The sequence below is a fragment of the Anguilla rostrata genome, chromosome 18 (assembly GCF_018555375.3).
Source record: "Anguilla rostrata isolate EN2019 chromosome 18, ASM1855537v3, whole genome shotgun sequence".
In the NCBI taxonomy this organism is placed as follows: Eukaryota; Metazoa; Chordata; class Actinopteri; order Anguilliformes; family Anguillidae; genus Anguilla; species Anguilla rostrata.
In genome coordinates, this window is record NC_057950.1 from 21,600,937 (window position 1) to 21,742,049 (window position 141,113).

Genomic DNA, 141,113 nt, shown 5'->3' on the forward strand with positions numbered 1-141,113 from the left:
ATAGAGGGTCAGAGGAGAAGCTAAGTCTTGAGATCCTTTGTAATACACACTACCAAACTTGGAGAGCATTTTGACATTAGGCTGTAGTATCTCTACCAGACCTGGGTCAAATACGTATTTGCTTTGGATTCAAATAATTTTCTATGCTTTACTGATCTTGTCTGGTGAATTGGAACCAATGAAATACTCTCAAAAAGTGCAAACCCCGCCTTCTGGTCATATTGGCAGGCTTTGTTACACCAGGCAAGATCAATAGAGCACAGAAAGTATTTGCATCCGAAACAAATATGTATTTGACCCAGGTCTGGTCTGTACCTATGCAGTGCAGACAAAAGAATTGTGTACTTTAAGGCACCACTAGAGGGTGCCAACCCACTGCTTAAGGGATCATATTAAGTGTAGAGCTGCTAGCCAAATGGCAAATAAGTCAGACGCACCGTATAACTTTAGGGTGGTGCCAAAACAGAAAGCTAATGATTTACAGACCCCTACACATCACATTGTTTTTGGAAATTAGGGGCTGTACCAAACATTGCCTGATTCAACTGAGTCAAAGCATAATACAATGAAATGGTTGTAAAAATGTAAACCAGCATGGATAAATGTACTCAGGTATACACAGACAAGTACACATGTAGCACACACAAAATGTCTTTGGCTTTTTGTGTAATGGGCACCAATATGAGAATACTGTATATGGGCAGAGGGTTATGTTTGGCTAGACTACAGGCTGGATATTTATAAAATCAGTCGGCTGTGTGTACAGAATAGTGCACTTTTGTTTCTGTTAGTAAAAAGCAGAAGTGAAGATTATGATTGCACTGAGGGAAAAGGAAGTGGTATGTGCGTGTGTGTGTGAGAGTGTGAGTGAGTGTGTTTGTGTGTGCGTGCGTGTGTGAGTTTGTGTGTGCGTGTTTGTGTGTGAGTGTGTGTGTGTGTGCATATGTGTGAGATTGTGAGTGAGTGTGTCTGTGTGTGTGTGTGTGTGTGAGAGTGTGAGTGAGTGTGTCTGTGTGTGTGTGTGAGAGTGTGAGTGAGTGTGTCTGTGTGTGTGTGTGTGTGTGTGTGTGGGGGGGGCAGTTAGATTATGAGGGAGGTGTGAAACCCTTGCGTTTACCCCATGTTAACCTGTTCCTCTTGTGCCCGGTTAGGGGAGCCGATGCAGAGGTGAGATGTGATGTCATTGCGTGGGTGGCTCTAGGCTCCGGTCTCTCCGTGACCTTTCAGCACGTCTGTCACCCACCCACTGCACGCCCTCCAGCCGCCCACGGCCCCAGACCAGCTCCTGACACCCATCCGAAGCAGCCCTCGGTAATGACAGAGCAGAAACCTCTGTCGCCTGATTGGCTGCTTTTTTCATTTCTGCTTTGACACATTTAATCTCGCCTTTGAAAATTTAGCAACAAACAACACCCATAATCAGGGGACGCAGATGGCGGGGGGGGGGGGGAATACATCCCCCCCAGTTTCATAGGGACCCCTATCCGCCCCCGGGGTAGTTGTATAAGCTTAAAAGTTGAGACCTTTCTTTTGCTCACATTTTGGTCCCCCCCGCTTCAAAAATCTCTCCTGCGCTCCTGCCCATAATTGTATTTTTTGTTTGACTTTGATTATTATTATTCCATATATATATATATATACATATATGTGGAAAAAACAGTGATGAAGCCCAGTGCCCGTGACTCAGGAAACTGAGGCGTGTTGGAGACGGGTGCGTGGGCTCCAGCAGGGCGCTCGCGATACGCCCCTGGTGATTTAGCGTGCGTCTCCACGTGTGAGGCGGGGAGCAGGGGAGGCAGGCAGCGCTGGGCTGATGTAAGAGCTAATTAATGTCAGGGGGGATTTCCCAGCCCTGCTGGAACCTGAGCGCACCTGTACGGAGGAGGCCAGAGACTGCACCTGTGACGAAATACGCGGTTCCCCTCCGAGGACGGCGTGGCCACACTGTCTTCTTCTGTTGTCAGATTTTATTCACATGTGCTATAGATGATTCTGTCATTGTCCATTGGGTGACGATGGTGCACTTATGCATGGATAGCAATTTGTTTATAGTTTAGTTTTGTCAGGCCCAATGTCTAGATGAAATCTTTTGCATTTTATCCCACTGCATCGGAAGATGGATTTGATCAGCTTGGAGGTGGCTGATTAAAAAAAGAGAGATTTTAATCCTTACTTATTTCACTACACGTTTAAGTTTCATATTCGATATCTATTCAATGATTTTTCTTACAAGCTGCTTGTGAGTGGTTTCCAGAATTCTCTCATTGGCAAGACCAGACACATAAATCATAACAATAGCACAGTGTATTCATTTGATTACTGTGCATCATGGTCAGTTAAAAAAAAGAGCAATGAATAGTATTGTATGGTACACATGTATGGAGCACGATGGCACTGCCCCTTACCCGGATGATAGTGTGCAGTGCTGTTGGTATAAACTAGTTAATTTAAAAAAGAACCAGTTACACAGTAGCACACTGAATTAAAACCATGAAAAATAAACAGACTGAATGACCACTGATTGTACAAACATCTTTCCTTTCATTAAAAATGATGGAATATAAAAAATGACTTGTCTGTGTTAGTGTAAAATCTTTAGATCACCCATCTGGTGTGTGTTCAACGTGTTTGTGTTACTGTTGCCTACTTCCTCATTCAGCTTGGTCTGAGTCAAACAGTAGGTGTGGTGTTCAAGAATGGATAATGTCTCCCTCGGATATAATAGTGAACTTGACCCACAGGTGGACCCTGGAGTACCTGTGGGGGCGATGGTGACTCGATCATTTCCCAACAGCGGGCTGTGTGCAAGGGGAGGGACTTTTCCCAGAACACAGCCACATGGTAGACTGCAATATAGATACCATGTGACTGCTGTCAGCCTTCCAGGATGGAGTATTTCTGTACGAGCAGATGGACTTCATAAAAATACACATTCATAAAAACATGCACTCGTGTAACACAGACACACATACATACCCAGCAACACACGCGCACAAACACACACACACACACACGGTGTTATATTTGAATAACAAGACAGATTGCTAGTTGCAGGCTACTTCCTACCCAATGACTGTAAGGCAGATGCTATGTGATTTACGGCATTCAGCAATCACTAACAACATGGGACATTACAGGGAATGCTCAGCGCTCTAGATTAATATTGAATAATGAAATTATATGACCAAGCAAAGTATCTTACAGACTGATACAGCACATGGCATGCAGGAAGAATCTGCAGGAAGCGTAATTACAGGGCTCTGCTGAAGGATGGAAACTTGCTTTTGTGGTGTCACTAGGTGTCACGTCACTTTGCTTCCCTCTGAAGTGCTGCAGTGTCTCCAGCACTGAGTCAGTGTGGCTCTATGCTCACAAACCCACCATCTTGTGTGGGATTGTGAGGTGGTGTGGGACTGGGCTAAGTTGACTTTCAAAATGTTTGGGCTCGTTCAGCTCCCCCATAGTCCTCCCAGCCAAACCCCCCCCCCCTCACACCTCTCCTCATGGCTGCCATGTTTCTTTGCTCGAAGACAGTTTGGGCTTCTCAACCTGACCAAGTGTGTAATGTGGGCTTGTCGTAACTTACTTCTGTATGCACATCTACTTGTGTGTAGGAGTTATTCTTAAAAAGGTACAAGGCAGGACTCTGATCTTTTCTGATTGGTTTGCCATTCCAAACACCACACTGTTTATATAGATTGACTGGCAGGACATGCGCTAACATACTGGACATCCACTGACATATTGGACGTCCGCTAACATCTTGACTATGTTAAGCAGTCGTCCTCACTTGTCCTCCAATGTCGGCGACTACCCCAGAAGATTTCTGAGGTTTGGACGTGTTGAATCTTGGCAGGTACAGTAATTATCTTTACACATTCTGGCAGTCTGTGGCAGAACACCTCAGACCGACCAATCAGGAACAGCTTTCACTGGCCTTCAGCCAAATTATATTCAGCTGCCAAAAAAATACCCAATGATTTAATGACAGTTAGAAAACGTTGGAAAAAATGCATGGACCAGAAATTTCACCAAAGGACACATGCAGTGTGACTATTTTAAATATTTTTAAAAAATTTTTTTAAGAAAAGGCTTCAGAGGTGTTAAACAAGTTTAAATCTGCATCCTACTTAATTGTGTATGTTGAGTACCTCTTTTAAGCCCATTTGGTTACAGGAGACAATGAACAACAAGGCAAAGACTCTTGCTCGTGCTTTTGGTGTAGTGTAACAGTAACATCCACTCTACGTGAGTTAGAGAACTGCACGCTGTGGTTTGCATCTTGCAGACAGGAAGTCATGTGGTGAGGTCAAAAAAAAGCACAAGCCTAAGCAAGCGCCTGTCCGGAACATTTTCATCTGAATTTTAATAGGCTCTACCTGCGTTTGTACCCCACTAACTGCTAAATGTAATCACATCTTGGTCAAACTGCAGAATCTCAATAAGCAGGCTAATGATCTTACATTTTAACTGTGCTGCTTTTCATACAGACAAGATCTATTACCAGATCTGGCACTTCACATTCAAATTTTAATCACCAAAACAATACTTAAAGCATTCAAATTCAAATCTACTTGTTTGAAATATAAGATTTTGTGTAATATTTATAATGGGTGGGGTAATGAGTTGATACCCTTTTTCAACCTGATCAACCTTTTCAACCTGGGGAGATGCTGTTTCGTGGACAGAGAGAGGACAATCCTGCTGACTGAAACCTCATTTCCCTGGGCAACGCTATAGCCAATTAGGCGCTGCCTGTGTAGCTACCATCCACATTCCACATTAGGTGATTCTTGATTTGGTGTTTATTATTATTATTTTATTATTATTATTATTATGTGGCTGTCACAAGTGTGGGGTTCCTGGCATCAGTTTCAGTTAATTCACCACAAAACGTTCACTGGGCTTTCTGGGAATAGACGTAGCAGTCCTTTTTGTTTTTCTTCTTATTGAACTCCTGTCACTAATAAAGTCATCATGGCCCAATTACTCATTGGCTATGTCACAACAATGGGAGTGTGCAGGAAACCAGCCATCAGCACGACCCTGTCAGCTGATGTCTCACGCACGCATAGACAGTACAAAACAATGTCAGATGTTCACAAAGGTCAACAAAAACAAACGGAGAAAAAGTATTTTTAAAAAGCAGCCCACTTCTTTTCATGAACATGGCATCACTGATAAAGGCAAAATAAGGGTCAGCGTAGGCACCTGTTTCCCAAGGCATGCCGCCATTTTGTGCTGTGAGTGAGTGCTGTCAGACTCTGTTATGGCAGACATTGCCCTGTTGAAAATGGGAGGGAAAGTCCTTTACTGCACACTGGCACACTGGTAGCTGACTGCAGGCATGACAATAAAGTGCGTAACGTAGCAGGGCTTTTATTCACTCTGTGCGTGTTTGTATGTCTGCTCATTGATTCTGTATCTACATTTACCATGTTTACAGTGTGCATGAGTTTAACAGACTTTTAAAATTTTAAAGTTTAAAATCATATTACCACGTATGAATCACAGAATCACTTGTATTATGAATATATGTACCTTGACCTTCCATTATGAAAAATGTTTCCATTCAAATGCTCAGACTTGGTACAGTGTAACTGATGCATTAGATATCTTTGCTTGTGGCTGCATGTCTAATCATAATTTCCATTTACAGGTGTTCAAAGAAATTGGTTACTTTTGTTGTTTGTTGCTAGCAACAACATCACATTAACCACAATGCATTTATTAAGAAATGTTTAGTACATTCAAATGTTAGACAATTATATATTAAATACAATAGCTACATTGTGAAATAAAAAAGAACAGAAAAAAGCGGGATTTCAAATGCATTTCAGAAATATTTAAAGAGCGTTTCGAAAGAGTGTTTCCGACATCACCATAGAAGTTAGACATCAATAAGAGAATCGAGTGTCATTTACAAGGCAAGGGAAAGTATGTCTTTCCGCTTGTGAACAAAGCCCTTCAAATCTCTTACGCAATCCCGAAGGAAGTGTTAGTACCGTGAATTCTGGCCTCGACCGGTGATGCGTGCTGTACGTGACACTGCAGTTCACTGAGTAGCTGAAGAATGCTCTGAGAACTTTGGAGAGTACATGTGTTATATATGACATAGCCATTACCAAGGAACTCCTCATCCCTTTGAACTCCTTTATAAAGAACAGAAGTACGGTGTAACGTTGCCACTCTCGAGAGCTTTTGCATGCAAGTCCCAACTATGGCTTCATAAATTTATATACACATAAATACAAAACTGGCCTTAAACGAAAGCCTTTGCCTGACCGTTAAAAAGGTTACAAAAATGCTTTGAAGCAACAGTTGCTCCACTGCTCGTTGCAGTGAATCCTTTGACTGATTATTCTGATTTGAAAACCAAATGATTTTCAAATTTGATAGAAAATACATTCATCTAAAAGAGCAGCCTGTATAAAAAAAGTAAAAAAATAGAAAATTTGATAAAGGAATGAAGGAATTTCCAGTTGACAGAACATCATGTATCGAACATTCTTTTCATGTTAATGGCGTAGCCTACAGACAGGGCCTCCTTCCTCATTGCATCACAGCCTGGATCAACATTCCAGCTAATAGGGCCAATTGAACGACAGGTTGGCTTCAGAGCCACCCTGATTGGTGGAGAACTGGTTCTTGAAGGCCTTCAGGCCAGCCGGGGGCGACGCTGAGGACGGCAGCCTCCAGGGCGCCCTCGTTGTTGGCGGGGCGGGGCAGCAGGGGGGTGTAGGAGAGGTGGCAGTCGGAGGAGGGCATCATGCCCACGCCCTGGCCCGTTTCCATGGCGGCCTGCGGCTCCCGCTTCATGGCGAAGCCCGAGGGGGAGGAGTCGGCCAGGCACTGCAGGAAGTCCTCGTTGCCCATGTAGGGCAGCTGCGCGTTGACGCCGCAGTCTCCGTTCAGCACGTCCTGCGCAGCCGGGAGCCCGTAACCGGCCCAGGTCGACTGCAGCCCCGCCCCTGGCCCCGCCCCCTGGTCCTTCCTGTGGACGGGCAGGGAGGCCTGCTGCTGCTGCTGCTGCTGCTGCTGGAGCAGCTGGGAAGGGTGACTGTTTAAGGCCTGCGTCTCTGGCCCCAGGCACTGCAGGTCCCCCTCCGTCAGCAGGGGCAGGCTGCTCCCGTCGCCCGCGCTGGGGTACCCCGAATTGCACTGGAGCTGCTGCATGCCGTTGCCGGGGCCGTTGCCGTGGCCGTCGGCGGAGGAGGAGGGGTTGATGCGGATGGCGTCCAGGGACAGCGCGGGGTTGGGGTGGGACCAGGCCTGGCTGATGGACACCGACGCCTGAGTGGCTACCTGTGATGTCATCATGGTGCGCTGGGGAACAGACTGCTGGTAGGGGTTGGGGTACATGCCCTCCATCCTCATGTACATGCTAGGGGGCTCTGTTCAAAAACAACATTTTTTTGTTACTTCAAACACTATGCAGCAGAAATACTGTGAATTACTCAATGAAGCTCAGCTATGAGGAAATGTTCTCACAGCAAATACCACCAATGGAAGAACGTAACTACTGTATTAACAGATTGTTCTTACAATACGTGCTTCTGGGAACTCACCATGATGGAACTTTTGCAAACACAACACACAGCTACACTCATTTGCTTTTCATAACGATATAAAACTCTATTAACACACTCAAGCACTACGGGTACTCCAGTAAACTGAACACCCAAAAAATCTAATATTACACGGGCGGTGCGTGTGCCACTTCCTACCTTTTTTAATGGGCTGACCCATCATTTGAGTGCGTGGCACAGCCTTAACTCTGTTCGCCTGGTTCAGACCTGTGGGACCAATGGAACTCCATGAGACAGATTGATTTTAACACCAGCTGCAGTTACTCTTGCGCGGGGCGTTACGTGACTCGAACCCTGTCTTTCACGTCCTTGCTGCTCCTTACCCGTAAAACTGGGGAAGGATTTCATCAAGTCTTCTCTCCTTCTCTTTTTCTCCTGACAACCATAGGGATCTGCAATACATCAATTACTATTATTATTATTATTAGCACTCATTTATAATATAGTCCAGTGGTTCCCATCCCTTTCATAAGGTACCCCCAGCTGGTTCCAGATATTCGATTTGTTCCATCTCAAGCACACCTGATGCAATTAATCAAGCCCTTCATTGGCTGTATCAGGTGTGCTGGAGGTGGAACACATCAAATACCTGGAACCGGCTGGGGGTCCCCTAGGGGGGGCTTGGGAGCCGCGGACACAGGGACCCAGAGGGACGGGTGGGCCTGGCCGGGAGCGTGGCGTCACAGACAGCCTCACCTTTGTCGTCGGGCAGGTATCGGAACTCCATGGCCTCGCTGACCTCCTGGTCGGTGGGTCGGCGCAGCTGCATGCGCACGGTCACGGGCGACGCGATGGACGGGTCGAAGTACGCCGGCGTCTTGAAGACGATGGCCACCTGCCTGTGGACGTCGGCCTGGGAGAAGGAGCCCTTGGCCTCCCAGTTGTGCGTGAAGAACCGCACCTCGATGTCGTCTGCGGAACGGGGTGAAAGAACGAACGGGCGAACGAATGAATGGTCGGACGGACAGATGGACGAAAGAAGAAAAAGGCGAGTGTACACTGTCTAGACCGTGTGAGAGGATGAGGGATGGAATTCACAAACAAACAGTAAAATGAGATCATTTAAGACAATGTCTGTAAGTCTTAAGCAACAGGATGTCCCCTCCCCCTCTCGCGCCTGAACGCACCTTTCTGAACCTTGTCACAGAGCAGGAAGATCTCGTCTCCTCCCTTCACACTACCGCTGTTCTTGTTGACTCGGCAGATCCGGAGTTCGGCGGTATTTGGGGCACCTGGGGAAACAGCAAGACAGGTTTGAGGCAGATGGACAAAGGGGCGGGGCTACAGGCTCAGGCTGACATATAAGTGGGCGGAGTTACACGGCTGGCTCAGTGGGAGGCTCTGGGACAAAGAAACTTCTGTGCTTTACAATGGCACTCAGATTGAGGATCTCAAAGAACTAAACACAATATCAGAAGAGGAAGTAGCATGTGTTGGGGTCATTAAAAAAATAAAAAAAATTTAAGAGGAACCTGCCCAACTTCTTCTTTTTTCAGTGCCTGTGAGCCACATGGAGGGCTTGGTTTCAACAGCAGGGAGGGAGACAGTGCTACCACGTTACCCTTTAAAAACTCACTCATGTATACATAATGAGCAGTTTCAGCAGCTTCCATTCACTCCTGTATCTCTCTCTCTCTTTCTCTCTCTCTCACAGCTCTCTTTCTCTCTTTCCCTTCAGCCTGAAACATCTGCATGGCATCATCGAGGCTCTCACATGAGTAGGCAAGGTGTGATGTTAGTAAAGAGGGTTTTCCCACTCAGTGTTTCCACTGTCAGACTTCGTTTCTGTGCTCCTGCTCCTCTCTTCCTTTTTCACTCCTCATTTATGCTCTGTATTGACATTCATATGTTTGTCATAACATGGGACTTGGGGTGGCTTCATGCAATTCTTACTTCACAGAGTTTAGCAAGCAGTCAGCAGGTCAAACTGCTTGTGTTCGCCAGCGCCTCGCACGCACTGGAATCCGAAAAGGAGTCGGCCCTTTCCAAGAAGCTGTTGCACAAAACTGGCACAGATTCCCAAGCGCATGACACAGGCCTGAAGCAACGCTGTTTCTGTTTCTTCACACTTCCCTGTCTCACTGCTGCCCCCCCCCCCCATCACCTTCAACGTCTGACCCCATCGGAACCTACTGTAGTCTGGGGGGGGGGGGCACTCACGGTTGTCGTAGATGGGGTTGGAGACGATGGGCGGGAGCATGTGGCTGTACTGGCCGGCCTCGTCCTGTAGGAACACCTGGAAGCACAGCCGCACCACGTTCAGGTTGTACTCCTCGGTCTGCAGCAGGTGTTCCCGGGGCACTGCCAACACAACACACACACAACTTCTTTAAACTGTTCTTCACGGTCAAATTAGTTAAGAAAGGCAACACAGGCAAGTTCTCTAAATTACCACAGTCGAATTTGGTAAGAAAAATAACACAGGCAACTTCTATAAACAATGTATCACAGTCGAATTTGGTTAGAAAAACAACACAGGCAACTTCTATAAACAATGTATCACAGTTGAAGTCGGTCAGAAAAACAACACAAGGCAAAAAGAGAGGGCGCACACCCAGTAACGTCAGGAGTTTCTGACTGACAGCGGTCAGATTATTTTTCTAAAACAGAAGGCCGCACACTCTTTATGCTCCTATACAACATTTATTTATCATTTATAAATGGCAAATTGGAGTTTAAAGAGTGTGAGGCCTTTTCCTTTTATTAAAAGAAAGACAAGGCAGTCATCTTCTTTAAACAATGTATTAGTCACATTTGCCCAGGAAGAGCACCGGCGACATCTGTAACCAGCGCAACGAACGTCAGAGAAAAAGCACAGCGGCCAGCGTCGCTGAGCAACGGCAGGCGTTTGGCTTCGTCTCAGCGAGCCGCGACACAGCGCGACGCCATTGGCTGCGATTTCGGCCGACCTCGCCCCGGCGGACGAGTGGAAGCTTCCGATAACGGCGTACGCGCAGCAGGACGCCGAGCGCTTGCAGCACAAACCACATGAGAGGGGAGAACGCGATCAGGATGCGCCCGCCGCGGCCGCTGCAGCTTCTCTTCGCTTCGTCCTCTGGGCGCATCGTCTAACTCGTCTAACCCTTTAACTTGTTAAAGGGCTGCTGAACTCCTATGCCTAACTGAATCTACAATCAATCCACGAGTGATGTCACTGATCCGTGCCAGTTACCAGTCAGTTCCCATCTCTTACACTCGTCTGCTAAGGTTGCACTGTTCTCTTAATGCCATTAAACTCAACAGCATTTGGACACAGCCAGCGACTACTTCAGCACGTTGGTCAATTTGTTCACCATTCACTGAGCTCATATTTGGGGCATATGGGAGACCCAGATGACATGAATACCAGTAAATGTGACTCTACAAATACAAATGACATTGCACTTTAATTAATTAATCACTAAATATCTCAAAAAACTCAAATAACTCAAATAACTAAAAAGAGGATTTTAAAAAATTATATATATCGGTGAATTGTTTGCCACTAGAAAGTTTAGAAATGTGAGAAATAAATAAATGAATAGGCACCAGTTTTGGGGTCAACTGTTGACAGAGGGAGAGGGAAAAAGCAAGAGAAAGGGGGAGAAAAATGAGGCGTGAGAAAGAGGAACAGAAAGAGGGATGCTTTGGAAAAAGAGTGAATAAGAAAGAGGGAGTGCAGTTAAGCATGACAAAACATGTAAAACCTACTTTAAACCTTGGATTTTCTTTGCTAAGCTACTTGAGGATATTTAGAAGCACAACAATCATTATGAACAGTCTTATCTAAAGCACATAGTAAGTAGAGTAGCTAAGAGTACATAGCAAAATGGCTGAACTTTCCTTTGGTGACACTGAAAAATGCATTTTCAGCTAAAACCCCCTTTCCCACATGCACATAAAACACATGCAAACACACACACCCACACACACGTAAACGCACGCACACACACACATACACATGCACACTCACACACACACCCACGCACGCACCCACGCACACACACGCACACACACACACACACAAACACACATGCGCACACACACACGCGCGCACACACAAACGTATTTATGTACGCTCGTTTCCACCCACTCTCTCGCACTTGACGACCGGACTAGCCCGCCCACAGCAGTGCGTCTGAGTGACATCGCCGCCCTCTTGCTGATGTCACGGCCAGTGGAAGACTGAATGAGCGGAGATAAAATGACATTCTTTTTGGTGGGGGCTGATATGACGGCACAAGCTCTCGACTGCGACATAGCAAGAGACCTCAATCTCTGCCCCCGCTCTGAATGGATGCAACCACAGAGAGCGAGAGACCCAGAGAGACAGAGAGAGAGAGAGAGTGATGGGGGTAGGGGCGGAGCTGGGGAGTGTGTGAATACTCCAGGGCTGTGGGCACAGTGCTACATCCCTCCACACTTGTGACTCATGTGATGACTACCGACTTGCCACAACTTACTGTCTTTTATCTGAATGTAATATTTAGTCTTATCAGACACTACTACAGCCCCAGCAGACTTCCAAGGAGAAACTCCAACAAAAACATTTCAGTAAAAAAGAACCCTAATGACATGCGGAAATGCAAATCCTGTACTGCCCTGTTGGAGGACTGAAACTGCTTCGGCAAAGGCTTAAAATCCTAAAACAATGCAATAAATGTAATAAAATGTACCGATGATCCTAAAAGTGAGTCCAGACCGAGAAGCGAGTAAATAATGTGCTTATTCAAATAGCAAAAATGCAACTGGCATATTAACAATTTATCACACTGGATATTCACTCAAACAGTTCTGGTCATGTGCCTTTGCTGAAGACCAGCACAGCTGCACTGAAGCAGATTCAAACCTACAACTGACATATAAACCGCAGACTTGTCTTAGGCCACATTGTGCTGTAATGCGGACATAGCTAGCATTTCCTACGATACTAGACATGAAAATTAGAGCCCCGTCTCTCAGATGAATGCTCTGGTTTATGTCCGGGCAGAAAAACAGTTTGGACAGTCAGTCGCGCACCTTTATCAAAATTCACCTCACAGACAAAATCAACAGCTATCAGCTCCGTCACAGCTGGTTCCAAAACAGCGAGCGAGCCACGCTTCGCGTTCAGAAACACAACGAAATACCGCCAAGGAAGCTGAAGCCTCAGTCAACTCTGCTGCTACAGAAATATCTCCACTTCACTCAGGGTAAGGGCGCTAAGCGCAGCTCGAAGGGGAGCGCTCGCAGATCACGTCTCTATTTAGAGAAGTGGATGCTGTCGGTCTCTGGCAGCCGGAAGCAGCTGAGTTTCACAGATGAAGTGATACTGCCTGTGCAGCAGCCACCCCCCCCCTCCACCCCCCCCCCCCACCCCCCCCAACCCTGAAACAGCCTACGGTGTGGATCAAACCCAGAGGGGCCTACGAGGCAGAGGCCTACCGGCGAAATGAGGGAAACGTAACTGTCGTAACAATCGGTTGCTGCAATCCGGCAAGCCTCAATGCAACACGTGTCCATTTTGATTTATTACCCAAACTCAGTTGCACTGACTAGCTTCCGTTTTTTATATCACAGTTTAATCTCTATTTTGGACCAAGACAGAACTTCCTGGAACACTAACACCACTACCAATCATCATATTTCACCATATTTTGCCTGTGCCACATTTCAACACTTTCGGCATCGACCGAGACAACCACAAGGTTACTAATTCTACAAAACAATTATTGTGAGAGATCTATCTTTCTGCCCACAGCAATGAGAAGGTATTCAGTCCCACATAGACAGGAAACACGGTCAATTGTAAATAAGCCCAGTAAAACCATTAGTTTCCTCTTAACTCTATAGAAGGCAAATATGCCGCAGCAAATGCAAAGCATGCTGGATGATAACAGGCAAGTTAATTGGTCAATACAAATTTCACACATGGGAATGCAAATTCAGAAACACTCCCTTATTAAAAGAATTTTTATAGCAAAAAGTACTAGTCTTATAAACAAAACTGGCTGCTTCCATGCAACAGAACAGCCTTTTAAATATCTTACAACTGGATTACATTCTTGTCTGTACACGAAATGCAGGATAGGCACTGTGCGTTGTCGGATCTGGGTCTTCTTTGCCAACAAAAAAAGCCATGAAGCTACTCAGTAACAGGCATTCCACAATGAGAGCTAAATACCAGCTCTCAGACTGTAACAGGCTGCGAACAGGCCGCTAGCTGTAAACAGGCTGCTAGCGGTACACAAAGTTGGAAATGTTCGGAGATGACGGACAGCTGATCTCACCATTGAAGGGATTAATGTGGCGGGAAATCCTCTGCATTATCGCTTCCTTCACCTCCCTCCTTCTCACGCACTGGATCCCCAGGTTCTGAAAGCTAGGAGAAAGGAGCACATCAGTCAGGCATCATTACTGCTGACCCTTCATTCAGGAGGAACCACACAGGCTGGACCTGCTGGGCTCATGCTGCAGTCAGCCAGGGCTGAGAAGACCACGCTGGATACTGATCTCCTGATTAAGGGACACTTGGACACTTTGTGGCACTGGTGCATTTTATATTAATACTGCTGCTACGCTGCTTCATCCTGACTAGCATTCTTTCTCCGTTAACTTTTACTGTGAATTACTTCTTGTTTTATATTTAATGTTTATTGCTGTCTTTGTTGCTGTTTTTAATTGTCTCTTTCTCAATCCGGTTTTCACATTGTACTGTGGTTCTGGGGACACTGCATTTCATTCTTTCTCTAACACCTGTAATGAGACGAATGACAATAAACCTGAACCTGAACTGAAATCAACAGGTACAGATGGTCTGCTGCTTAGTAAAACTGGACCAGAGATTCCATAGAGAGTGCTAAGACAAGAAAGGTCTGATAGCTGGATAAAATGTGTTGCTATAACAAACAGCCTGTATTTGACTACAGAGCAACATGACAGAGACTCAGGCTGGTCATCCCTTAGATGCCGACGGATGAGCGTGGGCGGGAATGTGATGACATCACAGGCCGGTGCCATCACACTACACTCAGAGTGGCTTTGACAGTGAGTCACAGGTATAGCGGTTTTTAAAAAAAAACAGCCCCAAAAAAGAGATTCTATGACAACATATCATCCATTGCCTGGGTTTACGTAAGCGAAGACTGACAAAGACACAGACGTAATGAGATGATTAGGATACTTCACTGAAAAAACTGGTTATTAGTCAGGCACCTGGTGAATTTCAGACAATTATCTGCACATGAGCTACATCCATAGCAAATCCCGTTTGATTGGCTTAACCGGCTAAAACATCAAAATGTACTACAACTATTGACCAGCTACCATAACCAGCCAGCTATACAGCAACATTTAGCTAGTTAATAGCTAGCAACCAGAAGGACACTCGTCATTAAAAAAGACTCCAAATAAAATATTCTATATTCTGCCAGCTGGATTCTGGCTTGTTTGTGTAATTATTCAGTTTGGAATATTCAATTGCCCAACAAGTCACACCACCCAGACCAACAGAACCTTCAGAGCTTGACAATTGAAATCCTCCATTAAAAAGGAAACAGGACATTAGCAAACGCTCATGTTCATGGTGGAAGAATAATACTGATGGTGACTTACGCAATGACCCTGCGCTCAGGCCCAAACTCCGCCTCGTAGTACCCGTCCTTGCAGTCCTTACCCACCAGATCGTGGGGGTGTGGTCTGTAGGGCTCGTTCTTGGTCACCAGTGACACACGCACCTTTCCTTTGCCAGTGAAATTCAAAATCTGGAGAGCAAAAGGGGTGCGTGACAAAACAGGAAGAAGGGAGGTGTTAATTGAGGAACATAGAGTTCATAGAGTTTGAAAACAAGGCTAATTTACCTTTCTTTATCTCTTTTCGGCATCATTCTACAACCTCCCCCTCACCTTCTTCAGGTACTGTCTTTCAAATGATGCTGAGCTCATTCCTGATTACCAATGCCAGCTCAATGCCCGCTCACATAAACTCAGCTGCTGCCCCCCCACACACGCAAACACCAAATGACACTAGAGCAGGGGCCGGGGCCCCGGGGGTCCTCTGACCTGGATGCTGGGGTAGGTCCTGTTGTTGTCCGTGCTCCTCTCACCGGGGATGCTGCCAGCCGATCGCCCCTCACACTTGTATCTGAAGCGCATGCCCCTTTGCTTGGGTTCCTCAAATATCTGCACGCTGGGCTCACCCACTGGACGGGCAAAGGAGGAGGCAGAAGGGGTGGCAATTACAAGCAGGAGATACACCAAACTGAAAGCTTAACTTTGAGATGGAGATCACAAAAATAACAGAACTAATTCCCCTTGTGCTTCCAATAATTAAAACACTTAACTGTGTGTTTTTCATTTTTATTATTATTTTTTTTTTTAGCAAATTGTGGAGCAGGAAGTCTTACTTACCTAAGAGATGAGAACCTCTCTGCAGTGGAAGCATATGAGCTATAGAAAATGAACAAATGAATATACCCAGTGAGCAAAAGCTGGAATCTAGACGTCCAGAGGGGTTGAGGTCTAGGTTGAGAGACGTTTTGATATAAACAGACAAGGATAACCATAATACAGCCCAGGTTTTACCTGGATATAGCCTGGCTACGTCCTAGTCGGTTAGAAAACTTTCACTTTCAAACCAAACGCAGTCGGGGTTTCACCTTAACGCCTAAATGGTGTTCCGCCGACTTTTCACCGCAAAAATATTCATTGGGTATGAGCCAGGGATGGAAAAAGAAAGGCTGTGAGTGTTGCATAAAGCAACTGAAATCACAGAAGATTTTAATGACGATTATCATAAATAGCTTAAATCTAATGAGAACACTAAATTCAGTCCCCCAAAACTAGGTTTCGTTTCAGAAGATCTGCACCTGTCAACAGCATATACAATCTGCACTTCTATTGGAGAAACAAACCATTCATTCCAAAAAATCCACGAGCGCAAGTTCACACATTCCACACATCCGAACTCGCATGCCACAGAAATACACCTAGGCAAACACTCACGGGCGCCACCAAACACGCGCCTGCGGAAAAGTACGCACATACAACCTCACGCAACAACACACACTGAGCACGGAGTAATTCTAAAGGACTGAATTATATGGAAATCTAAAAATCTATTTAATCTGGCTAAATCAAAATACTATGACCCACATTTCATTGACAAATTGTAAGGTGGATGTTATGAGGTCCCTTCACAAGTTTCCCGTGACTGGGATTTCATTGTAATCAGTTACCCGATCTCGTGCGATGTTAATTATATGTTATGACAATAGTATGAAATAATCACGTTTTGTTATTTAAGAGGTTTCGTCGTTAATAATATTGAAATCATAAAGATTTTTCGTTTTTCATTGCCACCCACGGACAGCCTACGTAATTTTCCTTCCGCATTTACACCATCCGTTTTCGCTTATGCTATGATAGCCTAATTTACGAAAAGATACATTCATTTTTTAAAATCAACTTTTAAATTAAGTAATTATTTAATCGCAGAATACCACGGACATAGAGCGTTATTAGCAATCATTACAAAGTTGTCATTTGTTTGGTAATGCATTTTCTACGACTAATTTTAAAAAGTTATCATAAATACACGAACAATGTAATATCTAAAGATTCTGGCAAACTCGAAGATGTTAGAACACTGCTGCTCAATGAAGCCTTGATTCTATACTTCAAAACATTACATGAAACGCGACTACATAGAACTTAACTTGCTTTGCTTTAGCAAGGAGCCATTTCATTATATGCGAAAAAAAGAGAGAAAACGAACACTGGCACCTTTTGTAAATGTAGGACCAGCACAATATCTCTACCTTGAAACACATTGCAAAAGTTTTTGTTTTTGACAGTACTCACCGTCCATGTTGTGAACACCCTTATCACGGTATAGTATTTGAGTGAGACGACTGGACTGAAAAAGAAGAAGAGTGATGTATTCATTTTTAAACAGAGATGATGAAGGGGAATTTCCCACATTATCTCCGCCTGAAGGAGCTGTACAACCCTCATCTGGGCGGTATTAAGTGACGACAGTAAATTCTTAAAAAAAAAAAAAAAAAAAAAACTCACCTACAAACATACAGCAGCAACTACTTCGTCGCCCGCGAAAGTACTCTTGTGGGCACGTCAGATTAAATACAAGTAAGAGATAACTGTGGATAACTGTGGACTATGCTTCACGATCTAGTATTTTGATACATTTCCTCGCCATTTTAAACTTCTTTTCTGAAAATAACAAAAGTGTGTGTGCGTGGGTGTGTGTAGAGATAGACTAATTTGTCTTGACAAAGAATTTAATGATTTGTGAAAAGAGCACAAATGATTATCAATCCAAAAACACGAACATGAACAAATTACATCCCAGCATGCATTGGGCGAGTGGCAGGAATACACCTACAGTATCGCCAGTCTATGGCAGGGCACACTCACCATTCACTCACACGCTTATATTCACGGCCAATTAGCATACCTGCATTTCTTTGGACTGTGGACCCAGAGGAAAGCACGGGGAGAACAAACAGATAGGCCCAGGCCAAGATTCGAAACCAGGACCTTTTTGCTGTAAAGAGACAGACACTGAAATGTGCAGTTCTGAAACTGTGATCCTTGGGTTCTTCTTTGCCTCCCTCATCATCTTCCTCACCGTGTGTGGGGGAAATATGCACATCTTCTTTTTGGCAAATCTGCAACTGTCTCAAACTTTTGAAACTTTGTGTTCTGTGCTTAGTGGTAATCTCTATTTTCTATACATTTTTCCATGAATCCATTGTCTGATTTGTGTACATCAACAAGCATCTGTCTCTTCTGAGTTAAAAGCTCTTTGTTTTTTCACTTGGTGATGGATGACAAAAGGATTTTGTGTGTGCAACCTTGTATTTATACCCCAGTGATACAGGAAATGGCAAAAGTTTCTGGAGACTGAGATTTAAAAAAAAAACATTTTTTAAATACTGAATTGAATTTCATCATGAATTATATGAATATTCTTATTAGAGTTAAAGAAAGTTCCACCTAATGTTAGAGCAGAAAATTTCAATCATTATGTGTATTATGTTTTATGCAGTCATTTTTGCTCATTTTCATGCTGGGTGAATATAATTCTGGAGTCGACTGTACTGTAACATCTCACCTATTAACAGTAAAATATAATAAACAATGTTTTGCCATGTCAGAGAGCAAGAACTGACAATAGAGACACCCTGACACGGATCAAACCAAGGACTAGATAGCCATGCAGAACAGCATCACTGCAGTCAACAAGCGGCAAAGAAAAGAACTTTGTCAAAAATGCGTGAAAATACATGGAAGTAAGAGGTACCCACTTCCCCAAAATAACAGCAATAAATCAGTTGTCCCACAGGACAACAAGCAAATGGCAATCATTTTTGTAGAGGATGGTTTGGCCTACTACAGTCTGATAGACAAGGAGTGACACCGTCAGGCAAAACACCTTGTTCGTGTTTTTTGAAAACCTTTTTAGCTACATTTTATCTCAAGTCATTGTTTTATCCAATATTTTGTCCAATATGTAATAAAAGTCATACCAACTGTTTTAGTTTTACGTAAAAATATTATGATGATGTTATATAATATTGCTTTGACGAGAAAGAGAGAGAGAGAGAGCGAGAGAGAGAGAGAGGGGGTTCAGAAAAAATAGTCTATCAACAAAGGGACCCGGATCAGTTTAATTACGATGCAAGTCAGTTTACGAATACAAGGCAAGTATTTTGACAACAGCAAACCTGCAATTGACATGCCTTACAGTAGGAAAAAAATAAAAATGAAAAAATGGTGGGCTGGCCAACGTCACACCGAGGACTAAGCACAATTACCTGTATCTCCGTCGCCAAATGTCAGAGAAACCACATAAGCCACCACAGGACTCCAGGCGTAAAGGTAAACACTGTAAAAAAAAAAATATGCTAAATCACACATGTCTGAAAAGTGCAATGTTATAGTAATTACTTAATATCTTGACATGAGATATGTAAAACGCGCAAATTGGACAGCGACGGACAATTCAACAGACTGGATTAATCGTCATTAGGAGACTGGAGACTGAAGACATTTGTTCAAATGTCTGCCGACGCCATTTAAGACAAAGAACATTAATCAGGTTTGTTTTATTAACATGCTTATAATATCAATTTTAGGGTATTCCCCAGGCGAGCTAGCACGCCTACATGAGAAGATGGGAATGTCCCAGAGACGATGCGAACAAGGAAGTTTTTTTCTAACGTGGCAGAGAATTCGCTTCCTGCCATTTACGCAGCGATTGCCATACAATTACGTCGCACGAATTTGTTTATATTATATATTACCCCATATATACTATACGAATTTGTTTACTACGCAACTGTATGTAAACGTCTTAATACTCGACTGATTTCATCCCGCATACGAGGGCGCTCGCTGCGCTGACTTTCATGCAGACCGAGAAATCTTAAACCCACAATGAAGAGCGTACAAACTGTGACGTCTTTAACAGTAGGTGAGGAAAAGGACAGACAGGTATAAGCAAGAATGTAATCTTGTGCGCGCGCTGGGAAAACTTTAGATGCGATTAATATTTTTTTAAAGAATTGTCATATTTAGTCCTTCCAACCTTCGGCTGCTTAGTGTCCAACAGACACGGCACGTCATTAAATATAACTTGACTTGAAATGTCTTATTTTAATAGTCTCTATAGAACTAATTTTAAAACATCGCTAGAAATCTATAAAACAGTAACCCTATAAGTGGTAATGATAAAAATTGTAACGTCACCCCTATTTTCCAGGACCACGTGAAGAGTAATGCTAAAGGAACCATCTCAGATTTTTTTTTAAACCACGTTGACCCAAATGACAAATAGGCAGTGTGCCTTCATTTTTTAAATGATCTGATGTATATTTTCCAAACTTTGCACCTCAATCTGCCAATATATGAACTGAAAGGTACAAATTAGCTTAAACAATTATTTGAATGACGCAAATGAGTGACAGGAAGGAAAACAAATTCTCAGATGTTTGGGAGTCACTACTACGGGAACATTATGTGCTGGTAAATAAAACACTACATGGAAACTATACATAGGCACAGTTGCCCTTTCATTGTTTTTTAAGTGTCAAAGGCCTTTGCTTCGCTTACCTTTTAATGGAATGACACGTCCATGATTAGCTGGCTGTGGTCTGTTTTCTGTAATATGCACTCTTACCCACTGATTTCAGAGAAAGTGCAGAGGAATCCATTTCGCAGACGTCTGTGAAACTACTGCACTCAACTGCCATTAAAGTGGAAAGGATAACCTCACATTCAGTGCAAAGCACTGCAAACATTTTTAACAGCCTTTTGTGTTCACTCGAGGGTCCACATACGCGACTGTACGCAAGGGATCAGTCAATGACGTGAACTGAAACCAATATCCAAACAAAAACCAGACCAGAAGTGCTCGTGTCAATTAGCACATACCCACACCTACAAGCTGTCGGTTACAAAAAGTGCATGAAACGGAAGACAAAGAAAAGAAGTTTGAAGCTGAGTTAATCTGAGAAGAATCAAGGCACTTAGAGGTAGGAGGTATATAATAAAAAATCTTTATTTTGAGAGATTAAAAGTAAATGTTAAAATACAACGCAGAAAAACAACATGACTACAATCTATGCGAAGTGGCTCAAACAGCCTTCAAGACTTATCCCTTGGAGACCAGAAAGTAGGCTTTTAACTCAATTCGCTATTCAAGGTTTACAAAACTCAGATGGACTAGTAAAATAGGACAATTGCATAAATTGCCAAAGTGAACACTCAGCAATTAATTATACAGAATGTAGGGAACATACTTCTAAAGTTTTTTTTTTTTGGGGGGGGGGGGGGGTTCCATATACAGTGCAGTCTGTATATGAACAGTGACATGGTTTTAGCAGCTTTGGCTTTGTAGTCCAGCACATTGGATATGAAAGGAAATGATGAATATCAGGGCAAAGTGCAGTGTCAGCTTTTGAAGGGACTTGCATCCATATCAGGTGAACTGTGCAGGAATCACAGCCCTATTTATACATAACCGCCATTTTAGAGGACCAACTGGACACTTGGGTACTCAGCGGTTTCTGGGCCAGCTGTGTCTTTGCATCATTAGTTCATGCACAAGAAAGCAAATGGAAGGAATCGATTGTAGGTGTGGAACTTGCATTTGGAATCTGTTGCTGCTGTCTCTCAACATGAGGACCAAATAAGCGTCAAAGCCAGTAAAGCAGGCCATCATCCATCCATCCATTATCTATACCCGCTTATCCTGGGCAGGGTCCATCCATTATCTATACCCGCTTATCCTGGGCAGGATCCATACATTATCTATACCCGCTTATCCTGGGCAGGGTCCGGGGGGGGGGGGGGCTGGAGCCTATTCCCAGGGTATATCGGGTGAAAGGCAGCATTACACCCTGGACAGGCTGCCAGTCTATCACTCTACTGTACACTTCTGAAAAAAGTCTCATGGACAGAGGAGTATTCACCTGTACCAAACTGGTGGTAAGAGGAAGAGTGTGGAGAAAGAAAGGAACTGCTCAAGATCCAAAGCACGACACCTCACCTGTGGAGGTAGTGTAGTGTTATGGCTTGGGCATGTATGACCATCACTGGAACTGGCTCGCTTGTCTCCACAGATAAGACAGCTGACTGCAGCAGCAGAATGAATTCTGAAGAGTACATAAGCATCTAATCTGCCCAGATCCAACCAAATACCTCAAAACTCATTCGACACCACTACGCCTTCCAGAAGGAAAATGACCCCAAACACACAGCTAAAGCTCCCAAGCAGCTTCGATGGACCAAAAAAAAACAAAAAAAACTTGAATGTTCTTTGACTGACCAAGCCTTTCCCCGAACCAGAATCCAACTGAACACGCCCTACACTCGCTGAAGACGAGACTGAAGGCACAAAGCCCCTGAAACACGAGGACTGAAGATGGCGGGAGTACAGGCCTGGCGCGGCGTACCCATCTGGTGATGTCTGTGGGTCACAGACTTAAGGTAGTCATCAAATGCAAAGGATTTGCAACTACTATCACAACTTTGTGGATTGGACAAATTAAAAATGTGAGGACTACGTATTAAAAGGGCTGCAATTCCAACAGGTACCACCCAATATGGATGTAAATCAACACATTACCACTGACAGTCTGCACTTCAACCTCACGGTTTCATTTATATCCAGTGTGCTGGACTACAGAGCCAAAACTATAATACTGTCACTGACCCAATACTTACGGACTGCACTGTATTAGTAAAATCAGGCATTTTTCAAATTAATATTTTCATAGATTTGTCAAGGACAGACAGTGTACAGAGAAGAAAAACATGGGAAGTCAGTGGACACACCTACATGGATTTCACCCGCCTAGAACTCATCCAGACTGTCATGATGACCAAATACAACACACAAAAAGGCATGAAACCTCTATAAATCTAGGACACTCCAAGGAACAAATATAAGGTTTCCCTCTGAAGAAGTACCAACATACCAAAAATACCCCCCCCCCCAATTTATTAATATAAAAGTCTGAATTCACAAAAACAAAAAGCAAAACAAAAATAAACAGGGAGACAGACATCTGGGGTTTTATGGTTTTATGGTATTATTTTAAAGGAGACAATACCATACATTACATAGAAAAATACCCTTTCAAATACAATTTGTTGCCCTACAAAAACAATACCCCAACGAACTGAAATATTTTTTTTTTTGTTTTTTCTTTTAAATTGCGATAAACGAAGATTCACATTCGGCTGGAGCAGTCATCACAATGTTAATGAGGAAGAAAAGTAACGGCAATGGTTTTGATATATAAAAAAAGCACAAGGTACAAACATGGCGGGTATAAATAAAATGATAAGAACCCCAGGAAGTGAGTGCGGAAGGAGCCTTAAGCGCGCAGCTGCTTCCTGTACGCTCGACTTGGGCGGGGCCAGTGAAGTTACAGAGCGTGGGGGAGAAAGCAGAAGCCGGGCTCCCTCCTTCTACGTCATGAACCAAGGAGGAGCCGAGGGGCCTCCACAGGAGGCGTAAGAGCCGCCGCCCCGCTCTCGGGGAGTTAGCGTAGCGAGGGGGGAAAACGAGGGGGGGGGGGGCAAAAAAAAAAAAAAGAGAGGGGTTGGGAGGAACTCATCCAGCTATACGGCACACAGCACTCGACCGTCCCGTTAAAGCAGGCTGACCCTGGTCCCGGACCGCACCAGAACCACGACCGCCCGGGCTACAGCCAATCACAGGCCAGCACGGAGCGTTCGATTTCCACTGGCTGAAAAACAGCGGCTCGCCAGGGCCCCGGGGCCGAGCGCGCTGTGGCGGGCAGCGTGGGTCGCGGTTCTGGCCCGGTCCGTGGCCCAGAGGAGCCGCTGACTGCACTGGAACCTCTACAGTCATTTAAAAAAAGAAAAAAAAGGAAAAAGGAAAAAGAAAATATCCTTGGAGGAGGAAAAAAAAAACAAAAAACAATTTTGACAGTACATAGAGAGGGAAAAAATAAAGGACTTTTTTTTTTTTTTTATAACTTTTCTTTTTTGTTAAAAACTACAATTTTTGGTGTATGAAAAAAAGACTAAACAGTGATTTTAAAGACAATTATATACATAAACTATACTTATTGTACAAGTTATGAATTCTAACAAGCTCAACTCAGAGTATTTTGTCGCGTGAAGGCAGTTTAAAAAGAAAAAGGAAACGACCAATGAATTCCGAAAAATGAAGAAAAAAAAAGGGGGAAAAAAAAAAAACTACCACCCTCCAATACTCTTGATTGGCAGTTGATCATTTCAGGGAGAGATTGCAAGCGTCCAGCAGGGCAGCAGTGTGGGGGTGTTAAAAACACATTACCCCCCCCCCCGCGGTCCTGCTCCCTTCTCCAGGGGGTCCCGGCACCAGCAGTGAGTGTGCACTAAAAAGGGGGGGCGGGGGTCAGCGGGGTGACCCAGCAGGGTTACCTGGACAACGCTTCGCTGCTATCGGTTGAGGGTGAGTCTGATGGAGTTCTTGATCACGCGCAGGTTGCTGGTGGGGAGGGGCGACGAGGCATCCGGGAGCTCCTTGCTGGGTAATCTCTGGGGGGGGGGGGGCACAGACACGGGCGTGAAGAGAAAGGTTTTAAAATAAACATGGTTCCTCTGACTCGGTCCTAATCTGGAATTACAGGAGGAGGTACCTGCGTCCTCGACGTGTCGATGGTCGGGATGGGCATCGCCTGAACTTCAGCAGGACCTTCCTGTTGAGCACAAGAGCGATTGGCTGGATGAGAAAAGGAACTTCTAAAAACAGGTCACGTTCACAAGGCTAAAAGAACAGTTAGGGGCTGCATGTTGTACCCGTCGAAAGACAATGTGTTCAGTTGCCGTGTGCAGTGACATTTAACTCCATTTGCACAAAACTAAAAAGGTCACTCATGGGCTAGCGATAAACGAATATTCAAATATTCTGATACGCGTTTGAAATTAAACCCAGATAATTCTAACTAGTAATGATATTAAAACTCATTAGCAGGAATTATCATGGTTTTATTTCACTTTGTGAAATAACACTTTGGGACAACATGCTAAAGGGAGTACGCAAGCTATTTTGGCTAGGAGGGAGTGTGTCGATGGCGATTAAGGAGTCCGCTGGTACCCACCACCGCCGGGCTGTCCCCTTGCTCCTGCCCGTTGCTGGGAGGTGGATAGGGCTCCTTAAACTCCGAGTCCCCCAAAAAGAGCTGTAAAGGGAAAAGTACAGAATGAGTACTACAGGCCTCCACGTATCCCACAGTCCAACACTGTATGGGGACAGGGCAGCAGTGTAGGGTTGTGTGTGGCGCAGCTCTGGGCCGGCCGCAGTGCGTGATGGGTAAGGCGGCGGCTCGCCTTGTCGGCGTCTTTGAGCCTCTTGGGCGACTCCTCCAGGGACGGCGAGTGGGGCCGCTTGGCTGCGGCGGTGCCGTTGACCGCGGGGGCGGCGCTCACGCCGTTGGGCAGCTCGCTCGGGCCGCCGGGGGAGCCGTGCCGCGGGACCACGCTCCTGCCCACCACCGTGGGGATGGTGCTGCCAGGAGGGGGCGCTGCGCTCATGGCTGGGGGCGTGGCTACCGGGTCTGCAGAGGGCAGAGACGTCGGGTTTAATAAGAGACCTACGAAAACGCACAGAGGTGACGGGAGGGCGGTACTCACTGGAGCCAATCACAGGGATGGACATGCCCTGCTCGACGCTCTGGGGAGAGGCCTCCTCGGGCGGCGGGCTCTCCGCAAACAGCAGGGCGGGGGGTTTGGGAGGGGTGATGCTGGAAGAGAGGTGGAGAAAGCCTTAAATGTGGACCCGCTGCGGATCACGTGGAGCTCGCTGGCTACAAACGGGACCGGGGGGGCTGGAATTACGCAGGGGGGGGCTCCACGCTCACCTGTCGTCCGTGTCAGAAGCCGGCTTCCGGGGCTTGATGACGGGGGTCGGGGAGGTGAAGGGCGTGCCCGAGTCCGTGTCCCTGGAGCTGTCCAGCGTGCTGCTGTCCAGGGAGGCGCGCTTTGTCCCGCCGCCGGAGCTGCGGTTCAAATCCGCCATGCTCTGCACACCCGGGGAGAGAGAGAGGGGAAGGTTAGACCGCGGGAAAGGACCGCGCGCTCGTTATGTAACGCTAGCGTCAGGCGCCGAGCGGGGAAGCGACTCCGTCCGGACGTCGCGGGGTAGTGATGTCACGCCCCGCCGCGGTGGGCGTGGCCTGGTACGCACCCGCTTCTTCTTCTGCAGGACCTCCGGAGGCAGGTACTGGTGGAGCTGCCTCTTCTTCACGTGCGTCGCCTCGATCTTCATGCCGTCTTTCAGCATGTTGATGTTGTTCGCTTGTCGGTACACTGCGGGAAAAGAGGCGGACACATCAGAAGCGTGGGAGCCAAACATACGCTCCACAACACAGCCATTTTCAGCACAACAGCACAGAGACAGGAAGAAAAAAGGGGCGAATCATGCTTTGAGTTCTGTAGCAGAGTACCCTATCTCCATGTGATACATCACTGTAGTCCTATAGTCTAAAAGGAAGAAACAAATAATTCAGCCCTGTCAGAATTAAACCCTGCCACCCAAAAGTGAAAAGTTCACTTAGTGTCACCTGGAGCCCAGCCCACATCTGTGACGATAGGTAAAAACCCACTTCTACGTAAACAAGGAATGTCATTTCTAGAAATCCTTTTTAGCCTTTCCTCGTCCCATTTTCTATACCTTTTGTAGCTCTACAGTTGGCAATTCAGCAGTTTGTTAGTAGTAGTTACCAGTAATGTTAATATCTTATAGTTCGTTTTGATTTAGATTACTAGTTTTTATAATTGTACATAGTGTAACGCTAGTTTTTTCTAGTCTTCTCTAACTTTATTGTAAGTCTGGCTGTTTTCTCATTTCAGCTAAGATGGCTAGCATGGGTTTCACTGGCTGCATCTGTGGCTGTCAGAGTCAGCAAGTTACTCACAAAATGACGCAATGTCTAAGATTGAATGTTCAGCTACAAAAACAAAGTGAAATAGTTTGCGTATGATCAGTTAATGTTGTATACTTTTCATGGTGGATCATTAATGTGATTCCTTTCTGAGGAAGGCAGATGACTAATGATATCAGGGAATTATATCGTCAGATCAGCCTACTCTGTAACCGCATAAGGAGCACTCAAATCCTATTCGCTTTATTTCTCCAAAATATCTCCGCTAGTCTTTAAGAAACAAAATTAATAGCAATTTGCGGACATAAAACAGCGATTGCAGCTAGCCTGATCGTCGGTGGGTCTCTAATTCAGTGACAGATTTTTTTTCTTTTTTTGACAGCCGCTGGATTGCTTTCCCCCTTGCTGGCTCCGCCCCCGTGCCCATGACACAATTTCAGCTGGCTCCATCGCCCCTCCCCCTCCTCCCTTCTGCGCTCTCACTCTCAACCCCAATATGCATCTTTTAAAACTGTGAGGTGGGAGGAGACAGGCCAAGAGCTGGTGAGGCCACACACTTAAGAAAAAATGTAATAAAAAGGAACAACAAACTTCACTCTGAAGATACTCTGCAGTACATTTTCATACACAAGTATTTTTACATCAACTTGTTTCACACACACACACACACACACACACACACACACACAAAAGAAAAAAGCTATTTCTTGAATGAATTGTGATGGCAAAATGCACGGACAGCATTAACACAGCTACAAACAGGCCTTACCGGTGTCTGTGAAAGCCTGGATGTCATAGGTCAAGTCAATGTTCACACTCTCCGCATTCTCCACCTTCTTGAAGATGATTCCAATGAACCACCTGGAAATGTATTCATTCCTGTTTCGACAGAAATATGCATTTTAATCACCCATGTATCACTGGAGTTTTAAAAACATTTATATTTTTAAAGTTTTGATTTTGAACTTAATAAGGAGGGGAAAAAAATGAAATCAAGCAATATTTGATATAGACTACTACCACAATCAACACACAGGTTAAATAAACGGCAGTAAATTTCAAATGTTACTGAATTCCGTTATCAAATCCAGACGCACAGAACAATGGAATAGAGACAATTAGTTTTCAGCTCCACCTGGTGACTATGCAAGGTAGTGCGTCCACCGCTCTTAAATGCTTGAGCACAGACAGACAGGACGTCCTTCATCAACTGACATTGGTCTTCCTGTCCACTGGATTTTATCATTAAACCAGAACAGTACATTCCATGCACTTTCCTTCTGTTTCATTACTGTACACTGTGTCTGAAAATTCTTTAGAATCCAAGAACTAGGCGGACTCACAGATGGAGTTTAAAAAGCTAGTGATCTATAATCCTTGATGCCATTTTTAATGCAAACATGAGCAGGACATGTTCCCTGTAGAATTTACTTCTATGTTCTACTCTCATATTTCAAATGTAATACAAGTATTTCAACTCCGGTTTCTTGGCTCCAACCAGAGATTCAAATCCTACTTGCTCCAACCAACATGATACAAAATGCTCTTTCCACAGACTTCAGTGGTGTACAGCTACTGTGCCACAGTCTCTCAGAACAGACTCGCTCAGCAATCGTTCATGAAACCGGTCACATAAGATCAAAGCTGCACTATGGGAGATTGATGTTGTACTCAATTACATAATTTACCAACACCCACTGGGAGAAAATCAGATCGTAGAGCTCAGGTTGAAGCAAAATGTTCTTGTTACACAGTACCCAAAAAAAAAAAAAAAAAAATCAGTTCTGATAAAGAATTCCCTTCTATGAACTCAAGTTACAAAGTAAACAGAAACACTGCCCCCTTGTGGGGTCCACCTTGGCGGCGCACATGCAAGGCCACAGACTGCACAGGGGAGCGTATCGGAGTCCGGGCTGAAAGCCTACACGCTGGCAGGCCCGAGCCTACACCCCGGCAGGCCCGAGCCCACACCCTGGCAGGCCCGAGCCCACACCCTGGCAGGCCCGGTCATCGGGCAGCCGGACCCCAGGACTCACTCGCTGCTGTTCTCCTTGGACCCGGGGAAGGACTGCGGGTTCACATGGGCCAGAGTGATGTACTCGTTCCGCTCCAGATTCCCCACCAGAACCCGGATCTTCGACTCCACCAGACCGATCCTGGAGAGAGACGGACACAAGGTCATGACAAACAACCAGAGCAAGGCATTAAGAGCGCGTGTGAGCACTGTGAATAACAGCCAAAATGGGAGCAGGAGCCGCCAGGGTGAAGGACTGCAGTTTCCACCAATGCGGCTGTACATGCAAAACACACACGCACACGCAACAGTCACACACTCACCATTCTAAGTGATTCTCCTCAGTAGATGCACTGGCTGTCAGTACAATGTAATGCCTGTTCAACAAGATGCACAAAAGGTAAAGTGAAACTTTAATTGCAATTTTTCGAACATCCTTCTGCTCATGTTCACCAATACTATGTAATAACCGTAAGTACAGAATCGACACACAAACCACCATAACCACAATGCATTTACGTACTTGTATTTTTGGAAAAAGTTTGGCGGCTCAAAAAGCTTCGACCAATCCGCTTTCCCCTGAAGAATTTCATCGGTGACATTGAGACCTGGCGGTATGAGGAGAGGGAAGTTCAGCAACCCAAACGCGCATCACAGAGAGGCGACCTAACTGCTGAATGTGGACGTGTAGCCGCCAGCAGTTACACCTACACCGTTCAGACCGATTCCGGGCCGTTGCCGCGAGCGACGGGCTCGTTTCCGTTTCTTTACCCACCGTTCTTAAACTCCTCGCTCATGATGGTGCGGGTGGAGGTGGAGACGTTGTAGGTGGAGTTCTGCTGCGGGTACGCGGGCGTGATGATGGGCATGAGGTGGTACCGGTCAGAGGGGTTCACCTGCAGGTGGGGGGGGGGGGGGGCGTTAGCCTCAGGGCAGGACTTGCCGGCGGGGGCAGGGGGACGAGGGCACTTTAGAAAGCCAGACTCACCCGTGGGTCCCAGACAGGCAGGTTCAGGTTGCTCTCTTCAGGTTGTTTTAAGAGGACCGGGTTGGGCCATTCCCTGCGGGAGGGAGAGGTGGGGGTGGGGGGGTTAGTGAACAGGGCTTTACTGAGCTCTCTGGAACACTACAGGTCTGAAATGTTTCGATGACCAGAACTGCTCCCCTGAACAGATAAAACATTAAGGGCCTGATTTACTACAAACTTCAGCATGCGCAAAACCATTTAGTATGCGCAAAACCAACAACATGACCAATGATTGGTCATTGCATTCGTTTTTGCGCTAATCATCGGTTGTGTTTTGCGTGTGCCAAAAGGTCAATGGCAAATCAGGGCCTAAATGTAAGCCATGCATGTTGGCCGGGATGAAGGAATCTGCATTAAACAAATGGATAAAAAAAAATAAAAAACACTGGCCATCAGCCTTCTAGTGCTGACACCCAGGCGTTCCTCCACAACAGGAAGCGGTGCGAACTCCTGCATTTCCCAGACGGACTCACCACTTGGAGAAGACGAGGAAGAACTTGTGCACCAGCGTGGCGGCGACCGCGTTGGGGTACAGCTGGCAGGTTCGGGCCACCAGCATGGCCCAGGACACGCCCCCCAAGAAGCCCAGCATGTTGGAGTAGATTCCCCGCCCTGGAGGAGGGGCACAAAGCCACGCCCGTCAGATCTCGCGCTGCACGCACTCAAAGCGGCCGAACCTTCCACACGCGGCCCTCCACACAGCCCCGGTACACTCACGCTTGGCCCACAGCTTGATGGCTCTCAACGTTAGCCTGAAGTTCTCCTTGTTTGGCACCAGGTACAGGATTTCATCGGTGACTCGACAACCTGCGCGGAAGGGTTCATTCTTAAAAACAAAGCACTGGCATCCTGTTCTGCAAGAGAGCACCTCAGCTACACAAAAGGGAAGGGGATGTTTAACCCTTTAAGATGTGAGGTGACATATGTGATTAGAAGGTTCTAAACTGAACATTCTGATACTGATGTAACGATCACTACTGGGAACTGAAAGCAATCGAATTCTAGAACATTGACTTGTAGAAATATTCTTAAAAACCTACTCTTCAAAGAGTGAAGGACAATCCTTCCAAAACAGTTTCTATCACTACACTACAGGTGGAAAATCCACACTTCAATCAAACACTTTGAACAGCCTACCGTTTAAGCTGCGAATGCATCGGATATCTAGATTCCTCAAGTGAGAGTCTCCTCGCAGGTCCAGGTTGTCGGGAATGGACGGCAGGGCCAGTCTCGCAAACAACAGATCAATCTATCCAGGAGAGAGAGGGGGAGGGAGAGAAATTAACACAAATAAATCCTTTTATAAAAAGAAGTACATTAAGAAACTTTGAAAGCACCATTTTAACGTTGCTTACCTCAATCCCATCAAACTTAAACTTGATAACTGGTACAAATGCATCCTCAACAGCCTGTGTTGAAAGAAAATGAACACGTTCAGTCGGCAAACCAACGAAGGACAGTCGGAAAAGGGAAGCATGCAGTTTGGCTATTCTCCCCCAGATCCCCCTTGGAGTAGCCCGTGGATGAGACCAGCGCGTCCCGTGCCCGGAGAACGCTCACCCGTAGGTCTTTGATCTCCTCGAGCTGTTTGAGCTTTTCAAAGAAAGACTGAAAGAAGTCGGAACGGTCCACGTGACGGGGAGCCACACACAGCGCGTCGATATCCGCCCCTGAAACGCCGGGAGAGGTACATGAACCACAGGCGGCATAAGCGCGAAGCACACACTGCTTAGGCTGCTAAACAGGACAATACGACAGAGGCCATTACTGGCTTCATAGCAGCATCTCGTTGGCCTCACCTTTAGTATGCACTCCAAGACGATAGGACCCAAATGTAAATATTTTCCCACCGACATTGGCTACAGCTGAGGGGGGAAGGTTCTGTAACAGAGTAGACGTACATTTTTAATATTTTATCAACATATAACAGCAGGAAACAGGAGGGACACCTGATGTTTAAATGTAAAAACAGTGAGAAATTTGAAAAGAGAAAACTCATTCTGAAAAGGTCATGCCATAAACCACGGTGCTATTTTACAAAGGAAATGGACTGGACATGAAGCAAAAGAAATATTCTGATACAGACACGCAGACAAAGCTGGCAAAATTAATAAATGAAAGACAAAATAAATAAAGGTGCAGCCATCATTACGCAATTCTATTACTTACCTTAGTATCACTAATATCTGCAATCCATTCCTTGACAAACATGTTGAGTTTCCCCAGAACGGCCAATCTGAAATATGACAGACAAACGTGTGTGCACATAGTATATGGAAACCTAGTTAAAGTTGACAGTTCATCGAAAAATTCAAGCCCGTTCCTCTCAAATACCACTGTTGCACCAAAGCCCGGGCGCAGCCAACGCGCTCACGTGAAAAAAGTGACGTCACAAGGCCCCACCTGTGATTGAGCTCATCCTCGTCCTCAAACACCCCGAAAGGCTTCATGGCCTCGATGAGTTTCTGGGTGTACATGTGATCGAGCTCCCTGGGGAACGCCAAGCTGATGGAGGATGTGATCCCATAGTGTTTCTGAGGCTGCTGCCCGCCAAGCACACTGTTGCTAGTCCTTAAAATAAATAGAAATAAGACAATTCACCTTTCCACACAGCTCCTACTCTCTTCACAAAATTCATCATCAGTTTAAACAAGCATGACAGTGGTTGACTATAACTGTAGGCAAAGTCCAAAAAAGTTACAAAAAAAATAATCTAGGTTATGGAATAGCATTCCATTATATTACACATGATGACACAAACAAAATCACACACACACACAAAATACAATTTTAAAAATAAAACTAGATTAGAACACGACTACCACGAAAATAATTAATGCACGTTTTAACTGACACTGACATACGTCCTGATTTGGGGCGGGATACTCGTGATAGACAAAGCTCAAGATACACAATTTCATTTGGCCTTAAAATTAGGTCATATAATGGTACCGCCACAGGTTGATAACGTACGGACCACGCCCCATCGCCCGGGTTATTATTTTTTTTAATAAAACGATAAATTAGTATCTAACAGTACGTCAGCTTACTGCATTTAAAGTGACTTCTGTACAACGTATTGTGTTTTGTGCATTACCGTTGTTGTTTAGCTAGCTATACCATTTCACGTTGCTGCATAACATTCGCTTCAAAACCAGTCCACATGTTTACATTTAGCAAGCTAGGCATTTACTTAGGCTACAGCGAAATTAAACTAGCGGGCAGGCAATACTAAAGTTGCAGGCTGAAAAAAACATACTGATTTGAGCAAGACATGTTAAATCCTGACTAGAAAACGCAACAGTCACAAAATCAACAAGCTAACGCTATGTAGCAAACACCATAGCGTTAGCAACAGTCGCGCCAAGCATGTCACCTCTCTCGTAACAAGAATGGCTAACGTTAGCTAACAGCAAGATAAACAAACCATCTAGCTAACGATAGCCACCAAGAAGCACGACACACAGACTAGCTAACACTAGCTAACACTGAGCAAGATAAACTGGTTGTGTAATGTTAGCCAAACGCTCGTCATTTCCAACGAATCGCACCAAACGGTTTGATGCAGGGAACACGATTACGCTTCAACTCTCGCCAACTCAGCTCAGCTAGACTAGCAGATTCGCCTATGGTTACAACAGTAAAGATACTGTAGACAGCTAGCATGTTGTTTTAAGAATCACACAAGGATCGATCGCCAAGTTAGACTAACTTCACCAGAACTCAACCCTGTCAACCAAACGCACGCATCGTATCTCAGCGTACTGTTGTCAGCAAGCTAGTTAGCGAATCTACACAAAGTTAACGCAAGTTCAACATGTAGCTATCCAGTGTTACAGAAAAATAGCTTATAATATAATTAATTTTATTTTTCCGGTGACAAAGAACAGTCTCATGTATGGTTCTCCTTTGCAACAAAATAAACCACCGCAAAACATATTCGATGTGAATCTCGCAGGCCTTTGTTAATCCTAGCTTACTAGCTAACATACAACCAGGTAACGGCCATAAACCCATCTCCTTTCAACAACAAAGGGAAATTAATTTATCAGATCAGTTTAAATGCTTGGACCACTTACGTTGACATTTCTTTCATGACCTCCAGAGGAGCTTTCGTCGTATTTTTCAAAATATCTTCCTTGAAAACATGTAAACTCAGCCAGCAGCAGCCCCCGTCAGTATTTATAACAATAGTTGTACTCCAATATGGCGACGACCGGCGCTGTGTTTCCCGACGGGCTTTGCGCGGCACAGCACGGCATTAATGCAGTTGGTTTAAATAAAGTACGCCGACTGCATTGTAGCATTGGATCAGGACTGTTGACATGGAGGTAGTGCAAGTATTTTTTTCTTAACAAGTCTATATTTCGATATTGTTTTAACGTTAACTGTTCTGAGAAAAAAAGCGGGTACCATATTGTGCGTCTTCCCCTTTACAAGTAGGCCTAGACAGTGAGGACATGAAGTTCCGGGACATCGCGTGACTCAGTTGTCAGAAGCCCTCTGGGTGCTAATTTTCACGTCGTACTGCTGTTAGACTTATACATTTTCATTTCACCACATAAATTTGTCACTGTTGGCGCAAATTACAAATTTGTAAAGGGATGCGGTTTTTTCTTTTTTGCTGAAGAGACTACAAACTGTAGTCAGGGGACCCTGTGGATTCCTGTAGGTGCGGCATGGGGTCCGCATAAAAATAAAATGAAATTGCAACAAAACAAGAACAAACATTTTTACTTCATAGAATATCTGGTTTATATTTTCTTATGTATTATATACAAATACATCTTGTGTGCTTTATTCATCTTTGGTAACATGGTAATTATTATGTAATTATTATAATTAAGGGAGAGTCATCATAAATGTAACAGTCATTTACTCCGAATGTATTTAGCCTAGTACTGTGCAATTTTATTTAAAACAGCTTTGACGTCAGTAGTTATTAGCCTTTTCGTTTGCATTCATACTTTAATCAGCCAGTCAGTTTATTAATTCTTTAGTATTCAGGGCAGCAGCAATTTACAAACAAATAGGCCTACATAGCCTATATATGCAAAATTTTATTTTAAATTTTAAGTCTTGCATTTACGGATATTTTTTTACATTGCGTAATATATCATTACTTTGTCATAATATGTCATTACACAATGCTTAGGCTTGCAAAATTTGACTTTTCAAAATAAGAAATGTTCCATGAAAATGGATGGGAATTAAAGGATGTTAGCAGGAATTTTGATGAATTTATGGGAATTAATAGGTGTTTCACACTTTTTTCCATCAGTTTAAACAAACTATGAAAAGCAATTAAAACAGGCCTTTTTATTTACAGGTTATAGTGTTTCATTTTAAATAAATTGAAATTTGCAGCTTTACTTGAACTTAAGTTAAGTTCAATGTCCTGACCACATGCATGCCTCCCTGCACAATCATTCAAGATCCTTCAGATCTTCAATCCAACCCAAACATTTTCAATCACGTTCAGAGGCTGAGATGGTTGTTGCAGGACAGTAATTTTGTGGTCAGTCCAAAATTTTTTGGTTGGTTTCATACTATGCTTGGGATTGTTGTCTTGCAACAATCAATTTGCATAGTTGAACTTGAAAGATCAATTTGCAGCCAGGTTTGAGCTCCCTGGCAGAGGGAACCATGTTTTTGGCCAAAATGTCTTGGTAGTTGCTGGAATTCATGATTTCACTGACCACAGCAAGAGCCCCAGGATCAGCAAATGAAAAACGCAGATGTACTGCCATATTTCACCATAGGTATGATATATTGTCTTCAACATAAGCATCCTTCTTCCAATGCCAAATCTGTTGGTGGTGTGCATGACAAAAAAACCCTCAATTTTGGTCTCACCCGACCATGACATGTGGCTCTAATCAAAGTTTCAACACTGAAAACCTTTCAAAGGAGCCTGTTGAAGTCTGACAGTAGATGCAACCAAGATTTGTCTCCTAACTGTGGCTCTTAATTTTTTTTAGCCTTCCAAACCATCTGATTCTGTGTGTGGGGGATGATGTGCCTGGTCCCCTATCTGGCAAGTTTACTACTGTTCCACAGGTTTTAAACATATTAATGACTGATCTAACAGTGGAAAATGGCACCTTTAGTTTACTTATTTGTAACCATCTTATGATTTGTGAAGGTTAACAACTCTTAGTCTTGTTTCTTTTGAGAGTCCTTTCCCTTTCCTTGTGGTGATGGAAACCTCATTGATTTTTCATGTGTTACCTTATTTTTATGCCCCAGTGAAAAAGGAAGCCGCTGGAGGCCACAGTATAGTTCCCCAAGATACAGATGCACTTTAAAAAGGGGCATGTTGATGCAGATTTATTTTTGGTTAGGATTTCATTTGAATTAATTATTAGGGGTGTTGATAAGTGTGGCAAATGTCCTTTAGAAAAAAATATTTTCTCTGACCAGTAGTATTCATATAAAATAATATAATTTTGATGCATTTTGGTTTCACCATGTAGAACTAACAGCATTTTTATGCATGGTCCCCCTATTTCAGGGCACCATAATGTTTGGGGCAAATGGTTTCACAGCTACTGACTTCCACAGGTACTGTATCACTTGTCTTTATTGATGATGTGACTGCTGATGGCAACAGCAGAAGTGTCCTATCTGCTCCAGTTTAAGCAAATGCCTCCAAACATATTGGACAGCACTACATACAACTGCAAGACAGTGATCCCGCACATACTGCTATAGCAACAGAAAAGCTGAGAATCTGCACTTTAATCACATGTGAATTGTTTCATTACAAATCTATGGAGTACAGAGCCTAATCAAGAAAACATTTATTTGTCCCAAAATATTGTTTATTTTATACAGCCTTGTGTTCTCATGTTTATTTCAATTATTCACATGAACACACAAACACACACACACACACACCTCAGGATTGAGGGTTGTAGGAAATCTTACTTCAGCCCCATCTTGTGGACATATAGTGGCAAGCTCTCTGAACATGATGGTTGATTATGCTGCTGTTTCTGCAATCCATTTTTGGTGCATCAAAAGCATTTTGATTATACAAGAGGTCTACTTCTATATTCTGAACTTACTTCTCATTGGTCTTTTCTGTATCCATTTGTGAAAATCTTACTTTTAGTACAGACGTTAACAATGAGTATTCTTCTGAAAAGATTCATTTTCTTTTAGAGAGCACTGTGTTATTAAGAAAATAACTTGGATCACTGCATCATAAAATTGACATTGTGTTACCAACATCTTCGTAATAAATACTTATACATAAAGAAATCTATGTATTTTAAAGGATAAACTGTAAAGCTCGTACCACTTTGAAATTGACCAAAAAGCATTGTAATCTCTGTGATGGAGTTGGAGTTTTGGGAGACCAACCGCGACTGAACAGGGGGGTTCCTTAAGCTATTAACCAGAGGTAAAATAGCCACAAAGTCTCAAGAGACAAGGACAGCGGAAAAATAAGGGAAAGGAAAACAATACTCCTTAGGGAGAGTATCCCAAAGAAAAGCTCTACACAACCCACGTACTGGGTAAAAAAACTAAAGTTTAAGGAGTATGAAAATAAAACAAAACTGCCGGAGCAGAAAACGGGGCAACTCAAAGAAAACAGACCTCGAACCGAGGCTGAAAAAGTAACACCCTAAAGAAAGAATACTGAGCTGAGATTGTGGCACTAACTTGTTGCCAACAATCTAAAAAAGCTAAAGACTGTTGTGCTAATTTTATAGCCACAACAATCCAATATCGCAACTCAATCACCTTTACCTTTACCTTTACCTTTACCTTTACCTTTACCTTTACCTTTACCTTTACCTTTACCTTTACCTTTACCTTTACCTTTACCTTTACCTTTACCTTTACCTTTACCTTTACCTTTACCTTTACCTTTACCTTTACCTTTACCTTTACCTTTACCTTTACCTTTACCTTTACCTTTACCTTTACCTCGCTTGACAGAATACCGGCTTTCGTGCAACATAAGTGACACTGAAGCAAAGCTTATCGGCTTGCTCAGGGTTTAAATAGAACGCCAACAGGTGCAAATTGTAAAAAGAAATTTGCACGTGTATAATTTAATCAACTCAATGGCCGTAATAACTGAAGAAAAGGCGCATGTAAAAACCAATGGCCGTAATAACTGAAGAAAAGGCGCAGTACGAAAATAAATGGTGGTATCAGCCAAAACCATGACAATCTCAGGCTTTCTCTGAAGTGATTAGTTTCTTTCCTCTTTGCGTATAAGTCTATGCACTCGTGTTATCTAGGTGTCGTATACCTCATCAGTAGTTTCTTCCTGTCATGGGTTGTACCAAGCAAGATTGGTATAAATGTTCATATAAATTTTTTTTTGTTGGATTCGCACAGCAAAAATGTGATAGATGTGTTTCAAATCCATGTGGCAGTGTACAATTTTTCCAACCTGTATGTCAGTTTATTACACGTTATCGAAGAAAGTAGTAAAATTCACACTACAAAATATACAATATACAAAATATTGGTGGTGCCACTTTATTTTATTATACATGGTTAGATTCATAAAGGATGACATATTTGTATGATATTACAGCCTGTACAGGAGATCTGGTTTGTCCATTTTTGCATATTTGGGAATATGGTGGATGATGGTCACCTTTAGCGGCCAAATCTGTCACATTACCGGTCGTGCTGTTATTAACAAAGCTACCATTGGCACACGCTAGTCAGGAGCCACGCTGCATTTCCCCACCAGTATCTCACCAATCAGCGTCCAGTGCTGACATTCTGATGGTCCCAATGAATTTCCCCGATAGGCCGATAGGCGCATTTCCATCCAAAGCCATCAGCAGTAAACACAGAGATGACGTCTCAAAGGGGTTTTCCTGCATAAACAAAAAATAAAAAAATTCAGTCATTTACCAGACATTTTTAGCGAAAGTGGCTTACAAAATTCTATTTCAAATAAAGGATCCATTACATAAATTCTGCAGTCTCAAACTTGCCCTATGCCAACTGCCAGGAGTGAAACATAGATTGGTATATCTAATTTAATCAAATATGAGTGTGTTGTGAAGTATAATCATTGGGCTTGTAATTTAGAGGTTGTAGGTTCGATTCCCAGATAGGACACTGCAGTGTACCCTTGAGCAAGGTACTCAGCCTGAATTGCTTCAGCATATATCCAGCTGTATAAAAGGGTACTGTATTAAAAAAAAATGTTGTGTACATCACTCTAAAAAAGTGTCTGCTAAAATGCCTGTAATTAAATGAATCAGTCAGTTGCCACTAAAGGCCAATTTCAGCAGTTTTTTGTTGAGTCACTGCTTGTGGCCAATATTGGTGTATTATTATTCTTGGCCCTTAGACTTCCCAGTGAGAAATGCAAACATTAGCCACTGCTTAGAAAGATATAAAATAGGTCTAGCTGGGTCACATTACTACGATTTTCCACTGTTACTGTTCACAAATAATTATATATATAAGTTTCACAAACTGGGGTCAGTATTTGTGTTCATTATTGGTAGTAGTAATCAAATATAATGTAAGTTAACATGATAATTGTGTGAAATGTTAGTGTACAGAAATGTATGAACTGAGTTTCAAAGTCCTCACAAAACAAATTTAACATGGCATTATTTCCTTCAAAATTATACAATATGTACACGGTTGTGCATATACTGTAAAATAATATAGACATCTTAAATATGTCATTACAAACAAGAATAATTCTACAAACATCTGTATGCAGATACATACACAGCAAAAAAGATTGAGGTCTAAACATTTCTTGACATCTATTGTTTTTTAATTATTGTTTTACAGAAATACTGTTAGTACTACTGTGGTGGTGCTATGCATGTTTGTGCAAGGCCACGATGAATAGTAAGATATTTAAAATACACAAACTTTGAGTCAGAGGTATATGTGTGTTCATCGAAGGGCAAGTTCACTGATGCTTGTAGCTGCTGCTCTGCCTTCCATTAACGAATGAAGTTGATATCGACTCCGCATGAGTTTCTCTGAGAAGGACGGCTGGTGAAAACTCTGACATCAATCTTCTTTTAGATTGGCAATTAAGATAATTAAGAGCCTCTAATGTTTGGCTTTACAGATTCTGATGCCTCGAGCGCTGGTGCCTTTAAATCACGCCGGCGATAGCAGAACTGGAGAAAGGGAGTGTGCAAATCAGCAACTCGGGGCATGTGCAGAGTCTGAGTTTGACGTTGGACTGCTAACTATATGCTTTCGGCTGGGGGAACAAAATGCTTTGTCGAGCTAATTAATTTGACCTCCTGGTGCTAAATGTTCCTCCCTCATCTTAAAATACATTGAGGAGGGGATTAGTGAACCCAAAAGACATTTTAAAAAATTGCAGTATCATGAAAACAGTCTGCGTGCCACAGCAATAGTTTGAGGACCAATGTAAGACACTCTATATGGTGTGAATCTTGGTTTCTTAGTTTAAGTTTAATTTAATCAGCACAGAAGTGCAAGAATGGCTCTGTTTTAGCGGTGGATAAGCATTATTTGAGGTTTCTGCAATGGCTGGTGTTGATGGTTTACAGAATAATAATTCCAGGCTCCCTGCTATCAAGTGCTTCCGTTGCGGTCAGCGCCTGCGTGATTTGATTAATATTGCATTTGCCAGGTCGCATTGACCTCCTAGTCTGTTTGTCCCTTAGCAGAAGTTGAAACATCGGTCTGTTTAAAAGTCACAAGAAATACATTATACATGCATACACAACAGCGATTCTGGTACCCATAAAATACTTCCGCAGGTATAGACGTTGTACACGAGCACGGCAGTGCATATATGCGGTCTTTACAAAAAGGTGTAATTATATTCATGGGAACTACTTGTATTGGTGGAGCACAAAAATATTCTCTGAATGGGGACCATATTATGTTTATGCTTCGTCCATAGAAATCGGCAAATCGTTTCAAACGCACATAATTCCCACCAGAACCTAGTAATAATTTCAAGCTCCATATACAGTATACTGTAGACCAGTAAGTTAGAGATCAGTTTTAGAGTTCTGTTCCTTGCGCCTTGAGCAAAAACGTAAAGCAAGCAGCTGTGTATCGACAATTACAATACTTCACCACAAATGTGCAGTGAATTCAAAGTGATAGTATTAGGATCCAACAATTGTTGCATATACACCAATGTTATCTACGCAACCATCAGACTGTTGTGACGCTGTCCATGGTTCTGAATCATTCCAGCGAGTTGTATACAGTTAGGGAGAGTATAAATCTTTATTTATCACACTCGCCTCCTCAACGATAATTTAACATATATGATTATATTCCACACATATGTTTTGGTGCTTCTTCATATATACGTTATGTTGTTACAAGTTGTTATTCCTTATATCTTGAAAATCCAGCCGCCTTTCCTGGAGTTTAATATGAATCATTCTCAAATGATCTTGCTTGCAAGTGTTCTAGCCCTTAATACTACACAGTTGTTCCCCCTTTTATTTCGGCTAAACGAAAGCCACGTGGACATATACAGCGTTGTTCTAACATTAAAGACGGATATCAAGTGGGAAATCGTGTCGAAATTAGTTATTTCTTTTCGTGGCTGGTAATAATTTAAAAGCCAGTGAACTAAATACATAGGCAGTTCATTAAATCATTAAAACAGGCTGCTATAATACTCTCAAAGTCATTATAACGCTATTCCCTCGTCAGAGACCTTCGCTTGCCTTAAGCACAGTTTAATCAAATTAGATAGCAAGCTATGTCTTGGGGTTTCTTCTATTGATATTCATTAAAAATACATGACTTATCACTAATCTCTTGAAGTTATATCCCATTCATTCAACGTAAGGTAATAAACGCCACGGAGAAGGATAAACAGTAAAAATTAATTTACCTTAAAAGCAATAAAAATCCGCATACGTCCCTTCTGTGCCTCCAAATGAAATTAACAGATAGTCTACTTATTAGAGGGACGTTTTCAGGGGGTTATACATTGTAGTATATGCTGATGGTTTAGAACAGTTGTGAGGACACAATAATAATAACAATAATAGTAATAACGTTTTATGTTGCAGTGTTTCCACTTTTTTAAAATCCCGAGCTAGTAAAGTGAAAGCATCATTGTAATAATTATATTATATTATATTATAGTTATTATTATTATTGTCATTATTTTTATACAAAGCATAGGTGAACCAGATGATCGATTCAGTCAGCAAAGCGCAACGAGCTTCAGTGTAATTGTTTCCTATACCAAGCAAGGCTTATTACAGGAATATCTAAAACCATGCTATACGCGACATATACATTTGTAAAAGCTTCGAGGTGCTAGAATTATGGTAATTTATTTAATTGAGACCGATTGAAACACTGGATGAACTGCAGATAAAGTTTTTGTAATCTTTAAAAAACACTATTATGATCCAGCATGAACCTTTTGCATCATTTGCTTTATTATTGTTAAATCATGCTTATGCTTATGATTCTCTCGTGGCTTGTTTAATTCTCAAATATGATCTCTGGGCGTTTTATTTTTTTGTTGGGAAGATTGGATTGATGACTTTCTTAAAGAGGAAAGTCAACTTATGAATAAAAAGTATTGTTTGAATATAAACGTAAGGCTTTTCCAATACACATTTTCCAACAAAAAAAGAAACAAAAGGATGATATTACTAAACGACGAGATGTCAATATAAAAATTTGGCAAATAGCTATATGCTATCGCTCAATCAAACTGCTTTCACTTTCACAGATAACATCTTCGCAATGTGATAAATGCATTGTTTAATGTAGAGTATATAAGGTGCAGTATTTACATGTAGGCTATATCAACACAGGTAGCCTATATGCAAACTGTGCGTTTTTTCTTAACTGAAAAACAGAAAATAACATAATTTTTCGACTTCAAATTCTGTGTCGGAGGAACTTATCAACCAAACCACTATTTCTACTGTAAACACTATTAAGAGAAACAGCAAGTGCTATTAGATACTGCTAATAATTGCGACTTGAAGTGGAAGACAGACCCTGGTGTATTTAAACGCTAGAGGGAGCTTTTGATCTGAGTCCTGCAACCATCACCAATCCCCGTGGACAAAGTAGCCTACAATGAAAACTACAAAACGCAGAAGTTAAAGCCTTTGCTAAGCAGAGCCAGAAGTTTCGTGAGGGTTGGTTTAATTCACGCAAGTACTTAACGGCAGCTAATTTGAAACGGGATATTTTTGTATTATTTTACGGCTGATGAACCAAAACAGTTTATAACCTAATTGTCATTAATATTAAATACCTGTAGGTTATTAACGGACTTTCACCGAAACTTTGGCTTTAGAACCAAAGTTAAGCACACACCCATTGAGATTATTTTGTATTTGCCTCTTATCTCCCTCAAATACGAATAGGATAGCCGAATAAAAAAGTTGTGGAATAACATAGCCTACCCGTTTAAACAGGTTCCGATAGTCACTGAATAGACTGGATAGAAAATAAACTAACCCAGTGTCACAAAATAATGCAGTAACCCTGTCCCACAACATACTTCCCACGACTAATTTCCAGTAGTATATATTTTTTAATTGATTGTGCTTCAAGATGACCGCTTGGAGAAGCATGAACAATCTTAGCATATGCACCTCTTAGATCAAATAATCTATGTGCAGAACCAAAAACCGTTGCATAACGTACAGCGCCTTACTTGGCCAATAGTCTACGTTCTATCGGTCACTTGAAAAAAGGAAACATATGCTATTCTTTTTTCCCTCAATAATCAATGTATAATGTCAAACACAAAACTAGTTTTGCTTAACGCCCGAATACCCGTATAATTGCAACAATATAAATAATTCCAGTGACAAAGTCTTCTGAATGGTGATGGCATGTTCAAGGGAAATACAAACAAGCAAAGAAACGAAATATTAACCGACGCTACATTACCGTATTTTGACCTCAAGATGGCACCCATTCATTACCTTGTAAAATAGCTTAATACTAGAACTTGCTTCCGTAAAGTCTTGTTCAGACAAGACGAGTGATACGCATTTTTGAATGCACCTCTACAAAGCATGCCTTACGTGGCCGAGAAAGTCCCCCTTATCTTTTAAGACGGTTTTACTCGAACACAGATAGGCTCAAAAATTTTCCCATTGCAAGGAAATATGAATAATCAACAAATTCGTAATGTTGAATGCCCCTACAATGCAGTCTCGGTGCTTTTTGTGCGCGCGGCCTCAATGGTACATGCGCTAAAATAAAGGGAGGCCTTCTCGCTCAACAACAGTTAAATGCTTGGAGTCCCCTGTGTACCATCGCAGCCTCCTCATTCATCATCATAACAACCGTTTAGTGTAAAATTAACAACGACTTAACTACTACCGCAATAAACATGGCCATGCATTACAACAGATTGATGAAGATTGCTCGGTGGAATCCACGAACCTCACGTGGAGGATGAGCAAGTACGTCAGAGAAACATGCCGATTTGAATTTAGGGTGGCGTAATGCAATTAATGTGAAAAATAAATAAATAAAATAAACTGATGTGTCCATGTCCGTGCGTGCAAGTAGGTTCCGCATTCATCGCGATTGCTTATGCTTTCAGGTGTGGTAGTGTGATGCTTACTCCTAGGTCCTCCCCTGGGGTAGAGGAATGCGCACACGCGCGGGTACACGCACATGTCCTGATTTTTATATAAAAAAAGACTAACCAGCTCAGGTTTGTAATTTCACCCATAGCCAAGTAATCCCTTTGATTAAATCTAATACCTGCCAAAACCCAGATGGCATGCCCACCCATAGCACGATGTGATAATGCCACATTGTGAAATCTATCCATTAATATTAATTGTCAGCCTGTGAATCTGTCTGAACTACTAAAGCTTGAAATTTCCCGAAAAGGCAAGGCCCGACTTACCAAGGATTTTAGGATAATTCCTGTTTTTTTTCATTGTCTGCGTATTTTTTCCCATTTGCCCGATTCGCCATATACTTTTTTTAGTGGCGTGATATTGTTATGTTGTAGCTACTGGCATAAACAGGCATTTTCTTTGTTCATGTGTAACGCATGAGTCCGCATGTGAATCTCATTAACGCGAAGCATGTGTCCAGATGACATGTAACACATGTAAATTGCGTAATTTGGAATTGAGGTAAGGAACAAAATAAACTGTGAACTGTAGCTGTTTAATATATTGATATTCCCTGTACATGGACAAAAAGTGTTTTATGGGAATTCAATGTTATGTTAAGTTTGCCGTAACAAACACATTGAGAAACTATATAAAATATTTTTTTGACTTTTAAACTCACTCGGAAGTGGACATAGAATGACTCGAAATTAGCTGCCTGATTAAGTAATGCGAAGAGCAATGTTAGAAGTTCAAGATCTTAGTCACGCTGTTCCCTGTGATTTTTTAAATTCCGTCAATTCAGTACGATGGAATGGCCAGGGGGAAGACGAGGACAATAAAATGTTGATAGCTATATCTTTGAAATGCACGACTGTAATTTAGGACTTGCTTCAAGGCCAGACTTATTTAGTTCCATCCGGAGAGGTCAGTTTGAGGTCTGGCAAAGCTAACCTCTCCGCTCCCCATCTGTCCACACTTCAATCAAAACACTTTTCAATGAAGCCCTGTGTGCTCGAGACCGACCACAAACAAACTGAAGTGGGTGCATAGACACTCGAGTGTTTGCCGTGGAGTGACCAGTGTGTTTGTCAGCAAATTGATGCAGTGCTTCTTTACGTCAAAATGACACAATTGTCAGATTGTTAACCCCCCCCCCCTTAAAAAAGGAAAGGGAGCAGCGGTGCTATGCGATTAAATATAAACGGGAATCTTGAGCGAGCGCCGTTATAGATTAATTCCCTCTATTCGTTACCCATCAATTTTGGGGGTTGGGGGACGGACTGCGCGCGCAGTTTGAATGTCATTTCTCAGTTTGGGCTATGGGGTCGCTACTCGCCGGACGATGGGAATCTAGAAACGGGCTTAAAATGTCAGTTACAAGCAATCTCATGACGAGAATCTAACGAAAATATAGGCTCTAGGCTTTTTTATTACTACTGTTTTGAATATGACCGTCGTTTTAGTTCTGAGAACAAAATCGAGCTGAATCGAATATGGAATTTAGCCCATTTACTGGTAAGTGGTGACTACAGGACAAACCAGTTTATGGGAGAATATTTGAAAAGTGATACTTCGTCATGCCACAAGTGTGTTAAATGGTAAGGGAACATGTGATACGTCATTCGACATTTTTACTATCCCTGGTTTAAATAACAGACATAACACGAGGCAAATTGGTCAAAACGCAGTAAGCCCCAGGCATCCACATGCGCCCTAAGTTTAGACGCTTACTAACTACATGCGTGCCAGACTCTACAGTTCAAACAGACCCTTCCATTTAAAGTTTTTAAGTATCCTTAATGTAATTAGTCATTCGTTCAGTTACGTGAGATTTCAGGTCATATTAGACAGAATGTATTGCGAGTGAATGGTTGAAGCTGATATAAAAATATCATGGTTTGCATATCCTTTATTCATATCCAAACTGAAGGCCGAAAATGCTAACTGTGGCCTTTAACTGTATACATATTTTTTTAATTACAACATATATATATATATATACTTTATATATATATATAATTTTTGTTCGACTTCTACAGATCAGGATGAACAAACTAAGGAATAAATAATAATGAAATACAGCTAATGAAGGCGGAAAACGCAGATGTTTCAAGGTTGCTCAATGACACACAAACATACACACAGTGTATTTTTTTTATCATGCAGGTTATAGCCCACGTGTAAGCGTAAGCTTTGCGCAAACCAGAGGAGCTGATGAATAGGCAAAGGGAAAAATGAAAAAGTGAAGCAGAAAAAGAAAAATGACAAAGTGTTGAGCGTTGATTTATCGCATAAGCCCCTGGTCATTTCCATATATTGAAATGCGCCCAAGCGGCCAGTCAGTCAATTTTCTCCGAGCTGCTGCCCGTGGAAGGCGTGCACGTGACTACCCCGCATTTCACTCACCCTTTCTCCTCTTGAGGTATTATATGTTTAATCCACTGTTTAGGTTCAGAAATATATGAATATATACATTTACAGTGCGCTTATATTTAGCATACCATGTCTCTTATCCATTATTAACTGTTGCAAAAGCACACATTGAATTATTGGGTGAAGGTGTTAGAAAGACCGAGAGGTCTGCAAACCTCAGTGAGGTTCGCGAGCACAGTAACCGAATAATTAATATTTTATTAAATGTATGGTTTATGATTGTGTGCATCACTGTAACGTGCGCAACATATCCAGTTAAAATATTTTCATTCCCTTGTCCATCAGTCATCTGGTGCAGGCACTCTCACTTGCACACACGAAGAAAGGGGTGATGCATGTCAGACTGCACTGTAGGCTAGATGGATACTCCAATATATTTAACAACGGCTGGCTGATTTATGATTGCATCAATCGCGCTGTCATTTACATATTGAGATTCTCCCTGTCCACAAGGGTTTTTTTTCCGCTGCCGTGTAGTGTACTCTCCTGGAGGAATTGGGTGAGGAGGTGTAGCGCTCGATCTGCCTTGATCAATGTTGGCTATGAAGGAAGGGGGAGGGCGGGAGGGGGGGGGGTATGTAGAAAAAGAGGGGAAAAGAAAAAAGGAAAAAAGCTTTGTGCTAGCAGATGGAACGGGGTCTAGGGAGAGGTCAAGGTTAGCGCTCTCTGCTATTGAATCGGTTGCAGCCTCGTAGACAGACCTATGCCTCGGAGGCACCCATCGGGGCTTTTCGCAATCAAACCCAGTACAAAAGGCAGTCGCAGAACAACGCATCATCTGAATCATCTTTTTATTTACTTATTTAATCGGGGGTGTTCAAATTATTTGTTTTGAATAATAATAATAATAATAATAATAATAATAATAATAATAATAATAATCACTCGTTGGACATTGATTCTTACAGCTTGAACGGATACATTCTTATATGGATTTCTTTAAACTGTGTCGTGGAAAGAACCTAATCTGTGTCGTGGAAATTTAGGCTGAATTCATTTTGAATTCATAGGCCTTGTCAGAAAATAACCTACTTCTGCACAGCTGTCATTGATTGTCAGATTGCTAATTCCTTTTATTGCATTTTACAAAATCCCAAGCCTTGAATGTTTGTTTCGTAAAGCCATGATTAGGCTGTATCTTGTTGTAGAGGGAGTCGGTCCACATTTTTACTGCAGGTGCATTTCGATTGTACTGCCTTTCATTGCACAGTAGGCCTTGCCATAACCTTGACAATTTCTCAAACGTGTGGCATGATAAGAAATAGCTTTGATTCTATCCAGAAAGAACTATGCTTTGTGAGAAAATTACTTAAAGCATTAGATATAAACCCATTTGTTGGTGGAATTTATTTGTTTTAAATCTGTTAAATCTGCTGCATTCCAATGGAATGTTAACATCCCAAACAAAACGACATAAACTAATGAATACGTCCATATAAATAATGTCACAAACATTGCCTGTATTTTCCAGATTAATAACGGCGCACCGTGCTTTTCCTGAGCGTTAGAATAGGTGCCCAGTATTTACAATAAACGAATGCCCCATGAGACCCGCAGTCTTACTCTCTTGTTTTACAAAAGGAGTCGCTACACAATGGGAAATTGCAATTGCACACAAGGAGCCTGGCTGCTAAACTCGGCTGTCTTCGAAAAATCACGCAACTCCAAAAGAAAATGAGTTTGCAGTCGTCTTGCCACTGCTCCTGTGTAGAGCCACTATATTAAAGTACAGCCCATAAACAGCGGTTTCAATGGGGAACTTTATTCCATTCCCTGCTAACAATAAATACCCGGATAAAACCTATACACAACAAAATAATAGCCCACACATGTGCTTCTACACATTTGTAAACGTTCAATATGATTCACTCAGGCACGAAATGTATGCTAATTATGTAGATTGTGCATTTCTATATTTTTATAAATTTTGGAAATTCTGAGAGCTTCCTGCGCGGGGATAAGGATAGGTTGTTCTAAGTTCATACCGTTTTGACATGCACACTGCACCAAGTTTAGGCTATCATTCAGTAAGACAGAAACTTTCACTATCTGTTACTGTTGATTAGCCCATAGATGGGCAGATTGTAAATAGTAAAAACATTGTTAAAAAAAGAAGAAAAAAAGAAGAAAGAACACGCTAAAAACACAGCCTAAAACAGCTTTTTCCATTTTTGGTTGCCTATTTTTGAAGGCGATTGTTGTTTTTGACGTTTACAGCTGTATCTATTAATTTCTGTTCTGGCATCTGTCCGATGAATATGAATTCTCTGTTTTATAAAAAAAAAACTTGTAAAACAAATGTTAAACTTGTCTCTGCATTGCCTTGATCGTGGTTTAAAAAAGTATTTAATGTGTCCAACGTTCAGTCGTATAATTTATGAATATATAACTTTCGCTGTTCTTCATTTAACCTGACAATTCGTTCATATATCACTAGACAGAGGCATTTGCAATCGTTTATATGAACATGAAAATGGGAAAGACAAACATACACCAAAATAAACAATAATAGCATGTGTTAATATCCTTATCAAATAAATACGCGACATAACTTGGGGTCGTGAAGTTATCTGTTCCCCATTGTGCGGTGCAGAAAGCGAGACTAAATGTAGCTACTTTTTACATACTATAGCCTACATTGCATTGAATAAGCTCAGTATGTTTTTTAAGTCTGAACAAGCCCGAACGTCTGTACTTCTAAACGGAAATCAGACCTATTAGACATTGAATCATTACCATTATCTGTCTGTGTTTACTGAATAGCCAACATTTACGGCATTATTTAATCGACTACTAGCGGGTTGTACAATAATGAGTCCATACATTCGCTTATTCTTTCTAATTGACAGCAAAATGCCGCGCATGCTAGCTACAATCCTCACAGCTCTTTAAAACGTTGACGCTTCTGTCGGAAACAAGATATTCTAACGCAAAACACACCGAGCTTTCTTAGCAAATGTCTAAGCTGTCCTTGACCCGACAAATATTTTCACTCACTCACTGTTCACATTTTTTCTTCGTGGCTCAACTTCCTCTCCCGATCCACTCTTACGTCTCCCATTGAATCTCCCTTTCCCTGTTCGGTCTGTCCAGTCCATCTCTACAGTACTGCTCGCGTTTGCACTGCGTTTCGCTCCTGTGATTCTCTCGCGCTGCCGCTAGTCTAGTACTTTTATTAGTTGGCTTGGGTGTTTTTCTCTCCTACCCACTTCATACATAGCCACGATCATGTCATCGCTTTTATTTGTCTGGTGTCTCTTGCTGTCATTATTTAGTCTGATGAGGCGGTGTTCTGTTCCCCTTTATTTTTCAATCTATTGTCACGACAATTTTACCCCTCCCCCTGCAAATTCCCCGCATGAAGGCAACCTGCGCACATCTGAAAGTTATTACATCCACCTCCTTGCTTTTTTTTTTTTTTTTTTAATGGGCAGTCCCTGTGATCTTTCCTTTATATGGCCTTTCTTTATATTTTCTTTATTTTTACAACAACCTAGTACATACAGCACCACAGCTACATCCTCCACAAGCACGCATGTCCCTTTGAACTTGACCAATTAAAAACATATATTTTCCTAAACTCACACTTTCTGTTCAAGACCAGTCAACAGTCTTAAATTCGTTATACTTTTTACAACCCTGCCTTGCATGCGTGCGAGAACCTGTCTGTCCTGTTCATGCAACCCGATCGTTTATTCACGGCCGGTTTCGTTTCAAAGCAGCTTCACCCCTTCAAACGCTTCTGTCCTCGTAGGCTACACACACGTTACTGACTGCTTGACCACCGTGCGAGTGTTTTCACTGCCTCTGTGCTTCTGCCTCTGGATCCCTGCTCAGTGTCCACTACGCTTATATTAAACATTTCTCTCTCCCCCTCCCCTTCTGTGTCGTAGCCTATGTCCAGCCCCCTTGAATCTCTTGTCCATTGGCTTTTCTCACTCTGTTTTTCTGTCCACCCCCCCCCCCCCCAACACACACACCACACACACACACACACACCTTTCATTTCATCTCCCTCTCTCTCTCTCCCCTCTCTCTCTCTCTCCCCCTCTCTCTCTCTGTCTCCTGTGCCTCTTGTCCGGCCCCCTGATCTTTCTGTCCATTGGCTTCTTCGGGTCTACATTTCATGTCCAGCCCCTAATGAGTGTCCATTGGTTTTGTTATTTCCATTCCCTCCTCCCACTCCCCGGCTTCGCCCTGCCCATGTTTTGTATGTCTGTGTCCATCCATCTCCTGACGTTCAAGTTCGCAGGGACGTCACGTCCGCACTTGAACTTGCAGCTCAGGGGGGCTTTTGCCATTTTTTCATCTCTCTCTCTCTCTCTTTTCAAAAAAGCCATGACGGCTATCCCACAATCCATCTTCCCTGCGCCATCTTTGTATTATTTCTAATTTATTTTGGATGTCAAAGGCATTGATGAAGATATTTTCTCTGGAGTCTCCCTTCTAACCCGGCTCTCCCGATGTGAACCGAGCTGAAAGCCACCACCAACCACCATGTCTCGCCGCAAGCAAGGCAAACCCCAGCACTTAAGCAAACGGGATTTTTCGCGTAAGTAAACCAAAATTGTAATTCACAGTCTTTTCCATTACTTTCTCACTGCCCGTAGTTTAATGCGTGTATAAAAGAAGAAAAACGGTAACGGCGAGCGTAATTCTTGGTAAAGGCATACTGGACACTGGACGGCGAGGATCGTGGTCAAGTGGACTTCACTGAAAAGCGTGGGGAAAATGTATTTCCTTCAAGACATACCTATGAAGAGTGCATTCCTCTTCAAAACCAAGAAAAAGTTGTACTTCACTTCAATATGCAACATTTTGAAATCGGAGTTCTTTGCATAAGATTTTGTTACGTGCATATGGTATGGCTTTGAGTGCCCCCGTCGCTTTAGCCACTTAAGTGCATATGCTAAGGTAGGCGACTGGTCTAGGTATGCATGCTTTACCAGAGTTATTTGGTATATCTATCGGAAAATCCCGTAACAGTGTCTATGTTCTTGAGAGGATTCCCTCCTCTCGCACTATTTTTTGGAAGATTTTCAAAAAAAGTGGAAGTGGATTTTGATTGGGAAAAATCTCGTGTCCGACTGTTTACAAGCACCGCGTGCGCGTAACCCGCTGCCAGCAGCGCTGAAAGCGGAGAAAAAAAGAATAAGCGCGTAATTTTACTCGCATATCTACACAGAGTATTGTCAAACGGATGGATTATATACATTTTACGCTTTGTTTTTATTAAAAGGGAGACAGAATATGCTTAGAAATCGCGCTTGTTCTAATAATAGGGAGCGAGCTCCATAAAGAGCAACAGGAACACGGCATTGCTCCATTATTTTTCTTCCTATTTTCTGTCTCTCTACATTTCTGGATCCTGTTTTAAATGCATTTTAACATATCGCTGTAAGGATCTACTAAGGTAAGGTACAGTCTTCATGATGCTCGTTAGATTGTAAGGTTTATCGACGCTACGTTCGTGTGAAGACAAAGATTGCTCAAATTTAGCTGCTGCTTATAATGTGTGAAGAATACGTAAATGCACAAAATAATTAACATTTTTAGAGCATGTCACTTTAATTCGGTTTGATGTATTTGAATCGTGTATATATTCCACTTTTCAAGCGGAGTCCTATTTAAAGTAAAATAACAGCGTGAAAAATAGATAAACAGTCGACCAGACAAGAAACAGTGTTATCCTTCGGTATTTATATAACTAACGGACAACAGATAGACGAATATATGATAAATAATAAACCCGTCCTATAATTACGCTTGTTCGAAGACTCGTACTCTAGTACCGATGTTTAGAACTGTTAGTCTGGCCGCAAAGGCGTTTTTCCAAGTTGCATTGAAGTCCAGTATCCTACCTGTGCGTGTCTGCGTTTTGTCGCTAGGAGGCAGAAGACGATAATAAACTGGAAATGAACTTGAACCTGATCAATTTCACCGCCACCCCGATCTACATATTCTGACGATCTGTTTGGAATAAAAGGAAACGCATAATACGAGGTTATGGCTCCTTTTCCCCCATCCTTTTCGCAACTCTCTGCTCAAATCCACTGTTTTTCAATGACAATTTAAGTTAAACAAATTCTCATAAAATTGTCGCTGTTGTGGACAAAGTCTTAAAAATAACCTTAATATTTTCAAATGGATTTCGTTGTATTTATTCCCTCCGAGCACACACGAAACAAAAGGGTAAACTTATCTGCATTTTTAAGATGAATATATTGTGTACACTAGTAATTAGCATTGTGTAATATGCACAGGGACTGGGTATGAAGGCTCTTAATTTAAGGTTAGTATTTCTACTTTTCATTCCATTCCTTCATTTAGCAATAAATACACCACAGTAGCTTAAAAAAAAAAAACTACGCCAAACGCGCGTATGTAAATCTCTGCTATTTTTAAATCTAATTTATGAATATGTATTTTTTTTTTACTCCGAGTCAAACAGTGATAGCTGTTCGTTTTTCCTTTTAACCTTTGAAATACATTGCAGTTCAACGACAGAGGGGAATAATATTGCACAAGTTGTCTGATGCTCGGTTTTAAGCCACGTGTGTTTAGTGCAATAGTGTTAACATACAAACTTATTTTCTTACACGACGTACATCACACGAATAATGTTGCTGTAACGCGTAGTGGTCAGTTGAATTGTGTTGTGTTCCGTTAAATGTGCTGCCTTAAATTCTTAAATTCCCGAAGTAAAAATATATAAAAGTTTTTTCGTGAACAACTTTGAATATTGTACACAATTTTTGACGAAAATATACGTCTGTTCACAAACGTGCTTGTGAAATATTTTTGCACTTTCAACCTCTTTTAAAATGTAAATTGCTTTACAATTTGGATAATAAAATAGGGGTTATTCAGTAAGACGCCTCTTAAGAAAATATACTCATTCTCTATTGAACATTTACACAGTACCTAAGTGAGTAGTTTTTACTGCTCTCTTTGTACGATATCCATAGCCTGCACGTTTATATACTTTACGAAATAAATGATAACTTACTTCAGACAATGCAAATATTTAACTCGTAAAATTAATATGACCATATATATATATATATATATATATATAGCGAAGGAAACACACTTGACAGCCATAAACAAGTCATAAAAAGCATGACCGAAATGAGTACCAAGATGCACGCATCTGTTGAAAATCTAGTAGGATTAAAAAAGATCTGAGTCTTTTGTAACCGATGTGGTCAGTTCTGAGGTCAACTTCGAGCCTTTGCACGCAACGCCATAGCCTAGTCTTCCTATTATTATTATCTGATGCTTCTAAATGCGCTGGTATGCTGTACAACCCAGACAATTCCCGCTGCTGACCCGGCATAAAACTAAGGGTAGTAGCAGCAGCAACAGGAATTATCACGTTATCTCAATGTCCTAGTTCGAGCGCAGATGTCGTGTAGGATTGCGTCTTTCAAATGATATTTTCTCGCAAGCACGTCTGGGAGCTAATCCACATACGCCCCTCAGTATCTGGTCTAGGTTGGGCTGAAATAAATTTAACCTCAGTTCACAAGATCCCAGCACTTTTATCAAAATCTGTTCCAATCATCCTAAACTCAAATTAAAATCTATTTTTTGATTCTCTGTGGTTTTAAGTTCATTAAAATGTGAAATTGGCAGCTTAGTAAAGAAGGTCAAGGTACTTAACCATTAGGAGGCTCGTAGTGTTTTCACCTCTGTACAGAGATTTAAGATAACATTAGTTTCGGGCTACTACAATAGTGGATTTCTTCACCGTTTACTCAAAACTCTTTAACTGTCTTCATCTTTTCCCGTCCCTTGTCCCATTGGTCCTTGTTCAGTGACTGGTCAGAAGTGAGAGAACTGTGCGATCATTTAACATTCTAACATTTCAGTCTCTGAGCTAAGCCCTTGCTTGTCCGTTTTCCCACACTGATTTCCGGCCGCGAAAGTGGTCATCAAGGAAATAAAACTGATGCGCGTGGAAGAGCCTAGACGTACTATTAGATTTAAGAATTCACGGGCTTTCACTGCCTACCCATAATGTTTTATTCACATTTTAAATGGCTTTCCAATTTTAAGATCAAGAAGGTTGGATAAATGCTAGAAGAAAAAAAAAACTGGGAGGCTGAAAGCAGTTCATTTAAATTCACATATTGCCTGTTCATTCTTGTCTTACAATGATGCTGTTTTTGCATGGGCCATTTTAAAAGTGTTGAATGTCTTGCATCTGTAAATAAATATAAAAACAAATTGTAAATAGGGTAGTAGATGAGCGTGCGGCTTTTCATTTGGTATTAATTTGAATAATAAATGCTTATAAGTAGTTAGGAAAATTCAGTGTGTAAAAAGCCAGTACTGACAACAGGAACAGAAATAGCAGAACCACAGGAAGCATCTCTGCGTTTTATGAACCTGTGAAGAAGTAATTTTGCGAGACCTTTGTTTAAAAAATGACAAGAAAAACTCCATTGTTTGGAAAGATGGCACCGCAAATTCAATACAAGCAAAAGCCAGTCACAATTATCTTTTTATTTACTGCTCCACAGTCTGGGTGCTGGTCAGCGGGACATTTTGGTCTAATTTCCCCCCCCCCCTCTCTCCCTCCCTCGCTCTTTCTCTCTCTCTCTCCCCGTCTGCCCCCCCCCCCCCGTGTAGCCGAGCCCCTGGCTGCCGTCCTCCCGGAGGAGCAGCAGCAGGAGCACGGAGGCCTGGTCCAGGTGGTTCCGGAAGCGGATCAGGACCTCCTCACCTGTGGCCAGTGTCAGATGAACTTCCCTCTGGGGGATATCCTGGTTTTTATTGAGCACAAGCGGAAGCAATGCAGCGGCAGCATGTGCGCGGACAGAGCTGTGGATAAACCGCCGTCGGCCTCGCCCCCGCGCGGCCCCCTGCGCCGGGCCTCCGTCCCCGTGGAGGTGGGCGTTCAGGTCACGCCGGAGGACGACGACTGCCTGTCCACGTCGTCCCGAGGGATTTGCCCGAAACAGGAGAACGTAACAGGTAACCAGACCTCACCGAAGCAGACCATAATAAAAACAAAACACAGCAAATAGGACACACACACACACACGCACGCACGTACGCGCGCACGCACCGATGGACCGCGCTGACAGGAAGTCGCGTCTCGCGTATCGCTCGCCGCCTGCGTACCGGCGCTCTCTCGCGCGCGCGCTCGACTTCCTGCTTTCGCGTGCGCGTGGGACGCGTGCGTTGCGTGCTGCGGCGCGCGTGACGTCTCGGTGGGGGTTGGTTGTCTTGGACGGGGAACGCGGAGACGGCGTCTTGTCAGTTTCATTTGGCGGGGATCTTCAGCGTACCCGCACTGCGAGAACAGTGCAATAACGCTGTCAGATACCTTTGCCATATGCCTGTGCTCCTGGAGTGTCAGGAACGGGCCGTTCTGCGGTGTGCGTGGTTATAACGGCTGTTCATATGCAGTGTCATTTACCATCATCTCTGGCTCGGGCCCATGGCTTTGGCAGTCGGCTTTCTGTAGGCTTTAAGCACGTCCAGGGGACTGTTGTTTTGGACCCCTGTAGAATGGGGCCTCAGCTGAGGGCCAAGCTATCTCCAAACTACTGGGGTGAAATGGTTTCCCCAGCTCTGCAACTGTCCCAGGAACCATAGAGTTTGAGAGCCTTTTTTTTCCACACTAGTCAAATGTAGACCAATGACAAAGTGACACTGGCGACCTTGACTTTAACTTGCCATTTGTGACTGGCCCAGGCTGGAAAGTCTGAGACCGAGTGCATGTGTTATGGTTTGTGCATAAACAGACCTATCCCAGGAAAAAGGGGGAAGGTTCTCTGGTCTGGAGGGGAGCTTTGAAACGGTTGATGGTTGGAGGGGGGGGGGGGGGGTGAGGGTGGTGGAGGGGGTGGAGGGGGGGTCCCTTAGCCTGTCCGCTCGCTCATGCCCGTGAGAAACGCTGCCCTGGGCAGCTTGGATGTTCTGATGTGGGTTTTGGGCAGATGTATCTTGACTTCTCTGTGGTTTCACGTGGCCACATCTTATCCGTGTAAATGAGGGCCTGCACATTTCACTTTCTTACCAAAATAAAAAAAGAGGGGAAGGGAAGGCGCTCGGTTATTTTTGGTCGTTGCGGAAGAGTAATTCAGTTAAAGAATTGTTATACCGCAAATTATTTGTTGTCGTTTTCCCCGCATTTGGAATTGGGGAGAGCGTCTAGTGGATTGCTTTCAGCACTGAACAAAGTCCCCAGAAGCAGGAAGTGAAGTTAAAGAGATGCAAAACAAAACCGTTTATCATGTTGCTGTAAACAAGTTTTTTACAAAAAATCTTTGGAATCCATGGGGTTAAAGCTTGACCCAAGGTAGCTATAAGTCTTTGGCTCTTCTCTGTGTATTTAAAACATGTGCCTGCAGTCCAGTCCACATCCTGGTTTAGAGATAAGTTTGCCGTGTGGATTGGTTAGGAGCGGGGCGGGTGGGGGGTGGAGGGGGTGTTGATAAGGGAGCGTGTCTTAATCACGAGCCTTTTGGTCTTGCCTTTTCTTTTGATCAGGGCGCCTTCTGCTTCAGATTCCTATTCTAGGAAGTCCTTGGGCTTCCGCATCGACCTGGCCAGAACATTTTCTGCACTTGACCTTTTGCTTTCGCGATAATTGCTACTTATTGAGATCAGCTTGGCTGAAGTGGTTTTGTGGACCTTTCTGTAACGTGCAGAAAGTCAGTGACAATCGGCCCTCTTCAGCGGACGCGGACGCGCGCCTCGCTCTTTCTCACCGGCCAAACATTTACGTTCGGTTCCGTTAGCTCCGGCTTAATCGCCAGCGCCGCTAACCGGGGTCGTGTTTGTCTGGTTAACCCCCTTTGTTTTAAAGATGCCGCTGCGTTTTCAGCACAAATTATACAACCTATTTATCCACGCTCGCCATCGCACATACGCGTCTTGCTTCTGTCAGCAGCTAAACTGGGTTATTAAACTCATTTGCATGATAATGTAAAAAGGTTCATCTGGGAGCTTTGGGTCACTGGTATTATGGTTTGTTTTTTTTCTTTAGTAAAACCGTTCTGCGGTGGCTAAATCTGAGTAGCAGCTCCTTAACACTTGATTTAAAATGCCTGCATGGTCAGTTACAAAAAAAAAAAATGAATAGATGAACTAATCCTCACTGAGGACTGCGTTCTGTTTTCTTTCCCCCCCCTGTTCTGTCAGCAGCGCTTGTTAAAGCTCCGTATTGGTCTTTATGTGTAAATATGAGGGGGGCTGAGGGGGGAAATGCTTCATGCGTTCAAGAGACTTTAAAATTCATTTTCTGCTGTTGAGGAAGTTGTTGTCTGCTGGAGTCCTAATTGTTTTCTTGACAATCTCCAAGCAACGGAAGAGAGAGGATATGAATAATTAGCATCAATGTGACGGCTACATTTATTATTAAATATTATTATAATAATTATTATTATTATTACTATTTTTATTATTACTGTTATTATTGTTGCTGTTTTTATTTTTGTTATTATTATTATTACATTGTAGCACTTTACAGCCCTATAACTTTATTATATTGTAATTATTAGTGTGATCTTTGTTTCTTTGTTATGAGTCACACACTTAGGTCAAAGTTATGTTCAACTCAAACTTAATGCTTCAGTGTTACTACATATTTATCTCAAGCTAGGAAAGTGCAGGTGTTGTTGTTGTTGCTGTATTATTATTATTATTATTATTATTATTATTATTAGTAGTAGTAGTAGTAGTAGTTGTAGTAGTAGTAGTAGCGTTATTGTTGTTGCTGCTGTTGTTATGAAGGCGGAATGATAAGGCCTGTGCTCCCAGTCTGTGGTTAGTGTTGGGACAGTGGGTAGGCAAAGAGGGGGAAGTAGAGGTTCCCTGCCTGGCTCAAAAGGCCAAATATGGACGGCCCAGCGTGGGTGATGTACACCCTATTTACATACGGCGCTGCCCCCTGTAAAAAGACGAAAGGCAGTACCTGTCTGGCTGAAGCTGAGTGAAGATCTCACAGCCTGCGCCCGGGCAGAGGGGCCCAGTTCTGGGGCATGGGGGGGGGGTCACACACCCCCTCCCTGCTGGCCCCTTCAGTGTAAATGTGAAGGGCTGCTGATTCCATTTTAAAACCTTGCTGTTTTATTGTTTTAACTCCGAATCACACCCAAAATTAGACTAGGTTGAAAGCTGAGACTCACTGGAAGCTAATAAATAAAGTATTCCGGTCATGGCGAGTACTTTTATGCCAAATATCACAGCGCTAATCGCGCCGATTGTGTAAAGAGTGACAGGATCTCAATTTCTTCTGTGAGCTTTTTTTTAATGAGGAAAACTGTAAACAATAAAAGCGTAAAGCAGCTGTCCGATCTCCCGGTCGAAGCGCAGCGTCCAGATACGTGCCCAAATGACAGATGGAATTTTCATTGGCCGTAAGAATGCGTGTTGGCCGGAACAATGAACTTTCATTTGCATAACAAACAATTTCTCGAGACGTCTACCGCTGCCGCGGCCCTTTTAAAATTATGAATGTCCTGAAACGGAGCAGCCGATTAGTCCAGACTAACACCGCCACCATGCAGAACGGGCCTCCGCGCATAATTGTGTTTTAAATGCCTTTGTCGGCTTGTGTTTTAGAACCTCTGAAGCTCTCTCTCTCTCTCTCTACCTCTCTCTCTCTCCCTTTCTTTCCCCCTCTCTCTCCCTCTCTCTCTCTCCCTCCCTTTCTCTCTCCATGTCTCTCTCTCCCTCTCCCTCCCTCTCTCCCTTTCTTCCCCTCTCTCTCTCTCTCTCTCTCTCTCTCTGTCGCTATTGCTGTGGTTGCAATAGTCGGTGTAAGTCGGCCATCATCCAATTAATATTGAATCAATTACAGTGCGCTGTAGGCTGGCGTGTGACACGCGTGCCTGTTCTAACACCGCTGGGCAGCCAGGCCGGGTGGCTAATTTGGCCTATTTTTTAAGGTATTGTGCGACTGGCGTTTGTTCTTATTTCGAGATGTTTTAAAAATCGCCTGCTGCTTAAACAGCAAATTGTTTCCGCAGCGCTTGTTAACTTCTGCAAATAGTTCTGCTTGGGAAATGTCTTCTCGCTAGCCCAGTGTATTCCTGCTCCGGCCTCTGTCCGATGATTCAGGGGGTGAAAAGGCAACTTTTAAGCCAGGGCTGCCGTGTGTGTGTGTGTGTGTGTGTGTGTGTGTGTGTAGTGGGTGCAGTGTGTGTGTGTGTGTGTGTGTGTGTGTGGGTGCAGTGTGTGTGTGTGTGTGCGTGTGCGTGCACAGTGTGTGTGTGTGTGCGCGCGTGCGTGCACAGTGTGTGCATGTGTGCATGCACGTGTGACCAGCAGTGTAAGATTTGTTTCATGTAGCTAATATCAGTGTTGTCGGTATTGGTTGGTAATGGCCGTCTCATGTATTGGGCTGGTGCTGTGATTATGGTTGTTATGATGGCTGCTATGATGACACATGATGACGTGCCTGAGAAAACACATGATTACACACATGTGAATCTCATATTTTTATTTTTTGTTTAGAATTTTTCATTTCAACCACCCAAACTCACCAAGCTATACAGAGACTCTGTAGCTCCCTAGACGTGTGCTCTCGATTCAGTCAAATATTATACAAAAGCATTTTTGCATATAAATAAAATGTAATTATTATTTAATATTACTTCATCAGTGGATATCTTTCCCCATCCAGATCTCCCATGAATGTAGAAACTTGATTCCTACATATTGCTATCATTAAAACAGGGAGGTATTGTAATTGGTGTCAGCCAATATGGACTGACAAATATGCACCCTGAATTGATGGTGAAGTTGAATGGAGAGATGCCTGAGCTGGGTTAACTAGCCGTTACAAGTCCCAGTACTTCAGTGTGCTGTTAAAGGAATTGTTTATATGCTATACGTGTGTTTCTGAAACTTCCAGGGCATGCAAGTGCATTTTTCATACTCCTCGAGAACAGAATCTAAAAGCCTCTTCGTAACGACCATGCAAGACCACGCGGTTGTGTTTCTGAATGTCTGTTTTGGTGTCCTGTGCTGGGTATTGGTTTGTAGATACCAGATGGTCCCTTTCATTTTTTATGATTATTCATATGATCATTGAAGTATTTTGTGAAAAATAGAGAAGAAGGTAATTTCTTTAAATCAGGTTGTCCTGGTGGTTGTACATGTCTGTGCTGTAGAGAACACTTGAGCTGTCTCTGTGTGCTTTGCTTGCACGTCACAGTCAGTCCTCCCCACTGTGGGGTCTGCTTGTGATCCTAGCCTGATTTCTTCCTGTCGATGGTTTAGCTTTTGCCCTTTGTGACACCAGAACCTGAAAACGGAAGAGAGGCCCAGCCGGATGATTTTGGGTGTGGCCCGTCAGTGAGGCCCTCGTCCTGCTTGATGAGGGGCGAAGGGGCGGGGCCTCCGCGCTTCCTTCCCTTTGTCTGTCGGACCGAACGGCGGGAGCCAGTTTTCGCCGCGCGTCGTGGCGGTGTCAGGGTGACCCTGAAGCAGATCGCCCGCCATCGCTCTCCCCTCCCACAACCGGTCGCTCGTGTGCGTAATAAAACGTTTAAAACGGGGGACGGTTTACTCGTCGGATCTTTAATCTGATTGGTTATCGCGCCGTATCCCCCTCCGTCCTTCCGGTCACTTCGCAGGCTTGGCTCGCCCGGCCGGCTATCCCAGCATGCCTTGCGGCTGTCCCTGAAAACGGGCGGAGGCGGTCACGGATCCGCTTCCCGTCGGAGGACGCGTGGCTCCGCGCGTTTTACGCCTGCGCGCGCTCGTTTGCGCCTTGTACCCGTGGGGATCGGGGACGCCGCGCGGCGGCGCTGAATTCGTGAGGCTGCGCGGCGCCAGGCTCGGCTCTCGCTCCGCACCGCTCGGCCTTCGCGACGCGACGGGCGTGGATCGGACGCGACGTCCGGTGCGCGACGCGGCGCGGTTCGATTTGCGCGATGCGGGACTTGCGTGGGCTGCGGCTGGATTATCTCTGCCAGCGACGTTCTGCGAGGCGGTTCATCCCGCATGCGTTTGCCGTTCAAATTTTTTTTTTTATTCTGCTTTCATTTTTAAAGTGGAACTAATTATCCATTTGAGCATAAAATATTGCTGGAGGATTTTTTTTTTGTGTCGGTCTCGTGTTCTTTACACATTTCCCTGTAAAATGAGGGACATAGTCGAAAAAAAAAAGCACTGCCACAAATGTGTTTTAAAATGAGATTCCCCCCCCCCCGCGAGGCTCTTTGTCCAATCCTCATAATTTGGCCTGCTTTTGAGAAACGGGGAAATCCATATTCATGTGGAAACATGTCATGTGCGTCTGAAAGCCGGCGGAACCTGAAGGGAGGCCGTCTCCATTTGTATTTACCGTAACCCCCGGACAGGGCGCAGGAGCGGCCGCGCTATCGCTATCTGAATTTGATTAAATCCCGCTTTGCTGGAACAAAGGTATTTAGCAGCCAGCCGTCCCCTCCCTGGCTCGGTGCCACCTCCCTTCCAGAAGCCCACGCCATTGGGTGTCTGTCGTTCGCCCCCCCCCACCACCCCACCACCCCCCACCCTCGCCAACCGCCGCCTTCGCTCGACGGGAGGAATGCAAACCCGTGGGTGTGCGCTGCGTCTCTGTTCACGCCTCGCCTCCGATCTTCCGGGAAGAAAAAACAACAAAAAAAAAACACGGGTTTCAAATAATTGGCAGCATGCATATGTAAACCGGTTGTACTAGGGTGCTTGAAAGAGGTTTTTTAAAAAAAAAGTGAGCTTTTTTTCCTTCATATTTTCTTTCGGTGTTCGGTATGAAATTATACAAATTGTTTCTTCTCCTTTAAGGTATTTGCACCGTGAAGGAGGTACTCCCAGTGGTGTAGAGTTGAGATTTTAGTGAATTTGTAAATGCTGTGCTTGCACTGTGTGATCAGCACATACAGTACAGAGGGGAGATGTGCTTGTGTTGATTTGGTTTTATTTTTGGGGGACGAGGGCTTGTGTTTTTGGAAATAATTTAAGAGCAGCCTTTTCTTCGTCCCTGCCTGTTGGGCACATGGATTTGTGCCTCCCTGAAATCCAGGGCCCACCATGCCCCTGTTATGCCACAGCTCTCAAATTATGTCAGTGTTTTATAAAATGTGACTATAAAAAATGTTTATATACTACAAAGCTTATTTATAAATCCCTGTGGATTACAGACTGGTGTTTTATAACATGGCAGAGGTACTAAGGATTGCTGCATGTGTACTTGTGTGTTTGCGTTTGTGTGCGAGTATATGTGTATGTCTGCGTATTTGTGTGTACGTGTGTGTGTAGGTATGGGCGTCCGTGTGCATGTTGGTATGCCTGTGTGTGTTTGTGTGTGCTTGTGTGTTGTGTCTGTGTGTGCATTCATGCATGTGTGTGCATGTGTGTGTGTGTGTGTGTGTGTACATGTAGGTATCCCTGTGCATGTGTGTGTGTGTGCGCGTGTGTGTGTGTGCATGCTGGTATCCCTGTGTGTGTGTGTGTGTGTGTGTGTGTGTGTGTGTGTTGTGTGTGTGTGTGTGTACATGTAGGTATCCCTGTGCATGTGTGTGTGTGTGTGTGTGTGTGTGTGTGTGCATGTTGGTATGCCTGTGTGTGTGCGCGTGTGTGTGTGTGCATGCTGGTATCCCTGTGTGTGTGTGTGTGTGTGTGTGCTTGCTGGTATCCCTGTGTGTGTGTGCATAGTGAGCGCTGGCCTGGCTCAGGCTCGGGGGATCAGGCTCTGGTGCATCCCTCCACAGGCCCAGCCAGGGAAGCCTTGGCAGGGTGTGGGCTGGAGGCGTGGGCGGGGCCGGGCCCCTGGCTCCTCTCTGGGCTTTCTGTCTGCACCATTCACCTCTACAACTGCAGCGGCCTACCCCTGCCTCCAGCGGGAATATGCTGCACACACACTCGCATGCTACACACACACACACACACACACACTCGCATACTACACACACACACTCGCACGCATGCACATACGCACATACACACGCTCGCATGCTGACACACACACTCGCACGCATGCACATATGCACACACACACACACACACGCACACACTCGCATACTACACACACACACACACTCGCACGCATGCACATATGCACACACACACACGCTCGCACACTCACACACACACGCACACACACAAGCAAGCATATGCGGGCTGGCAATGTCTGTGCTATGGTGTCTGTGATGAAGCTGCTATTTGGCGAGACAGTCCTTCTGTGAATCCTGCCTGGAACACACCATCCCATCATCTCTCCAGCCTTACTAACTGCACATCATGTTTTTTACTCTGCAGTCATATACACACACAGCACATGTGCTGTTAATACAGTGACATCACAAATGTCCTCTTCATGCAGTGACATCACAAAGCGACCTGACTCTTGCTTTGCCAATTCTGCGGAGCGGGGAGCTTCTGATATTCGCTTACCTACTAAGTTAGAAATAACTGGTGAATTTTTGTCCCACTGGCACCCATAAATCCCTCAGACACTCCTGTTCCATTTCCTGCTTGTCTGCGGGTGGGAAGCTCCCACTACGGCTTTAATTCAGCTGCTCTCTGGAGCAGGCACAGGAGCAGGAACAGGAGCAGTGCTCTGCTCCGGGCTATACCAGCGCTTACTGCTCGCGGTGTCATCAACAAGTCTCCCGTCAAGTCGAGGCTGACCACATGCTTGTTTCTGACACACGCGCCACACTGGCTCAGACATGGGAGAGGATCTCTGTACACACGTGTACATTTCTGAAGTCCGTGGCGTGTGTGCAGTGCATGCCGTCTCTCTTATATAAAACGAGTCGCAGTGAGAGAGAAAGAAAGGGCAGCAGTTTTACTCTGGCTGCGGAGAGGCCGAGAGGAAGTGCAGGTAGAAAGCCGGCTTTCCTGTGTGTCCCACTGCTGTAATCTCTGGGCCAATAAAGCTGCCTTTCAGTTCACGCTGATCTGTGGAAGGTTCAGCACTCCGAGGCTGATGTTACCTGAGGGAGTGTGTGTTTGAGCTGAGCAGGCTGTGTGTGTGTGTGTGTGTGTGTGTGTGTGTGTGTGTGTGAGTGTTTGAGCTGAGCGGGCTGTGTGTGTGTGTGTGTGTGTGTGTGAGTGTTTGAGCTGAACAGGCTGTGTGTGTGTGTGTGTGTGTGTGTGTGTGAGTGTTTGAGCTGAGCAGGCTGTGTGTGTGTGTGTGTGTTGTGTGTGTTTGAGCTGAGCAGGCTCTGTGTGTGTGTGTGTGTGTGTGTGTTTTGAGCTGAGCGGCTGTGTGTGTGTGTGTTGTGTGTGTGTGAATGTTTGAGCTGAGCGGGCTTGTGTGTGTGTGTGTGTGTGTGTGTGTGTGTGTGTGTTTGAGCTGAGCGGGCTGTGTGTGTGTGTGTGTGTGTGTGAGTGTTTGAGCTGAGCGGGCTGTGTGTGTGTGTGTGTGTGTGTGAGTGTTTGAGCTGAACAGGCGTGTGTGTGTGTGTGTGTGTGTGTGTGTGTGAGTGTTTGAGCTGAGCAGGCTCTGTGTATGTGTGTGTGTGTGTGTGTGTGTTTGAGCTGAGCGGGCTGTGTGTGTGTGTGTGTGTGAGTGTTTGAGCTGAGCGGGCTGTGTGTGTGTGTGTGTGTGTGTGTGTGTGTGTGTGAGTGTTTGAGCTGAGCGGGCTGTGTGTGTGTGTGTGTGTGTGTGTGTGAGTGTTTGAGCTGAGCATGCTCTGTGTGTGTGTGCCTCCCCGCTACCTCTCTCCAGCTGCTGGAGGTGTTACCATTACTGTGTGCAGTAAAGTGAGTTTGACGCTGGGCTGAAAGTATTAAATTGACAGTTAAGGGAAAGATTAATGACGGGACATAACTTGAGATCCCACTCATTTCACAGGTTTGTGTGTATCTCTGATCAGCCAGAAATCACACACAGAATATGAAACTGATTTTTGTTTATAATAAATTCTTAATTACAATTACAATTAATGTTATTGGCACTGGAAATTTGAATTAAATTCACGATTCCTATAGTGTATTTATACATGCTTGTTAACCTGCACTGGCTTAGCTGGGAAACGCAGAGAGGAACCAGAACATCTGCTCTTGCTTTTACGCTTTTTCTTTTTTCGATTTCTTCTGATTCTGTCAATTCACTTTCGGTTTTGACTGGGTGCGCGCGCGCACGCTTGCAGGAGGCAGCGTCTGAAGCATCGCAGCCTGTTTTTAGCCCGTCACCTGTGATGGCCGCAGTGTTTCACGGGTGCCTCTCATTTAACAAGTGGGCTGAGAGACGCTTGTTTGTACAAAGAAATAATCCTCCCCCGTCAAGCGGAGCGCTGGCTGCTCTGGGCTGGCCGAGGTCTGAGTGCAAGGCTCCCTCTCGCTCCACACCAGCCGGCCCGGCGCACCGCCTCACCGGGGCCTGCCAATAAGTTAATTGCTTTATTTTTAGACGCGTGCGGAAGACGGCGAAGGGCTAGCGCGCAGCTGCAGCCCGCAATAGAAACCCAGAGGCCGACAAAGATGCGCGCTTTAGCTCCGTTTTTATGTGGGGAAATAAAATACACCGGAATATCCTTCACTTACTCCCGCAATCTGCAAAGCTCCTCCCCTTTTATTCTCCCCTGATCATGCCGTCGGTTATCTCTGTTCGTATGCCACTGTATCTTCCGTCGCGAGCAGGTGGACCGTGCGTGCACGTCTGTGTGTGCGCCTTCGTCCGTTTCTTTCAGTAATGAAAGCCATGAATAGGCTCGTTTTTTAAATACTTAAGTGGGCCCTTTTTCACCTGTATTAATGAGAAATGATAGCGGAAGGATTTAATATTAGGTTGGCTTTCTGGGTAAAGTAAGGAAGCCATTTCTCCTTTTAGAAACTAATTTTGATAGTTGGTGTCTTCAGAGCTAACATACTTAATACTATTATTAAGCTTACTACTATTACCACTAATAAATAATAATAATAATACTGATAATAATAATAATAATAATAATAATAATAATGAAGGTAAATTATACAGAGTCCCTTTTTCATAGGAAAATAAATCTGGAATTAAAACACTGTATTCTAAAAATGATTTGTGCTTCAGTCTTTACACGAGGCATCACAGGCCTGACCCTGAGCCTGCTGCATCATGGGTAGAGATGGGATACCCTACCGTGTGCATATTAAAAAACCTGAAGACAATGCTGCAAACACGCGCACACGCACACAAAAATCCTCTACTTCCTGACTGAGTCTTACTGATAATTTGCTTGGGCTCATTTGAATTTTAAGCACTTCTTTAATCTTCAAAGCTTAAATTGCTTTATGAATATGCATGGTGTGGGCAGACTTTAGTTCATTACCTAGTTGTAAATTCTAATGACCATTAGGTCCTCTCAGTAATTGCCAATTGTTTTGCATTTTTGATTGGCCTATTACCATGTGCATTCAGGGCACATCAGCACTGTCAGCTTTCTGCATAAGGAGAGTGTGTGTGTGTGTGTGTGTGCGCGTGTGATTGCGTGTGTGTGTGTGCATATGTGAGTGTGTGTGTGTGTGTCTGTGCTGGCGTGTGCACGTCTGTGTGTGTTTGTGTGTGTGTGTGTGTGCATGCCCATATGTGCAGGTGGGAGGGGTGGCAGTGAAAAGTGTGCATCGCTGGTAAGGTCTGAATTTCCACAATGTGAAAACTGGTGATGTAAATTAAAATGCTGCTTTTACATTTACATCTAGAGATTGAATGTTCATTGGGAAATTTGACGGATTGAATTTGCACGGAGACTGTGCATTCCGTCCTTACAGCTCTGTGCATAGGATGGGTGCTGCATCTAATCACTTTTCATTAAAGCCTGGCAGCTCAGAACAAAAGCACCAGCCATTGGCCAATCAGATATCATTCCCAGAATACACTTCTTCTGTGCCGCTGCTTACCTATGGCTTCTGCAGTTTATTTATGTGAGATTTCAAAATGCGTGTGCGTGTGCCTGTTTGTTTGTTTGTGTGTGTGTGTGTGTCTGTTTGAGAGAGAGAGAGAGCGATTGAGAGCAGTGTGAGATACGAGCAGATGTGGCCTGTCATTTCTTGCTTTCCTCTCCTCATTAGCAATCTGAGCCAGTAACTGGATCATAATGCTCACATTAGATAGTTGAATTCATGGGAGGTTGAGTCGTCCCGAGACTGTCATTCTTAGAATGTCGTTCAGGAGGTGTAGATCACGTCCTACCTGGCATCACACCCACTTGGCCAGTCAGGAGTATCATTCCCAGAATGCTTTTCAGGGCAGTCCTATCCTATGCTCACATTGATTTTGTGAGAGGTGTGTTGCCTGCTTTGATTCGTTGGGGTGTGCATGTCCTCTGTCTCATTAAAAATGTGAGAGAGGAGCCGTCTCCTGAATTAGAAGTGTCGAGATAGAGCAGATCTCCTGTCATCATTGAATTCTTCAGTTCTCCTCTTACTAGAATCTGTCAGCGTAGTCGTCCTCCTGCTCACATTAGAATGTTGTTCAGGAGGCAGTCCGTCCTCCTGCTCACATTAGAATGTTGTTCAGGAGGTAGTCCGTCCTCCTGCTCACATTAGAATGTCGTTCAGGAGGCAGTCTTTCTTGCTGAGCGTGTTGGTCTGTTGAAAAGTGACGTGTTGTTGAATCAAAAAATTCAAGTAGGGAATCATAAAACAGTTGTGTAAACACAGTGTCCACTGTTCATGTTTGTCACCCTTAGACACACAACAAGCATCAGCACGCATGCAGGTGCACACTCCCCATATGTAAGCTTGCACACACACACACACACGCACACACACGAACAAACACACACATGCACTCACACGCACACACTCACAAAGCTGTACTACTGTTCTGCTCATGTTTTTATGTTCCCTTTGGATGAAGATTTAAATTTCATACGTTTTCTACAGACAGAGGGACAGTGCATGTGCTTCAGAAGAAGATTAATAAAAGAGAATAAATCACTCAAATAAGACGCATTTGCAAGTGAAAATGAGCACAGACAATTAGAAACACAAAAGAAAACAAAAACACAAAAAAGAATTAATGAAATATGCTGGTTTCCACAAGGGGTGGTGATTTTTTCCCTCTTGGTTCGTCGGTTGTTGTTTTTCCTCGCCGGTCTCTGCAGAGGCTTTAAGGAAAAGCTGAGACCTACATTGCGATGAAAAGGAATTGTTAATGACTGAATGAAGAATAAGTTGTTGTAAGTTTAAAATTGTTCTCAAATGGAAATTTTGGTGAGATGTGGGGGGGGGGGGGGAGATGGGGGGTGGGGGGTGGGGGGGTTGACTCCGCCTCTGAGGGGGGGCCCAGTAGGCCCCCTGCTTTGCCGAGGCTTCCCTGGCCTTACCCTGGCTCAGAGCAGGCTTCAGAGTTGTTAATATTCAGCTGGGAAACCGTATCCAGAGCGCAAATAAATTATTAAGTGCGTGAACTTTTTAGGCAGTAAGATGAACTGATGGGACACATCTGTGAGATCCGGAGGTATTTTTTTTTTTTGCTTTTGTGCGTGTGTGTGTGTGTGTGTGTGCGCTTGTTTATGCGTCCGTGTGTATGTGTGGATGTGTATGAGTGTGTGTGTATGTGTGTGTATGTGCGTGCACGTGCATGCATGTCTGTGTGTGTACCTGTGTATACAGTATGTGCATGTGCGTGCGTATGTGTGTGCTTACATGTCTGCGTTCCTGTGTGCGTGCGCACGCACGTACGTGTGTGTGTGCGCGCGTGCGTGTGTGTGTGCGTGTGCGTGCGCGTGTGTTTGTGTGTGTGTGCTGAGAGATTCTGCCCTTTCTGACTTCTCAGCCCCTGGTCTCTGGCCAAGGACATGAATAATTGATTCAGTGCACGCTATCATTTTCTTGATGTAATTGGTTTGGTAAGATATGATTAAATCTATTGGATAATTCATTGGTCCAAAACGGGTAAAGAAATGGTTCATGCTGGTGAGGCTCCGCCCTTCCTCTCTTGTAAAGACGTTTTAGCTGGATAAAGAGAGTTCTCCCAGTCTTTCCTGGTCAAAGCATTGCTCCAGGACTTCGCTCACTGTGTTGGGAGTTGATTAGCCGGCTCTTACCCGCGAACAGCTGAGTAGAAAAAAAGCACATCTTTCCCTCCCCTCTCGCTCTCTCTGTCTCTCTCTCTCCCTGCAAGCCATGAGTCCTTGGAGGGATCTAAGCAAAAGAAAAGGAGATATTTTGATCCTGGCAGAGGTGTGTTCTGTTCTGGAGTGGGTTTTTTAAACTCCAGAGAAGATGGGTTTGTTTGTTTCCGGAGGGAGAGGCCCTGTTTGGTCTTGAATGGCAGGTGGAGGCCGGGCTTGCTTGCTCATTGCCTGTCTTTACTACACTGTACATAGAGCACGGCCATTGGTCTGCTGTGTGTGTGTGTGTATGTGTGTGTGTGTTTAGGTATATGATTTGTGTTCATTTTGATCTACTGGTATCTGCACAATGTAGTATAAAATATATATGGTTTACATCAAGAATAATTTTTTACTGTGGTTACTGTCAACTATATATTTTAGACTGAAGTGTATAATAATACTAATAATAATACAATAATAATAATGTTATTATTGGTTAAATAAATAAAAAGAAATTAAAGAAATAGAAAGTATTATTAATGGTCAGTAGCCTGCTTGTTTGGTGGCCCTTTTGGTGGGCAGCAGTGGGCAGAGTGAAGCTGGCTGTGTGTCAGAACCTCTGGCTGTGAGGTGCTGTGGTCTTTGATGGACTCTTCTTCCCCACCATATTAAAAGCTCCTCATTTAGTCTCTGTGCTGCGTAGCTCTCAGTTTAAAACGTGACTCAAAACTGTCGCCGTGCCTTTTCTTTGTGTGTGTGTGTGTGTGTGTGCGTGTGTGTGTGTGGTGTGTGTGTGTGTGTGTGTGCTAACGCGATCATCTCCTTTCTAAAGTGAAAACGATTCTGGGCCGCGTCATACTCTCGAGCACCATGAGCAGAGCTCTGAATGTAGCGCGTAGGTGCCAGACAAACTTAAGCAAAGCGAAACCGGCCCGGCTTTTAAACCCCCCCCTCAGCGAGGGCCCAAACGCTCTTAAGCCCATTTTCTTCCCCGCGGTTTTTTTTCCCTTTTTGTCTTCTGGTTCTTCTGCCCTCCTCGCCTCCAGTCATTCCATCGGAAGAGTCAACAGAATGTGCCTGAACATGCCAGGAGCGAGCAGAGCCTTTTCATCATCGCAGAGCTCCCTGCTTTATGTAATTTGTCAGAAGCTTAATTTGTGTGTATATATGTTTTCTTCAAAGCACCACCCCCCTCTCTTCGCCCCACCTGTGTGTGCTGTTGCCTGTGGGAGCGTTTGGGGCTGAGGCGGTTGGGGTTGGTGGTGGGGGTGGGGGTGGGGTGGTGTTGGGGTTGGTGGTGGGGGTGGGGTGGTGTGGTGGTGGAAGGAGCAGGGTAGGTGCTCCAGCTCTCGGTCAGGCCGCTCCGGCGCATGCGTGTCCCTGGGAAGGGTGTGTGGACCGGGGGGGCCGCGGTGCGAGGGGGGTGGGCACACAAAGGGAAAATTCTGCTCCGGAGCCATTACTCTCCCCCGGCCTCAGTGTGGCCCGGCCGGCTCAGCCAGACAGGATGATAGATTGCATTGTCAAGGGTCCCAGGGTGTGCCCTGAACTTGGAGCACTTTGTTTATCTTGAATAGAAAGGGAAAGGCGCGGGAATAATCTATGTCTCACTGAGAAGAGAGAGAGAGAGAGAGAGAGAGAAAGAGGGGGAGAGAGGGAGAGAGAGACCGAGAGGGAGAGTGAGGGAGAGGGAGGGAGGGAGAGAGAGAGGGAGAGATGCAGAAGGGGAAGAGAGAAGGGGGCAAGGGGTGGCTGGTGGGGGTTGCGGTTCACAGGAGGGGGGTGGGGGTGGGGGTGGGGCCCTACAGTGGTTGTCCATTAACAGATGAACTTGGCTGAGGTCCAGACATGTGATGAGACTGTGTCATAGCCTGCCCTTAATTCAGCTTTTTTGGCCTTTCTCTCCTCCTGCCTATCCCTCTTTCCCCCCCCCTCCATTCCTTCTTTCTCTCTCTCTCTCTCTACCTGCTGACAGTACTTCAAATACTTCCAGGTTACTTTCTTGGCTAAAGGCAAAAAAAAAAAAAAAAAGCACGAGTCTCTTCTCCCTCCCTCCCTCCCACCCACCCCCTCCAGCCATGTCAGAACCAGTTCAGACCGGTTAGCTGGCCTTGTTGCCGGGCTCTGGAGGAGTTCTGGAGGGGAAACGCAAAAAGAAAACATTCTGATGAAGAGACTAACCTGAGGGTTGACGAGAGGAGGAGGGGGGAGAAAAAAAACGGCAATAAAAAAAACCGCTGTGCGCAAACTTTTGAAGAAGTGGAACTGGAGAGGCGAGCCGCCTGCGCCGGCTTCCACGTGAGAGGAGCGCCTGTGCGCTTCGGGACAAACAGAAATTGGGGAGGACGGAGGGACTGGGACAGGAGCGAGGGGGGGGCATAAAGGGCCGTTGTTTGGCAGGGTCGACTGCAAGGAGAGAGCTCTCCCGGGGGGAGGGAGGGGGGGCGAGGGTGGGGGGGCGAAGCTGTCTTCATTCCCTCCCTGTCAGTGCCCGTCCTGCGCACGGACGGGCCCCGGAGGCCCCGCCCCCGGCGCGCCACGGCGACCCGCAGCCCCTCTGATATATGGACTTGTTAGCCGCGGAGGACGGAGGGCGGCATCGATCCCCGCGCCTCCCTTTTGAAGAATGGCTGTCGAACCCGCGTCCGATGCGCGGCCCTGGAACGCCCCATTCGTCACCCCCGCCCCGCCGGGCCGCACATGCTTTTAATAAAAGCCACTTTTTTGAGCCGCTCTTAAAAGGCAGCGGGAGGGGCCCGGGGCCGGGGCCGAGGCCAGAGCAGAGTCTGAACCCTGAGCGTTCTGCTCGCTGGCCTGCCGCTCTTAGTTCCTACTTTTTTTTTTTGGTGTTTTTTTTTTGGACGCTTCTTCTTCTAAACCGAAACTGGCCCTGCTTATTTTGCAGTCTTTGTAATTTGCATTTAGCGGGTGGGCTCAGAACTTTATTTAACCCAGCGCACTCTCAGTGCCCCTTCTTGTAATTCTTTGTTTAATAACTAGGTTACCTGCATGGTTCAAAAGCTGCAGTTGTGCATAGTGCGTGGAGCCCCATTGTAAATAGGCCTTGATGAGAGACATCATGTAATTTCTGGGATTCTTCTCTTTCTGGAGACGCGTGTGTGTTGTCATTGTTTATTTTGTTTTTGTTTTGTGATCTTTGTGTTTTGGGGCTCCTGTCGCTGCTGTTTCACAGCCTGTCCCTGCAATATGATTGGTCGCCCTGACACCTCCTAATTTTTTGTCTTCATGTTGCCGTGCCGACTCACTCTGCACCTTAGAGCTTCACTGGCTGTAAATGTCACCCACCTTTCCTTCCCAGAGCAAAAAGGTCAAGTTTGTCTTCTTGGGCAGCCATTGGCTGAATGCTGTGTTCTTGGGCTGCCATTGGCTGAATGTTGAGTTCTTGGGCTGCCATTGGCTGAAGGCTGTATGCTTGTGCTGCCATTGGCTTTACTGAATCTGTGCCTGCTTTGCCCCAGCAACTGATGCCGCCAGCAGTCTTATCTCAGTCCCTCCTGCCTCCGCCTGTCCGCTTTATAAGGAGCGTGACCGGCCGAGAGGCCCCTCGAGCACGGACGGCTCGACTGTCGTCCTGACGTCCCGAGCCCCTCGCGACTGTTGCTTGTATACTGCACGCTGTAACGCTGGCTCCACGTCAACCTTAGAGCCCGCCGTCTCCCTCACACTGTTCCTTTATACTGTCCCTCTCCCTCACACTGTTCCTTTATACTGTCCCTCTCCTTCCCGAGTACAGGAAAGCATCTGCAGTCTTACAGCCACAATCGAGTCAAACTCAACCCTAATCATTACAGATCCTTACTGTATGTGCACTCTAGATTACATCGGTCAGTCTTTTTCAAGTGCACGCAATAATAATAATAATAATAATAATCAGTACGAGCAGCAACAGTAATTATCATATATTGTGTATAAATAATATATTGTATTTATATGAGAGAGAGATTTATTTTATTGGTTATGTAATAAGGCCTCACAGAGTAACTGCTGGACTTCTGAGGGGTTTCTGATTGACTTCCTGCAGAAACACACTGTAACCCTTTGTGGAAATGAAGGTAGTTCTCTTCAGGAAACTGTCAGATCCCTACACTGGGCTCTCTGGAGAGGCTGGTCACGCGTAAGACACAGCAGACGGGATGAGTTTGTGTGAGAGCGTCTTTCCGTTTGTACTGTCAGTGTGGAAGTCCAGTCTGCCTGCCGTGTCCTCTGAATTTTTTTACTTCTTAACCCTTGCGCCAGGACAAGTTCAGTTTTTAAACAGTGTGTATTTCTAAACCTTCGGGTTTAATCTTTGTATTAAAACTTTTTCCCCAGTATTCTCCTGGCTACCACCAGAGTTGACCACACAGGCCGGAGAAATGTATGGGAGCTTGTGCATCTTTAATGGCCAAGTCCTTATTTTGAGTGATCTGTAGCTCTTATGTTCTCATTCATAGATTTAGCGGGTTTGCAGCGGACTGTGGGCGCGTCTGACGTACGCACGTGGTTTTATTTGCGAATGACATCGCTTTCCTACAGCTTCATTACTCAACCCGCTTTGGCACAACACGCGCTATCTGCAGTTTTTTTTTTTCTCTTCTTATTTTTTCCCTAATATTCCGCGCGGAAGCGGCTAAACGTGTCCGCGGGTGGAGAGTGCGGGCCGCATTAGCATATGTATGCGCAGATTGCCTGCGAAGCGGCCCGGCGTGGGGGAGGGGGCAGGGCGGGCTGTCAGGACCGTTTTGTGCTCCTCCGCAGACAAAAGCGAGGCACGGAGACTCGCTCGCTCGCTCGCCCGCCCTCCCGCCCGCACGCTCGCGGATACCGCGCCGCCGTGGTTTACGCGCCCCGGACGCGCGGCGGGCTCGACCTCCAGCCCCGCGAAAAAAGACCGCGCCCCGCATGGCGATCGTTTTCAGGCGTTTTTTGAATTTGTTTTTTGTGTGCTGGATTGCTGTCGCTCGCGCTTCATGCAGGTTCGCGGCTCTTTAAATCGTCTCGATGGCTGGCCGCTGTTATTGAGCCCACGGTCATATCTACACATTTCAAAAAACTGTTATTATGCACATCCTTAAAGCGACATTTCATTTTGGTATAACACAAGTCATTTTGTGGAGCGTTGCGTTGTATTTGCGAAGCATTGTATTTGCATAACGTGAATGCTAGCAACATCAGCTGTCCCTGTTGATTGTTAACAGCTTTGCCGTTTCTCCCAGTTTTGCTGCTCCCAGTTCACTCCCATTCATTTTCGCGACCTTGCCGAAATGAGTCGTTTTAAAACACAAACTACTTACAGAGGATAATAGATGGATAAAAGAGTAAGTGAGTAGTAGTAAGTCAGTGTTCTAGAACTCCATTGCTATCAATTACCAGCAGTGATTGTGACATCAGCATTAGAATGTTCAGTTAAGAACATTCTAGTCACATATTTGTGATTTTACATCTTAAAGGATTAAATAAGAAGCTACAAAATGGCCCACAAGCCTTTGCAGGCTGGGCTGGACCTCCAGTTCCTCCCCCTTAAACCTGCCCTCTGACACGGGCTCCCAGACAGGGGTTGTGTGAGGAAGGAGGGAGAGAAGGAGGGAGGGAGGGAGGTAGAGAGAATGAGAGATGAGACCACTGAGCGCAATATCCTATTTCCAGCGCATTGTCCAAGTGTTTCATCCCTTTGTATGGGTAATGTACGCTAGGAGGCTCCCGCCAGAGCCTTTCTGACTGGCTAATGGGGTCGGGGGTGTCAGGCTGTGATGTATGGATTATGTTTACTGTGGCATATTTTGTTTGTGAGCCGGGGCTGAGAGATTGGTGTGGATGATAAATGAAAATGCCATCCCGATTCACACACAAGTTCCTGTGGTCGCCCGCTTCTCCCTGGCAGCGAAGGGGAAAGAGACATCTCTCGGTAATGGAGGAGTATTTATGGGAATATAATAGGCTCAAATAAAAAAAAAAAGAAGTTCCTTTTTTTTAAAAGCTGAAAGTTGGAGCGGTTTGACCCGCCTTCCCATCCTCCACAGAAGGCTCCTGAATAATTCATGCTGGCGCTCTCTGCCGTTGGGGTGTCTAATGTTTGGAAATATTAGCGTTAATATTTTCATTACGGCCGAACCCTGCTAAGAGGCTCCTCTCCCTCCTGAGCGCGGGCTGCGGGGGCAGCCCAATGTTTCCATTTTATTTATTAAATTATTTTATTTACTTACCCGGCTCCGGAGCGCTCCGTTTGGGACCGCGCCCCTTTGGGAAGAGGCCGGGATATGGGCCGCGGGCCTCGTTCCGCCCAGCTTTCGGGGGGCCGGAGTGCCCATTATGTTTGCTTTGGGCCGCGCGGTGTCCCGCTGAAGTGTCCCGCGTTAACTCTTCCCCTGCCGGGCTGAGGGCCCTCTGACAGCGCGGCTCCCCGCGCGATTGGTCTTCCGCAGCCATTACTGGCCCTTCAGAAGGGCCCTCGGCAGCCAGATCAGCGCGGCTAATGGCGCCCCATTTGCAACTGATAGTTCAAGCGGCCTCCCAAAAAAAAAAAAGAAAAAAAAACCGGACTGCTGTTTTATATAACCCGTCCTTGCGCAGGATCTGGTTTGTGTTGCGTTTCATGCGCAAAGCGTCTTTATTTTTGTCTTAGTTCTGTTGGCGAGTAGCTGCTGAGGGTGTTGGCCATAAAATGTACACGGGTGCGATTGGTGCTAATTAATGATGCTTTTAACCTGAGAGAAAAACAGAATTAAATGCCTCCAATTCATTTTTTACCATTTTAATCTGCCAGTCGCAGCGATTATAGGCCTGAAAGACGAAGACAAAAACAAATCGGTGCTGAAATTTCGAGGCGCAGCTCGACGTGCGCTTCCTGACGCTTTCTGTTGCTTTTTTTGTGTCCGATAAGAAGACGAGCGCAGAGGTGCCGTCCCGCGCCGTGGCCTCCCTGCCAAACCTGCGCATTAATCAATATGGACGGCGGCCCTAAACTGCAGCGCCCCCTTTGTCTGCGCTCCCCCCAGCTGCGCAGGCGGCTCTGACATCTCCCTGTGCCGCGGGGGACGGCTTCCTGCCGCACAGCATGCTGGTCCGCGCTCTCTTTGTTGGGTGTTTTACAGTTCAGCTCGTTCCCTCACGAGCCTTGCAGGTGTGTTGTGGTGTGGTCGTGTGCGTGTGCTGTGTGGCGAGCTGTGTTGTGTGTGCCGTTCTGGCGTGCGTGTGTGTATGTCGCGTCTGTGTTGCGTGTGCGTGTGCGTGTGCGTGTGCGTGTGCGTGTGCGCGTGCGCGTGCGCGTGTGCGTGTGCGTGTATGTGTGCGTGTGCATGTGCGTGTGCGTGTGCGTGTGCGCGTGTGCGTGTGCGTGTGTCGTTGTGTGCGTGTGTGTGCGAGAGGCTGTGTTTGTGTGTGTATGTACGTGCAAGTGGTGCACATGCATGCTCTTGTGCGTGTGTGCATTTTATTTTTTATCTTGGTTATTCTTGCGCGTTTCGTTTTTGCAACCCCTTTGCTAAATGCTCCGCACAGGTTTGATTAGCTGTGCTGTGCTGTGCTGTGCTGGGGTTGGGAGGTGGCCCACTGAACCCTGGCCTCTTTGAGCTCTTTATTGCTCTTTAACAGAAGTCGTGAGGGCTATAGGTCGGACCGGACTGCGCTGCAGTCAGTGGCGCAGTCAGCGGTGCAGTCAGCGTAGCTGCGCAGGAGCTGCACACGCACACTCTCTCGCTGCGCAGACTCGCACCGCCGCAGGACTTGCGTGCCGCAGACCCGCTCACCCGTCTGTGCCTGCCGCTCGGTCCTCTTCCCCTCTCAGAATGAGGAGGCAGCGGTGATCCTGGACTCCTGCTTGTCACTGAAAGGCCGACTGCTCATTGACTTTCACTGGTGCTCTGTTTTTTTGGTTTTTGTCTTTAGTATGACAAAAGGTGCTTGTTTTTGAGCTCAGAATGAGACAGCTGAAAATTTGGTTTAAAATGTTTTTTGGTTTTAAATGCTTCCTCCTCCGCCCAAAATGCTGCTCCCCCCTCTCTCATCTCCCCCATCCCCGCCCCCCGCCTCCTCAGTCTGTACTTAAGAATCTGCTGAATCCTTCACCCGGCTCCTGCAGTTGTTTAAACACCGGGACCTTGGAGACCTGTCAGAACTGCTGTTGTCTGGACGGGTCCCAGAGTTTGCTCCCTTTGGACCGTAGACATAAACGGCTCGGATACAGACAGGAAGCCGCTCTGAAGTTGCACTTGGTTGATTCTGGATGACCACAGGGGTTTCAGCTACTGTACTGTCTCTCCTTCTCAGTTTTTTCCCCCCCTCCCTGTCGGTTTTTTTCTCTTGTCCTTTTTTGTTGCAGCAAATACCCCTGTTACCAGATACAAATACACCTTTATACTTGACCGGGCAGTGCAGCAAGGGGAAAAGTCTCCTGTGATCCCCCGTCCTTCCAGTCTATCAGTTACCTGTGTGTGTGTGTGTGTGTGTGTGTGTGTGCGTGTTATCATTACTTCACTGGTGTGTTAAAAAACAATGTAATGTTATATTTTGTTCACGTTCTGCACTTTCTTGTGGGGAAAAGTTTGTGTTTGGTGTTTTCCCTGTGTCTTTGCTAACCCGTTTTTGGTTCAGTGGGATGTGTCCTGTTCGCCATTCAGGTTTTGGGCTTGTAAACTGGGCTTATTTGACATCCTATGTGGATTTGATGGACTGGGCCCAGTAAACTAGGCTCTGTTCACCAAGCTCCAGTGATACTGGGCCTTGTTCATTGAGGTCCAGTGTGGGTCTCATTGATGGAGCTGCACTGGTGCCCTGTCAGGTTAACAATGCTCCAGTTCTAGGCCGAAGGGTTCTTTTAACAACGCTTTGCATGATTTGTCAGAGGAGAAAGTGCAGGAGAGTTGGTAAAGTTTCAAGACATTATACAGAATCCTACCTGATGGACCTTGTATGTGTGTGTGTAGAAAGCATAGAAGGACGGTTTCCTTTTAATTGGTTTAAACAGTTTTTGGTTCATTTTAGGCTAGTAGTAACTTCACATGAAGCGATGTTTTGTGTGCTAGTAAAATGAAGAGATCTGTAAGAGACACCAACGGCATGAGCTGGTCACTCCACCAGCAGCTGCACTGCATTAGTGGCATGACTGTTCAAACACACTGCATGCGTGTCTCAGTAACTGGAACAAAAGTCACACTCTGTCTGAGGAATCTACACACATTCCCATCCATAGCATACATTCTGTAAGCAATAACAATGCTGCTGACCATGCAAGCTGAATGCATGCATTTCATATGCGTTGTTTAGAAAAGAAAATACATGATTGTCTTGTATAAAGTACATAAAATGAGTCATACTATATAATTTTCTGTTTTCTAGTTCTTTATGAGTTAAATGCTTGTTTTCCCTGTTCAGCATCACGCATTACATGTGCAAATGCATTTGGTCCAGTTTCACTTCTCATTACAGTGTATTTGCTGTATTAAAATGTTTTTTTTTTTTTGCTGCTATCATGTACACCCCCCTTGTGGCTGCGATCTGCCAAGTTTGAGGGGCGGGCTGCCAACGCGAGGCCTGCGATTCGTCTCCTCGCCTGTCAGCGCTCTGGAACCCGGCCCCGCGCGCGCTCCGAAAGAAAGCCACACTCTTTTAAATTAAAAAGGTTAATTTGCTTAACACGGCTCTACAGTCTGGCCGCGGCGGAGGCCAGCGGAGGCTACATCCGCACCGCGTGCTCCTCGCGTCCTGCGAGAGCCGCGAGGCGTGGCGGGGACGGACGGCGGTGTGAGGGAACGGGCCCGCACGCGCACGCACGCCCGCACGCACGTGCGCACGCCAAACACGCAGCCGCTGGCGACGGCCGCCCGGCGATTTCGCACGCGCAGGACTCTCGCAAAACCGGTCCTCGCTGCCACCTTGGGAGTGAGAGCGACTCAGGAGGGGGTGAGTCCCTTTTGGGCCTCTTTTGATCCTCACTAATGGCGAGGGGTGTTTGGAGCGATGAGACACGAACGCTCGCATTAGTGCAAATCCGCGCTAAGCGAACTGATGTAATTAAGGTACGCGTACACTGCTTGTGTATGCACTCGCTACACGCGCATGTGTACACGCACACATGAAGGTGAGGTATATGTGTGTTCGCTCGTCTGTGTGTGGAGCGGCTGCGGTGCTGCTTGTACCCACGCGTGTGTTGTGCTTGTGATCCTGCTCTCCAGAGATTTGGTGACCAGGCAACAGTGACCCACTGGGACTGCTGTGTGTGTGTGTGTGGGTGGGGGGTGGGGGTGGCGGGGGACTGCACTGTCACAGGGGTTAGGAGTGCCATGGTACCATGATGTCGGCCTTGCAGTGGTTGTCTTTGTCACGCCAAATGTCATATTGTAACGTCTGCGCTCCTCATCCCCCACTTGTGTGGACGCAGGACACACTGCACATCTCTAATATTTTGCGCTTGTGGGGACGTGTGTGAATGCGCCTGAGTGAGACTGAGGGGCCTAGGCTCTGCCCCTGGCCCCTGGCTCTGCGCTGGGCCCCTGGCTCTGCAGCGTGCAGTCTCTCCCAGCACTGGCCCCTGGCTCTGCAGCACACAGTCTCTCCCAGCGCTGGCCCCTGGCTCTGCAGCGTGCAGTCTCTCCAAGCACTGGGCCCTGGCTCTGCAGCGTGCAGTCTCTCCCAGCGCTGGGCCCCTGGCTCTGCAGCGTGCAGTCTCTCCCAGCGCCTGGCCCCTGGCTCTGCAGTGTGCAGTCTCTCCCAGCGCTGGGCCCCTGGCTCTGCAGCGTGCAGTCTCTCCCAGCGCTGGGCCCCTGGCTCTGCAGCGTGCAGTCTCTCCCAGCGCTGGCCCCTGGCTCTGCAGCCTGCAGTCTCTCCCAGCGCTGGGCCCTGGCTCTGCAGCTGCAGTCTCTCCCAGCGCTCGGCCCCTGGCTCTGCAGCTGCAGTCTCTCCCTGCGCTGGGCCCCTGGCTCTGCAGTGTGCAGTCTCTCCCAGCGCTGGGCCCCTGGGTCTGCAGCGTGCAGTCTCTCCCAGCGCTGGGCCCCTGGCTCTGCAGTGTGCAGTCTCTCCCAGCGCTGGCCCCTGGCTCTGCAGCGTGCAGTCTCTCCCAGCGCTCGGCCCCTGGCTCTGCAGCGTAGTCTCTCCAAGCGCTGGGCCCCTGGCTCTGCAGCATGCAGTCTCTCCGAGCGCTGGGCCCCTGGCTCTGCAGCCTGCAGTCTCTCCCAGCGCTCGGCCCCTGGCTCCTCAGACGCTCTCGTTGGCGTTATCGCCGTCTTCCTTTTAACAGCGACGGCGGGCGGGCGGGCGCGGGGGCTCTCTCTCTCTCTCTCTCCTCGCTCTGTCGTCTGCGGAGAAGCTCGGGGGAGGAGGGCTTTGTCTGCCAGGCACACATTCACCGCGGCGATAGCTTCACACGTTCGGAGCGCGGCAAAGCAAACAAGCCGAGTGGCGAGAGCCGGGAGCCGGGCGCCGGGCGGGGGAAGCGAAACGGAGAGAGAGAGAGAGAGAGAGAGAGAGAGAGAGAGAGAGAGAGAGAGAGAGAGAAGAGAGAGAGAGAGAGAGAGAGAGAGAGAGAGAGAGAGAGGAGGAGAGGAGAGGGGAGAGAGAGAGAGAGGAGAGGAGAGAGGAGAGAGGAGAGAGGAGAGGAGAGGAGAAGAGAGAGAGAGAGAGAGAGAGAGAGAGAGAGAGAGAGAGAGAGAGAGAGAGAGCGCGCGGAAGTGCAGTCATTAAGCCCTAACTTCTGCGATTCGGATGCAGAACTACGCAGCTGCTGTTTGTATTTTCTGAACTCTCCTGGGTCCGTTGGGCCTGTTGCGGCTCTTCGTTGAGAGGGGGGGGGTGGGGGGGGGGGGGTTGGGGTGGGGGGGGGCGTACCTGCCAGGCCTTGTCTAGGATTCCCGCGTCGGGCGTGTCGGGTTCTTGTGTAACGCAGTGACGCCTCTGCAGCCGGCGAGCCTGTCCTGAAAGCACCCCGTTCTCACGACCCGTCCGCCGCCTCGCCAAACCGCAGCGGAACCCGACGCGCCCCGCCCCGCCCCGGGCCCCGCCCGGCCCCGCCCGACACAACGGAATCTCCGCCCAACGCCCATTGTCGGGCAGCAACGGCGACTCCAGAGCAAAGGAGGTGGTCGCCGGGAGGGGGGGTGGGTGTGAGGTTTGGGGTTAATCGCCACTGGGGGGATGGGGGCAGCCCGCCCACCGCGTCCCGACCGCCAGGCAGTGGGACGAGCTGCCGCGGGCCGTTCCCAGGAGCGACGACTTCTTGGGTTACACAAAATGTCCGCCGGGCCCCTCTGCTGCGGAGGCTATTATTAGCCGGTGTCGCTCGGTTACCCGAGAGCGGCGCTTTCAGCGGCCATTTGAGCGGCTGACGCTCGGGTTCTGCAGCAGATTAAATGAAATTTCAGGCGCGTTTTTGGCTCGGCTGGGAGCAGACAAAGGCAGCAGCTGTCGTGGAAACGTAATCTGGCACCAGCCAGGGACGGCCGAGCTTCCCACCTCTTTTGTTTTTTTTGATTTTCAAAAATTTCTCTTAAACATTTTTCGTACGCCCTTGCTTTTTAAAAACGGTACCTTTCCGTATATTTCCTGGCTGTCTTCTGATGCAGACTTGAGCCCTCCTGGACCGCCCTCCTGACAGTCAGCTTGTGAGGGAAAGTTATCATTTTCCCTCTCCTGCTGTTTGCTGGGAATGGCAGGTTTGGCCTCCGCCCTTGTGATGAGTGAAGTTGTCAAAACACTTGGGTGACTTTTTTCCCCCGCCTTTCAAACTGCCATGCATGTATTTATTATGAACTGCTGATGTCTGCCCTGTACACTCTAGCAAGCCTGTCTCTCATGTACTGTCACACACTGTCCTGGGTCCATGTTCTGAGCGCAACTTAGCCACTTGACTGCCGGAACAGGGAGAACACAAAACAACAGCGGCTACTAAGGTTACCCTATTTCTTGTAGGTAAACATGTTTGCTAGAAGGGGGGGTTATTGTGTGATGTGATCCCTTTTCTTTGGTGAAGTGGTTTAGGTGTTGAAACTGGTTTTGTTGTGGAAACCGATAGCTGGACGTGGGGTGTTGGTACAGGATGCGCCTGGTGTCTGTGTGAGTTTCTGTGCTCGGGGCCTTGAGAGTCTCACTCTCCCTCTCTTTCTCTCCTCTCTCACACTCTCTCTCTTTCTTCTCTTACACTCTCTCCTCTCTCCCACTCTATCTCTCTCTGTCTAACTCTCTCCCACTATCTCTCTCACTCTCACACTCTTCCACTCTCTCTTTCAGTCTAATGCACTCTCCCACTTGTTCTTTCTCTCTCTCCCCCCCTCTCTCCCCTCTCCCTCTCTCTCTCTTTCTCTCTCCCTCTCTCTCTCCCCTCCTCTCTCTCTCCCTCCCTACCCTCTCCTCCCTCACTCCCTCTCTCTCTCTTCCACTCTCTCTCTCCCTCCCTCTCTCCCTCTCTCTCACGCGGGGGGTGGGGCCTGCAGCCCCCGGTGACAGCAGGCTTCGCTGTCAGGCCTGAGACGGCCCTGCTTGAAGTGCAAATGAAAGGCGTAAAAACCTGACAGCTGTAAATGACTGCCCAGAGTGTTTCCAGTTTGAACCGAGAACTGCATCAATTTACATCAGGCTCTTCATTTACGCGTGTTTGCGGTAGTGGGGGCCGGGGGGGGGGGTCGGCGCTGATGTCTCAGTTCCAAGTCATGTTTTCCCAGACCTCGCGTTGTCCGATAGGACGATGCAGATTTCGAGCCGTCCAATTGATTTCTCCACCCGTGATTTCATTTTTCTCTAATCAGTGTTTTCATTGGCCTCAGAGAGGACGTTGAGTGCAGAGTGATCGTATACAAACTTGGTCTTACGAGCTGGACGGTGCTGTTTGTTTAATCAGCAGATGGCTCTACCTGTGTGGTTTAGAGATTGTTCATTTATACACCACGCATTGCATAAAGCAAACCCCACCACCCAGAGCTGCAACAGCAGTGAGATTCAAGCATCCTCCGCCTGGTGACAGGTGTTATACAGCTTACCAAGCATAAAGCCACCTGTCACTTACATTACATATCCTCCATCTTCATTTGTCCTATTATATATATATATATATATATATATATGAGACCCATTGATCCTTACTGTAAGAAAATGGTGTGCATAATTCAATTGTACAGATAAGGTGGCTTATGGTTGTTAAATTAAGTACTGCAACAAAGTAGCCTAATTTTTTTTGTAACACTGCCTTAATTAACATTCTAATTTTGGTTGTCTGATTGTGGAAAAAATACGATAAGTTCAGTTTGATTTACAGATCAATTTCCACCTTTTTTTTGGTGAAGAAAGACTCTGTAGTTCTCCAGTCTGTAGTTTTTACACATTGGGAAAATGCGGAGACATTATTACAATTCAAACGGTTTTTTATTAAAGAACGGCTTTGTCTTGGCGCGCGTGCGTTTGGCGCCTTCCGCGTGACCCGCGGTGGCGCGGCGCGGACGGGCCGCCCGTATTAAATTATCTCTGGGACCGGGAGGCGGGACGGAGGGGCTCGCGGATGAAGAATTAGGGTAAGCGCCGCCCGCCAGAGCCGAGCCTGTGCAGCATCCATCTTGCGCTGCATTATTGATGGTAAACGTTATATTTAGATATTAACGGCTCCTTCCCCCCCCTCCCCCCCCTCTCCGCATTAGATAGGAAATCGAATCATCTGGGAGCGGCGCTGCCGCGCTCGGGGTGCCTGACGGACAGCTGTGCGGACGGGGCTGACGTCCGCCGGTTTTCCGCGAGGCGGTCATTGTCGGTTGTTACCGACGGCGACGCTCCGGCGTTGGCCCGGCGCGGTGTGGCCGCGCGGTTGGCGGTTTTAAATTTTTAATACAAATAAAGTGCCGGACGGGAAAGTGCCTTTGAGTCATGTGTCCGCGTCCTGGCTGAATAAATCACTCAGGAGCTCAGCGACGCGCGACCTGGCCTCTGGCCCCGCCCCACCCCGCCCCGCCCCGCCGTGCCTGATGCACTGTCCCCCCCGCTCGCTCCCCCCCCAAACCTCCTGCAGTAATGGTCCACTTCTGATTTAATCATCCGATGGACTGCGCGAGTGTTTTATGGAGCAGCCCAGTTAAAATGCCCGCTTTTCGCCGCTGAAGTTTGCGTTCTTTCCTTTCACCCACGCCGAGGCGCTTCTCCTCTTTTCCTCCGTCTCTTCCCGGTTTGACTCGTGTCCTGCTCGTCGCCGCGTTCCTAGTCAGGACGTCTCCGCTCGTCTGGACGTCACGTGACCTGCCTTGACGGCCCCTCCCCTCTGGATTTCTGCCCATCGGTTGGCTGGAGTGCAGGAGAAATTAGTCGTCAAACCCCTCATTCATTAAAACTCCAGCGCAGGTATTGATGTCCGTGTATGTGAAAAGCAGAAGCTCTTGGCAGGAGTAGCCACTCGCTCGTAAAAAAGTCTTTAGGCTGCGATTCTCTGACTGTTTTGTCTGGCTGGGCTTTTGAAATTTTTTGCGTTCCTAAAGATCTCTCTCTTTTTTCCACGGCCTTTCAGAGGGAATACCTCCTTGGCGCAAAGTGATAGATTTATAGGAATGCTCAGACCAGTGACGCATTTCTGAAAGGTTTAAAGCGATGCATAATTTATCAGAATCGGATCCTGACTTACCGCCAGCCCCTCTCAGCTCTGAAAGGGAACGGGGCGAATGCGGAGTGATTCCATGTTGAGAGCTAATCGGCGGCAGCAACAAGTCCGATAATCAATCGGCGCGGCCGAACTTTTACCACGGGGCCGAACGGCGCGCAGCCAGGCGCCGAGCGTCGGGCGGGAGATGGCGATGGCGTTCGGGCGCGTTGAGAAACCGCTGGTGCATTCTGGGATGGGCAGGGAGTTGTGCTGAATAACGTCTCCTCGCAGGCACGGGAGTCGCATGTGGCCCTGGGCTCACCGGACATTTCGCTGGGGGGCGGTGGGGTAATTCCATTTGTTTGGGGGGGGGGGGGGTCTTTGTTGTAAATGCCAGGAGTCTACCATCCTCCACGCGTTTAACCCCATCACACCTCATCCCCTCTCCGCTGCTGCTGTAGACGCTTTCATAGACCAATGAAAGTGTCTACGCACACACACACACACACACACACACACACAGCCTTCATAAGTTTTGTACAGTTAAGGGTAGGAGAGGGGAAAGCTGAAGGAGGGGTCTTGCAGTGACTTAGATCCGTGTGGCCTCCCCCATGCCTCCGAGACCAGGATTGCTCAGAAACTGGATTAAAGGTGATTTAATTGGCAGGCAGACTGCTTGGGTCTGGTTTCTTCATTTTGGCAGGGAATTTGCAGAGAAAAGAGGCCGCTCAGTGCCAGTGCTTAGAGAGTTAGTGACATTCACTCATGACCGTAAACAAGGACACGTGGCTTTATTTAGCCGTTGGTTACACAGATTCCGAGACGTTTCGTTTCCCGGACTTGTATTGTGTTCTTCTGCTAATTGTGTAAGAGATTGTCTGGAGCGTGTGATGAAAAGATCACTCTGTGCCTCGCCACATGTTGTCGTGGCACAGGCCCAACCTGGCGGGCTACACGAGTCGGCCCGGACCCGGTCATGTGACCAACACGGGTCTCTCCGTTATCGCGTTCCTTACGTCAGTATGAAAGCTCAGAAAGTACTGATGCATCATGGGACAGTAGAAGAGGTGACTGCGACGGAGCGGAGGTTCTGGTGGGTTCGGCGCTTCGGGGGAGAAGCCCGTGTGTGAACCCCGTGGCCGCGCCGGGCTCTGCTCCCCCCCCCCCGCGCCCGAGGAAAGCCCCTTTCCAGGAAGGGTGGCGCGCTCCGTCTGCGCTCGGGTTCGACTGCAGCCGCGGCGCTGCCAATTTACTTCACTTACAGTTTTAATTTTATATTAATGGCTTATAAAAAAAACACAAATAAAAAAAAAGCGCTTCCGCACCAGCCGGCCTTCTAATTGGTCTTAAAAGTTGTTTGTTGCCGTTTGAGCGGCGTAATTAGCCTACCAGTCGCACTTTGAGAAAAAAATAAAAAGCGGTGTTGAGGCTCGTCTCTTAATTTGGCCGCGCGAGCTTTTGGGCTCGGCTAAAAGGAACGGGCCGCTCCTCTAAGGAAGGCTTTCGGGAGCCAGCGACCGCCGCCGCGCGCGCAGAAGGGCGGGTCGTAAAGGCGCGCTGCAGCACTTAGCCGCGCGCTGATGGGAACATTAGCCACATTAGGCAGCTCTCGGAAGGGGCTAATGGAGCTAGCGCGCAAAAAACGGCCCGGCTCACAAATATTTTCTGGAACTTTAGTTTTTTTTTTTTTTTCCTTTACCGCTGCCCCACCCCCCCCACCCCCCCAAAAACACTCCTGCAAGGAAAAGAGGGAACTAACCAGAAGAGTCCCTCCACACAACTTCTAATGGCTAAATATTGCTGCAATAAATGGAATGGATTTCCATCAGTGCTCAATTTGAGAAATCGCTACCTCTCAAAAAAAAGAAAAAAAAGAAAAGTGAAACGGCTGTGTGCGGGTGGTTTATGTGCCTGTCAGGTCCGCTTGGACTCGGTCCCTTACTTTCTCCTGCAGTCACGCTGTCACGACTGGATTCTTCACAAAGTTTGGACAGCTGTGAGCAGGGGTCCTTTAAAGGTTGCTTGTTAGATGCATGTTTGCTGTTGCCTCTCAAGGTGTGTTTGTGTGTGTGTGTGTGTTTGGCTCTGATCTGCACTTCCCTGGCCTTTCTGATGATGGCATTTCTCCATGGTTTTTACACGTCTTTCACGGGTTGCCCTTGGTCAAAATCAGGCGAAGGTGGCATCTCAACCCAAATCGCTCAGGGGTTAAACCCCAGCCGCTGTGCCCAGGGCGACTGCGTCGTCTCGACGCTCGTCTGATTAATACAGGAGTCATTCTGAAGATCTCATTTCACCCTGGCTTTACTGCGCTAGAACGCTCCGCCTTCACCGCAGAGGAAGATTTGTGATCCCCGATATGCAGATCAGGGCGGGGGTACAGTAGTTAAACCCCAGCCACAGTTCCTGGAGCGAATGCATTATCTGAAACTCATCTGATTTATCATGTAAACATTCTGAGGAGTCCATTCCTCCTCACTTCTACTGAGTTGGATTCCTGTGCTTTTGCTGGAGAAAAAAAGATTTGCATGGAGATTTGTGTTGCCTTATATTCAAATGAGTTTGGCTGTCTGCGTAATAATTATACCCCCGCAACAATTTGTGTAACAGTGATGTGGAACTCACCTGATTTATATACTAGACATTCAGAAGATTCACCACATCCCTGGTTTAGGACCCCTTATTTAGTATCTGGTTTTTTTTTTTTTAATCCTCACAGTCTATAGGCATATAATATGTGTGCGTGTGCGTGTGCGTGTGCGCGCATGTGTGTGTGCGTGTGTGTGTGTGTGTTTCTGTGTGTGTGTGCGTTTTTTTTACTAGTGTGAGTTCTCCTGGTTAGACTTTGTTGTATCTGGTCTCGTCTATAGGCATATAATATGTATGTGTGTGTATGTGTGTTGTTGTGTGACGTGTGGTGTGCGTGTGTGTGTGTGTTGTGTGTGTTGTGTGGTTTTGTGTGTGTGTGTGTGTTTCTGTTGGTTGTGTGGGGCGTGTGTGTTTCTGTGGTGTGCTGTGCGTGTGGTGTGTGTGTCGTGTGTTGTGTGTGTGTGTGTGTGTGTGTTGTGTGTGTGTGTGTTGGTGTGTGTCGTGTCTGGTGTGTGTGTGTCGTGTGTGTTGTGTGTGTCGTGTGTATGTGTGCGTGGTGCGTGTGTCTGTGTGTGTGTGTGTGTGTCTGTGTGGTTTGTGTTTCTGTGTGTGTGTTTCTGTGCGTGTGTGTGTGCGTGTGTGTATGTGTTTCTGTGTGTGTGTGTGTGTGTGTGCGTGTGTGTGTGCGTGTGTGTGTGTGTGTGTTTCTGTGTGCGTGTGTGTGTTCTGGCTCCCTTCCCTCTCTGTCATTGAGTGATGTGGGGTAATTTGGACCCCCTGTCTGTGGAGGTTCTGACAGAATGAGCGTGAACTCCGCCTGGAGGAGGCTTTGGGCCGGGCCGACGTTTCGCCAAACTATTCATAAGTAAGAACACATGCCTCATAACGCCAGCCTCCCGCGGACCGCCGGGACGTAGCCGCTAGCCGGGCTCCGTTTGTTTAGACCTTCAGATGTTTATCTGCGAGCACGCCGGGCACAACAGGGGCCCTGGCCCGTTCACACACAATTAACATGGCCGGGCTTTTCGGAGGTCTCAGACGTCAGCATTAATGCAGCCGTGCGTTCCCTCAAACAGTGCGCCCCCCCCCCCCCCCGCCCCCAGGAGGTCTCAGAAGAAAAACACACCCGAATCAATCGGCTGCTGCGGACAGCCGGCCCGCACATAATGAAGCTGGTGAAGGGCTCTGGAGGAGGCGAAGGCGGGAACGGGAATGATCTCTTTTATGATTTTTCGGTGCTGTTTGTTTATTTTCGCATGTTTCGTGCAGTGGGGCTGCAGAATGGGAGCTTTGACTGTGGAGACGGACCTTTGTGGGCTGGTGGGGGGAGGGTTTAGGAACACCGCTCTCTGCACGAAAACCCGGATATCTGAGGTGCTCGGGAAACCCCCTGGTGCTGCCTGGTCGTGAAACAGGCCTGGCTTGTGCCGGCCTCGCTGTACACCTCTTTTAACTGAAGCTTTTGCCGGGCTGCTCTTGTGTCAGCCTTTAAAACAATGCACCATGGAGCCAGCAGTTTCCCAAAAGCAATCCTCCCGGACGCTGTGGGTACTTTTCACCTCTGTGGTTGTTTCTGCACCCTCCCCTGATCCACAAATCCCCAAAAACATTTCCTTTTTTTTTCTATTGATGACTAATGGTAACAGATCTGTATTGAAAACATCCTGTATTGATTTTTTTGGTCATCAGGAGAGCATCTGAAGCATCTGGGTGCTTAGAGTGTGGCGAAGGCTCTCTCCAGCAGAACGAACGAGAGCGAGGAGGGAGGGAGGGAGGGAGCGAGGGAGCGAGGGAGGGAGGGAGGGAGGGAGGGAGGGATTCTGGCAGCCAGGCGCTGTAGTGGAACCGCTGCCAAGAGCAGGGCTCCGGTGGGTCAGTGTTCTCGCAGCGGTGGGTTGCCAGCGACTCAGATCCCCATCATCTTCCTCACCTCGCTCTTCTCCCCGCTCGTCTTCTCGCTCTCCTCCCCCGTCTCTCTCTCTCCACCTCTCTGGTGTTATTTTGGGAGTGCTGTGGAGGCAGGCGTGCGTTAGCGCCCCCCCCCCCGGCCCGGGTCAGGCGGCCGGCGGGTGTTTGTTTCCCTGCGCGGGCCCCGCGGTGCAGCGGGGGCCCCCGTGTCACGGGTTTTCGGCGTCTCCCTCCCCTCCTGAGTCTGCCGTGCCCCAGAGGCTGGGCGCTTTGTGGGATGCTGGGGGTCAGGGGTCAGAGCGCCGGGCACCTGCGCGCACCTGAGAGGGAGACGTGGGCTGCCTGAGGGGGCGGGGTTTACTGAGGAAGAGCCAAGTGCCCCCATCACCCCCCCCCCCCGCCCCGCCCCCACCCCCCACCTCCTGTTCTCAGGTGTCCTCTGAGCACATTTTTGGAAAATAAAAGTGCGTGCATCTGTCTGCGTGTGTGTGTGTGTGTGTGTGAGTGTGTTTGCGCATGTGTGTGTACATGTTCATGTGTGTGTACATGTATGTGGGTACGTACGTGCGTGTGTTTGCGTTTGTATCTGTGTGTGTGTGCGCGTGTATGCATGTACGTGTGTGTGTGTACATATATGTGTGTGTGTGTGTGTGTGTGTGTGTGTGTGCGTACATGTATGTGTGTGTGTGTTTGTGTACATATATATGTGTGTGTGTGTGTGTGTGTGTGTGTGTGTGTATGTGCGTGTGTGTGTGTGTGTGCGCGTACATGTATGTGTGTATGTGTTTGCGTTTGTATCTGTGTGTGTGTGTGTGCGTGTGCGCATGTATGTATGTACGTGTGTGTGTGTGTGTGCATGTGTTCGCATACGTATGTGTGTGTGTGTGTGTGCGTGTGTGTGTGTACATATATGTGTGTGTGTGTGTGTGTGTGTGTGTGTGTGTGCGTACGTATGTGTGTGTGTGTGTGTGTGTGTGTGTGTGTGTGTGCACGTATGTGTGTGTGTGTGTGTGCCTGATGACTGATGCTCTGTGCCCTGCAGCTGCTCCTGCTGCCGGGGCCCCAGGTCCCTGCAAATCTCCCTCTCTGCTCGCCCCTGCTTCCTGTGTGCGCGTTGCTGCGGTGACCGTTGACCTATCACGTGCTCCCAGGGCCTTACTCCCACTCAACCGAAGTTCTTATTGGTCCTGATAACGTACAGCGTGCTTGCGCTCAGACGCGCGTTATGCTTGAGTACAGGCTAAATCCAGCACTAAATCAGCGGATAGCACGTGTAGCGCTATTTCCATTAGCGGCAGTGCTGCTCACCAAAACGCGGCCCTCGTTCTGTAATATTTACGGGCCGCTCTGTTTGTTCACATCGCGGCTGAGGAGCCGACGGTGCCTTTCAGTACTTTCAGCGCAAGAGAAATGCGTTCGGGGCTGAATTACTGTCGGGGTCCTAATGGAAATGTGAATGTGATGCGGTTGAACTGAGGGGCGGGGCGGGGTGTGATTGGTGAGGGGAATTGGGCGAGTGAGAGTGAGTGTTCCGGTGCCTCAGAACTGCCGTTGCTGCTCTAATTAAAATGGCCGAAAATGTTCCGTCGGTGTCTAAAGCCGAGCTCCCTGCAGCCGCGCTGCACCGCGCCGCGCCGCGGCGTTCGAGTTTGGGCTTCTCCCCCGGCCTCTGTCTGATGCGGCGATGCGCTCACGCAGGGACATGCTCTGAATGCGCTCTCTTCTCCCCGCGTGTCAGCAGGAGAGAGGGGGAGAGAGGGAGAAAGAGAGCGGGGGAGAGAGGGAGGGAGGAAGAGAGCGGGGAGAGGAGGGAGGAAGAGAGCGGGGGAGAGAGGGAGGAAGAGAGCGGGAGAGAGAGAGAGAGGGAGGGAGGAAGAGAGCGGCCCGAGTGGTCGCGTTGTTGTCACTTTCCGGCGGCCGGCGCGTGTCCTTGTCAGAGCTGAGACTGGAGCACGCCGGGGGAGATGTTTATCGTCACCGCCTCCGTCTGGCGGCGCCTGTACGGCCCTCTCTCTCCGCGTTCGGCCCCTCCCCCCGGTCCCGACGCTCCCGCGCCCGCCGAACAGCCGGAGCGGCCCGCAGGCCTCTGGGATCTCCGATAATCCCGAAAATGTCAGTCTCTCCCGCCACGCCGAGCCGCCGCCATTCAAACGCGCGGTGTTTACGGTTTCTGCAGCGTGTTTTGTCTTTCAGTGAGTGCGTTGTGCAGCTGCACCACTCTGCGCAGCTATCGCTGATGTCACTGAGGTCATGTGACCTCGGGGGGGAGTGGCAGGCTGACCTGTGAGTGGCTGAAGAAAGACTTCCCTCAGTACAGTGACCCTGACCAGAGACCTCACAGGCCCTCCTGCAGCACAGTGTCCCTGACCAGAGACCTCACAGGCCCTCCTGCAGTACAGTGTCCCTGACCAGAGACCTCACAGGCCCTCCTGCAGCACAGTGTCCCTGACCGAGACCTCACAGGCCCTCCTGCAGTACAGTGTCCCTGACCAGAGTCCTCACAGGCCCTCCTGCAGTACAGTGTCCCTGAGTGAGACCTCACAGGCCCTCCTGCAGTACAGTGACCCTGACCAGAGACCTCACAGGCCCTCCTGCAGTACAGTGTCCCTGACCAGAGACCTCACAGGCCCTCCTGCAGTACAGTGTCCCTGACCAGAGACCTCACAGGCCCTCCTGCAGTACAGTGTCCCTGAGTGAGACCTCACAGGCCCTCCTGCAGTACAGTGACCCTGACCAGAGACCTCACAGGCCCTCCTGCAGTACAGTGTCCCTGACCAGAGACCTCACACAGGCCCTCCTGCAGTACAGTGTCCCTGACCAGAGACCTCACAGGCCCTCCTGCAGTACAGTGTCCCTGACCAGAGCCCTCACAGGTCCTCCTGCAGTACAGTGTCCCTGAGTGAGACCTCACAGGCCCTCCTGCAGTACAGTGTCCCTGACCAGAGACCTCACAGGCCCTCCTGCAGTACAGTGTCCCTGACCGGAGACCTCACAGGCCCTCCTGCAGTACAGTGTCCCTGACCAGAGACCTCACAGGCCCTCCTGCGGTACAGTGTCCCTGAGTGAGACCTCACAGGCCCTCCTGCAGTACAGTGTCCCTGACCAGAGACCTCACAGGCCCTCCTGCAGTACAGTGTCCCTGAGTGAGACCTCACAGGCCCTCCTGCAGTACAGTGTCCCTGACCAGAGACCTACAGGCCCTCCTGCAGTACAGTGTCCCTGACCAGAGACCTCACAGGCCCTCCTGCAGTACAGTGTCCCTGACCAGAGACCTCACAGGCCCTCCTGCAGTACAGTGTCCCTGACCAGAGACCTCACAGGCCCTCCTGCAGTACAGTGTCCCTGACCAGAGACCTCACAGGCCCTCCTGCAGTACAGTGTCCCTGACCAGAGACCTCACAGGCCTCCTGCAGTACAGTGTCCTGACCAGAGACCTCACAGGCCCTCCTGCAGTACAGTGTCCCTGACCAGAGACCTCACAGGCCCTCCTGCAGTACAGTGTCCCTGACCAGAGACCTCACAGGCCCTCCTGCAGTACAGTGTCCCTGACCAGAGACCTCACAGGCCCTCCTGCAGTACAGTGTCCCTGAGTGAGACCTCACAGGCCCTCCTGCGGTACAGTGTCCCTGACCAGAGACCTCACAGGCCCTCCTGCAGTACAGTGTCCCTGACCAGAGACCTCACAGGCCCTCCTGCGGTACAGTGTCCCTGAGTGAGACCTCACAGGCCCTCCTGCAGACAGTGTCCCTGACCAGAGACACTCACAGGCCCTCCCTGCAGTACAGTGTCCCTGACCAGAGACCTCACAGGCCCTCCTGCAGTACAGTGTCCCTGAGTGAGACCTCACAGGCCCTCCTGCAGTACAGTGTCCCTGACCGGAGACCTCACAGGCCCTCCTGCAGTACAGTGTCCCTGACCAGAGACCTCACAGGCCCTCCTGCAGTACAGTGTCCCTGAGTGAGACCTCACAGGCCCTCCTGCAGCACAGTGTCCCTGACCAGAGACCTCACAGGCCCTCCTGCAGTACAGTGTCCCTGACCAGAGACCTCACAGGCCCTCCTGCAGTACAGTGTCCCTGACCGGAGACCTCACAGGCCCTCCTGCAGTACAGTGTCCCTGACCAGAGACCTCACAGGCCCTCCTGCAGTACAGTGTCCCTGACCAGAGACCTCACAGGCCCTCCTGCAGTACAGTGTCCCTGACCAGAGACCTCACAGGCCCTCCTGCAGTACAGTGTCCCTGACCGGAGACCTCACAGGCCCTCCTGCAGTACAGTGTCCCTGACCAGAGACCTCACAGGCCTCCTGCAGTACAGTGTCCCTGACCAGGAGACCTCACAGGCCCTCCTGCAGTACAGTGTCCCTGACCAGAGACCTCACAGGCCCTCCTGCAGTACAGTGTCCCTGACCAGAGACCTCACAGCCCTCCTGCAGTACAGTGTCCCTGACCAGAGACCTCACAGGCCCTCCTGCAGTACAGTGTCCCTGACCAGAGACCTCACAGGCCCTCCTGCAGCACAGTGTCCCTGACCAGAGACCTCACAGGCCCTCCTGCAGTACAGTGTCCCTGACCGGAGACCTCACAGGCCCTCCTGCAGTACAGTGTCCCTGACCAGAGACCTCACAGGCCCTCCTGCAGTACAGTGTCCCTGACCAGAGACCTCACAGGCCCTCCTGCAGTACAGTGTCCCTGACCAGAGACCTCACAGGCCCTCCTGCAGTAAGGTCACGGACTAGGCCCTGCAGCAGTGCCCTACGAGACCTCACAGGCCCTCCTGCAGTACAGTGTCCCTGACCAGAGACCTCACAGGCCCTCCTGTTAAGCGCATTTGATAAATTCCTCATGTAATCATTCTGAGCTGTTTTTTTATTTATTTTCCAGAGAGATTGCCTGCGGTTGAGGGTAGTGGTTCTGTGCTCTACCTGTGCCCCATTAAAGTGATTAAGGGTTTGAGCCCCCTCCCTCCCAGCCCGGCTTCTTCTCCCCTCACCTCTCAGGCTCATACATAAATAAAGGAATCTGGGGCCTAATTAATTGATGCTAGAGGAGCGGCGGCGTTTGCGCAGTGATTAATTAAGGTATTTATGAGTGCGACTGTCACTCTGGGCTCCCCGCTTTCATGTCAGGGAACTGTGACACGAGCGTCTCATGTCATCATTCGTCACAGCGAGAGAGGGCGGGCGGGGTGGGGGGGGGACGCCCCTGGCATGTGCACTGGTGCGTTGAACGGAGCGCGCGCACACGCACACGGACACGGACACGCACCCGCTCGTCGCAGATGCGTCCCTTCATGTTTGGCCTTTAAAAAAAAAACAAACAAAAAAAAGAAAACCCCACCCCTCCCTCGCTGTCATCGCTCCCCTCTAATCTCCGCGCGCCTCTGGTTTGGTTTTACTGCAGGCTGCAGTTGCCTCCGCCATCTCGGGGCTCTCCCAACATGTGCGAAAGGGAGCAAATGAATGAGGGAGAAGGAAAGTGCTACGCGCGGCGGGTTATATAAAGGCTCGGGCGTTTAATTACCGCCGTAAACACAGCTTAGCGGCCTCCCGCTGTATTATTAGAATTACGTTTATGAGATAAGGCGGAAATACTTCTCCTTTCCCCCTCGTGTCCGTCCGTCAGGAAGCGGCGCGGAGGCCCAGGCCCTTTAAGCCACCGGCGAGGAGAGAAGGAGATCCGGGTTTGATGTGATGTTTTTGATGTGATTCGTAGGACTGGGAGTTTAGGGGTCAGAGAAGCAGCTGTGGGTGTCTCCTCACTGAGGTAGTACAGAAGCACGACCGCGGAGGATGACTGCTAACGTGAGGCCCAAACACAGGGACTCAGAGAGGGGATGTGGGTTAGCTAGCATGAGGCCCAAATACTAGGACTCAGAGAGGGGATGTGTGTAGCTAGCATGAGGCCCAAATACTAGGACTCAGAGAGGGGATGTGTGTTAGCTAGCATGAGGCCCAAATACTAGGACTCAGAGGGGATGTGTGTTAGCTAGCATGAGGCCCAAATACTAGGACTCAGAGGGGATGTGTGTTAGCTAGTGTGAGGCCCATACACAGGGACTAGCGTGAGGCCCATAGGCAGGCTTTGGTAATGGCCCGTGAGGGGCCAGTGGAGGAATGGCCAGGTGGCAGACAGAGCCCTAATCTGTGAGACACTTGCGCTGTTAGCTCCATTGTTTGCGGGGGCGCAGGGTGAATTACGCCCCTGTAGATGCCATCTGTCTCCACAGCCCCCTCTCACAGCCACTCGCACGGCCTGAACACAGCCCCCTCTCACAGCCACTCGCACGGCCTGAACACAGCCCCCTCTCACAGCCACTCGCACGGCCTGAACACAGCCCCCTCCCACAGCCACCACTCGCCTGAACACAGCCCCTCCCACAGCCTACCACTCACACGGCCTAAACACAGCCCCCTCCCACAGCCACTCACAGCCTAACACAGCCCTCCACAAGCGCACAGCCCTCCCCAACAGCCTACCCACTCACACGGCCTGAACACAGCCTCTTCCCACAGCCCCCTCCCACAGCCTAACCACTCACACGGCCTAAACACAGCCCCCTCCCACAGCCGCCCAAGCACAGCCACTCACACGGCCTAAACACAGCCCCCTCCCACAGCCGCCCAAGCACAGCCACTCGCACGGCCTGAACACAGCCCCGTTTAATAAACACAGCCAAACACAGTCTCATCCTCACACTCATCGTTTTAAACTTGGTTAAAAATGCCCCAAAACTGGTCACATCATGCAATCAATGAAATGCAAGGATACTTATTTCTGTTGTCATTTTTCATAATACTTCATTCCAACATTTTGCTATTATTGATCCACACACACACACACACACATATATATATATATGTAATGTGTGTTAATAATATCACTCACCCTTTAAAGAAGAGCAACTGTGCTATAAGTGCATCCTCTATTTATGCCTGTCAGTTTGTTCTTATGCATTTGACCTTGGCTTTAGTGAAGCAGTCTCCACCAGCAGGTTCAGACCGTATTTGTCGCACGGTGGTGGTTTTGCAAATTGCAAAGTTGCAGAATGAAGTCTGTGCTGTAGAGTGTGTTTTTTGTGCATTTCTATTTTGGCTCACCTGTGTCCTGTTACCGTGGTGATCCTGTTACATTCACGTGTAACAGACACTTCCTGTTCCTTTCAGCAGCTGTACTACACGCAGGCATTTGATATTAATTATGATTTAATAAAGTTTTTTTTTTATTTTTACTGCTTTGTGACATGCTGAAATGTGTCGGTCTGTCCACGCTATACCCCAGCCCCGCTCAGAAGCACCCGTTACTGACCTTGTTAAAGAGTCAGTTTGTCAGTAGTGCTAGGGCCCTCTCTGCCCCACCCCCCTTCCGCACTACATCTCTTGGGCCTTCCGAAATCTGCAGTATAGCATTTGTCATTTGAGGTTTTAGTTTCTAGATGGTAAATTCAGTGGTCTGTGGTCATCACCTGCAAGACTGCGAGAGGAAAAATCACATAGTTAGAATTTTTTTCAACATCAAGTGTCTAATATGAATGAGCAGCAGTTACAGATCTATTCCTCATCTTGAAAAAAGAACCGAAGAATGTGAAATGAAATATGTAATTATATCTCGGTTGTGCTTCGCTGATTGACTGTCCTCCTGTGAATATAAGTGTGCATTAAGAGCGTTGGACTAGCTGGATATGGTATTTGTCTGATTAGCAATGTAAGAAAATGAGGACGCAGAATGAACAGGCCATTCAGCCCATGAAGGCTAGCCGTTTACCTGTAGAGTACCCAGCGCCGCGCCTGCGCTGCACGTGTGTGAATGTGTGTTCTGCCCTGAGCTGGGGGGGCCGCACACAGCACGGGCTGTGAGATAGCGGGTCTGGAATAAATCCCCCCCCCGGGCTCCGGCGCTGTTCTGGCCCGTAGCGCACGCTACGCCGCGGGTATTGTGCGTGCGCCGTGTCTGGAGATGGCGGATCGAGCCGGGGCCCGGTTAAAACGCGCGCGGGAGGAGAAACGGCTAATAGCCGCGCTCCCCGCGCCCAAACGCACCTGGGACGGAGAGTCGGGTGCGTGCGAATCCGCCGGTGTTTAATTGCGCTGGCGGCGGCGGCGGCTGATCCCAGCCTTGGCGGGATTACACGCGTGACGGCGAGGGGGGAATCCCAGTTGGGCGCGGATCCCCTGCAGATTCCCCTCCCGTTTTCTGCAGATTGTGATTGACCCTCCTTACCCTGGACATGATTGAGAATACAGAGTTAATTGTTCATATTCCCCCCCCCCTCCCCCCCTTCTCTCTTACTGCCTCAGGTATTCTCTCCCTTCCTCTCTCGCTCTCTCTCCTTCTTTCTTTCTCTACCCTTCTTTCTCTCTCTCGCTCTCATTCTCCTCTCTCTCTCTCTCTCTCTCACCTTCACCCTCTCCCTCTCCCGTCTTGTTCTCTCCCTCAGTTCTCTTTCTCTTCAGAGAGAGTGCTCTGTGCTGGCAGTGTCTGCCCCGGCTCTGGTAGCGGAATGTCTCCGCGTTTAGGAAGCGGCGCTGAGCGTGGCGTTTCCTCCGCGGCGCCGGGTCTACCCGGGCGGATCGGCGCTGGGTTGGGCCGCTGCGTCCGCCGCACGGCCGCCGTTCCGCTCCGCAGATGGGGGAGAGGGTGGGGGTTTGGCGAGGGGCTTAATGGGATACGCTGCTATTTTTACCTGATCCTGCTCAATATGCAAGGCTAAAAAACATGCCTCCATTTCACGGCCTTTCTGTGTGGGGCTGAGGCGAGTTAGCGGTAATAAGTGCCGTGGTGCGATTCCGCCAGCCAGGCCAGGTTAATTACAGCTGTGAGTCTGCCCGGGAGCGCCAGAGCGTCATCACAATCATCTCTTTCAAGTGAATCTTTTTTCCACTTGCAGCTCACGGTGTGCCACTAGCAGGCAGATTACGCGCGGCTGTTTAGACCTCTGTTTGTGTTTTCTCTGTTCTCGCCCCCTAGCCTTTTCCCGCATCTGTACTCCTGTGCCGTGTTTCATGTACTCTTAAAGGAGCCGTCCTGAGTGTGGCTTTGTCTATGGGACGGCGTTGGTCAGGTGACCTTTGTGTATTTGTGGTCGGTGGCTGCGCTGAGTGTGGAGAGAGTGTTGTGTATAAGCAGGGCCCAGAGAAACCCACACTGCACCCACAAACCCCACTCACCCTAGCTGGCTATTAGTAGTTGATGGTGGTGGTGGTGATGATGATACTACTACTACTACTATTACTGCTACTACTACTACTGATACTACTGATACTATTGGACCATGTTCATTTACTTTTTTAGATGGCTCTGTATGTGTGCCTACGTGTAGCATTACTAGTATTTGAAACAATAAAAACAATAGTAGCAGCAGCTGCGGTGTACAGTAGCAGCGATTATGGGGACCAGGTACTTATTTGTATTATGAAGACATATCATCCACCTACAGTCCCGCATAGCCAGGCAGTCCTGTTGTATGACAAGATTTTTTTGTGAAAAACACCAAGGCCACTGCACGTTCACTGGCTGTAGATACGTGCAGCACATTAGCATGGCTTTCTCTTATTACTCCCCTCTAAAAACACACCTGCACCGAGTTTTCTTCTGTTGATTTCATTGCCATTTTTGTCCATACAGACGGAAAAAAGTTAATGGTAGCTACCGCTTGATATTAATTCAACGAGGGGAGTTATGGATTAATGTCTGACATAATCTTTTAAAGCTGTATCTTATTAATATTCTTTCTTAATTCAGTGGTCGAATTGCAAAGCAAAAAAACGAAAACAATGATCAAATTAAATAAAAGAAACCGTCCGGGGCAGTTAAAAAATGAGATGGTAATAAAATTCTCAGATGATATTGCACGACGGTGTCCCTCGGACCCCTTCTCCTCTTAATCCTGTTACAGCGCTGTTCCATTACCTCCATGACTGCCATCGCTGGATCTCAGCCGTCTCGTCAAGGACAAAAGAGGAGAAGCCGGCCTTTCTTTCTGTGCCGGTGTGGAGGGGTATGGGGCGGGGGGGGTGTGAGCCCGTGGAGGGGGGGGGAGGGGGCGAGCGTGGCCTGGAGAGGCGTCTGGGCGTTTTGTCTGCAGGATGCGGTGGTGGCGGGGGAGAGGGACGCGGGGGTCGCGGTGGGGGGTTTGGGGGGCGGGCGTGAGGGCTCGCCGCTGTGAGGGTGCAGCCTCAGAACAATGGGAGACTGTGAGCGTCTGGGACGGGACACCCTGCGCCCCCCCGCTTTGTGTGCTGCGCCCATCGATCCTGCGCTTCCTGCGCTTGTGTCAGACTGCATCAGCGACGCGGTGCTGTCCTCACCTGTCAGGTTCCACACGCATATGTACAGAGACAGCTGCCAGAGACGGTGCACAGGGCTGCTAACACAGCTAGTGCACAGGGTCACACAGGGCTGCTAACACAGCTAGTGCACAGGGTCGCACAGGGCTGCTAACACAGCTAGTGCACAGGGTCCACTGCAAGCTAGTGCACAGGGTCACACAGGGCTGCTAACACAGCTAGTGCACAGGGTCACACAGGGCTGCTAACACAGCTAGTGCACAGGGTCACACAGGGCTGCTAACACAGCTAGTGCACAGGGTCACACAGGGCTGCTAACACAGGCAGCGCACAGGGTCACTCAGGGCTGCTAACACAGGCAGCGCACAGGGTAGTCTTGGCGCCCGTGGCTGCCGGCTGGAGAGGCTGATCACAGCGGCTCTGAGAGGCGCGGGCGCTGACCGCCGCTCGCTGCCGGCTGGAGGGCTTTGTGATTAATTGAGGGTCCGTAAATTAGAGCTCCGCGGCTCCGCCCGCTCCCGTCAATGCTCACAGTGTCAAGCCGCAGATTATCATTACACCCTAACAACCTGCAGCATTCAGGCCTGCTCTGAGACCCAGTCAGCACGGACAGGGCTCGCTCTCTCACTCTCTCTCTCTCTCTCATTCACTCTCACTCTCTCTCTCTCTCTTTCATTCACTCTCACTCTCTCTCTCTCTCTCTCTCTCTCACTCTCTCTCTCATTCACTCTCCCTCTCTCTCTCTCTTTCATTCACTCTCTCTCTCTCTCTCTCTCTCTTTCATTCACTCTCACTCTCTCTCTTCATTCACTCTCACTCTCTCTCTCTGTCTCTCTCTCACTCACTCTCTTTCTTTGAGTCACTCTCACTCTTTCGCTCTCTATCTCTCATTCTTTCTTTCTTTTGCACTCTCTCTCTCCCTCTGCAGCAGTCACACACGTTAAACAGCAGTGAATATGATCCTTACTTCAGCAATCAAACATTCATCTTTTGCTGCAGTAACAGGATAAAAAAAAAATATAGGCCTAAAAGCAGATTATCTGAGTTCCTGTTCTGTCTTCCAATATTTTATCGTTAAAACAGGCAGCAAAAAACTAGATGTTCTTCTGATGTGTGAACAGCAAAGCATATTTTTCACAAGCATCACGCGACTCAGTAACCCCCCCCCCCCCCCCCACCCCCCGTTGCCCCCAAACTGCATAAGGCTATCAATTATTGCCACAATTATTTGTCTAGTTGGATATTTGAAATGTCATCTGAAAAAGGTGATTACATATTGCAGAAAACCGTGCCGTGTGTAATCAGATGAACTGGGCCCAGTTAAGTGTAGCGTTGCAGCAACCTGTCCGTCAGAGCTGTGTTCCCCAGCGGCCAATGAAAACGCTGCTTACAGCCACGCTGTGTGGCACAAGCTCGTCTTATCCTGAAAGATGCAAAGATGTCTCGAGCAAAGGCATTTCGACACACAAAAATAATCATGTTTTCTCTTCATCCCTCTGATGTATGGGATATTCTTAAAAATACTGAACCCCTTTTATTAATCAGTTATTTATTTTTTTAACAAATGTTTCTGTGCAAGGAAACATTTGAACAGAATTGAAAGAGAAAAGGACGTGCTTTTTTCCCCTTCCTTCTTTACTAAGAAACACATGGTGCTTCATTTACAGGTTTTTCTTGAATAAGCAGGCATAAATTTATATTACATTGGTTTAACACATTCTCCTCGTACATGTTTATACACATGCATTGTAATGACTGAATGAAGCGAAGGCCAGAAGCTGTTGTATGAAGCCTTTTATGGGACCGTGGCAGTGAAAAAAACAGAACATATCTTTTGCATGATAATAGAAAAAATATATGGTGGGTTAAACCATGTGCAGGTGGCAACAATTAACTATAATTTCTGTAGATTGTAATGATCCATAATTTACCAAGCAGTGATGGCCTTCACATCATAACCCCCCCCCCCCTCCCAAACTCTTGAAAGTCTCCTTTCTGCTCTGGTTCTGGGGGGGGGGGGGGCTGTCAGTAATGGGCCCTGGGGGTGGTGGGAGCCAGCGGTGGGAGAGCACCATTATTACCCTGCCTCTGCCACTTGTACTGTACACACACGCACGCATACACGCACAGACACACACGCATGCACGCACACACACATGCACACACACACACGCACACATACACTCACACACACACTTGTGCGCGCACACACACACACACACACACACACTCCTCCTCTGGGCCTCTGTCTTCTCCCTCAGCAGCAGGGGGGTTTGGCTTAGCCAAGTTTTGATAGTTTTGCAGTTTTTGGGTTAATGGATTTGCCACCTGAAATTGGGATGATGAAGCCGTAAGTTTTGAAGGCGTAACCTTTGCCATTTTATTGTAAAGCGCTGGATAGGTGCCTAGTTACATTACCCAAATCACCAGACAGTATGTTGGTCTGACCTTATTTTTGTTTTTCACATATGTCCTTCTGATTGTATTCCTGTAGCCCACATCCAGTACACACACTCACCGCACAGTATGTGTGTGTGATGTGTGTATGTGAGTGTGTATGTGTGTTTGAGTGTGTGTGTGTGTGTGTGAGTGTGATGTGTGTGTGAGTGTGATGTGTGTGTGGTTGTGTGTGCGTGAGTGTGATGTGTGTGTGGTTGTGTGTGCGTGAGTGTGTGGTGCTGTGTGGTGTGTGGTGAGTGTGATGTGATGTGGTGTGTGTGTGTGTGTGTGTGGATGTGATTGTGTGTGTGTGTGTGTGTGAGTGTGATGTGTGGTGTGTGTGTGTGTGTGTGAGAGTGTGATGTGATGTGTGTGTGTGTGATGTGTGTGTGTGTGTGTGTGTGTGTGGTGTGTGTGATGTTGTGTGTGTGTGTGTGTGTGTGTGTGGTGTGTGTGTGTGTGTGTGTGTGTGTGTGTTGTGTGTGTGTGTGTGTGTGTGTGTGTGTGTGTGTGTGTGATGTGTGTGTGTGTGTGTGTGTGTGTGTGGTGGTGGTGTGTGTGTGTGTGTGTGTTGTGTGTGTGTGTGTGTGTGTGTGTGTGTGTGTGTGTGTGTGTGTGTGTGTGTGTGTGTGTGTGTGGTGTGTGTGTGTGTGGTGTGTGTGTGTGTGTGTGTGTGGTGTGTGGTGTGTGTGTGTGGTATGGTTGTGTGTGTGTGCGTGTGAGGTGTGTGTGAGAGTGTGTGTGTGAGTGGTGTGTGTGTGTGTGTGTGTGTGTGTGTGTGTGGTGTGGTGTGTGTTGTGAGTGTGTGTGTGAGTGTGTGTGTGTGAGTGTGTGTGTGGAGTGTGTGTGTGAGAGTGTGATGTGATGTGTGTGTGTGTGTGTGTGTGAAGTGTGTGTGTGTGTGTGTGTGTGTGTGTGTGTGTGTGTGTGTGTGTGTGTGTGTGTGTGTGTGTGTGTGTGTGTGTGTGTGTGTGTGTGTGTTAGGAGCCTGAGAACTGTCCCCCGTCTCTGTCCATTAACAGGATTATCTCCCAGAGCCCCTCCCATGCAGCCCCTCCCATAGAGCCAGGGAGAGCCCTGTCTGGCTGCATACTTTGCTGCCTATTGAGGGCTAATTGCAGGGAAAACAGACAGACATCTCTTGCCTTATACCACCCCACCTCTTCCTCGTCTGTCACACTCCCTTTCTCTTTCTCTCTGTTTGTCTCTCTCCCTCAGGGTGGCATAACCCCCCCCCCCACCCCAACCTCCAAAAAATAAAAAATGCACATAAGCATAATCAGATTAAATGCATCTTCTCTGAGTGCCGGTGTGTTTTGCTTGTGTGGATGAATACGCTCTGGCCCCTTATGCGCGGGGCTTAAGTGAATTGTAGCCCTGGCTGAATGTAATGTGGCGGCGGCGCCTCTTGTAGCGGTGCTAATTTTCAGAGTTCAGGCCATCAGTTGTTACGCAGCGCTAAATATCCATTTCTGCCATGTTTTGGGGGGGGAAGCTGTTTTTCAAGCTGTGCGTCCTTTAAAACGCCGAGGTCCTGCCTCCCGAGGCGAGGGAGACCTCTGTCTGTTTACCTGTGGAGGTAAAGCGCTTTAAAGTGCTTTTCGCTCGGAAATTTATACTGCGTAATTATCTCTCGCGTACGTCTGAGGGTGTTGATGGGTTTGTTTAGATCGCCGTTATTTCTTTTTTATTAGTGCGCTTCGACCTCTCTCTGAAAGAGTTGAGTAAATGGAACCAAACATATTTACTGATAATTCAGCGTGTGTGGAAAAAGATTTAAGTGCATATGTTTGTGTGTGTGTGCATACGTGTGTGTATGTGTGTGTGTATGTGTGCTGTACGTGACTGTGTGTGTGATTGTGTGTATACTTGCATATGTACACGTTTGTGTATGTATGTGTTAATGGGTGTGCATATGAGTGCATATATATTGTGTGTATGTGCATCTGCATTTATGAATTTGTGCAGCTGTTTCCCTGTGTTTTTGTGCACGTATGCGGTGGTGCTGGTGATGGTGGAAGGAGGCTAGGTCATGTTATCAATGGTCTGTGTTCAGTGAAATAATACAAAGGTAATAGTTTGTCTCTGTGTACAGCAGTACACATCTCCTTTCTTTCATTCTGAAAGGCTTTCAGTTTCTGGCCAGTGTATTATCTTTAGTGTAAATGAGTTGGAGGAAGAGCTGGCTGTATTTAATGAGATTACAAAGCTCTGTGTAGTGGAAGCTCGGGTCATTGTGAAAGTGCCACTGAAAATCAATTATTGCAGAAAATGTTTTTGCTATTTTGCCATTTGCAATACCTCCTCTTCAGTCTCAATAAATACACACACACACATATGTATATATATATATATATATATATATATATATATCTTTTGTTGCGCTGTAGTTGTGTGTGTCTGTGTGCGTTTTGTATGACCGTGTGTTCTTGTTTCGCCACGAAGGCTCGGCTAATTTAATAAAGTGTGGCGCTGAACGGTGCTGAATTATTTAAAGTGTGGATTTTGGAGGCGCTAATTCGCTGAGAGGCGTGGCGCAGGTTTGAGCTCCAGAAACAGGGCTGTGTGGGGGACTGCAGGCGCAGGTTTGAGCTCCAGAAACAGGGCTGTGTGGGGGACTGCAGGCGCTGGGACTGAGCTCCAGAAACAGGGCTGTGTGGGGAACTGCAGGCGCTGGGACTGAGCTCCAGAAACAGGGCTGTGTGGGGAACTGCAGGCGCTGGGACTGAGCTCCAGAAACAGGGCTGTGTGGGGGACTGCAGGCGCTGGGACTGAGCTCCAGAAACAGGGCTGTGTGGGGAACTGCAGGCGCAGGTTTGAGCTCCAGAAACAGGGCTGTGTGGGGAACTGCAGGCGCAGGTTTGAGCTCCAGAAACAGGGCTGTGTGGGGAACTGCAGGCGCAGGTTTGAGCTCCAGAAACAGGGCTGTGTGGGGGACTGCAGGCGCTGGGACTGAGCTCCAGAAACAGGGCTGTGTGGGGGACTGCAGGCGCTGGGACTGAGCTCCAGAAACAGGGCTGTGTGGGGGTACTGCAGGCGCTGGGACTGAGCTCCAGAAACAGGGCTGTGTGGGGTACTGCAGGCGCAGGTTTGAGCTCCAGAAACAGGGCTGTGTGGGGAACTGCAGGCGCAGGTTTGAGCTCCAGAAACAGGGCTGTGTGGGGAACTGCAGGCGCTGGGACTGAGCTCCAGAAACAGGGCTGTGTGGGGGACTGCAGGCGCAGGTTTGAGCTCCAGAAACAGGGCTGTGTGGGGGACTGCAGGCGCTGAGACTGAGGATCGATCGGTCTTCCATTAAGCACGTCTTTCGCTGGAACTGTCAGTTTGGGCGAGGCCATCGCTCAATGGTATTAATTCCCTACCTTTTGGGCTGTATGCTGGTGCCCCCAAACTGAGGGAAAAACATGAGCTTTTTTTTACAATACACTGTCATGCAAAATTTTATTTTAGTATAATAATAATAACAATAATAATAATAACAACCCAAGGTTCATCAAAACTTAATAATACTTTACAATAAAAAGAGGTAATTATTTTATTTGTCCGATTTAGAAAGCTCATGTTGCAGTGGAGGTGAAAGCAGTTGTGCGCATCAGTGAAGTTGTATTTTGTATTACACAGCAGTAGTAGTGCAGCTCCTTCGAATACGCATCCATTTCTTTACCTTCATTACGGGGTGCAGCAGGCCGAGAGTGAGCTCCTCTGAGCGTCCTGTCTGAACCCCCCCGTATCCCCCCCCCCTCCCCGTACCCCCCCCCCTTGCTCTGAAGCAGCAGCGGCTCGTCTTCGCGTTTGAAGCCCCTCCGTTCTTCTGGGCTTTGGCCCGCGGTGTTTTTTTTTTTCCGGAGAGCGTGTTTTTAATAAGAGCTGTATTTACAGCCATGTGATACTTTTATTAGTCAACAAGCCTCGGCCGCTGCGTGGGGGTGTTTTGGGAAACGGTTCGGGGGGGGGTGGGGGTGGGGGGGTGCAGAGGCGGGAGGAAGATTTGGGAGGCGGCATGTAGGAAAGCTTCATGAATGATTAAACCCAAATGTGAGACGTTCCACCCGAGGCCGGTCCGGGTAATGAAGAGGTGCGAAAGAGCACCAAGGCTTAACCCTTTCCCCTCCGCCGCTCTGCGTACTGTACCCTACTGTACTGCACCCTACTGTACTGCCCTTTCCCCTCCGCCGCTCTGCGTACTGTACCCTACTGTACTGCCCTTTCCCCTCCGCCGCTCTGCGTACTGTACCCTACTGTACTGCCCGCACTCTCACGCTCTGCGTACTGTACCCTACTGTACTGCCCTTTCCCCTCCGCCGCTCTGCGCACTGTACCCTGCTGTACTGCACCCTGCTGTACTGCACCCTGCTGTACTGCCCTTTCCCCTCCCCCGCTCTGCGTACTGCACCCTGCTGTACTGCCCTTTCCCCTCCACCGCTCTGCGTACTGTACCCTACTGCACTGTACCCTACTGTACTGCCTTTCCCCTCCGCCGCTCTGCGTACTGTACCCTACTGTACTGCCTTTCCCCTCCGCCGCTCTGCGCACTGTACCCTACTGTACTGCCTTTCCCCTCCGCCGCTCTGCGTACTGCACCCTACTGTACTGCCCTTTCCCCTCCGCCGCTCTGCGTACTGTACCCTACTGTACTGCCCTTTCCCCTCCGCCGCTCTGCGTACTGTACCCTACTGTACTGCCCGCACTCTCACGCTCTGCGTACTGTACCCTACTGTACTGCCCTTTCCCCTCCGCCGCTCTGCGCACTGCACCCTACTGTACTGCCCGCACTCTCACGCTCTGCGCACTGTACCCTACTGTACTGCCCTTTCCCCTCCGCCGCTCTGCGTACTGTACCCTACTGTACTGCCCTTTCCCCTCCGCCGCTCTGCGTACTGTACCCTACTGTACTGCCCTTTCCCCTCCGCCGCTCTGCGTACTGTACCCTACTGTACTGCCCTTTCCCCTCCGCCGCTCTGCGTACTGTACCCTACTGTACTGCCCTTTCCCCTCCGCCGCTCTGCGCACTGTACCCTACTGTACTGCCCTTTCCCCTCGCCACTCTGCGTACTGTACCCTACTGTACTGCCCTTTCCCCTCCCCCGCTCTGCGTACTGTACCCTGCTGTACTGCCCTTTCCCCTCCGCCGCTCTGCGTACTGCACCCTACTGTACTGCCCTTTCCCCCCGCCGCTCTGCGTACTGTACCCTACTGTACTGCCCTTTCCCCTCCGCCGCTCTGCGTACTGCACCCTGCTGTACTGCCCTTTCCCCTCCGCCGCTCTGCGTACTGTACCCTACTGTACTGCACCCTGCTGTACTGCCCTTTCCCCTCCGCCGCTCTGCGTACTGTACCCTACTGTACTGCCTTTCCCCTCCGCCGCTCTGCGTACTGCACCCTACTGTACTGCCCTTTCCCCTCCGCCGCTCTGCGCACTGTACCCTACTGTACTGCCCGCACTCTCACGCTCTGCGTACTGTACCCTACTGTACTGCACCCTGCTGTACTGCCCTTTCCCCTCCGCCGCTCTGCGTACTGTACCCTACTGTACTGCCCTTTCCCCTCCCCGCTCTGCGTACTGTACCCTACTGTACTGCCCTTTCCCCTCCGCCGCTCTGCGCACTGTACCCTGCTGTACTGCACCCTGCTGAACTGCACCCTGCTGTACTGCCCTTTCCCCTCCGCCGCTCTGCGTACTGTACCCTACTGTACTGCCCTTTCCCCTCCCCCGCTCTGCGTACTGTACCCTACTGTACTGCCCTTTCCCCTCCGCCGCTCTGCGTACTGTACCCTACTGTACTGCCCTTTCCCCTCCGCCGCTCTGCGTACTGTACCCTACTGTACTGCCCTTTCCCCTCCGCCGCTCTGCGCACTGCACCCTACTGTACTGCCCTTTCCCCTCCGCCGCTCTGCGCACTGCACCCTACTGTACTGCCCTTTCCCCTCCGCCGCTCTGCGTACTGTACCCTACTGTACTGCCTGCACTCTCACGCTCTGCGTACTGTACCCTACTGTACTGCCCTTTCCCCTCCGCCGCTCTGCGTACTGTACCCTACTGTACTGCCCGCACTCTCACACTCGGTCTGAGCTTTCTTCCCCTCTCCCCCCCTCTGTACCCTCTGCTCTTTAAAATCTCCTTTTCATGATTGTGAATACCGAACAAAGGCGGCTGCCCAATCACCTAGCGCCCGTGAAAGCGAGGGGTTGCCCCGTGACCCTGTGTGTTTGTCCCGGAGCGCTGAGTGTCCTCTCTGTTTGCGGCCCCGCAGGTAAAGATGAGCCCAGCAGCTACACCTGCACCACGTGCAAGCAGCCGTTCGGCAGCGCCTGGTTCCTGCTGCAGCACGCCCAGAACACACACGGCTTCCGCATCTACCTGGAGAGCGAGCACGGCAGCCCGCTCACGCCCCGCATGGCCGCCCCCCCGCCCGGGATGGGCGCCGACTGCGCCTCCCAGCCGCCCCCGCCCCTCCACGGCCTCCACCTGCCGGACGGGAGCCCCTTCAGCCTGCTGCGCCTCCCGGGCTCCGTGTCGGGGCGGGACGGCCCCCCCGCGCCGGCGCTGAGGGAGGGGCGCTTCCCCCCGACGCCGCCGCTCTTCAGCCCGCCGCCGCGCCACCACCTGGACCCCCACCGCATGGAGCACCTGAGCCCCGAGGACCTGGCGCTGGCGTCCCACCACCCGAGTGCCTTCGACAGGGTGCTGCGCCTCAACCCCCTGCCCCTGGACCCCCCCGCCATGGACTTCTCGCGGAGGCTGCGGGAGCTGGCCGGCAACACCGCGGGCTCCACGCCCCCCCTGTCCCCCAGCCGGCCCAGCCCCATACAGAGGCTGCTGCAGCCCTTCCCGCCCGGGGCCAAGCCCCCCTTCCTGGCCACGCCGCCCCCGCTGCCCTCCATGCAGTCCCCCTCGGGCTCCCAGACCACGCCCAACCAGCAGCAGCAGCAGCAGCAGCAGTCGGCCACGCCCTTAAAGAGCAAGTCCTGCGAGTTCTGCGGGAAGTCCTTCAAGTTCCAGAGCAACCTGATCGTGCACCGGCGCAGCCACACGGGCGAGAAGCCCTACAAGTGCCACCTGTGCGACCACGCCTGCACCCAGGCCAGCAAGCTCAAGCGCCACATGAAGACGCACCTGCACAAGTCCTCGCCCGTCACCGTCAAGTCCGACGACGGCCTGTCGGCCGCCAGCTCGCCCGAGCCGGGCACCAGCGACCTGGTGGGCAGCGCCAGCAGCGCCCTCAAGTCGGTGGTGGCCAAGTTCAAGAGCGAGAACGACTGCATGATCCCCGAGAACGGCGAGGAGGAGGACGAGGAGGAGGAGGAGGAGGAGGAAGAAGAGGAAGAGGAGGAGGAGGAGGAGGAAGAGGAGGAAGGGGAAGAGGAGGAGCTGGAGCGGGAGGGGGCCCGGAACAGCTTCCACTTCGGCCTGAGCCTGGAGGCGGCGCGGCACCACGAGAACAGCGGCGGGGGGCGGGGGGGCGCGGGCGGGGCCGGGGGCGAGGACGGCATCCCGCGCTCGCTGCCCGAGGTGATGCAGGGCATGGGCCTGGCGGCCAGCATGCAGCACTACGGCGAGGCCTTCCGCCAGCACAAGCGCAGCGCCCTGGGCTCCGGCAGCCAGCCGCACCGCGACCTGTGCCACGACGACTCGGCGCTGGAGTCGGACCGCGTGGACGAGGGCTGCGGCTCGGCCGTCAACGGGCGCGGCTCGTCCCCCAGCGAGTCGGCCTCCGTCGGCCTCTCCAAGAAGCTGCTGCTGGGCAGCCCCAGCTCCCTCAGCCCCTTCTCCAAGCGCATCAAGACGGAGAAGGACTTCGACCTGCCCACGCCCACCATCCCCAACTCGGAGAACGTGTACTCGCAGTGGCTGGCGGGCTACGCCGCGTCCCGCCAGCTCAAGGACCCCTTCCTCAGCTTCGGCGACTCCAGACAATCGCCCTTCGCCTCGTCCTCGGAGCACTCGTCCGAAAACGGGAGCCTGCGCTTCTCCACGCCGCCGGGCGAGCTGGACGGCGGGGTGTCGGGGCGCAGCGGCACGGGCAGCGGGGGCAGCACCCCCCACCTGGGCGGCCGGCCCAGCTCCAAGGACGGCCGGCGCAGCGACACCTGCGAGTTCTGCGGCAAGGTGTTCAAGAACTGCAGCAACCTGACGGTGCACCGGCGCAGCCACACCGGCGAGCGGCCCTACAAGTGCGAGCTGTGCAACTACGCCTGCGCCCAGAGCAGCAAGCTCACGCGCCACATGAAGACGCACGGCCAGGTGGGCAAGGACGTTTACAAATGTGAAATCTGTCAGATGCCTTTTAGCGTGTACAGCACCCTGGAGAAACACATGAAAAAATGGCACAGCGACCGCCCTTTGAGTAACGAAATTAAAACTGAGTAGAGGAGGACTTACCCGCCCCAAAAACAGTCCCCTGTAGGACCCCCCCCCCCCCCCCAACCCCCCCCCCCCCTTTTTCACTTGTCCAGTGGAAGCTAAGACACAGTGCTTGGCACCAGCACACCCTGTTTATTTTACCGTTGAATGCATGATCTGTATCGGGGGCAATACTATTGCATTGACGCAAACTTCGAGCCTTTCTCTTGTGCAATAATTTACATGTTGTGTACCTTTTTCTTTTTTTTCTTTTCTTTTTTAAAAAAGATAATTAGACGGCATGCATGGTATGTTTTGGCTAATTTTTAAAAAAAGGAATTGTCCCTGGTTGGTTAGTTGTTGCGTAAATGTGTTGCTGTTTTCTTGTTATGTTTTATTTAAAAAAAGAAAGAAAAAATGACCATGCTGCATACGTTCTGTAAAACATATCATGTACAGTTTTGTGTTGTAACATGGAGGACAACAGTCTTGCTTAACCCGCAGTGGACGGGCTGGGAATCGCACTTAAACTGATCTTTCAAAAAGATTTTCTGTCTACAAAGGGTTACAAATATCAATTGGCATAATTCATAAATATAAAGCAGTGACAGCCTTTGAATTTCTTAAAAGAAAATAGTCATTAAAATTTGAATTTGTACTATCATTTGGTAACAAAACAAAAAAAAGAGTGCCTTGGATATCTTGAAACTGCATTGGTTAATCTTCCTATTTGCTATAAGCTTGGAGACTCAGCTAGATACTGGAAACGGATCTAAATGGTCCACTAAGGTTCTTGCATCAAGCACCTAACTGCTATAGTCAACTGTGACTAAGAAAAATAAGATACGACTAAAGAAACAAAGGACATTTATAGTTAATCATCATTTAGCTACCTATTACATGCGTATTTTTGAATTGCGACTGTTTACTGTTGCCCAGTATGTTCTGTATTGTGTGGTTTATTTTTTTTTTAAGCTTTTGGTTTTTCTGGTACTGTTCACAGTGGTACTATTCCTGAGTCCATAATCTTAAGCTCTTGTCATTTTTGTTTTGCTGTTGAGGTTGTAAAGGTTTTTTTATATATATATAGTAGCACAAAACTATGCTGTTGACGCTTGGACTTCAAGTTTGGCCCAATCAGTGATAAAGGCACTTATGAAATGGAGGGCATTTAATTCAAGCTACGTTTATTTGGGATGGGAGTATGGAGGAGAGAGAAAAGATGGGCTTGTCTCTCAGGTTTGATATACAAGGAAGCTTCAGAACTTTTTTTTTTTTTTTTTAAACCTGTCAGTGATGATTAACTATAAATTGCCTAAGTAATGGAAATGGGGAAAAAATACTCCAAATTTACCGTACCTAAGCCTGTGCTCCCTAAAAAAGAAAAGATGGAAAGAATAAAAACAGAACAGTTTTTTGATTTCTCATACGCTGTGTGCTATTTGTGTTGACGTACACGGAGACTGCTTTTTCATTGTTGAGTTCTAGCATTTGCCCCAATTAATAGCACTTATCACTCTTCCTCAGTGTGTGTGTCCGTATCATTTATCTCGGAGGTACAGTGGTTGAGTATAAAAAAAAAATAAGACTGCTTGTTTATAGGACAAAAAAAAATAAAATAAAATAAATGCACTGTTTCAATTTTCCCAGTTTACAGGTATACACTTAAGGGAAAACTTTCTATAATGCTGACGAACGAATATGGAGTCATTGTCTAGCGTAGAGCATAACAACGTATGTTTCCAGCCATTTTCTCCCCACAAACCCGAGCTGTCGGGCACCAGTGCTGTGACCGGGTGCAAACCCCAGCTGTCGGGCACCAGTGCTGTGACCGGGTGCAGGCTTCCCTGAGAGAAGAGAGCGAACGATTGAAACTTGCTGCTTACACTGCAAGAATTTTTTGTACAAATTTTTTTTTTTTTAAACTTTAAATATAAAAAGTGACTTTTTTTAAAAATAACACTTCATTCTTTAGGGGGAACAGTATTTAAGTTTGTCGTTGTTTTCCTTTCCTCTCTGTCTTGGTGATGTTCAAGACTTGATCACAATATATAAATATAAATATATATATATAAAATGGGGGAAAAAATCTGTGATTTTTTTTTTCTTTTTTCTTTTTTCCTTGGCTATTCTCAGCTCTTCAGGTCGAATAAAACTTGCGTTGGGGAAAGGTTTAAGATTATATATAAATATATAATAGAGAACTTAAATATAGGAAAATGCACACTCATGTCAATTCCTATGCTAAAACACATTTATGGTCTACTTTTTTCTGTATTTCTAGAATGGTATTTGAATTAAATGTTCACCTAGTGTAGGCACAATAGTATTTATATTGAAGCTTGTATTTTTAACTGTTGCTTGTTCTCTCAAAAGGTATCAACTTACCTTTTTTGGTAGTGGAAAAAAACAAGCTGCCACAGTATATTTTTTTAATTTGGCAGGATAATATAGTGCGAATTATTTGTATGTTTAAAAAAAAAAAAAACCAAGTAAAACGAAAAAAAAAAAAATGTGGCATTGTACAGGTGAGGCCATGTGATGGCCTCCTCGAGGAATCCTTTCAGAATGTCCACAATAGCTGAAACAGGTGGTTGTACATATCTTTTTTTCTTTTTTATTCCTTCTCTGCTGCCATTCTGTATGCAGTAATGCAAGCTGACGTCGGGTCCTTATGTTGTGTGCTTTCCTGTCCCTTCACCTCCGTCACCTGACTACATTCCAGCATCGTAACAAAAACTTCATATGCAGTAAATAAAAAAAAGTAAATACGTTAAATAAATAAATACAAAAAAAAAAATCAATGTTTTGCAGGTTTTTTTTTTCATTGCCAAATAATAAATGGTGCTTTATATTTAGATTGGGAAGAATTTCATATGCAAAGCATATTTAAAACTGATACGGAACCCCCAGGAAAGCCCGCTTGAGTTGATACTTTTTTGTAAATGGCAATGCGGAAATTTTGTTATCAGCCTTTTTCTATTCCAGTTCTGAAAGCTGTTTGTTGTAACTTGAACTTGAACTTTGTCTTTTACAATGGGAGTCACTATTTATTATTACTTATGTGCGCTGTTCAAAACGGAGGCACAGAAATGGATCGTTTTTATTTTTTCTTTTTATTTTGTTTATTGTTTTCCTTTTTTTTAAAATAATGACCAAAGGTCATTGACAAACTAGCTATTTTGTTGTATTTGTTTCTGGTCTGTTAAGTTCTATTGGAGATACCACTGTCTGTGTTTCTGGCAGTTGTCTGCATTACCCTGTTCACACACCCATTTTGTCCCTTTATTGAAAAACAATTAATAAAAAACTCAAAGTATATTTGTGTTTGGTGGCAGTAGATTTCTGGTGGTGGAAAATTGTCAGGTGAGCGATCGATAAACAGACATGAGTAACCCAACTCACATGAATAATGTAATAATCACAGACGCATCTTTACACACACATGCAGGCACAGATGCAGACACACACACACAAGGATAGATGCAGACACACACACACACACACAGGCACAGACGCAGACACACACACACACACACACAAACACACAGGCACAGATGCAGACACACACACACACACACAGGCACAGACGCAGACACGCACACACACACGCATTATCACAACACACATGAATAATTTAATAATCACACAGACGTATCTATACACACACACACACACATGCACACGCATTATCACAACATACATGAATAATCTCACCTCATCTCTTGCTATCTCTCTCACACACACACACACACGCACGCAGGCACAGACGCAGACGTACTCACACACACACGCACACCTCACACATTATCACAAAGCACATGAATAATCTCACCTCATCTCTCTTGCTTTCCCTCGCTCTCTCTCGCTCTCTCTCTCTCCCGCTCTCTCACTCACACACACAAACACACATACCTCGGACACTAACGAAGCACACACGCACAAAACGCTTGTTGACATGCTCTCAAATTCCCATGATTCTTTGCGGTGGCGGCAGGCAGTTTTGAGCTCTAACGCTCACCTTCTCTAAACAGGCTCCCCTCCCACGGCCCTGGCCCGTTTGGAAGTTTGTTTTACCCGCAGGGTAGGGCCGGTCACACTTCTGGAACAGCCCCCAGGGAGGTCATGTGACATCTGTTGTGTCATTCTACCTGTTTAGCGTGAATGTGGGACTTGGGCAGCAGCTGTGGCAGTGGTACAGTAATGGAGGAGGGCCGAGGCACAGGATTCTGGGATGCAGTCCCCAGCTCACCAGCAGCAGATCATTTATGACTTGTTCTTAACTTTCAAGATGAGATCACTTTTATTTCTTTCATCAATTTCACATAGATGGTTGGAATCTGATGATCTTTTCAATTTCATTGCATAAAATGTGGTTTTATTGAAGGTGGTGAATGAAATTGAGTGCAACAGTGGCTGTGTATCTGGGATAAGTTGATCTTACTCCCTCTTCATTTAAAGTCATTTAAGTTCTGTGAGACTATATGTGGGTTTCAACTTATAAGTTCAACATTTCAATTTTTAAAAAGCACCAGCCGTTTTGAAGTGCTTCTCCGGTGATTATTTTAAATAACCAAGATGATCTATAAAGTTTTGAGTTGAAGAAATTAAGAAATAAATGTTCTGACAGTACATGAAAGTTTCTGCAAGTTCTATAAAATGGGACATTCTGGTACTCACTCGTTTAAAATGTTCAATGAACACTCATGCAGGGGGGGCAGGTGAATTGGCACAGCAACGTGTCAGAAACCTATTTTAAACTCATGCAAAAAAGGTTTCAGAATTTCATGTGACAAACAAGCAAGTGATTCATGGGCTTTTTGTGAGTTTTTAAGAAGTTACAGCGACTTGTGAACAGGAAATCATTTAAATATGGCCGAAACTGCGTGGAAGCAGCAGAGCAGAACGGAAACGCTGCCATGCACGTAATCTGCAGTGAAAGGCATGGATAACATTGGCCTTTTTGCTGCACAGCACATTGGCTATGTAGCTAGCTGCCTGGCTAACTATTCTATTTCAACTGTAGCCAGAACAAGGTCGAGCTGCGCTTTAAAAAGCGTGGCTAGAAAATGTTCTCATTCCCAGTAATTCTTTTTGCTTTGAGAACGCTTTCATTCGAGGCGTGAACACTCTTCAGCGTGTTTGTAGCAGCTCAACAGAACGAGCGAATCAGCGATACAATCCATTGTGGGGTAATTGCTGCCTTTTAATGGATGAGCTTTACACACTGGATTTGTTTCAACTTCCTGAAGAACGTGGAACTTTAAAAATGCCTCTGACAGAATCTGTCCTTGAGGCACTGTTGTTTGTAGCGGGTGGATTAGTATAGTCTTAATGACTGACTTAAAGCCTCTAAATTGTATTTATACCTGAAATGTGTGTTAAGTCACCAGCAGCCTCTTTATATTCATTGATGAATGCTACAAGCTATGGGAATAACACTGCTGCCAAGTAAAACTAAACTGGTGCGATACATTAATTGTTTTAGAAATGTGATCCACTAAAAAATGTACGCACATTATTATTATTTTTTCCCTTTTCTCCATGCGTTATGCACATGGGTGTAGTGTGTGTTTTTGTGTTTTTGTTTTGGCTGGTGCTCTAAACCTGCACTCGCTGAAGGCAGAAGGCCCGCCCTCGTCCTCCCCTGCAGGTCCTACTCTCCGCTGGGCATTTTGACGCAGTGCTGTCGCCTCCCCAAGCGAGTCGCGCCCCAAGGGGGGGGGGGGGCGGGGGGGATCAAACCGCAGCCGGAGGACGCCTCTGGAGGACTCCAGATGGCGAGGGCTTCGCTCGCTGTGGCGGAACTGAAGAAGAACTGGCGCCGCGTCACGCGTGGTGCGTACGATGCTGTATGTTAACATCCATGTTGGCATGTGTACGCGTGATGCGTACGATGCTGTATGCTAACATACATGTTGGCATGTGTACGCGTGGTGCGTACGATGCTGTATGCTAACATACATGTTGGCATGTGTACGCGTGATGCGTACGATGCTGTATGATAACATACATGTTGGCATGTGTACGCGTGATGCGTACGATGCTGTATGTTAACATCCATGTTGGCATGTGTACGCGTGGTGCGTACGATGCTGTATGTTAACATACATGTTGGCATGTGTACGCGTGATGCGTACGATGCTGTATGAGAACATCCATGTTGGCATGTGTACGCGTGATGCGTACGATGCTGTATGAGAACATACATGTTGGCATGTGTACGCGTGATGCGTACGATGCTGTATGAGAACATACATGTTGGCATGTCTACGCCAGTGGGTATGTACGATTGCTGTATGCAAGACATCATGTTGGCAGTAGGGATAGCACTACCTGATGCTTTTAATACTAACTAACGATGTTGCATGTGTACGCGTGATGCGTACGATGCTGTATGCTAACATACATGTTGGCATGTGTACGCGTGATGCGTACGATGCTGTATGTTAACATCCATGTTGGCATGTGTACACGTGATGCGTACGATGCTGTATGAGAACATACATGTTGGCATGTGTACGCGCGATGCGTACGATGCTGTATGAGAACATCCATGTTGGCATGTGTACGCGTGGTGCGTACGATGCTGTATGTTAACATCCATGTTGGCATGTGTACGCGTGGTGCGTACGATGCTGTATGAGAACATACATGTTGGCATGTGTACGCGTGGTGCGTACGGCCATGTATGAGAACATCCATGTTGGCATGTTCTTACTTTGCTCATGTGGGTTAGTTACAGCACTTGGTCTGTTGTCACAGGAACATCATGTGCAGAGGAGAAAATAAAAGCAACCAACACATTGAATCTGCTGTATAATTACCTGCAGTTTTTCTGAACGTTTTCTCCATTCTAACGGCTCTGTCCGGGGGACGCGTAATCATCAGGAGAAGCGGAGGTCTCATGTGGCTTTGAGGTGGGAGGGGAAACCGCGCGTTACGGTCAGGTGACCTGGCGAGGGTCCGCGAGGGCTGGGCGCTCAGCGTGGGATGGCGGCCGTTAGCGCTGCGCTCTGGCAGCGATGCGGTCTCCGCGGAGACTGGAGCGCTCTTATTGGGGGCGGGATGTTGTATGTAAGGGGGGAGGGGGGGCATGCAGGGGCAGGTGGGGGCTGTGTGAGGGTCAGCAGGGGAGCAGAGGTGAGGTGCGCTTTCTCCTCACCCGGGCCAAACTGTGGCCATCGCCCGTCTGTGTTTTGTTGTCTGTTCCTCTCCACCCCAAACCCGCCCCCCCGCCCTCCACCCTTCTGCTCAGGCCCTTCCTAAACCAGCTACCCCACTCATGCCACTCCGATCACCTCTCTGACAAGCGGTCTCGTGAAAGCCTGTCGCTTGACTGTTCACCTTTCTGCCAACGCGCCCACTCCTTCAGCCGGTCAGCGATTGGCCTGCCGCGTCTCCGAGCGTTATTAGACATGGGCAATGGATCCCAGAGAGATCCGCGGCGTCGCTTTTCCCGCTCTGCTGTCCAGAGGTGGCGAGGGATTGACTTTGACCCCGCCTCTAATCTCTCCAAAGTTCATATTATTTGCTTTTCTCTTCATAAAAGTGGCACGAAAGATAGGTAGGTGCGTTTGTGTATGTCTAGTGATTAGATTTGCTCCAGGTTATGAATCAGATCCTACGTGAGATGTTTTGAAGTGCCTGGATTGATCTGAGGTGTGTTTTGTTTGCCTTCTTGGATTTTTAAGAAATGTCAGGGGAGATTCACGGTCCCATCTTGGCCTGCAACTGCTAGCCTGAGAGAGAGGGAGAGAGAGAGAGGTACTGATTTTCAAAGCCTCGATGTCACGTGTGCAGTGTGGACCGCTGGCTCTTTCTCACCTCTGACTCTGATTAGAACTCTGATTAGGTTTTTCCAGCACGTCCACACCTGCGGTTTTACCTCACCACTCGCACACAGATCAGATTTGACCACGCGCAAGCTAAATCGCCCCCCAGAAACAAACAAACAAAAAAAAATATGGAATCCAGTGAGGTGGGACACGACATCTGCTGTGACCCTTTTGGGGCAGTGACTCACCCCCCCGCCCCCACCATCCTCCCACCCCCCCGGGGGAATAAACAGGCTTGGTTTCCGGGCGTGAACCTGAACCGGCTGAACTCCAGTCGTGGTGCGAGCGGGGTGGAAGTTCGCCTCCTTATCTGCGCCGCTGGCCTTGCCTGGTCATCCAGCGCGCCTTTATCGCCAGCCTCCCTTCTTCCTCTCCTCCTTCGCCCCCTCTCTCTCTCTCTCCTTTCTGCAGGGGTGGCGTGACAGCGTAATCTCCGGTCTTGTACTAGCCGGCCTTGTTGCCGAGCAGCCGAGGTCAAAGTCTATAGATAGACAAGGAGCTCGGAATGCAAGGTGTGGACGGCCCTGATAAAGTTTGAGGCCATGTCGGGGGGTGGGGGGGGTGGGTCTGGGGGAACCGGACCTTCCTCTGGCTTAGAGTTCACAGGTCAGAGAGCAGGGGTTCACCTCCTGGAGCACAAAAACAAGCCTCCCCATTCCTTTCTCTCACTAAACTTTAGACTTGGTGTTAAATGGGCAGCAATAGCACGATACAGAAAAGAAACTACAAAGAGATACATGAACAGGGAAAATGGCTGTGCTGTAACTCTTTCTCTCTGTCTCCCAAGTTCAATTTAGACATGTCAAAGAGGTAAAAGCACCACAGACTGATATTTCCCCAGGTCTTCCCTCTGGCTGGATGTTTGGAGTCAACAGAATGTTTCCGTTTCTTTATTTCATGGAGTGGAGAGTGGACAGCCCTCAGATCCCAACAGGCTGACCAGAGTTTCCCGGCCAAAAGCGTAGAAAAGACCGTCATCGGCGGACATGGCCGTGCAAACTCTCTAATACTGCTTCTCTCCTTTCCCACACTCACTCTCTCCATCCATCCCTCCATCACTGAGCGTGCAGCAGTTTTCTGGCTGGCTCTCTCTCTCCTCTCAGTCTGCACCTCAGCTCATTTTGGGACCCGCTGGGGGCCACACGGGCCCCCGGCATGTGTCCCACAGGGAGGAGAAGGGCCGCCCGCCTCCACAGGATGTTGGCCGTGCTCCTCTGAGCCTGGGGACCCCTGGCACGTCCCGGCCCTTTCCATAAGACGTGTTTGCTCTCTAAAACCAAACGAAGCAAATATTTGCCAACCCCGTTGGTCACTCCCGTTGTGAGGTAGGCTTGCACCTGCGTGCTCCTGTTCCGCATGTGATGTCACCACGCCAGGCCCGTTTGCCAAACCGCGGCACGAAACCCGAACGCTCCTCTCTCTTATTTATTTATTTGTTTGTTTTCCCAGGCGCACGGCGGCCCCCCGGGGCGCTTTGAGCGGGAGCCGCGCTGCGTCTGTCCGGAGCGGTGGGAATTCCCAGCGGCGCCGCCGCGGGGGACTGTGGGTAATCTGCGGCGAGGTGCGCCGGCGTCTCACGGCCGGGCTCGGGGATCGGCTCGGGGATCGGCCCGGGTCTGCGGGGGTTAATTGCCGCTGCGGCGGGGAGGCCAGGTCACCTTCTGAGCAGAAAAAAGAGGTAATCATAGAGGACAGCTGAAGTTGAGCCTCTGATATTTTTCAGGACAGTTACTAATAGGGTGGGGGAGGGGAGGGGAGGGGAGGCCGAGGGACGGGGGGAGACGGGGGGAGACGGGGGGAGATGGGGGGAGATGGGGGGTTAGGGCCTATCCTGGCAGGTCCGTGGGGCCAGGCGGGGAAAGGAGTCTGTGTTATGTCTATGGGCTCTGTGTTTTGTGTTGAAGTGACCCCGTGCACTCTGTCTGCAGCCCCTCAGACTGCTTCACACACACACACACACAGGCACACACACCCACACTCACGCACCCACACACACGCATGCACCACACACACACACACACACACACACACACACACACCACACATACACACACATGCACACTGGATCATTATGTACTTTAAATGAAAACACTACTACTGAACACATTTACAAAGACCCTCACAGTCTCCAGCACCGTTTCTCTGAAAATAGCTGAGGCGTAACTCTCTCTCTTCCTCTCTCTCTCTCTCTTTCTCTCTCTCTCCCTCTCCGCTCTCCCTCCTGACTCTGCCCCCTCTCAGCGTGTGAAGGCGGTAGAGGTGAAAGGTCGCGTTTCTCAGGGCTGCAGATTAGACATCACATGACTGAGCACCTTTGTTAAAACGGCCCGGCAGAGGGGAAATGGTGCAGGGGTTTGCTCGACTGCGTCTGGAGGAAGGATCAAAATCCCCCACCCCCCACCCCTACCGCCCCCCCGCCCCCCCACCCCCCCAAAAAAAGGGCTGTGTGTGTACATTAGTAATCAAAGTGAGGCTGGGTCTGGCTGTTATAGCAGCGGTAGCAGTGTTTGCTCATTAGACTGGGAATGTTCTGAAGTCCACATTACACTCTCAGATGTGTCCAGGTTCTCAAACCTTGGCCAGAATGTCTGGCCTGCAACAATGCATTTTTACCGCACAAATGTCTAGAACTTTGGACTTTTGTGGATACATAAATGGGCTGTCTGAATCAATTCTGACTGGGGCATTCATGTCTAATGCAATTTTATATTTAAGAACATGGCATATTCAAATCTCTCTAAAACTGTACCGAAGCACTTTTCATTCCAGAGAAATTAAAACCTTGAGTAAAAACGACAGAGTCTAGGTTTTACTCTGTTTATAAAAAAAAATATCCACTTGAAAATGAATTTACCAGGCCTTGAATAAGAGGCTGGAATTTACTCTGTTTATAAAACATCCACTTGAAAATGAATTTTACCAGGCTTTGAATTTTATTGCTATTGCACTTGGCAAAAGGTTTCATAGCCATATATACACACACACACCTTTGGTAATGTGAAACTATTGCACTTTGCCAACCCAGTACCAGGCAGATGAAACATTTCTCGACAAACCTATATTCTCCTTTGCGTTTTTCGTATTAGAGCGTACCTTGCCCTTACAGTGTTGGCTTGGTACTATCCAAAGTGGTCTTTTGTCTTTGTGTTGAATGGCTGACCTCAGCTTCATTCGCACATCTTCTGGGATGGGCTACTTCTGCTTTCACACACCGGCTTAACAGAGAGAGTTATAAATTATGAGATGCTTTGTGTGCTCATGTCATTTCCTATTTACCTTGACAACCAAGCATGCATCCAATGTGTGCCTGAGCTGGACACACCACTGCACAAGTCTAAGTACCTGAGCTGGACACACCACTGCACAAGTCTAAGTACCTGAGATCCCCTTGTGACACTGTTGGTTGTATTATTGTCTTTAGGAGCATTTCAAAACAACCCGCACCGACTATTTTTGGAAGGTATGTGTCATGGAAGTAATGTGCAACGGCATACCGATTCATCCTTCCACAACGCAACAATAAACCGGTATTCTGCTTGGCCCACGTAACACATTGGAGAGAAGCCAGCGTGAACCTGGCCCGAGGTGTGCCTGGAGGTAGTGTAAGCATGCCTAAAATACCCCTCCGCGTTTCAGCACGGCTGCGCCCGGACCTGCGTCAACACGGCTGATTTTGGGGCAGCCGAGCGGGAGGGCGTGCCCCTTCCCCGTCGCACAGGAGACCCCAGCGTAATGGAGTCAGGCGGTGGTTTTATCGCTGGGCTCATGGTCCACGCCGTATCTGCGTCTGTGTGTACAAAGAGACGCAGGAGGAAGTTATTGTCCCCACTTCGTCAATAAAAACACGGTCGTTATCTTTTTTTTGTTTCCTTTTCAAGGTGTGAAAGGTCGTTGCGATGAGCACTGCGCTGTGTGGGCTGTGAAGACAGAGAAACAGTGCACCAGTGCAGTTTACTGGGAGCGAGAAAACTGGGCTATATGAAGCCTCGGGTGGAGGGGCTTCACTGCTCCAGTCTGGCGCTTTAAAACACTCAGGAGCCGAGGGAGTTTACAGCAAAGTCTGGACACAAACATTTCTGGAAGAAAAATGAAACCCTGATTGGGTCGTGTGACAACTCATACAAACGATGAGGTGACAGAACAGTTCTATCCTCAGCTTTGTCCTTGAAAGGGTGTTCCGGAATCCTGTCCTTGAGTGGGGTAGAGTTGAGGGGTGAAGTGGCGTCTTGTGGGTGTGCCAGGGCCTTCCCTCAGAGCTCTACCGCCCCACAAGGCACCTGCTTGTCCGAGATGGCGGCGTCCAAGCGGACACCCTGTGGTCGTGCGGGAAAGTTCCGGGTGACGTCCGTGGGGTTTGGGGCTCGTGATGCGCTGGGCGCGGTTTACTGGGCGTGGTTTCCGTGCTGCGGCCGGAATGCGGTTGGCTGGCGCGACGCTCGTCAAACACCATCTGGGGCGAGCGGAGTTGTGTGGATCGGCATTCCAGAAGCTTCTGAAACTCAAAAACACTAAAGCAGCCAAGGAACTAAAAAAAAAATGCCTTTCAGAGTCTTCACGGGGTCTCAGAAAACGCCCAAAAATTGAACGTACTGCACTGCAGAAAGCCCCGTCGCTGCATTAGCATACCGCAACTTGATTTTCTGGCTGCGCAGGTGGCATTTCTATGGCTCTCTCCCAGCAGAATGTTTTTTTTTTTTTCAGAGCGGTCTTTTAAACTCAGGTAAGCCTCTGGGCCTACCTAGCGCGCGTGTCATTTCTAACCTATCAATGGAGCCGCTTTATGAGTTCCAATCCTTACACGTCCTAATTACTCCGCGCCAGCGTGAGCTGTAAGCCTGCTCTTTATCGGCGCTCGCTCGCCCCGGCCCGCCCGGATGGGGCCCAGGCGCTCGGCGCGGCCGCTCTGACCCGAGCGGCGGAGACGCCGGCGTGGCGGAAACCAGCTCTGAGCGCGGCCCCGCTAAACCTCAATGAGTAACGACCCCCCCTCCAAATTCACACCTAAAATCAAGTGTGGTGAGAAGGTTGATTTTTTCCAATGAAGTACGAATAAAAAATGACAAATTAATTCAGTGGTTCTCAAACCAGACTAATGAGAGGGCAGTGAGAGGAGTTTAGGTGTATCACCAGATGGATACGATTTATATTACGCATATGCTTTTCATAAACAATAAAATAACAGTAGTTGCGTTCGCTGCCTGTGATATAGTATACAAGTTATCGTTCTGAAATATCTTTAAAATGATATCAGCTCAGTGTTTGAACATGTGTTCAGCCACGTTTTAGGAATGGGGTCACAGAAAATGTATGTTCTCATGAAACCGCTCACGGGCAAAGAACGGTTGGAAAGTACCACATGACCTCATGCGTGAACAAGGCAATAAAAGCCCGGAATATTCCTATCAGTCTCTTTGTGCGTGTCGAGGTGAGGCAGCGGGGATGCAGAGAGTTAACCTCACCTGTGGAGGTTTGGCGTTACCCCCCCCGCCTTCCCGCTCTGTCCCCCCGCAGGCGGAGCGTGTTCCCGGTTCTGCACGGGACCCCACCCGGCCGTTTCTCAGAACCCTGCGCCCCACACCCTCGCCCCCGAGGGACGGTCACATGCTTGACCTGTTCGACGGGCCGGGCCACGCCCTCCGCATACCGCCCGCTCAGCCCGCCCGCTTCTTTTCGGCTTTGTGATCTTGACATTTGATCGCGGGTGCCGGGACAAGCAAACAGGGACGGCCTCGCTCAGGTTCCTGCAGGAACTCGCTCTCGAGTCTGAGGGAGGAACACGGACGATTCGGTATTTATTTTCTCGGTCTCCTGTTTAAAGAAACGAAACTGATTGGAAGTCCTGTCATTAGAGTGTGTCGCCAGTCCCATTAAACATTCATCTCCTAGATTAAAAAGAGGTAAGCCTTTTATGTCACCGAACTCACACACTGGAAACAATTACCTAAAAATAACAAAATTACCATAACTGAAATGGCGCCTGCCAAAGCAAAGGCCAAATAATTAGTTTGAGAAACTGTGTTTTCATTGCGTGAACCACACTAGCAGATTGTTTAAATTACCTTTCTGAGTCTCATCTGGGGGCTTTGTAAACAGGAGACTTAAGTTTGGTTCAAAAAAGCTGTGAAAATTCCCCAGTAAATTATTTCTTTCTCTGTTCCTGTTTGAATTTTTCTGCAGTGTTTTTTTCCCTTTTTTTTTTCAAAGCACATTATATTTACCTGTAGGATGTAATGACCATTTAATTGGATGAGCTGAAGCTAAACAAACCTGATTTTTCTTTCATAGATTCTTCCCCCTTTTCTCTCCCCCGCCCTTATTTACAATGGGCCAGTTCCTGAATCCAGTCGACACCAGGCTCAGCCATGTGCCAACCCTGAGTGCAATGCATTATGGGAGAAGCCTCTGATCCTACCTGTCAGTCAGACGAGATTCACCTCAGGGCAGACCTGTCTCGACCGAATGGTTCCTTGTGACTGACACGGTGGCTCAGTTCCTCCGGGTGGACACACAAAGTCACAGGGTTTAAAAATCTGTGCAATGTGGAAGTGGCTGGAGAATAATCATGTGGGTGTGGTTTTTTGAAAAGGGCATGTTTTCAGAAATAGAAATTGGGAAATAACTAGATAAAGCAGACATGATACACCTGTGCTGAGTTTTTAAAGCAATCTTTGAGAGACCTTTGACAAACCCCCCTTACCTTACCCCTGTATAGAATAATACTCTCGGTACTGACACATACACTTGCTTACAATAAGATCATTCGCCATGGCGAAGCAGATGCACATGCTTCTATACCCGTGGACGAGGGCAAAGAAGATATTAATTGCCAGAAATCAAAGCAGAAGAAAAATATGAATAAGAATATGAATATTAATAAGAAGGAGACTTTCTCACACCCGATATCAGTGGCCACAGCAGCACTCGGCTGGGGTTTTACACCGAAGAATCACGGTGAGGTCAGTTAGCTTAGCGATCGATCAATTAAGTGCTGAGAACAATGAAAACCAGCAACCCCCATGGGACCAAGGTTGAGCAACTTAGCCAAGTAAGGATGCTTAGCCTGCGATACTGGAACATCGTACCACAGTGAAACCTAGCCTAAGCTTAAAGTCTGCCTGTGAGCATTCGACCACAACAGTCACTATTAGCTTGTTGCTGATCCGTTGGGCATTGGATGAGAGAATGGTGGTGAAACTCAAATCCAATGAAGATCCAGGGGAAGAGTCCATAATGGACAGTGACTATGTATATATGTATGTATACCCCAGTGAAAATAGGCAGGGGGAAACAGGCGCTATGGGAGGCTTGTTTGCTGGTGCAGTGCCCAGAGGATCCTGGGAGCAGGACTGGGCTGATTGACATGGGCCTGCAGTTTGACGCGGAGCTGGGAGAGATGACAGGGACTGACTGGCCCTCGGGCTGCGGGCCTGAATGCCAATTTCTCTAATAAGGGGCCAGGGTGTAAAGGTCAGCTGCAGTCACGTGACCATATGTATGAGTCACACACGCAGGCGCAATGAGCGCACACACACACACACACAGACACACGTACACACACAGAGACACACACACACACACACACACACACACACACACATTTGTGAATTTGGGGATAAGTTAGGACAGGTCAATTTAAGGTGCTGCCACCGTGACCTAATTCTGAAAGCCACCCTCGGCGATACCGAGAGCGGCATTGTGGGAAGTCAGCTGTTCTGAGAGATGCATTGTGGGACGTCAGCTGTTCTGAGAGATGCATTGTGGGAAGTCAGCTGTTCTGAAAGAGGCATTGTGGGAAGTCAGCCGTTCTGAGGGATGCATTGTGGGAAGGCAGGCGTTCTGAGGGAGGCATTGTGGGAAGTCAGCCGTACTGAGAGATGCATTGTGGGAAGGCAGGCGTTCTGAGGGAGGCATTGTGGGAAGTCAGCCGTTCTGAGGGATGCATTGTGGCGCAGACACAGGCAGCGTGCTGTAATGCCTTCGTATCGCGTTGCGGTCACCGGGGACCCGGGTCAAGCGGTTCGTCCGAGGGCGGTCTGCGCAGCTCTGCGCAGGCCGCTGTCCGGCATTCTCCCTTCCGCAGACCTCACCTGCACAAGACAGGCCAGGGACCGCATGTGGCAGAGGAGAGCCCATTTCACCACCATCTACATTTACATTACATTATATTATACTATATTACATTACATTACATTACATTTACACACTGATGCATCACATCTGTCCACATTTAATGTCTCGCAGTGTTTTGTGTTGTGTTCTCTGTTCCCAATAGCTATTAAATGGATCTCATCACAAGGTTTGTCTACATGTCCGTCCTCTATGGGATGTGATCCATGTAACATGCATTATCATTACCCTTTATTCATAATAATTATTGTTAGTATTCCATTTAATCAATTATTATTTGATAGTAGTATATTTAATAATATTTTGGACAATAATGACATTGAAAGAAATAGAATAAATAGGCACAACAAATGAGTGTGGATTAGAAGTCTACCTGTCCCTCTGGTCTGGTCAATCCGTTAGCCCAGACTGGCGCAGTATATTCTGCATGTTCTCCCTCCTGCTATGATTGATCAGCGTATAATAATGCTCCTTCCTTGCTTTCTGCCATTAGGTGAACAGAATCTACTGCATTGGCCTGTCTGGTCTTGCACCCCCCCACCCCCCCCCCACCTCTTTAATACCCCCCCACCTCTTTAATAGTGAGACTGCTCCTCCAGCACTCTGCCTATAAAATGGCTTGGTGACAGAAGGCCATTAATTACCATTATCCAGCCCCCCCCCCCCGTCCCCCCCAGTGGTGGGATGGCCAGTCTGAGAGCCACTCAGCTAAATGCAGGCCAGGCGGGCGCGCAGTTCCTCACGCGGCGAGTTCGGCGCGGACCTGCGCCGGTCGGCAGACGCTAATTGAATTGGCTCGTCAACAAAGGCTCGCCGCCGTTGGGTAAGTGAATTCTCTGCGTTACTCACGCCGCCGCTCCCGCGTGGAGCCGGGCATTTCCTGGAGGCGAAACACGGACCTGCGCTCTGTCACACACACACAGACACACACACACACACACACGCGTGCGCGCGCACACACACGCACAACAACAAGAGAACAAAGCCAAAAAACACTAACCGACCAACAGCAAGAAGGCGAAACAAAGGCGTGACACAATGAAAGAGAGGAATAACATGAGAGGGGGGTGGGGTGCGGGGGGGGGGAGGGGGGTGGGGTTGGGGGGATTCTTTAATTGCGCTGTGATGCGTTGTTTTTGGGGAGTGCCTGAATGCCAGCCACAATAGGTCAGCCCTGGAGGCACAGGAGGGCATGTCTATTGGCTGGCCTTTCTGCTTCAGGCAGTCTCCTGCACCCAGGTGTGCGTCCAATGGAGGGTGTGTGTGTGTGTGTGCGTGTGTGCGTGTGTGCGTGTGTGTGTGTGTGTGTGTGCGTGTGCGTGTGCGTGTGTGTGTGTGTGTGTGTGTGTGTGTGGTGTGGTGTTGCGTGTGGTGTGTGTGTGTGTGTGTGTGTGTGTGTGTGTGTTGTGTGTGTGTGTGTGTGTGTGTGTGTCGTGCGTCGTGCTGCGCTTGCGGTGTGCTGTGCTTGCGTGGGCGTGCGCGTGCGGGCGTGGCGCGTGCTGCGTGCGTGTGTGTGTGTGTGTGTGTGTGTGTGGGGGGGGTTGCGGGGGTAGTGATTGTGTGTGAATGTGTTACGTGTGTAAGATGTTCATGCCCCTTTGAGCAGAAGTATGCTGGCTGCAGAACGCTCTCATGCCACAGAACGAGAGAGAGAGAGAGAGAGAGAGAAAGAAGGGGAAAGGGGACAGCAGAACGTGGCTGCAGCTCCTCAGGTCACCCTGACCTGACCTGCTGTACACATGAAATCTGAGAGGTCCTAGACTGACACTGGCCTCTTTGGGCCTGACCTTCGACCTTGTGCCAAGTGGCACAATCCAAAATCTCCCACCCCAACATGTACAGCCAAGATCCAATGCTCTTCTGCCTGTGAAAACAGCACTGGCCCTCTGTGACGTGCACATGCATGTCTTTGTGTGTCTTTGTGTTGTTTGCAGATTGAAGAAACACTAAAGAGTTGTATTTTCTGATTGTTGCCATTTATTTTCTTTTATTAAAGAATCTACTGTATACTTGTGCGGAAAAAAGAGGCGTCATGTCAAAATATGGCTGAACGGGCCGATGTCCTCCCCCGTTTGAGATCATCACTTCTTTTCTTCAAGGGTTCACCTGGTGGTGACTGACGATAATGCATGCCACGTTTTTCTTGGTTGCATTAAAAGTCACAAAAAACTCCAGCTTGGTGAACTTGGTTTCTACAATGTTCATCAGACGATTTCCATGTTATGCAGTAGCTGGATAGGTCCTTTCACAATCTTGTCGGATGGCAGTATACCATCACTTTCTCACTTTGCCATCACGTCCAGCGAATGTATCTTCAGTACGGCCCATTTTCCATGACTGTTTAGGTAGCATACGTTCGCGCAGTAAAACCAGATCACCTGCCGTAAATGGGACACATTTTTATTGTGGGTGTTGAAGTGTGGGCAGATTTAAATTCCATCAAATGCGCTTTCCTCCGAGGAGTCCAAAACTTATTCAAAAGGCGTTCTGACACACCTCCGCCTTTTAGCTGGCTCCTTTTGGTTCCCGTGCCAAACGCTGGAGTTTGGAAGAGTTTGTGGGGGTAGAGTCGTGAGTCGCTCTCCAATCAGGAAGTGCGGTGGTGAGAGGGGTGATGGGTCCCCAATACCTGAGTGCAGATATGTGCGGGGTCTGGAACTAATGACCCCCTCCACTTATGGCAGGAAGGCTTGTAGTTCCTCAAATCGCAAAAATGCTTCTTCCAAGGATTTTCTTTAAGCACGTCTTTACTGACCTCACCATTCTTTCCCACGTTCCTCCCCACCAGGCAGCCTTTTCAACATTACATGTCCACTGAATTCTCTTTCCAACAAAAAACTTATTCAGTTCCTTCTTTGTTTTCATTCCATTCCATTTTTCTTTTAGTTATTCAGAGGCCTTCTTAAATGTTTTTGCGTTCTCTGAGTACATAATTCAACAAGTTTCCTTTCTTGCTACCAAGCGTCTTAAAGCACTGGTAAGATCTGAAACCAACAAAGATCTGAAATGAACTCAAAATGCACAGCCTTTGTAACTGTACATGTGAATAGTGCAATATATGCCTTTTGATGGGTTGACTTTATATAGTGGACCTGTAAAATCTACACCGGCCACCTCAAAAGCCATGGCTTCTATCTTTGGGCAAATGAGTAGTTACCTGTTGTCCGTGCCTGACCTTGAATCTTCTGCATATGTGATTTACAGTGATTTACAATTTTCTTTATTTCCTGTCTCCCCTTTATGATCAAAAAACACATTTCTTTGACTTTCTCTGAATGGCTCCTTGGAATGAATGATCATCACTAGGGTCAGATTGAGCTGTCGGTTAGTTCTGTGTGATGCTTTCTTCGAAGGAGCCATCTACTGCTGGGTCTGAGTCACGTTCAAAACTGTCATCACTCTCAACGACTCTGACCCATGCCCGTGCCACCAGAGCAAGTCATACTTCAAAATTTCAACTCTTGCTCTTCGTGTGCCAATGTCTGCTGGATTTTCTTTCCCATTGCAATGCCTCCAATTTTGAGAATCTAACAGGCTCTGAATCTCCGTCGCTCTACTTGTGATGGAGGGCTTCCATTGCTTTGCTAAGCTTTTAATCCAATGCAGCGAGATCATTGACTCAGTCCAAAAATGGAGCAGTGAGTCAGTCGTTATCAAAAGGGTTGCTGAACATTTGCCTAATCTCACTCCTATCAATGAGCCTGGCAACTCTAGCCAAATGGGTGACTCTTGTTTTGGAAAAAAGTAAAACTGAATCACGCTTCCCATTACACTCACACCGGACGCACAGCCATGGCCACTGGCAGCTCCGCTACCTTAGGCTGGCGGCTTTAGAGGCAGCGCAAGGCCGCGGTGCGATTACCGCCGAGGGTCGTCACCTGACACCGAGCCCCGGCTTCTTTCCACCCGGCCTCTTTAGCCAGCGTACCCTTGCGACGCCTTGACAAGGTTATGCCAGTGTGCTCTGAGTATCTATTGATTTCCACCATCAAAGATCCCTCCAGCACGGGAGCAGGGGTGGGGGGTGGGGGGGGTGGGGGAGATGGGGATGGCGGTAGGATTGTGCTGGTGTTGGTGGCGGGGGTGGGTGGGTAAGTGATGTGGGGGGGGGGGTGGATTTGCAGCTTCAGATAACACTCCATCTTTATTCTTTAAACTGCCTCCCCGACGCACTCCTGTCCTCGTCGTCGCTGTGACTACGTTTCCAGGGCTCTCCGTTTTACGCTTCCGCTTCCTCCTGATAACATAATACCATCGCCACTGGCAACCCTCACGCCGGGATAGCTCCTCCTCTGCGTCCGGTGGACCCGTACGGCATACGCTCGCTGTGTCATTTACTTAAAGTCCATTCGTATTCAATTGAGAAACCTTATCTGCAGCTGGACGCTGATAGGCAAGTGATGGTTTGGCCAGGAGGGGGCACTGTGTGAAGAAGCAATATGCGGTCAAGCCTAATCCCCACTGAAAGGATAGAATGCGTAAGGGCCAGACCCTAAATTCAAGTAACCTTCCAAATTTGGGATCCAGGAACCTGATCTACCCCTCCCAACAGAGCTGTAACCAGGGCTGCCACTAAATCCACCCAAGTACATTTCCCCCTCACCTTTGACCTTGACCGTCATTTTATTCATTTATGTTTTTCATATTTATTTTCTGAGTCCATCCGATCATGTGTACATGGTTGTATGATATGACACCCAGGCTATAGGTGGTTGAAAGGCGTTGTGCTTCTTGTGTGTCTTCCTTTGATCGACGCAAAACAGAGAAAGGTTTCCACTCCAAGATTTAGAAATTATTCATAAGATTTTTTTTTTTTTTTGCATCACAAAATCATTTAGTGTTCGGAGGGAAAAATGAGATTTTATTATGCGGGTGCTTATAAGCGACTCCCACCACAGACAGAGCAGCGAATGGCTTAATGCCAAGGCCAATTGAGAAGCATCATTGGAAGCCAGGGGGTAGATTTTCATAAATTATTCATCATTATACAAAATAATCCTTAGCAGGATTGGGAAGGGGGCTGAGGCGACAGTTCAGTGAGTGGGGGGGGGGTGGTTGAGGATTAGATGCAAATGTGCCGTTTATAGTCCAACAGTCCTTTCAAAAATAGGATATTTATATACTCATAATTTTTAAAGACAACGGTAATGGTGGATGCTAAATAAGCAGGCTACACAGCTATGGTGGCTGCATAGCAGCTCTTCTTCCTGAAGTTAGAGACTGGTTGACAGGGCTGCCCTGAATAGAGGCTTAGTTCAGGATGGGGGCACCCCTGTGGGGAGGCTAACCGGCTCAGTGCTTTGCCTGCGACCTGCGCCCCCATCCCTCACCCCCCCCGCCACCCCCCCTAACCGCCCCCAATCCGTCCCATCCCAGACAGACACGAAGAATCACCTCCCTGCCTCCGAGTCCAGACACACACTCTGTCATGGTCAAGTGTGAGCCAGCCAGACGTGTGTAAACACACACACACACACACACACTCTCTCTCTCTGTCTCTAGAGCGCAGTTACACCCGTGAGTTTGTGTTTGCTTTTCTCCACTTCATTTCAGCTGGCGCCTTACCTATGTGACAAACACTCTCTCTCTTTTACAGGAGAAGATGAGAAAACAAGAGCAATTAAAATTACAACACACATGTAAAAAAGAGAGAGAGAGAGAGAGAAAGAGCAGGAAAGAGAGAGAGAAATGCAGGTCAGCTGAACTTATTTCATTGGTAGTTCACTTGGATACGCAGGCATATTTGATGCCGTTTGCTTAACAGGTCAGAAGAGAGATGAATGATCACAAGAGAGAGAGACGCAAGGGGGGGGGAGACAAGACTAGCCCCCATGGAGGGTCTCAGACACCCCAGGGGCTTTCCCACAATGCTCAGGGAGGGAGAGCCCCCCCCCCCCCCAGCCAGCTGGATCTCTGTCACCCCACCCCCACAGCTCACTCATGCCCCCTTTCACCCCTTGAATTCTGTCCCTGCGAAAACAGCCCCTGACTCAATTTCAGCACACAGCCCTGATTTCCTGAATCACAACGAAATGAAAAAAGACAACCACCCCAAAAAGAAGTAAACAACACTTCTGCACTGTAAACATATCGCTCTCTCCCCGCAGACAGGATACGTGAGGGGAGCCGTATCTTTGGCAACAGTCGTCAGCGCCAACCTGAGTCACAGCAGGAACACCTGGTGGGAGGAGCCAAGGGGGGGGGGGAGCTGGGGGGCAGACAGGTCACCTGGCTGAGGAGCAGAAGGCAGGAAGTTCTGGGGCAGTTTTTGAACGTGGGATCAGGGACACGTTATTAAGATCAAAACTGAAAGGTCGCTAAAACACCCCCCCCGCCCCCGGTCTGCCGTGTGATCCTTCTGATACAAAAGCAGAGTTAGGAGAGGTCAGCCATTAACATGGCTTCCAGACCGCTTCTGTTTAAGGTGGAATCCAGATATTATTTCCCTTTTTTTTAAGGTGGAAATTGAGCTGTTTGGCCACACTGCGGGACAGATTTTTGAAAGCTGTTACCACTGCAGATTAAATTGATTTAGAAGACACCTGCAAAGAATTTAATCCACTGGCTTGTATCTACAGTTCAGCCGCGCCAGAGGACTGAAAACGGCATCTAAAATTGTCCCTCAAATTCGCCTCGAACGCAAATTGAGAGTGTAATTTATTGAAGCTGTCAACTGAAAATGGGCAAAAAAACTTAAATATATGTGGCCCTGAAGAAGATTAAACAACAGAGAAGGATCTCACATTTGATTTACCAGCAATACCTTTTTTTGTCAGTGCGAGAGAAAATAATATAATTTTTACTATTCTGTCAGCATCTTAATACTTAAAAACTAAATTTCTTAGAACATGATTTTTAGGGGGATAGGGGGTACCACTCAATATTAGGCAAGATACCCCTCCCCCCCAAAAAAAAAAAAAAAAATATATATATATATAATTTCATATCATAAAGATGGAGATTTCATGATGTGGTGGGGTTATACTGACCAGCCGGTAAGGCTGGGTGTTAGTCACAGAAGTCGCAGGTGCCACGGATTCTGTCACTTCCCCCATTCTGCAATTCCCTCTGTTTTAAGTGCTTTTTATAAGCAAAGTGTGGAGAAATGATTTCCTATTGATCTAAAGCTCCACTACCCACCCTCATCTGGTGGACGGTTGACCTAGTGTTATGGCTTGGACATGTTTGGCCGCCACTGGAACTGACTCACTTGTTATTATTGACGATGTGACTTTGGACAGCTGTTGGTTTTCAGACCCAAAATGTGTAATGTTCTTGAGTAGCCAAGTCAATCGCCCATCCTGAATCCAACCGAACATGTGTTTTCAATGCTGACGACAAGACTGAAGGCAAAAAGCCCCTTCAAACAGGAGCTGAGGACACTTGAAGTGCAGGCTGGGCAAAGCAACACCAGGGAAGCTACCCGGCCTCTAGTGATGTCTATTGGTCGAAGACAGTCAGACAGACAGACAGACAGACAGACAACATCAGAAGTTAACAAGATCTTTTTTGTTGAGATCATAACAAACAGGATGTGTGTGAGGGTATTCTGGGCATGAACGATCACGGCTTTTCGCAACAGCGTGATTTCGTTCTCCATCATTCTTGTGCATTTTTGTGTTTTATTGGATTTCCTTTTTCTTCTTTCTTTCCCAAAGAAACTGCCTTTTGAAACTGCACAATAGTCACATACTCTAAAGCAGTGTGGTTATGTGCAAAGAGAAGCCCTTCTAGTGAATGGAGAGGAGAACAAGGAGGTCAAGGCCTACCTGACTACTTCCTGTGGAAGGTGCTTCCCTCCATGTAAAGCGTGTGTCCAGCAGGGGTGGCGAGTGAGAGAGAAAGAGTTTCAAGGTCGCCCTTTGTGCAGAGATCAGAGGAATGAAAGACCTGACCTCCAAACAGAGCCATCTTCAACAACCCTCAACAGAGTTTACCCCTATAACTCTCAGAGAGAGAGAGAGAGCAAGAAAGAAACAGAGACAGACAGAGAGACAGAGAGAGCAAGAAAGAGACAGAGACAGACAGAGAAACAGAAAGAGAGAGAGAGAGAAATGGAGAGAGAGACAGAGAGACAGACAGAGAGACAGAGACAGAGAGAGAGAGGGATGGAGAGAGACGGAGAGAGAGAGAGAGAACGGCCACCTTCCTCAAAGAGAGGGGAAAAGAATTTAAATGGAACCGACAGAATCAGGGTGGCTTTGTACATCTAGGTTATCCTTGATTTTTCTAATTATAGCAATCACAGCTGTAGTTGCGGTAGTGTTGGAGGTGGTTGTGGCGGTAGTGGTGGTGATTGTAATAGTGATTCTATGTGGGAGAAAAAGACGTGTGTTTGACAGGAGAGCAGAGAGAAGGGGAGAGGGATGGATTCAGGAAAAGGAAAAGCCTAAAATGACGATTGTATTTTGCATGTGAATGAGGCTTCTCTCTCCCCAAAGGTAGCCCCCTCTCTGTCTGAGTGGGGCGATCACCAGGCTGGGGTCCCAGTTTGCTGACCAGCACATAAATCTAGGTGAGAATGCAGAGGGGAAGGGTGAGGGGGGGGGGGGTAGTGGGGTACAATGTGTGAGCTGTCAGTGCACCCCTCCTCCCCAGCAACCAACCCCCCAACCCTGGACCCCCAACCCCCAATGCCCCTCGCCCCCTCTGCCTGCTCCTCCCCCACTGTCTGCCTCTTGCGGATGCGTGTTAAGTGCTGTTGAATAATAGTGACCTTTAATAAAGAGGGAATTCTGGGAGTCCTTTCCCAGACACGCAGTGACCTTTCAAACCAGACGGGAGAGGGGGTGGGCGGGGGTTTGAGGGTTAGGGGCGGGATTGTGGTGGAAAGGGGGTTGGGGTGGGGTAAACTGTGGACCTTCAACCGGCCAGTATTCACTGTCCTGCTGTGTGCCTGTTTGTTGGGGTACCCCCCCCCCCTCGCCCTCTCTCTCTCTCTCTCTTTCTCTTTTCCTTCATTGTGTCTCATTCTGTATGCATAGAGGCCTGGACTGCCACCTCTGTGCCTTTGCAAATCAATTTGTCTGTGAAGGCGAGGCTGTCGAAGCGAAAGACGCTCACTGTGACAGAAAATGCTCCTCTTCTGCGTGTGACATCACTGGCTTTGGCACGCATGTCAGACAGAACATCGCTAATGGGTTATCAAAAATAATAAAAATGATTTTTAAAAATTCTCTGTGTTTAATTATGAGCACCAACAAAAATGAACGAAAAACAAAAAAAACAAAAAAACTGACGTCAGTCAATGATAAGAAAACGATACGTCTTCTCTTTTGCATTTGAAAATAGACGTGGATCGCAATCTCGCTTTTGTTCTGGTCAGATCCAGACAAAACAGCATATGTACTGTACTAGTGCATAATGAATTCCTATTGTCAAAGTGAGGCTGATGGGGCGGGGGGTGTCGGGGGGGGGGGGGGGGTTGGGGGATCTAGAAGCTGTGAAATTCTCAAACGGGGGATAAGGCTTCTGGCTTGACAGAAAGAGAAAAAAGAAAACACGTTTGAGCCGGTGCAGATACTGGTCACACATTGTGTTCAACCTTATTATTTATTATAAATTCCTTTTAGTCAAATATCTGTCTCTGGGAACAATTAGAGAGCCGTCAGGACAGAATCAAAACCCGGTGCTAAGGCTAAGTCCTGCTTTAGCCCTTCTGCCTTTCATTCTGCGGCAAAGTTAGCGAGCATCGGACAAGATGGCGTGACTCTATATCCTCCATTCAGTGAAGCTAGCCTTTTAGCTAAAGACACTGTTAACTTTAAAGCTCCAGGCCTCAGATTGGCAAAGGTACAGTGATTTTTTTGTTGACCTAGTATATTGTGGGGTGGGGGGGGGGGGGGGGGGGGGGGCGCTCAAACCTAAATGGAGACGCCCATGTGTATTCAGCATGTTTTAGTGCACTCGCTCACATGTGCATGCAGTTTGATTCCAGACACTCCGGAGCTAAATGTTTAATTTCTTCTTGCGCCCCAAATTTCACCTGCTCAGGGGGGGAGATGGGGTCCTGCTGAGGGGCATCTGCTGCGCCCCGCCTGGCCTCATCGACTGCACCGTGGGGCTCTCTTCACCCCTCCCGCAGTCAGACGGTGCTCACGCGGCGCACCCGCCAAAAAGACAAGCCGCTTCCCTTTCATCCTGAAAACAGAAAAAGGAAGAGTTCCTTCACACGCTACCTTTAATAATTGCAGTCTGGTGATTTGCAGGGAGAGGAGGGGGGTGTGGGTGGGGGGGTGGGTAGGGGGGCGTTAAATGGAAGGGTCGGAAAACCCCGCTGGTGGCGATTTTGGAGGGTATCGATGTCCCGTGTCGTTTTGTTCCTTCCGCACAGCTATCTCTGACCCCTCCTCCCAATCGCTCCACCCATTCAAATTACTGTGTGCACTGGGGTCCTAATCAATACCTGCACCCCCCCCAGTGAGACCCTGTCTAGCCAAATTCCCCTTACGCCCCCTGCACGGCATAATAAGAGTCTGGGACCATCAGGAGGACAGCAGTAGGACCCCCCTGTCTCTCTGGGGCTATGGCTGCTGATCCAAGGGCCTCATGTCAGAGGTGCTAATCAATCCAGTCTACCCAGTACAGCCTCTACGCTGACCAGAAGGTCCCCGCGAGATTGTGTGTGTGTGTGTGTGTGCGTGAGTGTGTGTGTGTGTGTGTGTGTGTGTGTGTGTGTGTGTGTGTGTGTGTGTGTGTGTGTGTGTGTGTGTGTGTGTGTGTGTGTGTATGCATGTGTACATGTACGTGTGTGTGTGTATGCGGGCATGTGTGTGTGTGCGTGCATGTGTACATGTACGTGTGTGTGTGTATGCGGGCTGGTGTGTGTGTGCCTGCGCGTGTGTGCGTGTGTGTATGCTGTGTGTGTGTGTGTGTGTGTGTGCTGTGTGTCGTGTGTGTGTATGCTGGCGTGTGTGTGTGTGCGTGTGTGTGTGCGTGTGTGTGTGTTGTGTGTGTGCGTGCATGTGTCATGTCGGTGTGTGTGTGTTTCGGCGTGTGTGGTGTGTGCTGCGCGTGTGTGCGGTTGTGTGTCGTGTGTGTCTGTGTGCGTGCTGTGTACTGTGTGTGTGTGTGTGCGGGCATGTGTGTGTGTGTGTGTGTGTGTGTGTGTGTGTGCGTGGTGTGTGTGTGTGTGTGTGTGTGTGTTGGCTGTGTGTGTGTGTGTGTGTGAGTGTTGTTAGTGTGTGTGTGTGTAGCGGGCATGTGTGGTCGTGTGCTGACGGGTGTGTGGTGATGCATGGTGTTGTGCCTGCTATGTGTGCTGTGTGTATGCATGTGTGTAGGTTGTGTGTGAAGTCCTGTCTATACGGAGTGTGTGCTGTATGTGTGAGACGGACTGAGGCGCTGATGGTCAGAATTACAACTTATTAAGCCGTAATTGGCTAAAACTTTCCTGGCCAGCGCAAAAAACCGCACCTTGGCTCTGCCCCAGGCCTCCTGCAGCCTGCTGCACTTCACCTGGAGGAGGAGCGGGGAACAGGGGCCCCCAAATTCTCCACATGCAATGTCCAGTGTTGGGGCAAATGCACGTTTTGGCTCCACTGACTGGACATTTATGCATGAACAAATCTGACCCCAGTAAAGCATTGGGAGTCAAGAGAAACAAAAAGAAAAAGAAAAAGAAAAAAGAAAGTACTCCAGAAATTAAGCCAAATAGCTCAGGAAAAATGGGAATCTTTCAGTTCTAAAAAAAAGGATCAGGGGTCTGGAAGGCCTGCTCTGTGCTGACCCCCCCCCCCCCCACTTTCTTCTGCCTTGTCCCTTTCCCCTGATCTCTGGGTGCATTTTCACAGCAGCCCGTGGCAAGCGATAGCTTCACATCAGTGTCTGCCTCTGACAGTGCCCACAGGTCTGACACTGGCCCTTTCTGGGACAGATGTGATTATGGTCAGAATGCTGAACGGGAGCTTCTTACACCTGAATCCCTGAAACTTTGAGGGCCTGTGAATTCTGCTCTTCGTCTCCCTTTCCTACCTGCATCACTCTGCCCTGGTTTGACTCTGCGATGTATCACATAAGCCTCAGATTATCTTTATCCCCCGCTTTCACTCCCTCTCTCTCTTTTGCTCCCTCTCTTTCTCCCTTGCTCTTTACTTTACTTAAGCAATCCCAGGAATACATTTCTAATCAGACTTAAGGTGGGGAAAAAATGAAAGGAAAAGAATGGCTAATTTATACTCGGGATTTCACGTGATCTGCGCTCAGACGAGCAGTGCTCAGCGCACACTGAAGTCAGCCCTCGTCTCAATTCCTTTATCTGAGGGAAAAAATAATAATAAAAAGAGCTCACTCCAGTTTCCACCGCCGCTTTGCAGTTTTTCAGAACTCTCCCCGTCTTCAAGTCACGGTTTGCCTTCTGAATGCGCGCACCCCCCACCATCTCAGCGAAACAGAACGAAACAGCGCTGCTCTTCAGCGTTCATGTGGGTGAAGAGCGGTGGTGAACAGCTCTCTCAGAGAGGAGATATGTAAAACGCTGCTCGGCCGACTCCGGCGTCCCTGTACCCTCCCCTGCCTGTCGGTTCGAGGGAGCGAGCGGTCGGGTTCGAGGGAAATGTCAGCTTATCTTGGGAGAGGGGCCCGGCTCTGACCCCAGCTACCCACTGACGACGGGGGGGGGGGGGGAGATACAGGCACTCCCTTCTGACCAGTCACACAGCCCACAGACTCCCACGTATACCTATACGAACGCAAACACACGCTCATGCACAGGAAACCATGCACAGACACAAATGCACTGGCACGGGCTCGCACACAAGCATGCACAAATGCAAGCACGCACACACACACACTCACGCGCAAACATGCACACTTACACAGACATACCCACACAAACACACAATCATGCATGTCCACACTCACACAGATACGCACAATCACACAATACATCATACTAGTATTTTTTCTCTCGTGTGTATGATTGTGTGTTTGTGTGCGTGCTAGTGTATGTGTCCGTGTGTTTATGCATCTATACTGTATGTGTGGACATGCATGATTGTGTGTTTGTGTGTGTGTGTTTGCATGTGCGTCCGTGTAAGCATGCCTGTGTCTGTGTATGTATTTTTATATGTGGATATGCATGGTTGTATTTTTGTGTGTGTGTTTGTATGTGTGTGTGTCCGTGTGTGCTTGTCTGTGTCTATGTATGTATCTGTATGTATGGACATACATGATTGTGTGTTTATTTGGGTGTGTCCGTGTGTTGTTTACAGGAAGTGTGTATGTGGAGGTGGAGTGGAGGGTGGGGGGTCTACAGCAGGGTGGGGGGTGGTGGTTATCTGGTGGCCGCAGGAGTTTTGGGTGTGAGGAAGGAGAGCGAGAGGGTGGATGATAAACAGTCTGGCCTGGTCATTCTTCAGCAGTTGTGAGGTGTGTGTGTGTGTGTGTGTGTGCGTGCGCATGTGTGTGTGAGTGTGTGTGTGTGTGTGTGTGGGCCAGCCACCCGTTTCGATAACAGCGTTCGTGGAAGAGTAGAGTTCGCACTTTTTGCTTCTTTTTTTACCGTTTCCTGTAGCTAGTTACTCAAGAGGCCAGTGATCAGCCATGGCGGGGTGATAAGAAGGCCCAGGCCTAGTTTACCACTCCAGATAAGACATAATTATGTGGCTGAGAAAGGGAGAAAAGGAAGAGGGAACGACAGGTTCTCTGTGCCACATTAAAAGGACTGATTGTGGCTCTGACACCTTTCATATCTGACAGCTATCGCTGGGTGGGGGGTGGGGGGGGGGAACTTTGAATTAATAAATTGTGGAAAGTTGGGGAGAATGTTTTAAGCCATGTTCCTTCAATGCACTGACACACCAAGCGTGGGCGTAGTTCGCTGACATACTTTCAAACTTTTTCTGTGAGCGACAACTCAGCTCACTTTGACAGGCTGCTGGGTCTTACGAGGATTTCACATTTTAAATAGTGAATGCATATTAATAATGGATTTTTTAAACTGATTGGCTTGCGCTGACTGAGCTTTGCATTAGAATGGATTGGATTGCATTGAAAACCGATGTATTAACAGTCAAATGGGATGGATGCGTAACACGTAAATGTGTAAAATA

General features: G+C 47.7%; 3 protein-coding genes and 1 long non-coding RNA gene across 7 annotated transcripts; 1 reads left to right on the forward strand and 3 right to left on the reverse strand.

The window, feature by feature from the left end:
• Positions 1-6,330: 6,330 nt before the first annotated feature.
• rel (v-rel avian reticuloendotheliosis viral oncogene homolog) lies at positions 6,331-17,462 on the reverse strand. The gene is made up of 11 exons (XM_064317338.1): positions 17,408-17,462; positions 15,956-15,994; positions 15,608-15,747; positions 15,162-15,310; positions 13,838-13,929; positions 9,750-9,890; positions 8,717-8,821; positions 8,286-8,501; positions 7,913-7,981; positions 7,728-7,796; positions 6,331-7,394 (listed from the first exon to the last, which is right to left on the reverse strand). The coding sequence occupies exons 1-11, from the start codon at positions 17,412-17,414 to the stop codon at positions 6,616-6,618; spliced, it is 1,806 nt and encodes a 601-aa protein (XP_064173408.1). The 5' UTR covers positions 17,415-17,462; the 3' UTR covers positions 6,331-6,615.
• A 3,648-nt stretch (positions 17,463-21,110) lies between these two features.
• On the reverse strand, positions 21,111-34,390 carry papolg (poly(A) polymerase gamma). Of its 3 annotated transcripts, XM_064317158.1 has the most exons (23): positions 34,091-34,387; positions 32,415-32,582; positions 32,181-32,247; positions 31,811-31,892; positions 31,572-31,681; positions 31,367-31,420; positions 31,149-31,260; positions 30,729-30,818; positions 30,485-30,623; positions 29,973-30,045; positions 29,760-29,880; positions 29,508-29,592; positions 29,308-29,361; positions 29,007-29,126; positions 27,740-27,849; positions 26,274-26,395; positions 25,948-26,108; positions 25,721-25,830; positions 25,418-25,644; positions 25,189-25,269; positions 24,727-24,786; positions 24,509-24,625; positions 21,111-23,941 (listed from the first exon to the last, which is right to left on the reverse strand). In XM_064317158.1, the coding sequence occupies exons 1-22, from the start codon at positions 34,105-34,107 to the stop codon at positions 24,527-24,529; spliced, it is 2,262 nt and encodes a 753-aa protein (XP_064173228.1). In that variant the 5' UTR covers positions 34,108-34,387; the 3' UTR covers positions 21,111-23,941; positions 24,509-24,526. The 3 variants fall into 3 exon arrangements, with proteins under 3 accessions (XP_064173228.1, XP_064173229.1, XP_064173226.1); XM_064317159.1 differs by having other exon boundaries at positions 21,111-24,625; positions 24,727-24,782; positions 25,185-25,269; positions 34,091-34,390; XM_064317156.1 differs by having other exon boundaries at positions 21,111-24,625; positions 34,091-34,386.
• Positions 34,391-38,499: 4,109 nt separating this feature from the next.
• LOC135244957 (uncharacterized) lies at positions 38,500-50,853 on the reverse strand. Its single transcript, XR_010327105.1, has 2 exons — positions 50,028-50,853; positions 38,500-38,863 (listed from the first exon to the last, which is right to left on the reverse strand). It is a non-coding gene; the product is annotated as an uncharacterized LOC135244957 (long non-coding RNA).
• Positions 50,854-51,103: 250 nt separating this feature from the next.
• Positions 51,104-114,418, forward strand: bcl11aa (BCL11 transcription factor A a). Of its 2 annotated transcripts, none has more exons than XM_064317285.1 (3): positions 51,104-51,578; positions 55,664-56,008; positions 109,008-114,418. In XM_064317285.1, exons 1-3 carry the CDS (start codon positions 51,524-51,526, stop codon positions 111,122-111,124), a joined length of 2,517 nt encoding a protein of 838 aa, XP_064173355.1. In that variant the 5' UTR covers positions 51,104-51,523; the 3' UTR covers positions 111,125-114,418. The 2 variants fall into 2 exon arrangements, with proteins under 2 accessions (XP_064173355.1, XP_064173356.1); XM_064317286.1 differs by lacking the exon at positions 51,104-51,578 and adding an exon at positions 51,706-52,439.
• The last annotated feature ends 26,695 nt before the right edge of the window (positions 114,419-141,113 follow it).

What these genes read in the sequence shown, in the direction of transcription:
- rel (XM_064317338.1), bottom strand. An exon ending in CCTGAGCGCAGGGTCATTGC is followed by an intron (nt 13,930 to 15,161) that starts GTAAGTCACCAT and finishes CCTTTCTCCTAG; the next exon opens with CTTTCAGAACCTGGGGATCC. An exon ending in CCACATTAATCCCTTCAATG is followed by an intron (nt 9,891 to 13,837) that starts GTGAGATCAGCT and finishes TTGTGTTGGCAG; the next exon opens with TGCCCCGGGAACACCTGCTG.
- papolg (XM_064317159.1), bottom strand. An exon ending in CATCAAGCTGTGGGCCAAGC is followed by an intron (nt 30,624 to 30,728) that starts GTGAGTGTACCG and finishes CCCCTCCTCCAG; the next exon opens with GGCGGGGAATCTACTCCAAC. An exon ending in TCGACACGTCGAGGACGCAG is followed by an intron (nt 24,626 to 24,726) that starts GTACCTCCTCCT and finishes CCCCCCCCCCAG; the next exon opens with AGATTACCCAGCAAGGAGCT.
- bcl11aa (XM_064317285.1), top strand. Translation starts at nt 51,524, where the DNA reads ATGTCTCGCCGCAAGCAAGGCAAACCCCAGCACTTAAGCAAACGGGAT. An exon ending in AAGCAAACGGGATTTTTCGC is followed by an intron (nt 51,579 to 55,663) that starts GTAAGTAAACCA and finishes CCCCCCGTGTAG; the next exon opens with CCGAGCCCCTGGCTGCCGTC. An exon ending in GAAACAGGAGAACGTAACAG is followed by an intron (nt 56,009 to 109,007) that starts GTAACCAGACCT and finishes GCGGCCCCGCAG; the next exon opens with GTAAAGATGAGCCCAGCAGC.